At 39.2% G+C, this 144,179-nt stretch overlaps 2 protein-coding genes and 2 long non-coding RNA genes across 5 annotated transcripts; 3 read left to right on the forward strand and 1 right to left on the reverse strand.

The window, feature by feature from the left end:
- Positions 1-4,961: 4,961 nt before the first annotated feature.
- pcdh1a (protocadherin 1a) lies at positions 4,962-118,410 on the reverse strand. 2 transcript variants are annotated; one of them, XM_026182570.2, is made up of 5 exons: positions 117,863-118,410; positions 109,261-110,075; positions 106,493-108,679; positions 30,389-30,608; positions 4,962-5,656 (listed from the first exon to the last, which is right to left on the reverse strand). In XM_026182570.2, exons 2-5 carry the CDS (start codon positions 110,053-110,055, stop codon positions 5,286-5,288), a joined length of 3,573 nt encoding a protein of 1,190 aa, XP_026038355.1. In that variant the 5' UTR covers positions 110,056-110,075; positions 117,863-118,410; the 3' UTR covers positions 4,962-5,285. The 2 variants fall into 2 exon arrangements, with proteins under 2 accessions (XP_026038355.1, XP_080163143.1); XM_080307017.1 differs by lacking the exon at positions 117,863-118,410 and having other exon boundaries at positions 109,261-110,189.
- Positions 37,941-39,817, forward strand: LOC113037325 (uncharacterized). Its single transcript, XM_080307016.1, has 2 exons — positions 37,941-38,495; positions 38,677-39,817. Exons 1-2 carry the CDS (start codon positions 38,100-38,102, stop codon positions 39,217-39,219), a joined length of 939 nt encoding a protein of 312 aa, XP_080163142.1. The 5' UTR covers positions 37,941-38,099; the 3' UTR covers positions 39,220-39,817.
- Positions 51,536-52,085, forward strand: LOC145431624 (uncharacterized). Its single transcript, XR_013911963.1, has 2 exons — positions 51,536-51,659; positions 51,975-52,085. It is a non-coding gene; the product is annotated as an uncharacterized LOC145431624 (long non-coding RNA).
- On the forward strand, positions 58,142-58,701 carry LOC145431376 (uncharacterized). The gene is made up of 2 exons (XR_013911680.1): positions 58,142-58,271; positions 58,587-58,701. It is a non-coding gene; the product is annotated as an uncharacterized LOC145431376 (long non-coding RNA).
- Positions 118,411-144,179: the final 25,769 nt, after the last annotated feature.

Here is a 144,179-nt window from a genome sequence, read left to right on the forward strand (position 1 = left end):
GGGGCAACACAGATTCTGTTGAGGCTGTAGAACAGTGGACCAGCTTTTTACTTTCTAACAAATGATCAAGGGGGCTGGAAGTCTGCCAGTCCAATTTACTTTGGATTGGTTTGCAGACTAAAAGAAGGCTTATGCCTGGGTTACCCAAGGGATTCCATAGCTCTTAAGGAGTAAGGGATGTTAAAACCACTTCTGCCAGCTGTTATATTTGCATTTTAGACAGGATAGGTGGCAAACTTTGCCATTGTCTCAACTCCATTGGTGTAGTTTTTCCAGATGTGATTTAAAGACATAGCTTGAGAAAAGCCAGGAGATCTGCTTTCCAGTGTTTTTCTGTGCCTCTTTCAGGAGGACCTCCAGTGCTTATTCGAATGATTTTCAGCTGAGTGTAATACATCTAAATTTGAAAGCCACTGTTCTGCTCTGCCAAAGGATAGCACTCTCCTTTCTAGTAAAGGGGAATCATATAACATAAAGTATCAAACATTTCTTAAAATACTTGGTCTCAGGGGAAATGACAGCAAGAAAGGATAACGAGACGGTGAGAGTTGGGTGCTGTACTGTGCCTTACTGGTAAAGAGGAAATGTAGAGGTAGTTGTGCCACAAGACAAATGTCTTGATTTATCATTTGGTCTCAGTGTAAATGCAGTGAGTAGCCATTTGAGGGAGGTTCACCTGATGTGAGTGCCACTCACAGAAGTCTACTAAGAATAGCTAGCTGGGAAAAGGCTGACTAGGCTAGCAGCTGTTCTGGGTTTGGATGGCTATCCCCCTGGAGGAGTTGGGAGAAGTTGCTGAAGACTGACATTCATTGGGCGTCTGTCTCCTCCTTTGGTACCTAAAATGCACTGTGTAGTTTGAAGAGTGGATTCAGAGGGTACAGTATTATAGCCTTACAGAGCTGTTGGCATTACTATGAACTATTTGGAGCTTTTCACTGTCTCATCTTTAGGGCAGTCTCTTGTCATCTATATCATCCAACCCCTCTGGTAAATTCAGTAGGATGTGGGCTTTCTGTTTTCAGGTGAAAAAACGCCCCAGAAGAGTAACTAAACAAACAAAACAGGGATTTTTTTGCTGTGCTGTTAGACACAATATTGTGTTTAAACCTTTCTCGATTAAATATGTTACGTTATTGTTGTTACCGCATAATTAACTAATATGTTTCAGATCAGCAGTTGTATTAAAGTAACATACACTGTAGGTACACATAAAGAAAAAGAAAAATAGGATAGTATATTTTTTTTAATATCTATTCTCTCTGACTTCAAGCCATGGCATTTAAATATCTTACAGTCACATGCATATTAAAAACACAGCAGCAACCTTGTTATCCTCGCACTAAATGTGTCGCAACAAGCAATTTGAATGAATGTTCCTTCCTAAGTGCATGACTGGGTCTGTGTACTTCTGGCACATTGTTTTTCTAGTTGAAGTAGTGAACACAGGTCCTGGGACTTTCCTACTTCAACCTCCGGAATGCTTCCCTCTCAACATTCAGAGGCTTCCTGACTGAGAAATAAGCCGCCTGTTCCCGCATGACAAGAATACTAGTTCTTCTTAATGAGCCCAGGTCCTGGAGTGAGATGCATTTTACACAATGTATCTCTAAGGCTGCAAAACCTTTTACAAAAAAGCAAGAAAAACAAACAAACCCCAAACCCTAACATCCAAACACTTGTTTAGCTACCGGAAGTGATGAATAATGACGACAAACAAAGAAAACACTGACAGTGTTCATTTTTCCCTGAAGTGATTTTATTACAAAGTTCATGAGGACTTACAGTATTACAAGAGAATTTGTCAACATGCTGAAACAGAACAAAGCAGAACACAGGATTTAACAAACTGGTAAGATAAGACAATCCACTGTTCACGATAAACATAAAAACTGATTAAGTCCTCAGGAGGTGGGAGCCGGTGAATGACTACAGTGCAGGCATAGAACGGCCACATTCACACTGACTCAGCAAAGGTCAATCCAACCAAGGCAAGATGTGCACATCTCAAGAAAACATGTTACAATTTTTATATGCCATCGGCTTTTCTCAGTACTTTTAGAAAGCTTCACTTGTATGTACATAAAACTGTACAAAAACATGGCATCACAAGCATTTTATCCTATATAAATATACCAACAATTAGGATAACAACTAGATTCTCTCTTGCAAAGACGTATTTTCAAGGCAATTGTCTTTGTTCTAGATGAACAGTGAAAAAATGAAATGTTCAGATAATTTCAGTTCGTTTGGGAGAGGGCCTTCTGAATATGAACCAGCACTGACATTTCAGAAAGTTAAAAATAAAGAAAAAAGAGTAAACAGTATCTACCAATTATCTTTGGAATTCATGCTAAAATCATTGCCTGCCTGACAGCAGGCACAGCGTTGTGGAGATCTATGTACACTACACCACCAACAGACTTCTTTATTTTTTTCACACAACCAGTTTGCTAAGAGTCTTTGATCAGTAAGAAAAAGAAAAAAAAATCTCTTGCCAATTTCAGAACAGTAATTTGTCCATCTGTCCACAGAAATGATCACCATACAATACACACTACAGATAGGCAAAAGATACTCAAGTGAATTCAACATTAAATCAATGTTAAGTACAAATTAAACATTATTCAACATAGTTTCGAGTGTATTTAGGTGCTCCGTGATGTCCTCTTACTTGGATCAAGGAGAACTGTTCTGTGTTTGAGAAAGAAGTAACCACAGTTCATTCAGCATGAGTTCAAAAGAAAGGTCAAACCTGGTGATGTATTGTTCCAGAAGTGAGTAGCAGGAGGTCATTATTGGCTGGAGCAAGAGAGTCCAACTTATCAAGAGAGTGGGAAAAGAAACCCAGGCTTGTTTTTGTTTTGGACTTAAATCAAACTCTCGCCATCCATTCGGATCAGCAACCGACAGTTCTGACACATCTGCTAAAAGCCTATTTATTCCATATATATAGATATTTTTTTTTGTGATCAAAGACACAAATCAAAACATGTATTCCAAATTTACATCGTGACACATAGGCTGGAGCTGAATCTGAATCCAGTCAATGCTTTTAGACAGATCGAGTTTTGACTGAAGCTATGTGACACTGATTTTATCCCTCATTGGTATCTTTCTCACTTGTTATTAATTCCAGGTCAGTGATCTTACCCGCTGTTTTCAGTTCATGAAGCAGCTAGCCACAGCTATGAGAGGGGAGCTCGGGAGAGCCGTGGGGGTTTAATCACAGTGTATCATGGCTGTTGTTTGAATTTTACGTAAGTCGCTAAATGGCTTTGAAAACAGCATAATGTGCTTTCTCCCCCTCAAGGCAGGATAATCGCCCACCTTATTTAATCATGGCCATGTCCAGTAATTTCCATATGTTTTTGCGTTAATTATTCTAAACGTGGCTTTCAATGGCAGCATGATGAGGTAAGTGCTGATAAAAAAATACCCCCTTTAACTGATTGTAGCTCTGTGGGTGGATTTGCATTATCTGGTGGGTGCCGTGTCCTGGGGTATGCTCACACATGCCCCAGCTCAGGACTTATTACTCACCCTAATTAGGAAATGTCCATTCCAGGCTCTTCCGCCCTTATTCAGAGACACAGTCTTACTGTGGAAATACTATACAGAGGTGAAAGGTATCTACAAATCTAATCAAATCAATGTTTAAATCAAAGACAACGACTAGCTCTTCGATGTTGTAAGGCAGGCTAGTGGAGTCATCATTAACACCCAATTACTGACTAATACATGGTGTCCTTCAGACACACAGTATCCTTCAGATTCACTTGGAAAATCTTTGCGAAGATAAATGAAGCCCATGGGCATGCCCTGTTTTTGTTCTCTACTCAATAGCCAGAGGAGGATAAATGCCTAATAACTTATTAAGCATGTTGTCCTCAATACAAGGAAATATATAATTAACAGGCAGTTGCGGCAAAATTGAGCCATACTCCTACCACTGTCACTGTATTTGCAGGTATTCATTTACTGAAATGAATTACATATTTATTTCAGCTTTTATTGTTGGAATCTTTCATCTCAGACCAACATTGTTAAATCACTCACTTCAGTGTGTATTGAATTCACCTCTGCAGAAGCCTGTGTCCAGTGAGAGCTGACAATTAACATTGAAAATAGCACATACCACCTATCCAGTTCACATCATATTCACGCTCAATAAGTGCTCTATCTCTCTAGTGTCTCTCAACACTCAAGTGCCCTTTCCTGTAAATAATTCCTTAGGCCTTCATTAGATCAACACAAGTTCTCCTAAGCCGTGAGCGGAAAGCAGTATGAGTTTTAGAAAAAATGGACTGTGAATTACACAGAGAGCCCATCTGATTGTCACAACAGAGAAGAGCTTTCTCAACCGATACACTGGTATACTGTCATCAGCAGAGTAAAAAGCCAATCAGAACGTGTCTCGCGAGTACTCTGCGTTTGGTCATTGTGACTCTGGGGTACTGTGGCCAAGTCAACCGTTTTCATGATGAACGATAGGTCACAGTGCTGCGAGTCAGTGGGACATAATGTCAGTTTAAATGCTGCCACACAGCTCTCTCCACCAAGTGGAAGAGCTCTACAGGGAGCAGAGGTAAAGGCCATTCTACTATGATTAGGGGTCGAAGGGGGTGCGTGTGTGTGATTGTGTGAAGCGGATAAATGCCTTCCACAATATTGAGCTCCACTCCGGGAGATGGTTTTTAATCAAGTTTAAACAGCAGCATAAAGAAAAGCTTAAATATGCTAAAACTCTGAGGCATTTTTTTTCAGCTTATGCCAGACAAAAATATATGTAGAACACACCATTCAAATGTATTTACAGCACTGTACATTAAGATAGACCATTTTATTTGATTGTTAGTCAAAAGTGTTAAGCCTTTTGATATGGCCTGACTGGCTGTCTATTAAATTAGATGTAGCAATGGCACAAGAGCACTGATCACAACTTTCAGTTTCAAGAGATCACTTCACAGAATGGGACTTTGCTAACTACAGTAATGATTAGGTTCAATCTGTGTTTCCTATTCATCTGACTGAATTGTATCCCATCAAGATTTCCAATAAATAAATGAGTGAGTGCATCAATTAACTTTGTGGAGTCACTCATAAATATGCTAATAAATTAATATTTTAAGGAGAAAATGAGAAAAGCAGTGATCGAATGGGTCACAGCCTATATTGTTAACTTCAGATTGGGCATTGGCTTCAATGTGTGGACAGCCTGTTTCTCCTTCTTGAGGGGAGTGTGTATTTTCTTTAATTGTGTATTGATCAGATGAATATGTTCCTCACAGGTAAATTTCTCTTTTTGGAGTGTGAGCAGAAGGAGAGGTGGGTGGAAACTCAGAGGCTACGCTCAGGGGCACCTCCTCTAAGGGGCAGTCCTGATTGGCATCATGACCACTGCTGGAATAGGCACTGCGGGAGGGCGGAAGGCGCGGCCGATGCTCCTCACCACCCAGCCTGGCGTTCCCATTAGCCAGGCGTCCCAGGCTCCCTCTGTCTTGGTAAGGCACGAAGGTGGAGAGTTTCGGGGGGTTCCTGGTCTTGCGTACAGGGGAGGGATGCCCAGGCATCCAGCAGGCGTCTGAATGGCCCAGTTCACTGCACTCGGTTGTGCAGTTTCCAGTCATTGCCACATCAGGGAGGGAGCGGATATCTGTGGGCAGGAGAGAGAAGAAAAGCACCATCAGAGGGAGTTTCACAGCGACAAACACTGGAGCAATTTTCATTTAAAAAAAAGTTGTAAAAAGGCATTTGTGAACAGAAATGGTGTCATTTGAAACACCCCGTGAAACCCACCCCCCTCCTTGAGATCTTTGCAGCTGTTGCTAAGCAGTAAGCAGCAGTTGCTATGTAGCTGTTGCTATGCACTGTGTAATGAGCACTACTGTGTGTGTGTGTGTGTAGCCCACGAGCTGATGTGATACATTCAAGAGACGGCATGCTGTGTCTATGTCATTTAGAAGTATCCAACAGCAGTTTGTCTGCTATGTTTGTAATATATCATCGTGTTGTTAACATGTTCAACAGCAGTGAGTTAATTTCTATTAGTTGTGATTTGCATGCTGCAACTGATGCTCCAAGCAGGTGTCAACATGAAAAAAAAAAATACTACAGGAATGGACATAATGGAACAGCCACACATACTGGGGAAGTACAGTGTTTGGTTACAGAGAGAATAGCTCGATCCCTCTGGGCAAAACCATTGCTGAATGAGTTATTGATTGACAGTACTGAAATGAGTTCCCCTGCCCTTGATTCTCATCAATTTTTTATTCAACTGTTCCTAATTAAATAAATGGGTCCACGACCCAGTGACCTCGTTTCACTGTGGAAGCTGTGAAATCTTCCAAAATAAGTTTGCTTCAGCTAGCTCTCACAACTCACATGTTTCTCTCATGCTTGTAAAAGCGACAAAGGCCCCATTTATTTATTCATCGCTAATGTTCAGGTGCCAGGCAGCAGACTGGTTAAGCAGACCACCTGTTGACAAACTAAACATACAGCCCATATTAAATTTAAATACCACTCAATTTATCTTTGTTATCCCTTCAGACTCAGCCTGAGATGGCCAGATCAATGTCTGAAGAGCAGACAGCTGAGATCTGCGTGTGCGTGCAATGTCGCTGATGTGTAAACTTTTGATTGCCGTGATAAATGCATTACTGCAAATGCCACAATAGTGACCACACCATCGAACGAGACATCCGTCGTGGGAGAGCTGTCTTGTTTTGCGGCTACAGGACGGCGCGCGAATGAGAGCAAATGTTCTTGTTGAGAAAGCAGAAAGTCCGCTGCTGAAAGAAGCTGGTGCATGTGAATGATGTAACCACAAGAGGTGACGTATTAGAGGCAGCGGTTCACAGCTAACAGAGAAAATGCCAGTTTGACTGTAAGCCTGTGAGACACAACATCAGTATTGTGCTCATGACCAGTGGCAAGATAATTATCTCACAAAAATGCCAGATCTCTGAGGCTACGGGAAAAAACACAGAGAAAAAAGCACAGCATCTGGTTCAACGAAAATTCAGTCAATCAAAGGCGAAAGTGGGAAAAGCTTGTGTGCTAAAGATGTTAAAAGCTCTGATGTTTACTAAAAATAAAAGCATGGCATTTAGCTTAATTCATTGTCCCTATTTGTGTCTAAAATATTCATTTCCCCTGGGTAAGCTACATACAATTACCTCTTTGTTTATTAAAATAATAATAATAATGATCGGGCATCTATTGTTGCAGTTAATCTCATTGTTCCTGTAATCCTAAACAGCTAGATGTTTAGGCTATTTAATACTTTCACTTCACAACTGAGCACTGTTCTTACTCATGCTTAATTACATCATTATGCTTAAGTGGCAAATTCCTATATCTGTTTAGTAGGTCAGTGTCAGCGAACTAATATTAATTTCATAAGAATGAACAACACTTTTATGGTTGATTAAGAACAAGGAGCTACAATAAATGAGGGATGCGAGCATGTACACGTTGAGGTGTGTGTGTGTGTGTGTGTGTGTGTGTGTGTGTTTATTGCCTCATGCAAGATGACTGGAGTTTCATTTTCTCAGTTCCGCTAAGAGCATTGTCTGTATGCATCGCTGCAGCAAAGTGGACTCTTGCTACAAAAAGATGTTCATGGGAAGAGAGCTGGAGAGAGGGTTGAGGAGTCTGTTTCTAAGCGCAGGCACAGTTGTGTAGGAATCTACCCCAAAAGGATTTCACACTTGATTAAAACCTCTCCACAGCTTCCAGGAGGTTTATGCCACACCAAGAGGGCCTCGTGTTAAAATCAGCACAGCTCCACATCTACGAATTACTGTACAGGAAAAAGGAAAGACTTCACTGTACTGGTTTCCGAGAGACTTCACATGCCACAACTGGGCATGTTCCTTATAAATTAGGCATTGCCATTATGTGTCTGCATATAGGACCGCAAACTCCTGAAATTCACAAATGTCCTGTTGGTCTGTTTAATTTATGATTTCTCTTTGAACTCAGTAGAGATAAATGCCATATAGGGGAACACTGAATACTGTGACGTCTTCACTCACTGTCAGGTTGGTTATTGACTTCAGGTCGGCTGTATTTTTTATTTTTTTTACAAAATATAATGTGGAATTATTTAACTAAAAGAAAACATGTAATGTGAAATGATGCCATGCACCACTGACAGGAATTAGAGCACATTCTGAGCCACGCTCATCATCATCAAGGGCCAGAAAATCAGCAGTGACAGCTAAATACACGACTAGCTTGCCAAAGTCTGCCATTTTCTTCCGACGGTGCCAAAGTACATATCACACGTCATTAAGCGAGAACATACAGCAGATACTTTAATGTCAGATATTTTAGTAGGCCATTACCTTGACTGTTAGTGCTTTATCTAAATTTCATATGGTTTTATTTATAATCTAGCTTTGACATACAAGCTGTTCTTAATGCACAATTTAGCGAATAGCAGGGGTATATTCAACTTCAGCTCGCTGTGCTGCTGCATGCTGTCATTAGCACTCTGCAGTGCGTGTCATTCCCAGCCACCCATGTCAGCTCAAAACAGTTTTTAACGTGCAATAATAATGGATTAGTTATTGTGTAGTGATGACAGAATGTTATGATAGTGTGTCTCATTTGTGAAAGCACAAATTTTTACATTTGCTTCTACTGACCTTTCTGTCACACTCAAATCCATTTTCACACACACACACACACAAAATCAATATTGGTAATTATACTTTTGTGTCCGCCTTTTGCTGTGGCCATTAGCCATCTGTAGCTGTACTACAGTCCACTTACAGTGTGGCACAAAACTGTCCACTCTGTGCATCAAAACACACTCCCACGCTTAGCTGAAATGATCATTGTTTGAATATTTGGTGGACACAATGAAGCAAATGGGTCAACCACAGGTTGAAGGAGCAGCCAAAGGCGCAGTGGGAAAATAGGTATTTTCTCACCCACTCAAGCCTGTTTTCTGCTGTACCTATACCTGAAATAAATCTGCTCACAGTCTGGAACAAACCCTTTAGAGTTTATAGTCGTGTATGTCATGGATGGCGAGCCAAGGTGGACAATTGAGAACAGATGGGCAAACCACAGCACTATTATGCCAGTGGCTGAAACAGGCTGACTGGATTTAGAGAGCTTGCGATTTGGTTTTGAAGAGCAGTGACTCAATGACATTGCTTCCTTTCTGCACAGCAGAATCCTTTTCCTCTAGACTCACAGAAAGATTGCACCTGTAGCGTTCTCCTTTTATAGTGGGTCAGTCCCATCTGCTTGCTTAAAGCAATATCATGGAAAAGAAAAACAGCAATTTCTACCTTCTCCCAAATTCAGAACCACATCAGCGACTTGCAGTGAACCTTAGCCAAGCTTCTAAAAGCACCTCAGCTGCAGTAGCATAACATGTACTCCACAGTGCAGTTACAGAGTGGGGGTACACACAGAGCTTAACCCCCTGGCTGACAGATACATGTGAGGGGTGGGTTTGCATGCTGCTTGCATCAGGGTGCCAGTGGGAGGTGTTGAGTGTCTGAGGCAGGCTTCCTCATCGTCTGATCCCCTGCCCACGGGTATGGGGGAAGCTGCCTCTTCCTGAGATTTCACACTGCTCCTCTCTGTTTGATTGCAAATGCTGCCTCTCCCCACCGGCTGCTTTCCAGCGTACGCGCCAGACCGCTATGATCGATGGTGAACAAATATGAGAGACCTACAGCTTACGGAGGGATAACAGTGGAAAAAACCCAGCTACAATCATTTGGGAGTGTGCAAGAGATATCAACGGTATATTTGTGGTACCTGCAAACAGTTTATGAGGTAAATGACTACAGAAGTTCCAACAAACAAAAGGAAGAAGAAGAAATATCCCAGATCACAGACGTTAGTGTGTGTGTGTGTGTGTGTGTGTGTGGTGGCTATCGGTATAATAACTGGGTGTGAATGCATAGTGTGGCTGTCATCCTCTGGGAAGAAAAACAAGAAACCAGGATTTTGTATTTCTTTAGCTATGACATGTCAAGCCTTGTTATTCAAGTGTTCTCAGTAAGCACAGTAAGCAGAAGCTACCAAAAACATTTTTTTCTCTCCAGAGGAGTACATTTTTAAAGGACTGAAACTTGCTACAAGTGCACAAACATAGTGTTGACATGCACATTTTCCTTGCTCATTGTAATGGAATCCAGAAGAACAAAAACAGAGTTTGTAACCTCAGACGTGCACTTTCACATCTTGCCAGCCTAACTAGAACATGCAGGCTTGTAAGCTTTGTCACCTTAACTACACAGAAACTGATGGGTGAGATAAAGCACGGTAAAGCTCTTTTTGTTATAATACTGTGGCTAAAGATGATGTAGATTTCTTAAAGCATCGTTTTTGTGGAACAACCCCCGCTTTCAAGATCAGTATGTTTTTCTTTCATGAAATGATGCTCTAAAGATGACGATGTTAAGCATAGTTTAGTTTCTGTTAACGAAAAACTTCAGTCTGTTTGAACTCTTAATGGTTGATTGTTTTGGTGGAGACAGGTTCAGCAATTCTCAGTGAAACTGTACAGAACATGATGGCAGGATAAGAATGTGTATTGAGTTTTAAAACGCATGTCAGAACCTCCTTCAAAGACTCTTTAAGATCTGAATTCTCAGCTTGCTGAGCGGGCTGGCCTCTCGCTGACAGAGGCTGATGAGTGGACATGTCGGCCAGCCGCACGTCAGGAAAATATGCTGTAGATGGTTCATTGGGTGATGGTACACCTCCTGTCAGTTCTCTCACCATCCACCATTTTGTCTTAGAGTTCCTGTATTTGAAAACTGCCTTTTGTGTCACTGCGTCTGACAAAGCCTTAGCACCTGCTGACAGATCACGCTATGCACCAGCTCCTCCAATTGAGAAGTTGATATGCGGTGTGATATGTCAACCAATACTAAGGCTTTGTCAAACTGTGACACATACGCAAGGCGTCTTCAGATAAAATAGATTCAAAACACAGGTGATAGGCTGGGAAAGATAGCAATACGCTTTGTTTCGTGAGTGATATAATTGTTTCTCTGTTAGTGCACAAACATGTGTTTGAAAAATGTGTGTGGAGAAAAGCTTCATGCTTCTGCTGACAGTTGTATGTTTGGCTTGCCGGCCAATTACGGACTGGAGATTGGATCCTGAAACTTGACAGTATTGATCTGTAACACCTGGGGCCTGTACTACCGAGTAAGTTCAACATATCATTTCATTATCACGAAACTTAAATTCAAGCTATTGCATTCCTGTAACCAGCAACAAGGTCGCCAGAGACTGGGGAATCTGTTTAATATCAAATATTATTTGCAACTAAGGTCAAATGGATTTTGGAAGAAAGAAATAAAGTTAAAAAAAAGGCTTAATCACCATGTTAACCAATCTCAATAAAGAGCTTGCAGAGAGTGACTCTTTGTAAACTGACTGGGGGCATATTTAGGTTAGGACAAAAGCATGATTATTATACCTTTATCTATGAGACATATTCAAAGGAGTAGCATGATATAGCATCTGAAGCAAATTTTGCCTCGTTGGACGTTGGAGTCTCTCATTTCCCTCCACAGTCCAAAAGCATGACTTAACAGATAATTTTAAGTTGGCTGTGAATGTGGATTTAAACATGAATGGCTATTTGTATCTCTGTGTTATCCCTGTGATAGATTATTTCTTTAAGGTAAGCTAATGTTTCACAACAACTTCTCAGTATTAAAAGGTTGACAGGGATTGTTTAAAAAAAAAAAAAAGGATTCTTGAGAATTTTATTTTATTTTATCATTACAAATAACCTTTGATTTAATCATTGTGCTTCATATGATAACACTAGAGAATAGCCCTAACCTCAGTCCTACTGAAGAGTTGCTGAATATGCTTAAAAAACAGGTCTGTGCCGAATAAATAAATAAATAAATTAACTCTGCCAATTCTGCGAGAAAGAGCGGTCAGATATCCAGCCAGAAGTTTTGCCAGAAGCTTGCTGATGGCTACCACAAGCATCTGACTGAGGTGAAACTTGCTGAGGGACATTCAAACAAATATTAGTGGGGGTGAAAAAAGAAATGAAAAGAATCCTTAAAAGCCCAAACTTAGCATAAAGTTCATGTCCATATATATGTGGATGTATCATGCTTGTTACTCTGCATGTTTTACGCTACTAAAGTAAAACTAATTACCTATATCACTTCACCTAAATCTTTTATTAAGGCAGTCAGCTTGGAAGCTTGGAGACTATAAACAGTATTACTCTGTATGCTGTATTCACTCTCATATTCATTCAGAGAGAGCTTCGGGGACAGAGTTGAATGTGCGCATTGAGTTTGAATCACATTAGTTAGACATCAGTGATCTACTGTAAATCTTGAAATTTGCATATGTTCTTCAGGCCAATGCAGGTATTTTATTAATGCTGTTCATTTAAATCTTTACCGTGGGCTGTGCCACATTTGATGAAGGATGTAATGCTAAGCAGGGAGACACTGATTGTGATTAAAATATACAGTTTCAGAAATATGTTAACTACGATGCTAAACACAGTTAAATACAATATAAAGGGACATGAATTATTTGTCACTGTCAATACAGTCGAAGAACATCTTAAATTAAATAAGAAGTAAAATGATTACATACACATTTTAGCTTTGCAGGTTTTTTTGCCAGTGCTTTTTGCAGTCTTATAATATATTTATACTTGCATAATTATATTTAAACCCACTTTGCTTCTTCCGCGCTGTGGTTCTCTTACTCCTGAAATAGGAAACCTCAAATTTCCCATTCAGTTTTCCTTATAATTTAATTAGAAATACTCCTGGAGATGCAGACAAAATCCCTGTGGTGTTGGGTTGTGACTGAATGCTCAATAATCAAGTGTTCTTTTTTTTTCCTTGATACAACTATATAACATTGTGACTGTCATCAGCATATAAAAACTTGATTTCTAGCTAATAATCTGATCAACTGCTATCCTTTGTGCTCCTATGTGTCTGTCTGAAGTCAGTTGCTGGAGCAAATTAATTGATTATTAAAAGGCAAAATGGTGTAATGACTGGTGACAGTGCTGAGGTTGGAAGAGAAGATGAAGCCGAGAAATGTGACCACCAAAAATACCTTTTATGTGAAGTTTACGGTTGGGAAATATTGTCATGATAATTAAGCGGAGCGTTTCATCACCCAAGCCATTCTCTGATTACTGTGTGACATTTACTTCAAGAGTCACTTGTCTATTCCTGTCTCACACCCAAACGTTCTTTCTTCCTCTTGTCTGAATGTCTCTTTCTTAGTCCCTGCCTTTGAAGCTTTCCTTTCCTGCTTTAGGCCCTTTCTATGGCCCCTTTCAGAGTGGCAGCACTTCATGGCCACATACTAGCAGGTAGAAGATGTTTCATTTTGTAAATGCTGAAAAGAAAATCTAAACATTGAGTCCCCGGCCTGTTAGTGTTTGTCGAATTCAAGTTCCAAGAAGCACAATATACTTAATGAATATTAATGTTCTGCTTTTCAAATGACAGCAAAAAAAAAAAAAAAAAAAGTGGTTGCACTGGAAACATTTTTTCCCTCATCAATAAGAAAATCAAAGCCTTCCTTACATGTGATGTCCATGTCTAATTATCAAAGAGGAATTATTTCCTTCTCAGGATTTTCCCCTGGAGTATATTTCTATGCAGAACTTTGATGCTCACTATCTTTCGCTCATTGATCTTATTGACATGCAACACGGATGTATTCCATAATCCATTTGTTGTTCTTCCTCACCTTTCGATCAAGATGGTATCGCTTTGCTAATTCTGCCTTTGATCTCAGCAGTCTGCAATGTGAGACATGGTTAACTTGGGAGCACTAACATTAGCTGCTAATTAGCCTACACCTGCACAGGGCTTTGAATAAAAAGAATAGAAATGATAAAGTCACACACAGAGACTGTATCCAATCTGAGGTGATATATTTTTAGTAGGTTACAGAACCTCGCCTACGGCATGTTCCGTGATGACTTTTAACACCTAATCTTAATTCATATCCTTTAACCAGAAACCAATGTGGCAGACTTGGATTTATAGCAGAGTATCTTTTCATCTACATGTACTGAAGGCCATGTATTGATGCGATATAAAGCTATTATGAAAAACTTTAAATAAAACATTAACAGGAGGTACATAATTTCCACCACCAGTATGGACAAACATTGACATAATCTCACAAAATCCGATCTTTAGAATCGCGTAAGCCGCCCATGTGGCAGATAAATAATGACCCAGGAGAGGCAAAGCTTTATTCGACTATTTACTGTAGATAGTGTTGCTGCATGACTGACAATTCTCTGGAAAGTCAGCATACTAACGCAGTGAGATGGAAAGCTCTGTTACCACAATGCTCTCAACAATACAGCTATGTGTTTGGAGCAGGACAATTCAAATTTGTAGCACAGCGGAATATGAAAATTGCCTTTTGTGTAGCAGAAATTCTACAGGAAAAGAACAGCGGCAATCTCCCAGTGCTTCTCCACCCATTTATCCTCTTTTTTTTTTTTGACAAGGCTTTGATTAGGGAAAGGGGAAAAATAACACATGGAATCAAAAACATGATTGAATATGTAATTATTAAAGGAAAATGAAAATTTCAGTTTTTAAATATGCACGAAGACGGCAGGGGGTCATCAAGCTTTTAACACCAGCTTGATTCGGCCCTCTCCTGTTGTTCTGATCTGTTGCGTTTAGCTGCTACTGTTTGACTTTTATGAAGCTTTTGTTTGGTGAAGAATAGTCAACTTTGATGTTTTTTTGACATTACTGAAGTAATCATCTAATAAAATAACAAAATGAACTTAATATTTTCTCAGTGGAGAATCAGGAGTAGTTGTAATGTGGCCTGTCTGGGAGACTGAGTATTTTGGTTACTAGAATGAGGACCACACCTTCACTTAAGTAACATCTAATATATTAAAGGCACTTTTAAAGGAGCACCATAAATGTTTTATCAGCTTAAAATGTCATAAATGGCCAGGACATATACTTCATTATGAGATAATAAAATGAAAATTTAATGCACTGATGGGCAAATTGGGTCATGTACACAGCAGTCGTCTGGGTCTGTCTGTGACCCTGGGTGTGCATGGCATGCAGTCCCTGTTTGGCTAAAACATGTCTTTTTTTTTTTTTTTTAGTGTTACATTTTAACTACCATGTAATTATGCTTAGTGGGAGGCAATCAAGTGCCATGGTAATAAAAATAACTAAGTGGTAAATCAATACCTGAAGGAAAAAAGCAAATACCAAAGGCACAACAAGAGTAAACATCTGAAGATTTTTCTTTTCATTAAAGTGTCTTCTCTCGCCATCTGTTTTCTCAGGGCCTGTGGCGGCTGTATGTTTGATGGGTACCTCATCTCCAGGCTAGATACTGTTTCAGTAGACAGCTCATCAAGATGAGTGACAAGTGTTGGGGCCTTGCACATGGCATGACCATCCAAGAGGAAGTTACCCAAAGGGAAATTGAAAAAAAAAAAAAGGAAAGAAAAAGATATAATTTCTAAAGTTAAAAGAGGTTGCATGAAAACCAACAGTACATGTCTCTGTTCCAGCTCTGTAGTTGGGAACTAGAAAATATCAGTCACGATTAAACAGCAGAGTCAATACACGCTCTAATTAGACCGAAGATCTAACAGGAATCCATGGTGAGACCGAGCTGCGTAGTCATGCAATATTCTGTCAGAATTACTTTGCCTTGAAACAAGGACTATTTAGGGATAGTCCACTATATAATGTAGCTTTAAACAGAGTTTTGAAAGATCCAAAGAATTTAAGAATTGATTAAATAATCAGTGAGGTGCAACATGGATCAAAAACACGGGCAGGGCCCTGGAAATATCCTGATGATTTAGTTCAGTATGGAAGTAAAATGTCAGTGATGTCACCTTAAATGCACAACTGTATTATATTTGGCCATGAGGGTAAGCAAGACTAATTCAGGTCATTTTATTTAGCTCGAGGCATGTATGCTATTGACTGCCTGATATACCATGTTAACATAAAACTGCAAATTAAGAATTGATTCTTCCACCAGAGGAAAAAGCGAGAGAGATTAAAAAAAACGCACGGTTCCTTTTCATTCTGTGTTCAGAGGACAGTTTCAGTTTCACTGGATGCAGGCCTCATTGAGTTTGTATGGTCCCCGAACTGTAGTGAATTCTGCGATATCTGTAAGAAAGCCTTAAAGCGAGAGCGACTCTGTCCCTGTGAGACTCACTGGAAATAAGGAAATGCATGTCAGACCCATACAGTACAATTCCAGTCCCTCAAGTGCCATCCATCATTGAAGGGCAGAACACTAGTTAGAGGGAGGTTCAGCGGCTCTCAGTCCCCATCACAATATGATGGAAAGATGACCCCCGGGCTTACTCTGATGCCGGCCTGAGCTGCCCAACCAACTGAGGTTGAAGTGGAACTGGCCCCTAGCCAGCCTCTCCTCCCCCCCGATGCATAGCACTCTACCTGCTCTATGAATCACATAGACTGGGTAAGACCCAGTGAGAGCAACAGCGCTCTACCACCACTTTCTATTTCTGCCTCCATAACGATCCCTGAAGTTTCAAGTCAAGATCCCCTGGTTCTGCCGGTGGACACTCAGCTGAAAAGAAGCCACGAGCGACGCCAAGCTAATTAAGAAAACTTTCTTTATGTGCGTTTATAAACTTGTAGTTTTAAGCACAAATTTACACACACATCACCACCTCCAAACCTGCTGCTTCAGCACTCTGTTGCCCAGACTCACTGGCACGGCAAGAGCAGGCAGTGTGCTATCCAATTTTTGCCTAAGTATAGGGAGTTATCCACTTTTGTTAGAGTAATACATGAGCACATCTAAAGCTTAGGGATAGTGGCTTAGGCACACTGGCTCACTCATTCATTTTACAAGCTTAGTGCTAAAACCGGACAATTTCAGTGGCAGCATGGTGTAAAAAGCACTATTTATGGAGCCTAATGTGCGCTTATATGCATGTCCTCGCCTTTCAGCACATAATTCTAAACACTTATCTGGGTTTTCAGCCATGTTATATACATGTGGATAAGAGTTGAGTGGCTTGTGTAAATCATATTGAAGAGGGCAATGGACTTGTCCCTATGAAACAGAGACCTTCCACAAATTCTCACATTTATTTGCTTTTTTTTTTTTTTTTTTTTTTTGCAAAACAAGCAATAAAACTGGACAAATATTACAATATTAAGAACTAAAGCCCAGATATATTCCAGGTTCTGATAAAAACATACTATTATAAGGGATGTTACCACAGCCTTTGAGTCAGCTGGTCACAATGATGAAACTGCAGAGAAATCACGTTTATGTGTAAAAGAAGGTAGTCTGAAATCAAATGCAAGGGCTAGATTTATTGGGATAATGGGACTTCTGTTCGGGTTCCATCTATTTCACATGTGGCTGCAATCTCTGGCACACAATAAGTCAGTTCACTCGAAGAGACAATAAGCCAACTCTGTACTTTGCTACAGTTAATGGTCTGAGATGTAATAACATGTCCCTTCTGTCACAAAGCCCCTTTCAAAGGTCTGCAGTCATTTGACAAATAGTCTAATATGTGTGGCCAAAGTTTGGGATGAGAGCACGGGGCTCATTGTTAGTGATCACACAAGCGAGAGCACATTTTCAAATTGGGCAAAGGAAAATCTAGACACATTCAAAACTGTGACGTGTTGACACATCATCAGTGCCATTTTGGATTCAGCTGTATTGTCCCATGAAGTCATTTGTAAAAGCGTTATAGTTTACCATTGTCCATGGTGTCAAAGCCACATTCAGGTTATTGAGTTTAATTCTGCTCCAGTTAGGCTCTTCCAGTGACCTATTTGCTCTGAAATAAACCTACAAACAATCAGGGGGTAACAAAATAGCAGCAGCTGATGTGAGCATAGTGTAATGCGTGTGCTAGAATGAGCTCAGGATTATAAGCGTATTACTCATGACAACATGCCTCAGGGGACCGCTTGTAAGGACTTTTTTTCTGCAGAAGCCTCCACAAACTTGCCAGTCCCATGACCTGCCCCTTCTCTGGGTGGTGGCAGTTCCAGCAGTGGCTGGCATAGGCCACAGTGCTGTTGTAGCCTGGCATACTCTAGTCCACTCAATAGTACAAACAGGCAGAGACACTGACAATGTATAATGGCATCAGTTGGAAGAAACTCACACCCCTGCATCAGCATGCTTTACTGGCACCTAGGCAGGAGCCCAAGCAGGCACTCATGGACAAATAGGCTCAGTTATTCCATCTTTCAGTTTTTTGTTTTTTTTCCGTACATCTTTATTTGCTAAATAATAATTTCCTTATATATATATATATATATAGATATATATATATATATATAGATATATATATATATATATATAGATATATATATATATATATAGATATATATATATATATAGATATATATATATAGATATATATATATATATATATATATATATAGATATATATATATAGATATATATATATATATATATATATAGATATATATAGATAGATATATGGGATGCACCGATACCACTTTTTTGGAAACGAGTACTTGCATTTCAGTACTCGCCGATACCGATACCGAGTACTTAATAAAAACATGATTTAAATTTGCAGGTAACAGCTTTAGTCCTATAATTTAACAAAAACAAACAAACAAGGGACTAGTTTGGAATTAAGAACATTTATTTAAAATGAAAAGCATGTTGCATGCAACATATTACAGAATAAATAACATCAGAGGCTAGTGCATCGTAGCTGCACACTTTTTTAGTTAGTTCCTCAAAGGGGGCGAGGATGGCAACAGTCGTCTCCATAAGAGCCCATTGGTGAGCGGTGAGATAGTCAGGGAGTTCGTGCACTCGCTTTTGCTCAATGAGGGACTGGAGCAGGGGTGTCAAACTCAAATACACAGTGGGCCAAAATTCAAAACTGGAACAAAGTCGCGGGCTAACGTTAATATTTATTGAAAAAAAAAAATCTTCCTCCACATATAAGAATGAATCTTTTCTTATGGACTCAAATAAGTTTTGCTGGAAAACTGAATATGGAACAAATTTGGCCCGCGGGCCAGAGTTTGACACATATGGACTGGAGCATGTAATACGTGCTGTTCCAGCGTGTCTGTACGTCCTGCTGCAGTCTCTTTATTGGCTGGTTGAGCTGTCCCTGAATGTCCTCGAGGCGGGAGTAGGCTAAGGCGGAATGTTTAAAATGCCCAACTATTTTCCGTCCCACTGCTACAGCATCAGCTATGCCCCTCTGTGCTAATAAGCGTGGGGGCGGGCACTCAGCGCCTGTGATTAACCCCTTACATGCCGCTCAAACATAGACAGGTCTCAGACCGTGGTATCGGTCCTCGGTATCGGGGGACTTTTAATGAGTACGAGTACTTTAGAAAATGTGGTATCGAGGCCGATACTGGTATCGGTATTGTTGCACCCCTAAAATATACATATATATATATATATTTTTTTTTTTAGGGGTGCAATGATACACAAAATTCACAGTTCGGTTCGATACTTTGGTGTCACGGTTCGATATTTTTTCGATACAAAAATTTTTTTCATGCTTTTTAATTTGTCATTTATTAAAATTCTAAATATATATTTTAACTCAAAAGTACAGTTTTTAAATTTAATGTTGCTGAAACAACAAAGTAATAAAAATAAATAAATCTATCTGATCGAGAAATCACTCATCTTTGGAAAAGAGAGTTTATTACAGAGAAATGGCTCTTTCCAAAATAAAAGCTATACTATACGCTTCTTCTGGGCTATATTCTCAGCAGCATATTAAACATATCAGGTCCCCATAAGGAGAATCATGTGCTAACGGCTGTCTAAATGACTCGGGTAAAGTTTGTAGCATGCGTGCTTGTTGTTTTTGTCTGCTTCCACTTGTCTTTACACTAGGATGATGTCGGAGTAAATGTGCAGTCATATTCGTTGTGTTCCCACTAGTGCTGTCAGCGTTAATCTCGTTGAAATAATAATAATAATAATAATAAATTTTATTTATGAGCGCCTTTCAAGTCACCCAAGGACACTTTACAATAGGATAAAACACTTAGTAAAACAATGGCAGAATAAGAACAATAAAATACAAGCACAAGATAAAATGAACAAACAGTGGATTCACAGTGAATATGCAGATTTGAACAGATGAGTTTTGAGTTGGGATTTAAACTGGGGGAGAGAACCAATATTTCTTATTTCAGGGGGCAGAGAGTTCCACAGCCTGGGAGCAGAGCAGCTGAAAGCTCTGCTTCCCATGGTGGTGAGGCGGAAGGAAGCTACAGTAAGCTGGATAGAAGAAGAAGAACGAAGTGAACGGGCAGAACAAGTGGTGGTTAACAGGTCAGAAAGGTAAGAAGGATCGAGGTTATGAATGGCCTTGAAGGTGAGCAGAAGAAGTTTGAAAATTATCCAGAATTTCACAGGGAGCCAGTGAAGTTCCTGAAGAACAGGGGTGATGTGCTGGTAGGAGGGGGTTCTGGTGATAATGCGAGCAGCAGAGTTCTGAATCAGTTGAAGCTTATGGAGGGATTTTTGGGGGAGACCATGCAGAAGAGAATTGCAGTAGTCAATACAGGAGGTAACAAGACTATGTACAAGAATGGACGTAGAGTGGGTGGAAAGAGAAGCAATCTGTTAATGTTACGTAGATGGAAGTAGGAAGAACGGGTGAGATTATTGATGTGAGATTTATAGGAAAGTGAACTGTCTAGGATGACACCAAGGCTCTTAACCTGAGGAGAAGGGAAAACTGTGGAGTTATCGATGGTGAGTGAGAAATGGCTTGCCTTCAAAAGGTTGGATTTGGTGCCAATAAGGAGGATCTCAGTTTTATCCTCATTGTGTCACAGTCTGGCGAGGGCAGACTGTAGGTGTTGGCAAAAAGGACCCAAACGCAACTCCATAAACTGAACGTGGCGTAGATTTTAACAGAAAATAAGCCGTTTATTGAGGCCAGCAAAAGGGGAGTACAAACAGCAGGACACAGGTGAACACTAAACCATAGCCTAAACTGGGTGAACTAAAGCTAAACATGAAAAACCTTAAACGGGGTGAACTGACATAGAATGCTGAAGTGAGGGTATGGATGAGCAGACGACCTGACAAATGACATGCAAAAACAGAGGACTTAAATACACACATGAGGTGATCAGGGGAAGTGGAGACACATGAGGAAACAGCTGACTAACATGAACCTAAGGACAGGAGCAGTGAAGCTAAATACAAAGAACCAAGAACACACGACTCCTTCCAAAATAAAACAGGAAACATAATGAAACGCAGACATGACAACCAGAACTTGACAACGTAAGACACAGACATGAAACACATGAAGAGCAGGGGAGACTTAACATGGGTTGGAAACACGAGGGGGAATTAATAAGAACTAAAATCACCTAGGCATGGTAACAAATGAACTTAGAAAACCTGAAGGGCTTAACATAAACTATAAACATCAAAATGAACTAAAACTCAAAACACTGGGTCATAAGACCCAGGACCGTGACACATTGAGCTTTAGAAAATTAGAGGTAAACCAGGATTTTAACTCGGATAGACATTCTGTAAGGGAAGAAGGTGGGAGGGAGGAATCAGGTTAGCAAGAGAGATATAACTGGGTGTCATCAGCAAAACAGTGAAACTGAAGATCAAATTTGCGGAAGATGGTACCTAGAGGGAGGATGTATATTATAAAGAGAAGAGGGCCTAAAACTGAGCCTTGGGGTACACCAGAGGTGACGGGGAATAGACGAGAGCGGAATGATCTTAGTTGAATAAACTGGGAGCGGTCGAGGAGATATGATTGAAACCAGACGAGGGGTGTGTCAGAGATGCCGAGAGAGGAAAGTCTGCTTAGAAGGACAGAGTGAGAAATGGTGTCAAAGGCTGAGCTCAGATCTAAAAGGACGAGAATGGTGAGAAGACCAGAGTCAGCTCCGATTAGAAGATCGTTAGTGACTTTAAGTAGAGCAGTTTCGGTACTGTGACATGAGCGAAAACCAGATTGAAATCTCTCGTAGATGTTATTATTAACCAGGTGTAAATGAAGTTGAGCTGCAACCACTTTTTCGAGTATCTTAGAAATGAAGGGTAGATTGGAAATCGGACGAAGGTTGTTAAAGTTGTTAGGATCTAAGGAAGGTTTTTTCAGTATAGGAGTGACTAGAGCAGTCTTCAATAAGGAGGGAACGATACCGGTGGTGAGAGAAGAGTGAAAGATAGCAGAAATGAGTGGGAGTAAAGGCTTTGATTTACATATTAACTAGGAAATATCAGATAAATCAAGAAGATGAAAAGTGGAAAACGGCTCAAAAAGGAGAAGAGGTTCTGGAGAGGGCGTAGACACAACATTTGATCTGAGTTGCTGGTGGATGTTATTGATTTTCGTAGTCCAGAACAGCATCAAGGAGTTGCATGTTTCAGAGGAATAGAAGTTCGGTGGTAAAGCGTTGGGGGGTTGAATTAGCTTGTTGAAAACTGAAAACAGAGTCCTTGCATTACCCTCATAAGAACTGATAATACCAGAGTAGAAGCTTTGTTTGGCCTTGTTAATGGAGTCTTTATACTGAAGTACGTGGTATTTATAGATTTCTGAATCAACAGTTAAACCAGATTTCTTATATTTATGCTCTAGCTGCCGAGCTTTGGCCTTCAGAGCTCGGAGGTCAGAGGTAAACCAGGGAGCAGAGCGAGCGAAGGAAACAGAGTTGGTTTTTACAGGAGCCAGAGAATCAAGGACAGTGCGTAGACAATTATTATAATATAACAACAAATCATCAGGAGTAGAATAGAAGTCCAGAATCTGAACATTGTCCAAACTGGTAGTGAGAATGTCCATATCAATGTTCTTGATGTTGCGGAACGAGATGAGACGGGTTGGCTTGGTAGAAGAGCAGCAGAGAGTGAGGTTAAATGAAAGGAGGAAGTGGTCAGTTATGGGGATTTCAGTAGCAGAAAGATTCGAGGGAGTAAGACCAGAACAGCAGACCAAGTCCAGGGTGTGTCCTTTAGAGTGAGTGGGAAAGTCGATAAATTGTTTAAATTCAGAGCCTTCGAGACAGGAGGAAAAGTCTCTGGTGAGCAGAAGGTCATTATTGTCCATGTGAATGTTGAAATCTCCCACCAAGATCACATTTGGGGATAGAGATGAAAGATGGGTTAGTAGATTAGCAAAGTCACTGAGGAAGACAGGGTTAGGTTTGGGGGGGCGGTATACAGTAGCTATGATAGTGGGAATGGGTCCAGTCAGCTCACATGCAAGGACCTCTAGAGAACTAAAGGTATCAACATTAACTGGCAGGACTTTCAAGTGCTGGCGAAAAAGGATAGCGAGACCACCCCCACGACCTGAGCAGCGGGGTTTAGAAAAGTAAACAAACCCCAGAGGAGCAGATTCGTTTAGCTGAGAAAAGTCATCAGGTTGTTGCCAGGTTTCAGTTAAGCAGAAAAAGTCAAACTTACGGTCAGATAGGAGGTCTTGGATGAGAGGTCCCTTACTTGTCAATGAATGAATGTTTAGAAGACCGAAGTTGAGTGGAGTATCTTCTTTTTTGCTAATCGCGGTGGGCGCCCTAGGCAGGTGGGCTAGAGATCGATGGTTGACAGCCCGATCAGGGTTCCTGCGAGGGCGGCGAGTAGCAGACCAGAACGATTTAGTTCCATTGGAGTTATGGAAAATCCTGCGGGACCCGCGATGGATGTATCTCCGGCGAGGCTGGAAAGTGATGCCCGGGTGGTAGTGGAGCTCCGCCGGCGACGGGAGCGATAGCTGCCCGCGAAGGCGCAGGATATAGCGGAACAGTCCAGCTGTAGGATGGTAGACGAGCGTCAGGAGAATCCAAAATAGTGCCAACCAGCTCAGGAACATCTTGGTCCGCATCTTCGATTGTGTGGAGGAAAAGGAGTCGAGCCGGCCGGAGCAACGAACAGGTAGGCTAAAATAGCTCAAACAGTTAAGCTAGTGCTGCTCACTGAGAAGAAGACGTGAGAACACATTCAGCTGAAATAACAGAAGTTGAGGACAAGCGTTGCAATTCAATCCCTGGCAGAGATCGATCTGGTCCTGAGTGTGAATGTCCCTGTTCATTCAAATCTGAATCCAAATAATCCAAATAATCCAAATAAATCCAAATAATCGAAAAATGAACCGGTGAGTAGCGGCAGCCAGACGCGCCAGCGTTCACTCAAGCCGAGAAATGACGTTAACGCCACAACACGGCAAATCTCCGTTAACGAGTTACCGCGGATCACCCCGTGCGTGGGACTGGACGGCCAACACGTTAACGAGCTAACTGCGCTAACCACTAGTTCCCACCAATGTAATTGAGCATTGCGTGGCACATCTGACATACTGTTTTACTTTTGTCCATGATGCGCTTACCTTCAGGATCATGCTTCACATGAAAACCAAAATAGTTCCAAACGCCAGATCTGAATTAGGGTGGGGGAGGTTCAATTTGCCATGTTGCAAGGAGAGCTTAACTTCTGTCTCGCTAGCTTGCCCTGTGCTCAGTGAATCTGCGTTCGACTACTCCACCTAGGCTGCACTGTCGAGCGCTGATCCACTGAGCGCTCAACACAGACAGCATCGTCAGAAGGAAAGTTGATAAAATAAATTAAAAATTTTGTATTGTTTGATACATATGCGTACCGAACCGAAAGTACTGTATCGAACGGTTCAATATCGACCCCTAACATTTATATGTGTGTGTGTGTGTGTGTGTGTTTCAATGTCCTGAGTGAAGACTAGCAAAAACAGTAGTGCTGCCTGTGTGATACTGATATGGCAAGCAGAGGAAAGCAAAGGAAAGCCCCATGACAACAGTTCAAACGGAACAAATATATGACGCTTCATGCATTATCTGTGAGATCTAAGGCAGGGAAAATCAGACAGCATTTCTAAAGAACCTTATTATCATGCAAATGCCATTTTTCCCATTTTATCTCAACCTTCTCAATAGCCCATATGGCAGTGAGTCCGCACAGAGGAAGACACGGGGAGACCTCATGCTGGGCAAGCGGCCACATCAAAATTCCTCCATCTGTGGTCAATTGGGTTTGTGTGTGTGTGTGGGGGGGTGCGCATGTAAGTACCTGTCTGCAATCTACCTATGTCTGTGCTAGCCCTCATATCACAGCCAAGATCCCCATCCACTGATCCCTGGAAGAGTGATTATTGTCTAGGCTGGAGTGAACAAGGTGGGACTGATGGTCAAACCAGTGTCCCAAAAAGAGAGGAGGGCTTATCGTAGGTCCTGGGACTTATTACTCAGAGGTCTGGGATAGGTGAGCCTTTTTTATAGGTTGTATTATGTGACTCCAGCTGAAACACAATATATTTGTTTTGCTTAAGCTAATGTTGGCAAAAATGAACAAAAACTCCAGTCATTCATGTTTTTTCTCCTTATAGTATAAGTGATTGAAAGCAACTGAAGAAAAAACACTTTAAATTAAATCAAGTGAACTCAGGATTAAAGATGATTAAAGATGCCTGATGCTATCTCGTATAACTGAGAGTTTTTTGATACTGATGTCTGTTTATTTATCAAATCCCCAAAACGATGCATTTTCTTTTTGAGCCAATCAGTAATAAATACTGTAAATCACTCTGACATTACCACTAATCAAAATCTAATCAGTAATGTCTGATATAGAGTGGATGGACAGATGGGACAAACAGAGACCAGTCGTCAGTCTATCTGTGATTTCACTGTGGATGACAAATCATGCATCTTGACAGCAACCAGACATACAAGATAAGCAGTTTTCATGCTGTCTGAAGCAATCAATTTAAATGGAATTACAGAGCTCAGTGATTATGATGAGAGTCTATTAAAGTAAAATAGCACTGTAATCAAAATGATTTAGAGATTTAGAGCACGATGCAACACCCGCCACTGCAAACAAATACATCCATGTACTGTATTCAGGTGCACATGCGCACCCACCCATGCCCCCCACATGAGCACATGCATCCAATGGACATTGGATGCATGTGCTCATTTCTGATTAGATTAACAGTTGAGCAATGTGCATGCTACACTGTGAACGTAAGAGTGGAAAATGCACATGGGTAAACTGAAATGGAGTGCACTAACACAGCCGGGAGACAAGAATAAGAAAAAGTGGGAGGAGGGAGCAGCTGCTAAGGCATGGGGGGGGGGGGGGGGAGGAACTCCAGAAATTAATTTCTGCAGATCAGACAGCATAGATGTCATATAGCGGAATTTTTTATTACTCTACTTTGAATGAACTCTTAATACCAAAGCCAAGAATCATAACGGAATATGTTTATGCCCACTTGAGCGAAGCTGTTACAGACTACATACACACTTTCCTTTGAGCTACTCAGCCCAGTAAACCAAGGTCATATTACTTTAGTCTGCAAGAATCTTAGCAGACAGGGAAATTTTTTTTCTTTTGTTCATTTTAACTTTCAAAAGGCTTTTGATTGTATTTACACAGACACCTCTTTTAGATATTTTTTTCTTCTTAAGTATTACATGGCTATGCAGCTGTTATGTTCCCCATGTACAAACTGATTACTCAGTACTCCCATTTAGTGCTGGGCGATATGGAAAGAATATTTATCACGATATGAATTATGGGATCTGCTTTGGTCCTTTTCATATTATCTTCCTTTTATTCTCGATGTTACTTGTTAAGCACCTTGGCATACCCTTGCTTTTAAGTGTGCTTTATAAATAAAGTTTTATTATTATTATTATAGTTATTTATATCACGATGACGATATATATCACGATATACCACCTGACCTGCGGTCATCTGGAAAGTACGCGGTCTGTAAACAGCGAGCGGGGAGGGTCCAGTCTTTGTTAATGAAATGGATGGTTACGCTCATGTAGGGCTGCATATCTCTGCTTGTCCATAGGTCAATCATCAAGGCATAATGCACGACACTGCAAACATCCTTCTCTACTTTGTCCCAGCACTAGATTAATAGATTCTTGAGTGTTCTTTTTTGTGGACCTTCTATAGGTGATAGATTTGTTGTGTTGCCATTGAGTGCAGGAATAGTTTTATAGCATAGCTTGCAAATGGGCGTCTTCTGCTCCATGTTGGTGCTGTTGAACCCAAAATGTAACCAAATCATAGACGTACCCCCTCTTTTCGGTAAAAGTGCTTTTTCTTGGGCTGCCTGTGTAGCTGTCTCTGCCTGTTGCATGTCCGGGCATGAAAATGCAAACTGTCGCACATCCATGGTTTTGAGTTACCGTAAAGCATGTCGCAAATCCGGGTGCACATAAAGCAGCATCATGTCGCAAAACCACAAGATGGAGTTTCTTTCCGAAAAATATCATTTTTCATAATTTATTTTCTCTTGCTAAAGTTAAGAGTATGTATAGTGAGAATACAACACTAATATATTTGCCACAAGCTATTTAATGATATTTTTTATGTAATCATTTATAAAATTAGGTTCGGAACAATAGAAGACAAATGGCACGATAGACACTTTTCTATCGCCCACACGATATATATCTTCATATCACCCAGCACTACTCCCATTGCTGTTAACCAGATTAGGCTCTTGAAAGTAAGAAACTGTAAGTACACATTTGACAATTTAATTCTTGCCATTTTGCCATATGCAGATGATATTGTGCTTCTGTCAGAGGGAATGTGTTAAAATTCTGTTTAAGATGATGGAAATTGTCAGTCAAAGGTAAATGATTTATTTTAGGGAACAAATTTGGGACTGCAGCATGGGAATATACATAGAAACTAGCAGGATTGGTTTAGAGATCATTAGTTGGGTGCCAACACAATAGAAGGGTGTGAAAATCTTGGGCATTTTACTTATCCACAACATTATGATGCATGTGTCAGCACCATATTAAATTATGTTTTAGTGATAAGGGAATTAAAAAATCAGCCTAAAAGCAACAAGTCTTGGTTAACTCGCAAGCATTTAATCAATCAATCAATCAATAAAAAAGTACCACTAATTATAGATAAACCGAAAAGCTAATATACTTACCTCATAAATTATTTACAGCTTTAATAGCAGTGTTAAAATTAATAGCGACAAGCATAATAGTAATTTTTCTATGTGTAATTTTATTAGTAATAAAAGTGATTCTGTATTTCCAGTTTATTATAGGAATGAAAAACCTGACTACAATCAGAATTTCACTGAATTCCCAAACTGAAATGGACTACTGAACTACAAAGTTTGTAAAAATGTAGATTCGCCAGTGTCAGAGTTCAACTTGTATAACAAAACACACATCCATGTCGATATTTTCCAAGCCTGGTGATGCAAAGGCTGACAGTCTGGGGTTCATATATTGCGTTTTATCCAACTTAAATGGAGTGACACATCGTCCTCACCTCCCCATTTTTTGCCTGTCAGTCATCTTTACTGCAATGAATAAAGCTCTGTACCAGTACAGCCTGTCACTCAAAATGCTTAAAAAAGACTTCATGTCACTATTCAGGTGAAGCTTGGGAGGAATTCCTCTGTCTCATTTGATTTTTCTGTCTAATCTTTCATTTTATGTAGGCTCCCTGTTATCTCCCTGGAGTGGAAATCACATTTTAATTAGGTCTTTCCTTGGTTAGCAGTTCATCTTCGCATCTCCCTGTCCTATGTGTTCATCCTGTGGGCTTTGCATCCTTGTCAGAGATTCCCTACACCCTGTCACAATCTAACGTTGTCCCCATCCTGTGCCACCTTTCCATTCTTTAACTGCTCTGTCTTCACTTGCCATCTTGCTCCCTTGCTGCTGAGAACAAAGGCAACATCACAAAAACATGTGTTTTCCAGATGGCAAAAATGCAACAAAGCCACAACAATCTAAAAAAGAAATCATACATATCCCATAACATAATTATGTGGGCAAGATAGAAATGTGTTAGTTGACTGCTGGCTCCTGAACCCGCAAGAGCGAGACTGTATATGGGCTGACTTAATCTGATGTTTAGTAAACTTAGACCTGTGTAGAGGCAGAAGGAAGTGCAACATTTGGGAGACTTGTCCTTTTTTGCACAACCACTACTCCAGTCTTGAATTCCAATGTCACTAATTGACACCAACATTTGCAGCAGAGATGAATAAACTAACTAATGTGACCCAGCACAAGAAGAGGCAATGCATCACAATGCAAGATGCTTTACTAAAAATGGAACTTTATCATCTGCTGCTTTCAGGTGACAGTGACACATTTTAGCCTTTGATCCTGCAATGTTTTGTAACTTGGGAATGCTTGAGACTGAAATAGTCTTCCTTTTTTTCCCCCCTCTCATCACTTAATCTTTTTCCAACCGTGATGTATACTTGCACTGACAAAAGATGCATCTGGGTCTGTTTCACCCACAGTGTGACACCTTAACTGTCAGTGTTGATCAGCAATTCATCAAGTCCTCAATGATGCATTTGTCTTTTATGGGGCAGTCAAAGGTCTACCTTTAAAATCTATATGCTAACAGAGCTGAGCCCTCACTGCTTTTGAGATAAGACCACATTAATGAAGAAAGTTAACATTCTAGAAATGCAAGCAGGAGGGCGAGGTTGTTGTAGGTCAGAAGTGAAATATCAGAATTTACAAGTGTAAGACCGGGCAGCACTGCAACACAAAATGCTACAATAATTGGAAATGCACCATATGTATCACTTATCATAGACATGTAATGGATTGTGTTTGGCAGCGTAAGGCAGCAAAATTGTTATTTTGATGCACTGCTCACAGATTTGCAGCTATGGCCTTAGCTATAAGTCTTTTTGTTTGTTTGTTTGTTTGTTTGTTTGTTTGTTTGTTTTGGGGGGTGTTCTTTGCAATATAAACTTAATAGTGAGGCCGTCAGTGTTCTGCTGGTGGATTGATTATTAAACCAAGAAATTATGGCACCTGCACGCCTTAGCTGCTGTGTAACTCGTGTCCGACTAGGAGCAAGGAACTGCTATGAGTAAACATAGTGTAGTCTGCACAGATGTCAAGGTTCAGATTTATTTAGAGGGCAAATGCTTCATTAGTTGGGCTTTTTAATTAGCACACTTGTGAGAGAGGGTCATTAAGGATGTCTGACAGAGGACCTGCTGATGAGGGGGATGGAGACACTGCTTACTCCAGCCTTGGTACACTCCCCACACACACATACACACGCACCCACGCAGCACAGATCTGCTCAAAAACCAATAACATTTCCACACAGTCATCAACAACCACAGCAAGTCAACGTCAAGCGTGCCACAACATTTTTGGGCTGAAATGGCCAGGGAGCACAAACAAACCTTCTACATAATGCATGTCTCAACCAAAGCCCGTTAGAGCCATCAACATTCAAATGCATATTCATAAAGAATATGCCAGAATAAAGAGGCTTGTCAGTGTACCATTTTCTGGGTGTTCAGTCTCTCCAATACTGCCATCTGGAGTGGTTCTCTCATAGTGGTCCTCAGGCAGGGTCAGGGGTCCAATGCGAGGACCAGACGATGACTTGCTGCTTGGAGTCTCAGATTCCTCCAGGCCGCTGTCATAGTAGCTGTGCTGAGAGGCATCCTGCAGGTCCTGCACAGGGTTGGTGGTGGAAAAGGTCACTCGCCGATGGGGATGCTAAAACACAGAGAGAAAACAAATGAATTTGTTCAGTATAAAGACACTTTTTTTTTAACCCCCTATAACCCTTTTTTTCTTTTTGTTTCCTTTTTGGTCTGCACAGTTACATTCACAGCTCAAAACACATCCATTTAGAATTATTCTGTAGATTGTGCTGGCCATATAAAGTTCACTAATAAAAAGTCAGAAAATAGTATTAAATATTAAAGACCTTTAAATATTAAATCGTTTTTTGGTCTATTATTATTCTGAAGATTGAATAGGTCAGAATTATATGAAAGGAGTGAAGATGGACTTCAATAACAAGGAACAGAAATGAATTAACTACCACAACATTCCAATATATTCTACAGTAGATTAATAGATGCATCAAAGTGTGAATGGGGGGCATGCATTTAAATATTCTGACTGTTTATGGAAAGTGATTGAAATTAGTTTGCAACAAATAAGTGCCAATTCTCTTTCGTTTTTGCATCCTTGTAGTGCAAACTGTCAAAGTTTGATTTTCCTTGATATCCATGGACATGAAAGTAAACATTTTAAACAAACGTCTCATGGTGTCATAGAAATTGTAACCGCGATATGTACGATTATTGCTGTCACTGTCATTATTAGTCAGACAAAAGTTTCATTTTCTAAATCTGCCACTGCCAAATGAATTCTGATGACAATGATTGGTACACTAATCAGTAGCCCCAGTGAGCTACTTTCTATCTCCATATTTTAATATTTCTCTTTCCCCAGCTTTTGATGTTTAACTGAGTGGAAAGCTAGACAATATTTCCACAATCTAACTAAAAAGGAATCCAAAGAAGATCTAAATAAGGCTAACAACAAAAAGGGCACTGCAAATAAAGTTTGTGACACACATCAATTTGCCAGCATTAGAATATTTCATTAAATTTGCTTTCAGTGGTTTATGCTGATAAGATTTGATGAAAGATTGTAAAAAGTAAATGAATGAATGAAAATACTGATAGCTTGAAGAGGAGCAGAGCAACAAATGATAAATCATTTGAGATCACACCCTTTATCAAATTGAATGGCTTGTAAATAGAGTTAGGAGACCATTAAATTTCCTCTTCCAAAGATCAGTTTACTAATGGCTACCTACCCACCGATCCACAACAGAAAGATGACTCCTTGCAGTGCACATGCAATCGTCCCCCACCCCCACACATGAGCACCTCTCGTAAAAGTCAGGAAAGCACTGATACAGCAGAACAGGCCTGCCAGTGCTGCACGAGTCAGCCCCGATCAATACCACGGGTCTGCGCTTTCTACCGTTCAACCACTTTTCTGGCAAACAAATCCATGCTAGAAATCATTCGAACCATCAGCTTTTAGTACATACACACACCAGATATTGAGAAATGCTTTTAGGGCTTAGGTAAGTGCTATCAACAGCATGTTAGCGGGCTCCAAAATGTTTCCAGAAACCTGTTCATCTCTCCATCATCCCAACCCATCATACTGTTTTTTCTCAGTGCACTGATGCATCTCGACTTTTATCTGAATAATGACTATGTGAGTTCGCTGGTGCCTCGTAGTTATTTTTTCTCTTTTTCCCTCTCAAGAAAGCTACAACAACACTACATCAATAAATTATAGTCTCATCTTGGATTCTATAGATTTATGTATATTATTATATACATAAGAAACATAAAAAAGACTTCTATGTCTTTTTTGTTTCAGATATAGTGTAAACAAATGAAGAAAAGGTGCTGGGAGGGTGGGGGTGGAGTTAGGGGGTGTTTGGGTTCTATTAAATGTGCTCTTTGATTGTACATAGACACATAAAATATTTTTAAGCTTCATTTGAAATTAAACATACAAAGCAAGAACACGCTGTTTATTATACCACTCAAACTTCAGCTGATCTAATTCAGTTCTGAAAATATTACTAGTATGAATCGTGGAAAGATCCCACACATGACAAACACACACAAATTCAAAATAGAGACTCCTCCATCACCCTGGCTGCTAAGGATTTTCACTTCTATGGTATTTTACAAACATGACTAGACAAACTATATATTCCAGTGGTGCATTCTTAAAATCCGATTGGTCATCTCTTCGGCTCCTTATATGTTTAAAGTGAGGGGGCGTTTAGTTGTTCAAATATGGATTCTTGCTTACACGTCTCCTCAAGGCATCAGTCCAGAGAGTCAGCATGTTTCCTGAGTATGATAACCAGCAAAGACTGCAGAGATGGGAAATAGATTCCCCTTTTAGTCAGAACAAAAATCCTTTGCCAGGCCTTGGGGGCTGCAGGGATGCGGCAAGACGGAAGGATGGAAGGGGAGGCTGAGCAGGAGTGGGGAGTTGGTCAGGCAGACACGGGCGGCGCTTTGGCTAGAGGGGACAAGCAGAAGGATTAGATTCTGGGAGACTGGAGGCGGGAGAGTACGATTGTTTGGGCATTGTTGTAGGAGTAAGAAGCTACAGGGCTGAGAATGAGGGACGGGACATTTATGATGACATCTAGAATTCATAACCCTATTTAGATTTTGCTAAAATGGCCTTGTTCATAATAATGTAGTCCCAAAGCAGATGGAAAGATATTGCATGATTCTGTCTTTATAAGAGGACCAAGATACATTTTTACATAAACAGCAATTGTCCACTGCTTAACTGCCCCTCCCCCCCCCCCCCTCCCCCCGGCATTCTTAGTCAGGCTGTCACAGAATAATTTCGAGCTAAACATGGTTATAACTGAATGAGTTTTAGCTGAACGTACATGCTGATTACTAGTAAGATGATGATGTTATTTCTTAATTTCTTTACAGTTTGCTGACATGACCATGTTCCACTCTTGTGAGAGCAGGCTGCCGTGTGCTTTCTTAAATAGGCTATTTAATTATACATTCATACAGTGCTCCTTTGCAAATACCATAATAACCAAGTGCTTTGTGATAAACACATAACAGATTAATAGCCTTTTCAGTGCATATATGACCTGACTGTAAGGCCTTGGACTATAGCTGAAGACTGCACTCCTTGTTCTTCTCTGCATGGAGTTGCTACTAAATATGAGCAACAGTGAGCTAAATGGCAGGAAACCACAAAACAGACATGAGCTGTCTCATTAGCAGCAAATGAACTTTCAAAATAAAAGCCAGGGAATTGTCCACAGGTAAACTGACTGTGACTGTGAATAACGGTGAGTCCCTTGACAAAATATGGAGTTTTTCCTTCCATCTGATTATTGGGGCTTTTTCTGTGATATTGTAGGATCTTTACCTTACGATATAAAGTGCCTTGAGGTGATTGCTCTTGTGATCTGAAGCTATATAAATAAAACTGAATTGAACTGAATGAATGCTAGAATGGTCATGTGATTTGAACTTTTACCATCTAAATATTTTGAAAAAATGTGGGACAAAGTGGCAAATAAATAAGGATTGTCACAGAAAAGGAAAAAAAAGGCTATTTTCGAAAGACTTTTTATGTGCTTGCATCTGAAGTTGTTATGCAAGCTGGAACTACTTATTTTAATTTACTATCTATTCAACTAATTAAAAAAATTAATGAGGACTGCACCTTCTCTTTATCTCACCCTTTCATTGGTTTGTAGAAGCAAACATATAACACAGTGGGGACAAATCTATTAAGTTGAATTGCAAGGACCAGACTTTCATCTAAATACATCAAAATATCAAATCAACGGAATAACACAACATTATGTGATGTCTTGCCTGAAACAAGAACTGGTTACGTTCGAACTGATAAGGAGTGAAATAGTCTGGCGCAGATAATCACAAGTGATGATTTATGTGAGTTAAATCTTGAGTGTGAGGTTAAGGGAAGAGAAGCCTGCTGGTCTGAACTCAAGAGTGCATTTTAGGTTATGTTTAAACTGGCAGCCCATATTAAATTTTTGGCAGACTGAGATATCAGAACAAATATTTCATTTTTCAAATCAGATTTAATCCAAATTCCCGAGCGGGTTGCTATCTGATTTAAAAACTGGCTTTCAAATGATCCTTTACATCACTTTGTATTTGACAGACAGCAGTGACGTCACACCCAGAGAACTGCTAGCTCGGTGCGGACTGTCACTAAGGTTTTCTGGCGTGATCGAAGACTTGTGCACTGTGACTAGATATTGCTACAGTGTGAAGAGTGAGAGAATACATCTCCATTATTCACCCAGCTTGTGGCCTGCTGTTTTGTGTCTGCATTGGGAAAAGGCACTACCAGTTTGTGAATGTATTTACGCCTATGCCGTTTCCATAGCAACTGACGCAAATGGGTTATCGTCAATGGTTATATTGGAATAGCGTGGACAGTTTGTCCCAAGGATTGGTTTTGAAATAAAATAATAATAATGTAGGTGCCTGCAGCTTGAATGGAAGAGTAGAAAGACATTGTGGTGGTGTACAGCTGTGCTTTATCAAAAAGGATAGCATTTTAGATCATCTCTAATATTACTGCTGATTTGCACTACTGTTCCCTGGTGGGACCACAGACCCCAATACTGCTGTGCTCTTGTGCTGGAGGTCTCAGTTTACTGTAGATGTCCTAGGGCTACCCAACACCATGTTGTCAGGTGCCCTGTCATTCAGCCAGGCTTCCCTGGACATCACTGCTAGTGCTTATGCAGATGTGCAAATTCTTCATGCTCTCAGACACTTTTTAGGCAAACTCCTGGAAGAATCTTAGGTGAGGTACATTGAATTTTTGAATGCCCATCTCCTCCAAAGTTTGTATTTGTCTTTTCATTCATCTATGAGTAAACATATGGCGATCGAGCTGTTGACTGAATTGTATGTGCTTCAAAACTTATACAGTTAGGACTATATACACTGGATGACCAAATTATGCACTCACGACTGTTTACGACAATATATTTCAGCATTTAAATGCCATGTCAATTTTACACGGTACCTCATGGATGCAGATGGACACGCGAATAACAGCATGGTTGGTGAGGGTGAGACGGAACAGGAAACGGACAAGACAAGGCAAATCGAGGAGCTCGTTCCTAAATGAAGTTCTACCTCTGTAGCATGGATGTGGTTTGACTGTGAAAATCTGATACAAACCAGAAAACTGTATTCTGCCAGTCATGACAACAGGCTCAAACACCACGAACCTCTTCTACCACCTACACAAGAACTATTAGACAGAGAGTATGGACAGAGTTTTACAAATGACAAGCACAAAAGAGTGCTTATATAAAAATCATTTATGTTGGGCTTGTAATCATTTTTTTAAACTGTTTTGTTTATTATGAATTAATATTTTAACATTTTAAATTAATGATTTGAGCTGACATTCTAAATAAAAAGATAAAAATAATCACATATGAACATGTATGATTCTTTTTTGAGCATGCCATTTAAAATTTTACAAAAAATACACTATTTTACACATTTTCTAAACTTGTGTATGCACTATGTCATGATGTATTGTTATTGGGATATGGGATGACTTATACTGGGATATGAGATTTTGGTCATACAGTTTTTGCTCGTTGCTTGAACACTATAAACCCATGCTTAGACTAAAGTAACACAACTTGAAGCTTTTGTTACCATACCCCAAACACATGTACCCATACCTTAAACAAAAGTGCTGCTTTGCACTCTGGTTGCAATTATGCAACACACTTACTCCTTTATGCAACACACATGGTCCTGCATACTACACTCTATTTCATACATAAGACACTTCGTTCAAAAATGAAATTTCAGGGTGCCATTTGGAAAACACATGTATCCAAAATACAAAACACATCGGGTAATTGCAACCACTCAAATATACACCTGAAGGCACTTACTTGCAAAACTGAACACCAATTAGCCAGCCACAAAAAGCCCTCAGTTTAGCCAATTCAAGAACTTTGCAAGCATGGATGGAGGGAGAGCAAGAGGAAGAGGAGGAGGAGGTCAAAGAGGCCATGCACGGACCCATATTTCTGATGATATAAGAGCAACTTTGGTGGACCATGTCATCAACCACGGCCTGACTATGAGGGAAGCTGGGCAGAGAGTCCACCCACATCTAAGCCGCTTCACAGTGGCATCTGTAATACAGTTTTTTCTGATTGCTTAAGCACATTTTTTGTAACTATTGGCTAATTTTGCAAAACTCTTCACACAAATAAGAAAACCTGTCACCCAATCATCAAAACATTGTAGTTCTCTTGCAAAAGCGAACACAGCTAGATTAACTCTTCACACCTTCGTAAAAATGGTGTTTCCGTATCAAACAGTGCACACAAGCCATCATCTACTAAGCACACAATGCGCCAACTGCACACTGATGGTATGAATACAAAACACATCTGGCTTTTGCTTTCTCTGTGCACAAGGTAGGCTATGTCAGTTTGAGCTCATACTTCTGTCATAGATCCATAAGCATAGAGGGATCCAAACTTCAAGTACTGGTGTTTATTCAAACACATCAAAACAAACACAAGTGTTCATTTCCAAGTATAGGATTATTTGCAATCGCCATAATGACTATATGGGTTACTTGGTCTGCAGTGAACATGCTTCCTCTGCCCCCAGCATCTGGTCATCTAGCAATTCTGTAAAATAACAATTTCAGTATTTTTACATCAATGGTATTGGTGTGTTTCTCATTGGCATATGGCAGTGCTACAAATCTTTGTGCGAAGTGACTGTACTAACCGATTCTCATTTCAAGATGTCCTTATGGTACTTGCTACAGTGTAGCGGCTCGAGTTAGGCTGGACCCGTTGGCCAGCTACCCTCAGGGTCATTCCACGGTTGATTACATGGTCCACTATTGTAGCTCTGATGTCATCAGCAATTCTATTTCTTACTCTTCCTACCCTTCCTCTTCCCCATCCTCATCTTCCTCTCCCCCTTCCTCGTCTTCCTCTTGCTCCTCCTTGTCCTTGTCGTCCTCTTCATCCTACTTCTTCACCTCCACGTTCTCTTCCTCGGCCTCCTTTACTTCTCACTCTTTCTGCTCCCTCCATTGTACTCCGCACACACAGCTTACCTGTATTATAGTGCTTAGGCTGATTGCAAAGTGAACTGATTATCTAAAAAAGTTTTCACATGTGAAAGTGTGCCAGACAGTTGGCAAATTAGTGTTAATGATAGCCATACATGTGTATGCTTTTGCTAGGAGTGTGTTGGAAATTTGGTAATTGAGTGTTGTGCAGTGAATTGTGCCTACAGTTTTGCAAAGTGTGTGTTACAAAATTGCAAACTGAGTGCAAAGCAGTTTTTGTGCTTTTAGTTTTGCAAACTCAGTGAGTGGTTTTGCTATAAGTCTGAATAGTTTTAGAGATTGTGCTACAAGAATCACAGTTAGGGTTTAAGCATTCAGAAAAAACTGTAAGAAAATTCCGACTAGAAAACAGGTCTGTCTTCATCTCACTGCCTTCTACTCTACTCAGATGGTTTTCATAGTACTGTTCTACAGTTACCATATCAAGTGTACAGGGTATTGCAGGGTGCTAATGCTCCTTTTGCAGCCAAAGTGGTAGTTTCTGTGAAACATACCATGATTACTTATATTGAAGTACAGTGTTGTACAGTGGATGATACAGTATATACAGTGAAGTACTGTAAGAAAAATAAGCAAACCGATGACAATATGTGGTTGTATTTCTCTAGAATGACTCGAAGACCTTCTGGGGGAGGACGCCAACGCCTGTTCACACAACGGCAGGAACTTGCTGTTGTGGACCTAGTGAGGGCAGACAATGCCATCCGTCTCCACCAGCTACGACGGAAAATACTTGCAGACAGGCGAGTGTTCAGCAACATAGACCATGTGAGCATCACCACCATCAGACGCATCTTGGGTAAACACAGCATCACCATGAAGCAGCTCTACAGAGTCCCATTCGAGAGGAACAGTGACAGGGTCAAAGGACTTCGAGCTGAATATGTACGGGTACGTGTAACTGTCCCTTACATTTACAATAGAGTATTGGTGAAGTCCAGTAGCAGCTGAATATGTACCATATCAGTACCACATGGATCCATTCTGAGAGCTACACAGGTACCTGTGTGATGGGGTGAGGGTGCTGTATGTGTAGCACTGTAGTACAGTGATATGTTCCCCTTTTTTCCAGAGAATCTTGGCCATGGATGGAGCTGCACAGCCTCATGAATACATTTTCATTGATGAAGCTGGATTCGACCTGAGCAAAACAAGACGACGGGGTCGTAATGTAATTGGCCAAAGGGCAATTGTGCACGTCCCAGGGCAGCGCGGGGGAAACATCACATTATGTGCCGCCATATGCCTTCGAGGGCTTCTGCACCATCATGCAATACTGGGTCCATACAATAGCCAACACATACTCACATTTCTAGATGCTCTCCATGATATAGTTGTACAGAACAGACCAGATCAGCCCAGGTTTGTGGTGATATGGGATAATGTCAGTTTCCATCGGGCTGCTCTGGTCCAGGCCTGGTTCTCCAACCAAAGTCAACTTGAAGTGGTATGCTTGCCCCCTTACTCACCATTTTTAAACCCTATAGAGGAATTTTTTTCGGCTTGGAGATGGCGTGTATATGACCGCCAACTACATGCCTGCATGCCTCTTCTGCAGGCAATGGAACAGGCCTGCGGCGACATTCAGGTGACAGCAATCCATGGATGGTTTTGACATGGAAGAGGATATTTTCCCCGGTGCCCAGCGGGAGAAGACATTGCTTGCGATGTTGATGAGGTCCTGTGGCCAGACCCCAACAGACGGCGGGATCCATGAGCCCACGTATGCACAATTGTCATGATTTTTTGTTTACAGTATAGTGTTTTTTCTATTACTGTATTATGGGGGTTTTTTTGTTTTGGTTTTTTTTGCTTTATCTGAATTCATGGTACTGCAATGTACAATATTGAGTAGGTCTATTTGCTTTTTTGGTTGTTTGCAAATGTGTCTCCTGAAAATATGCCTTCTGAATGAACAATGGAAATCAAAGACTGCAGTGCTTTATATAAAGTAGACTAGTGTGTTCCTCCTGCTCTGTAAGTGTTTGCATATGATGCAAGTATGTGTCATTTTGTCAACAGAGTTACATTTTGACAAAGAAATGTTAGGTTTTGATAGCAGAGTTTAGGTTTTGAGAGTAGAGTTTCAATTTGGTGCAGATGTGAATGGTATATTTCCCAGTGTTGTGTCATGTTTACTTGTGTTTAGGGTTTTGGCACAATGAGCAAAGTTTTGCAAAATGTGTTCAGGCAACGGGCAAAAACTGTAACACACAGCCCTATATACAATATGGAATTAATCCATTTTCTTCTACCTATCCAGTTCAGGGTCACAGTGAGTCTTACCGTGAACAGATCGCTAGTCTGTCTCAGGGCTCAGTGACAGGCAAACATTCACTCTATATTCACACCTACGGCCAGTTTAGAACCACCATTTAACCTAACCTACCAAATATAGATTTAAGATTTAGCCTGAGACTAGCATTTAATATAAGCCACATCAAAGTCTGAATTTGAAACCAAAGTGGTTTCAAAATTCTGCATCTGACTACTACCTCTATTTATACTACTCTGTAAGCTTGCTAAAACCTGTCTGGCTCATAGTCCCTTATTGTCTTTTTTAAAATGAATTTATGATAAACACAATCACTCAAGTTTTCATTTAATCCCAGTGATGACAGCAACTTGTACTAAATCAGTGTAGAACAATGAAAATAGCTATGCCAAATGCAAGAAAAAGAATCAAAATTTGCCACTACAATTCACTGCCACATTGCAACAATGCTAAAAAAAACAAAAAAGTTCAATCTCTTCATTGCTTCCAAGTCCAATGGCTAACACTGTATTTGTCACAGTTAGTTTGATGCCAAATGTTTTCATTTAAATTTTTTATTACACAGTGGTATTGTTCAAGCTGAGTCACTGTGGCCAGAAAAACATGCTGAATATTCAGAATTTCACTTGGAGAAGCAGAGCACAACAAGAGCCCAAGTTTCATAACTTTGAACAAGACACATGAATGGGGATAATAATGAACTAAACACAATCACTACTGGTTAATAGCATCTCGGGTGCAATTTGAAAGTGGAAAATATAGCTTTTGGAAAGATAATTAGGGAACAAGAAGGAGCACTTGTAATAAAAGTAAACTGGTTTAATAGGAGACTTCAGAAGGTAAAGAATGTGGACTATGTTTCACAAAAAGAGAGACGGAGAAAAAAAACAAGGACATTCTTTAGTTTACTGTTCTCAGCTGCATTTGAATAAAGCACCAAATCCACACTTTTAAGCTTAAATTTCAAAACTTATATTTTAACTACTGATTTTATTTAGTGTTCTGATTTTATCTACTGTTTTTTTAATCAATTTTAAATCATGCTTTTTATTGTTTTTGTTTTTTAATGTCTCTGTAAAGCACTTTGAATCACCTTGTTGTTGAATTGTGCTATATAAATAAACTTGCCTTGCCTTGCCTTACTGTGGCATGCTTTTAACCGGCTGTGAGGCCAAACAGCAATACTATACTCCACTAGAATACTCTCAACTTTTCAAGCTGCAGTAAACCTACAGTATGTGGCTCTGTTTATCAATCCTGAGTTGAGGTATATCGTGTGTGTACTGGTGCTGGCAGCCAGACTTTTCCTATTGAATCACAGTTATGTGTCTCTCTGATATTATGAAATGGGTTTTCTGCCCATGTTAAAGGAAACGGCTGATGTCTCAGTGCCCCTGTGATATGAAAAATTCAATTTAAAAGGATGAGAGAAAGAATGGTGCACGGCCTATTTTCATTCCCTCACACTGAGAGATATGAGAATGATGTTCTATTGTGTGGAGGAAATGATGCCAATCGTACTGCGGAGAAATTCCTTCATAATTCAATTCAATTTCTTCTAAATCCCAATGGCAAGCTCCTCTGCCAAAGAGAGGCAGAATGACAGAGACAAAAAGGGAGGGTTGGAGACTAAGATGGAAAAAGAAGCACTAAAGACTGAGACTGAAACAATGAAGAAATGGAGACGAGTCAGAGAGAGCAGCCACACTTAGCGGAAGGTAAGAGGAGAAGACAGTAATACAAAGTGGAGGGGGAAGTGGATAGAAGAGAAATGTTTTAGTAATGATTTATTTTGATCACTGTGGCATTTTAAGTAAAGCCAACTAATTTTCTCTAATTACCTCTCAGCAGCATCTGACAGAAGCAGAAAAAGTCATTTTCTGTTGCGATCCAACAGGACAAACTTCTAATTTTGGTGAAGTGGTGTTCGGGGTGGTTCACAGTAAGCCTGCCGTATATGCGCGCCTGATTCTAAGTGTACCATTAGCTACAGAACGTGCATCATTGATAGCCCGGGAGAGCTCTCCTGGTGCGGGACCAAGAATTTTCATTTTGTTACCGTGTTTGTGAGTACATCCTGGCTCTGGCATTTTGGGCGTGTATGCAGGAATCAATGAGCTGCTGCCTCTGAAGGCACAGAAAAAATGAGCTGCACCAACAAATATGACAATGAAGAAGTGCACCTCTCAGTGTATGCAGCAAGCATAAAACCATAAAGACAGAAGCAGTTGCAAAGCAAATGCATATGGAACTGTTTTTATTTTCTATTCCTCCATTATGTCCTCCATTCTCATCCCATCTACTGCTCTCTCTTGCTCTCTTCCTCTCTCTTTCTGTCTCTCTTCACACACACACTCACACACACCCACACACACACAGTTGTTTTTGTAGGTGCAATAGCTCCGAGGCAAGCAGCGTGGAATTGGAGTCTTCAAAGAGTCTTGGATTATCAAAGAGACACAGCTACCAGAAAACTAGGGGACACGCTAGAGAGGGGGAGGGAAGAACATAAGCATGAGGCAGGGAGGGGGGGGAGGGAGAGTGCAGAGGAGTCAGCATGGGTTTGGGTGGAGGATGAAGTGATCAGACAGGGTATGGGTGGGGGTGAGGAGTGGTTAAAGACCAGAAGTCCTTTTGTTCGCATACTGTAAGTGGAGAGGGGGGGAAGAAAGCTCAGTGAATGCATTAAAAAACAATCACATAGACCGTAATGGTCTTGATAGGCAAGACTGGATTTGCATTCTTCACTGTCTGTGCTGCTGCCTATTCTCTAGTAGTTTCTTTTCTTTCTTTCTTTTTTTTAATTCAACACAGAATTACATTTCAATGGGAGCACTGGCCTTGAAATACCATAATGTTGTCACAGTAAAACCAAGTATTACTGCAGCAGGACCCACCAAGTGTGAATATAGCTGCCACATCTAATGACAAATCTGACTGTTCATGCCATTCCATATGACAGGATGTGGGAGTGCTGGTGTGAATGCATCACCCTTCGACAAAAAGATGTCCGTCAGCCTCTCTGTCCCACAATGAGCTATGGATGTCTTTTTTTTCCCATTACAAGAACACTTCTTACTACTGAACACATTTCAAGTGAACCTACAAACCTGATTCTGGTAGCTTCGCTGCTGTCAGCCGCACGCCATCATCCAGCAATGATCTTGTCCAAGTGCCACAGCTAACATTAATACACACAAATACAAACCTCCCACCATCTCTGACCTTATTTGAAGTTAATTACAACCATTTAGCGACATGAAAGATGCAAAATGCTGATAAACAAGTCAGTTTTAAAAAGTCATCTTTTCTTGTGAAACTAGGAACAGAAGTCTTGCCCCTGCTTGCACTCATTTGGTAATTCTGGTGCATGCTAAGACTGCTCTGGTGGTGCAGTCATTTGTTCTGACGGGAAGAGGAGAGCAGTAGAGAATAAGTTGTTGAACTCCTCTCCACACGCCACATGTATAGATGCTCTGCGCCGGTTTATTGCAGTCTATAAATAAATACACGCATTGTGTATGTGTTGGGCTTTCTTATGTGAGCATAGACCCTAAACTGCATAAAGATGGTCCAAAAAATTTAAACTTGACTTTTCCACTAAGCCACAGTTACAGATAAAATGATATTACTGTACAATACCAGCACGTTTGACTATTATATTCAATATTAACCTTCATCTTACCAATATATTTTACACAGAGGAACTGCCAGCTGGACCCTCAAGACTAAACTACCGTAGGAAGTAATCATAATAACAAAATACCACCACCACTAGCAATAATAAAAATAATGATAATAGCAAAACCTAATATCTTTAAGAATTATTAATCTTTTAATTATCTAACATCCATTAATTTCCTTCTCATTCCAATTCAGGGAGGACTGGAGCCTATCCCAGCTACCGTAGGGTGAGAGGTGGGGTGCACACTGGACAGGTCCCTAGCCTGGTGCAAAAAAAAAAAAAGGTTTTTCATGAATATTATTTTTTTGCAGTTTTACAATTAGGTTGATAATTTTATCCAATTGAAATCTATACTTGTCTTTAATACAATTTGCAACTTTCATCCCAAGTATGCTCCATATTGTTACTTATCCTTTATCTCCTAGGTACTATACAGGATGCCTGGAGTTAGTTTGTCATTTTGAATGTAAAATTTAAAAAAAAATCATCTTTCGCACACTATTTGAATTTTCTCTCATACACCAAAATGGTTGAGGAGTTATGAAAATGTGATGCTCACATGGTAAAATCTGGGCAGAGCTGATTTTTCTGTCTGTATTCAAACAACAATACCTTGTGAATGCTTTGTGCTACCATGATGTACTAAACAACCCCCGTAGAGCTCGTCCTCTCTCCTTTTCAAGAGAATACTCTTGTATCTAGCACAAAACAGCAATGGCGTTACCATCATTTAAATAATAAAATCGGCCAGATGAAATGAATCTGCATCATTTCTATGTATAAAATCACTGAAATAAAGACAGAACTAGCCAGCCCAAAGATCCAGTATGTCCTGGATTTGCCCCGGGGCCTCCTCATCTCCTAGGACATGCCCAAAACACCTCACCTAGAAGAAGCCCAGGGGCATTCTGATCAACTGCCTGTACCACCTCAACTGGCTACTTTGGATGTGAAGGCATAGCAGTTCTTCTGTGAGTCCTTCCCAAATGACTGAGCTCCTCACCCTATTTCTAAGGGAGAGCCCAGACACGCTTCGCAGGAAGCTCATTTCTGCTCATATCCACAATCTCATTTTTTTTTCAATCACTACCCAGAGCTTGTTACCATACGTGAGGGGTAGAACATAGACCGACCTGTAAATCGACAGCTGCTGGGTCAGCTCTCTCTCCATCACAGCAGACTGGTACAGAGTCCACATTACTGTAGATGCTGCACCAATCCATCAGTCATCTTCCCCCTCCACTTTCCAGTCACTCATGAACAAGATCCCCAGATACTCTAGAAGAAGCTCAGGGGCATGCTGATCAACTGCGTGTACCACCTCAGCTGGCTACTTTAGATGTGAAGCTCTTCTGTGAGTGGGCCACTAACTCCTCCCTGACCTCAAGTGGGCACTCTACCCTTTTCCTGGCTGAGAACCACAGCGTCAGATTTGTAGGTGCTCATTCTCATCCTATCAGCTCAACTGTGAGTGGCCCAAGTGCAAGCTGGAAGATATCCCTCAAAGGATCCAGCAGAGCCACATCATCTGCATAAAGCATAGATGAGATCCTGAGTCATCAGACACAAAAGACAATTATAGGATGTTGGCATGTTAGCGGAGTAACAAACAGCTACTGCCTTCCTGTCTATGTTTCAGGAGTAAAGGTACCATCTTTGTTGAGCAGATCTTTCAGCTGAGCATTAGACAGTCAGCAGGCAGAGTTTTGCCCACTCCTAGGAGGGTTATTGCTGCTCAGACTGGAACATGTACTATAGCAGTATCAGGTCTCCTTTTCATGTGCGGCATGGCCAGTGCATAAAGCTATACTCTGAGCAGCAGGCATACCATTGCCTTGAAATAATCCTTTGTTGTGCCGTTTATGTCGCATACAAAATGACCTTATGAGACTTTCGGTTGCTTTGCCACGCAACTTATATGGTACTCGATTCCAATGAAAAATGACCAAAACCGAGTCGAGACGAGCCAAGTAGGTGTTACTGGAAAAGGGCTATATGTGTTACTTTAATGTAGGACCAGCAAGCAACTGCATAAAAAGTTGGACTGACAAAAAAAAGTACCTTTTGAAGAATTCAAGGAACACATTAAGTATGATGTTGGTTAATCAAATATTCAAACAATCCCTTTATTTGTAATTCAAGTCACATGGCAAACTATTTCTTTAACTTTGGGTGGGTTTAATATTAACATTAATACTGATATATAAAAATCACAGTCAAAGCTTTGAACTGCAAGTTCTGACTATCACACAGACCGAGTTTATAATGCATATTATATTTGGTTAATTAGTATTTTTCTGACATAATGCCATAAGATGATGGAATGGGAAAGCACAAGTGGAATATTCTTTGGTGTCAGATTTGGAGACGGGGGGGATTAGCTTTGGGGAAGCCAGAGAAAGGATCAGTGTTGAAACTTAATTGGGAAGGGCACGGGATTAAAATTTTGATTGGTTTAGGGTTTAGATGGTGTTGTCTGACACACTCATTGTCTTAAACTTCAGAGATTAAATATGCTAATATTATATGGTAATATGATTGAGCTAATAGGAAATATAATGAAGGCAGCGTTTAGTGTTGCGCTTTTGCAAGGAAAATGCTACTATGCACTGGGAAAAAAATGCTCATAAAGGATGAAAAACCCAAAACAAGCGGACAGGTTAAAACACAGGGCACAGTGCAGAAAAGACAAGAGTGAAACGTAGAGATGTAAAGAGAGTCCAGAAGCTCTAGCTTGCCATGATTTTTTTTTCAAAATCTTGTATGTTTTATATTTAATTTTCTTCCACATTGTAATCTTTTGTTTCGAAATATCTGTTTAATGAGTCACGAGCTTGTGATCTCAAATGTGCCTTTATTCATTTGTCCATTGTTTGTGTTTTATTATCCAATACACCATAAGAAAGTGTTATATAACTTAAACATATTGTTTTATTTCCCTCATGTGAAGTTCTCATGGTCACACTGACTGCTCTGACTATTTAGATTTAAACTTTAATCAGGTTCTCTTTGAGTGATTAAGCTCAGTAAGACTGTCCGTTTTCTTGGACCCAGACATCTACACTCTTGAAGTGCACTTGCAACCTGAGTAATTTCCTCTAACGACCACTAATTTTGCATTTAGCCAAGAGCTGTTGTATTAAAGTGACTATATTGTGGCTAACTTGGAAGCCAGGAGAGCATGCGGGAAAGTAAGCAGCAGGGATCGCTTTTAAGTAGATAAATGATAGATGCCTGCACTATTTGCAGCTCGGCATATCTTGGTAATAAATAAATTCTGTCTGGAAATAGACCAGTTTGAAACGATAAATTACAGATGTATGTAAATTGGTTTAAAATAGTCTCAATGTCTATTTTAACCACTATCATATCAATATCATTACAATCCAAAGATTTCAGCTTTTTACATTTTTTGACAATTTCAAGTCAAATTTCAGAAACTTCATTTTCATCAACGGCTGTGAGAAACATTCAATAAGTGTATTCATCAGTGTATCCAGTTTTTCCTGTGCTTACCCAGGATCAGTGATTGTTCTTGCTAAATTTGGTCCAGTAGTTACAAAAAAATGCCACAACATCCATAATATATTCTTTATTTTATCAATGAAATACATCAGATAGTTGTTCAGTCTAGACCCCCCATGTTTTATAACACTGTTCAGTATTTCCCATAATCTTTTAATATTATTTCTACATTATCTAATTGGTCCTTATAGTATTCTTTTTTACTATAGCTTAGTATATTTATTAACTTATTTTTATATCTTTTGTATGTCATTTCAGCATCTTCAGTTCTCTTTCTTAAGAAATCTCTGTATAGTGCATTTTTCTTTTTACTTGAAGACCTTTTCTTATCCATGGACAGTCCATATATTTATGTTTCCTACTATATTGCTTTTTTGGAAGGTTTGTATTACACAATAATATAAATATTCTAAGGAATTCATCATACGTGCCATTAATGTCTTGTTTCTGATATATTTCACCCCACTTCTGTTTCATTAAAAATGTTTTAAATGCATTTATTCATTCCTCTGTTCTTACTCGTCTGTGCTCTTATTTACTGTCCACTTTATTAATCTTGTAATTCCTATCGTAGACTGTAAAAATTGGGAGATGGTCACTGATGTCGTTAATCACACGTACAATGTCATTTGTAATAATGGTGTCTATGAGAGCTGCACAATAATAATGTGATCCTGGTAGGTCTAGTAATGTTAGGGAATAGGTTCAAACAGTACATTGTGTTACTAAATTCCTCAGTGATTTTTATTTCATGGGGGTTTAGCAAATGATTATTGAGATCTCCACAAATGAAAGTTTTTTTGTGAGCTCTTTCTTTATCCAGTCTACTACTACCTGGAGCTCTGTATATAACGCTAATGATTACTTTTTTACTCTTTAAACATTTCAACTGTTATACATTACAGTACCTTATTCAATTGCTATCATCATCTTATCCACCACATTAAATTTCAGGGTTTTTTTTTCCATATTCAAGGCCACTCTTCCTCCACCTTGGTTTTGCCAAGTTATAAATGTGAATTAATAACTCTCCAGTTCAATGTCTATTCCTTTTTCCATATTGATCAAGTTTCCAATGAGGCAATGACACTAAGTGGATGTGAAAGCAAGACACAGCAACTTACAAACAACTGGCAAACAGGAAATGACAACGCACGTATAGATTCGCCACTTTCAGGTGAAACTATTTCAATGTTTCAAACCATTCCAAGGTTTTTAGGTCACCATTGATGAGGTTTCAAGAAGAAAATAAAAGACAGGTCTGAATGTTTGAAAATGTTTTGTAAAAATCCTGTAAAGATTAGATGAAAAATACTCAAAGGATCAATTAAGGTTGGTTTATTATTTTGTTAGATAAGTTGAAAAAAAAGTTAAACAAGTAAATAGAGGAACAAGGTAAAAAGAGGTAAAAAAAATAAAAGGGGAGAGAGAGGAGCGAAACCCCCAAGAATCCCCTCTGAGCAAGCACTGGGCGACAGTGGGGAGGAACAATTGCCTTTAAACGGGCAGAACCAGGCTCAGGAGGGGGCAGTCAACTGCTGGGACTGGTTGGGGGTGAACAGAGGTGGAGGAAGTGGAAGTACTTTTTTTTTTCCAGGATGAGAGTTTTCAACTTGTTTGTTTGTTGTCTGATTGTTTCTCTGTTTTGCTTCTCAAGTTTCTTGCATCTTTGTTCCACTTCTTCTAAAGTTACTTGTTTTTCTTCAAGCTTTTCTTTCACTTCTTTGTATGTTGCCTCCTGTGTTAACTTTGCCTTGTGCAGGTCTGCATTTCTCTGTTGTACTTCGTTGTGCATGTCTTCTAACTGCTGAGTTCTTCTCTGGATTTTTTGGAGCATACACTGCAGGTCTTCATGTATTTTGTCTTGTTGTTTCTTTTGCGCCTGCATTTCAGTATGTTCGTGCTTCAAATTGTTGACGGACAATAATACCCCCTTAATGAGCTCTGAGCTGTTTCTCGCCATTTGATTGATCATTTTCTCCATATGTGAACGTTGTTTTTCCAGTTTTTCCTTTTAGCTTCTTCTTAATAGTAGTTTTCCTGTCTTGAAGCTAGTCGGACATTTATTTTAGTTCAGCACTCTTTTCCTTGTTTTCTTTAATCAGGAACACAATCTGCTCTCGGGCTTGACCAAACTTTATTCCCCAGCCCTCATTAATAATTTTGATGTCGGGCTGCTATAGCTGTCTTTCTTCCAGGTGTTTATTTTGTGGTTCCATTCGTCTGCACTTCTCCTTCAGTTGAAGTTTCTCTTCTTCAATCTGTTTAATTTTGTTCTGGAGATGGTAGTTTTCCTTCCTATTTTTCTGTATTGCCCTTTGGAGGGATAAGACGCTATTTCGGGAAACTGGCCAGCTACGGCAGGAAGGAGAGGTGGCATAATCGTTTTGTCTTTCTTGGTGTTTTCTTGAAAACGTGTTTCTTGGAATTTGTATCCAATGACTCTGAAAAGGTTTCTAAATGTGGAAACATTTGAAGACTGTATGTTTTTTTTTTATTATCGTACTTATACTGTTTGTTTGTTAATTTATTTTGATTATGTAAAAAATACACAAAGTTCATTTAGCAAAGAAAAAAGATGGAAAATTGCTTTACAAAATAAAGCTAATACATTTCAACATTGCTTCAACTGTTGTGATTCAGTTACATATCAAAAAGGAAGGTGGGAAGAAGCACACACATATTTAATCCCAATCCTTTGTCATAAGTCATTGGTCAATATTTAGTCAGCTTCCTTACTGATATAATGCAGTAATAATAAGGAACCTATTTCTGATATAATATATACATCACATCATAAAATGTGCTAAACAGAGACATTCACTGAATTTCTGCATATTTCATGAAGATCATATCTTTATAACCCTTTTTGAACTGCTTTATGGTTGAACACTGCTTTAACTCCATCTTCAAGCTGTTCCAGAGCTTCACTGCATCCACAGAAACACAAAAGCTTTCTTCTGGTATGTGCCTTCACAGCTTTGAAGTTATAAAAACCCCTTAAATTACAGCTTCCTCCTCTTACAAAAAAAAAACAAAACAAAAAAAACAAACAACCTACTCTGAATATTAATTGGTAGTTCATTATTTTTTGCTTTGAACAGAATTTGTGGAGTTTGAAATCTCATTAGATCAGCAATTTTCAATATTTCAGATTGCAAGAATATTGAGTTTGTATGATCCCTATAACCTGCATTGTGGATGATTCAAACTGCTTTTTTTGAAGAGCAAAAAGTGAATGTAATGTACTTTTATAGTTATTGCCCCAGACCTTTGCCAATAGCTTAAATATAGTGAAACCAGTGAACAGTGGAGAATATAAAGTAATATCTCATTTAATACCTTCTTTTAGGATTGCAATGCTTCTTGATACTTTGAAATGAATATATCTTATGTGAGCTCTCCAGTTAAGTTTTTCATCTATTATTACCCCCAGAAATGTATTTTCACTGACTCTTTCAATATCAACATCATTTATTTGAATCTTAGCATTTGTACATACAGTAAACTACTATTTCCAAATACCATTATTTTAGTTTTATTAAAATTCAACGATAATTTGTTTTTATCAAGCTAGAACGTCACTTTACTTATTTTATTAGTCATTTCATCCAGTAAATGGTGCAGATCATGACCAGAGCAGTTTGTATAGTCAGCAAAGAGTACCATTTTTAATACTTTGACACTTTACAAATGTCATTGATGTATAAGTTAAAAAAAAATGGGCCCAAAACTGACCCCTGGGTACACCACAAGCAGTGTCCATACATAAGGAGCAACAACCATTTAATTTCACAAACTGCTTCCTGTCACTTAAATAACTTTAAAACTACCCCTCTGAGCAAAAAGGAACCCAAATTTTACATAAATGTCTGGAATTGGCCCCAAATTTGGTCAGATCACATCTGGTCATAAACTATAATGTTGCTGAGCAGGAGCCCTGGCAGCATTGCAAATTGCAGTATCTGTGTGTGATTGGCTGTGGGTTCAGAGCCCTGTAATGGTCAACTGTAGCTGTATTTTTCATCTAAATAAATGTCCCTAGGGCAAGTTTCCAATTCAATCTCAAAGAGCTGTGGTGCTAAACAAAACTGAATTAAAGGCAAACAGAATTTAAAGGCAATACTTTAACAGAAAGACATGGAATGGAGTAAAGTCAAAGGCCTATTTTATTTATATACATATATACATATATACATATATATATATATATATATATATATATATATATATATATATATATATATATATATATATATATATATATGTTCTGTCCCAAGTAAAAGATTAAAAAAAATGGTTCATAATAATTTAGTGATAAAATGTCATATTTCATCTGTGGTAATTTATGTTAAAAAAGAGAGTCATTTAGTTAAAAATATGTTCTATACAGTCAGCATTAGTTTTTCTGTATCTTATTTTGAAGGAGATATCTGTGTTCGCAATGCATTGTGGGAAGCAGACGCTGCAGTCAGTCGGGAAAAGCATTGTACAGAAAACCTGCCTATCTGTGTTTAAACTTCATCTCCTGTGGCCTGAATCTTTATATACACCATCGAAAGCAATGGCTGTAAGTTTATTACATGTTCTGGTTGTTTTATATGTTTATAAGAGCTGATTTAGAGATCGTTTTGTGAATGTGTTTGTGCCAGGAATTAGCCTTATCCCAGAAGCGGATTTTGCTTAGAGCATGGTCTATTAACATAGCAATGATGCTAGCGATCTAATTTGCATATCAGAGGATTGTTAAAACTATTGTTTATCATTACTTAGCAGCTAAGACTAACTTTGATACATGTTTTCTGTCACTAACTATTTCTTTTGTGCATTTATTTCACAATGTCAAAGAGCTAAAGGATATTTTATTTTCTGTTTTATTTTTTAGTTTCACTCAGCACTTTCATCGAGCTATTCAAGCCACAGTTGTAAAAGATTGTAAGCCGTCGAGAAGACTGTAATAAAGGAGCAAGACGCTCAGTTTCCTGGCTCATGAAAATTGAGTTTGGCTTGCTGTTGACCTGCGTTAACATACACAGTGTATCCAACACGTAGCGATAACAGTACAGTGAAAAGCCAGGTCAGCAGTTGGTGGAAGATAAAGTTTATGCCACAGCGATGGATGCCCACGGGGAGAAGGCAGAAGAAATGGCTAACTCAGGAGACAAAGCACCATCAGAGGCTAGCTCCCGATCCAAACACTCTGGCTCCAAGCGCTCATCTTCCAAGTTGTCCTCAAGGTCCAGTGTATTGGAAGCAGCCATCTTTGCAAGAGCTTCTGCTGACGCTACAAACGCCAAAGCCTTGTACAGTAAGAGACAATTGGAAATTAAAAAGCAGCAAGCAAATCTGGAAATGGATTTACAGATGTTAGAGATAGAGAAAAAAGCTGCAGCTGCTACGGCAAAAGCAGAGGTTCTAGAAGCTGCCGCAGCTGTTGAACAAGAAAAAGGAGAAAGTTTAAAAAGTTCAGTCCCACCACAAGTTATCAGACAGAGAACTATGGAGTACGTGCAACATCAAACCCAGCTAAAGTCACATCCGGCTGAAGAAGGAACACCTCAAGTCAAACTGACAGCAAAGGCGCCATCATTCACTCCAAGGAAACCAACCTCCTCTCCACCTGTACTCTCAAAAATGTACGTAGAGGAGGAAACTTTTGACCCACCAAGAGAGTATGTTGAGCCGAACAGTCACCATGCTCCTCACAATAGTGATGCACCTATGGCTGACTTTTCTAAGTTCCTTGCACGCAGAGAGTTAATCACAACAGGGCTCTTTAAGTTTGATGACACCCCTGAAAAATTTAGAGCATGGCAGTCTTCATTCTTAAATGCAACTGGAGGCATTGATCTTACATACAGCCAGCAGTTAGATCTCCTAGTCAAGTGGCTCGGTAAAGAGTCCTCAGAGCATGTTAAAAGAATCAGGGCTGTTTATACCACTAACCCCAAAGCTGCCTTCCAGTTGTCATGGGATAGGCTGGAGGAGTGTTATGCTACACCCGAAGTAGTAGAGAATGCCCTGTTTAAAAAACTGGACAGTTTTCCTCGCCTTACAAACAGAGACAATGTTAAACTTAGGGAACTAGGAGATTTGCTCCTAGAGCTGCAGGTTGCTAAAGACGAAGCCTACCTCCCAGGCCTCGCTTACCTTGACACACCACGTGGGGTTAAGCCCATAGTGGAAAAGCTGCCTCCAGGCTTACAAGATAAATGGCTCCACACTGGTTCAAAATACAAACAAAAATATAATGTGATGTTCCCTCCATTCTCATACTTTGTAAAGTTTGTCCAAGAGGAGGCAAAAGCGAGAAACGATCCAAGTTTTGTGTCATGCAGCAGTCAACCCCTCAACAAAGGTGAGAGACCACCATTCAAACAAATTAGCTACAAATCACCTCTAACTGTAAACAGAACAGAGGTTGATACAAGTGCTTCTGCTAGTATCAGAGAGGATGATCTAACACGTTATTGTCCAGTCCACAAGAAAACGCATTCTCTAGCCAAATGTAGAGCTTTCCGGATCAAACCACTACAAGAAAGACGAAACATACTCAAAGAACACAAACGATGTTTTCGCTGTTGTTCTCCCATGCACACAATAAAGGACTGCGACCTGAAGGTCAAGTGTGAGGAGTGCCAAAGTGAAAGACATTGCTCTGCCATGCACCCTGACACAGGTCAAAAACCCCAGCCGGAAAATGCACCTGAACCAGAGCCTCAGCCTCAATACAACACTCTACCCAAGGTAACGTCACGATGCACTGAGATCTGCGGTGAAGGCTGTCCTCCGCGTTCCTGCTCCAAGGTATGTCTAGTTCAAGTTTTCCCTAAAGGTCAACCAGAACGGTCTGTTAAGATGTACGCCATTCTTGATGATCAGAGCAATTGCTCGCTGGCGCGTCCTGAATTCTTCGAGCTATTTGGAATCAAGGATAGCCCTCTGACATACCATATGAGAACGTGTGCTGGTCTAACTCAAATGCTCGGCAGGAAAGCAGTGGGGTTCCAAATTGAGCCTGTAGGTGAAGGCCCACGTCTAGACCTTCCTCCTCTCATTGAATGTGATGAGATAGTATTTAACAGAGATGAAATACCTACACCTGAAGTCGCTCTTGCCCATGCCCACTTGAAACATCTGGCTCCTCTGATACCTAAGCACGACCCAGCTGCCCAGATTGCAGTTCTACTGGGCAGAGACATCATACAAGTCCACAAGGCACGACAACAAGTCAACGGACCCCACAATGCTCCCTTTGCTCAGCGCCTAGACCTAGGCTGGGTAATCGTGGGGGAAGTATGCCTCAATGCTCACAGGCCAACGGTCAATGCCTATAAAACCCACGTGCTCTCCAACGGACGTCCTCACTCCTTGTCCTAACAGCATGAAGATCAAAGAAAAACCATGCTATGGCGGGGAGCACAAGAGTAGCTTCTTAAAACGCAGTTCGAAACCCAATGCAGCAGAAGAAAAGCTTGGAGAGAAAGTTTTTGAGCGCACAGAGTATGACAACCAGCATGCCCTGTCCTTTGAGGACGAGACCTTCCTTAAGATAATGGAAAAGGAAGTCCACCAAGATGGAAACAATAACTGGATTGCTCCTTTACCATTCAAGTCCCCTCGCTTGCCACTTCCAAATAACAGAGACCAAGCGCTGTCTAGACTCAACTCACTGAGACGCAACTTAACCAAAAACCCTCAAATGAAAGAGCAGTTCTCAGAATTTATGGACAAGCTGTTTAAAAACAACCATGCAGAGATTGCTCCACCCATTGATGATAACACTGAGTGCTGGTACCTGCCTATTTTCGGCGTATATCACCCCCAGAAGCCCGGTCAGATACGGGTGGTCTTTGACTCTAGTGCCGAGCAGTCTGGTGTGTCACTCAATTCAGTGTTATTAACAGGCCCTGATCTCAATAACACCCTCCTTGGTGTCCTGATTCGGTTTAGGAGAGAGCCCATTGCAACCACTGCTGACATTCAGCAGATGTTTTACGGGTTCCTGGTTAGACCAGACCACAGAGATTATTTGAGGTTCCTGTGGCACAAGGACAATGACTTGTCAAAAGAGGTGCAGGAGTACCGCATGCGGGTACATGTTTTTGGTAATAGTCCGTCACCAGCGGTAGCCATCTATTGCCTTCGAAGAGCCATCCAGGAAGGTGAGGCAAAGTTTGGAGCAGACACAAGACACTTCGTCGAGAGACACTTCTACGTCGATGACGGGCTGATTTCGGTTCCCACAGAGTCTGCAGCCATCGATCTGCTCAGGCGCACATGTGCATCCTTAGCTGAGTCTAACCTCAAGCTCCACAAAATCGCCTCGAATAGTGTCTCAGTCATGCAAGCATTCAAGCCAGAGGATTTGGCCTCCGGTATTAAAGACTTGAGTCTCGGCGACGATGCTTTACCGGCCCAGAGAAGTCTAAGAATGTGCTGGGACATTAACACTGATTCATTTACCTTCAAGGTAGCCGTCAATGACAAACCCTATACCCGCCGTGGGGTTCTCTCAGTGATTAATAGCATCTTCGACCCCTTGGGACTAGCATCGCCAGTGACAATCAAAGGCAGACTCTTGTTACGCAAAATGTCAAATGGAGTCCAAGATTGGGATGCTTCTCTCCCCCAAGAGGAGATGGACGCATGGGAAACGTGGAAAATGTCCCTCCAAGATTTGAGCCGCCTAAGAGTGCCGCGCTGCTATGTACCAGCCTCCCTTTCCATGTCCACTTACACTGAACTGTGTGTCTTCAGTGATGCCTCAAGTTGGGCTATTGCAGCAGTAGCATATTTGAAAACAGTCAATGCAGAGGGACAATGTGAAGTCGGATTTGTGCTTGGCAAAGCAAAACTTTCACCCCAACCAGAACCGACAATACCTCGTCTTGAGCTTTGTGGAGCAGTTCTAGCGGTGGAGATGGCGGAGCTCATTCTGGATGAACTTGATCATAAACCAAACACTGTAAAATTCTACTGTGACAGCAGGGTGGTTCTTGGGTACATTTGCAACGATTCAAAGCGCTTTTATGTCTACGTACATAATCGAGTTCATCGTATACGCCAGTCCACATCCCCTGAACAGTGGCATTATGTTACATCAGAGCAAAACCCAGCCGATCTAGCAACCAGGTCAGTACCTGCATTGCAGCTCATGGACACTATGTGGTTTAAGGGATCAGACTTCCTTTACAAACTACATGAACCAGAGACGAATGAATCATTTGAGCTGATTGAACCTGAAGTGGATGCTGAAATCCGACAAGTTAGTACCTTTGTTACTCAGATTCAGAAGAGCGGATTCACACCAGAACGCTTCCAACGCTTTTCAAGCTGGACCTCACTGGTACGTGCCATTGCTTTCTTAATTCACCAAGCTCGTTCTCACTAATCAAGCAACTCGTCAAATCATTCATGCAGGGGCTGGCATAAATGCAGAGAACCACGCACTCCAGAGGAGATGGATGCGGCCAGTAACCTCATTCTCCAGTCTGTTCAAAGGGACGCTTTTCCTGATGAGTACGCTGCTCTACAAGCCAATCAAACCATCCACACCTCTAGCCCCATTGTAGCCCTCGACCCATTCATGGGTGAAGACCTCATCAAAGTTGGAGGTCGCCTCAAACATGCTTCATTGGACCCATCGTTAAAGAATCCAAAAATTCTGCCAAGCAAGCATCATGTGTCAAAGTTGCTTGTCCTGCACTATCATGCTAAGGTTGTGCATCAAGGAAGGCAGTTCACAGAGAGTGCAGTTAGGCAAGCTGGACTGTGGATTGTAGGCTGCAAAAGACTGGTCTCATCCATTATCCACCGTTGCGTAACATGCAAGAAACTCAGGGGGAAACTAGAGACTCAAAAAATGGCAGATCTCCCGCCTGAAAGACTTGAAACATGCCCTCCATTTTCGTATGTTGGGTTGGACGTGTTTGGCCCATGGTCAGTGGTTACTCGACGCACACGAGGTGGCGCAGCACAAAGTAAGAGGTGGGCGATACTTTTTACGTGTATGACTACAAGAGGTGTACACATCGAAGTCATTGAATCTATGGACACTTGCAGCTGCATAAATGCAATACGCAGATTCTTTGCAATAAGAGGCCCAGCCAAACAAATGCGGTCAGACAGGGGCACCAACTTCATCGCAGCAAGCGTGGAGCTTGGCATGGCACAACCAAACAAGAACCCTCCTGACATTGTCAACCATCTTCATGCCAACGGTTGCACATGGGAGTTCAACCCCCCACATGCTTCTCACATGGGGGGCGTCTGGGAAAGGATGATTGGGGTAACTCGCCGAATATTGGATTCTATGCTCTTGCAGAACAAACACACCCGTCTCACACATGAGGTGCTTTGTACCCTAATGGCTGAGGTATCGTCTATAATCAATGCAAGGCCCTTGGTCCCTATTTCGACTGACTCTTCCTCACCATTCATACTCTGTCCTGCAATGATACTGACCCAAAAGCAGGGCGTTCCTTCTCCACCAGGAGACTTTTGTGGAAAAGACTTGCTCAAGAACCAATGGAAACAAGTGCAAGCACTCGCCAATGGTTTCTGGAGTCGCTGGAGAAACGAATATCTCAACACCCTCCAATCAAGGCGCAAGTGGCATGGAACACACCGCAATCTTCAGTCAGGCGACATTGTGTTGTTGAAACAAAATCAAGCACCCAGAAACGAATGGACAATGGCTATCATCACAGCCACCTTTCCAAGCAGTGATGGGAAGGTCAGAAAGGTCGAAGTGAGGACATCTTCCCAGGGAGTCTTAAAGACTTACCTGCGTCCCATTTCGGATGTTGTTGTGCTCTTAGAAAAGGAAGTGACTGATAAAAAGTAGTAGTGGCATCAGTAATGCCAGGCGGGGAGTGTTCTGTCCCAAGTAAAAGATTAAAAAAAATGGTTCATAATAATTTAGTGATAAAATGTCATATTTCATCTGTGGTAATTTATGTTAAAAAAGAGAGTCATTTAGTTAAAAATATGTTCTATACAGTCAGCATTAGTTTTTCTGTATCTTATTTTGAAGGAGATATCTGTGTTCGCAATGCATTGTGGGAAGCAGACGCTGCAGTCAGTCGGGAAAAGCATTGTACAGAAAACCTGCCTATCTGTGTTTAAACTTCATCTCCTGTGGCCTGAATCTTTATATACACCATCGAAAGCAATGGCTGTAAGTTTATTACATGTTCTGGTTGTTTTATATGTTTATAAGAGCTGATTTAGAGATCGTTTTGTGAATGTGTTTGTGCCAGGAATTAGCCTTATCCCAGAAGCGGATTTTGCTTAGAGCATGGTCTATTAACATAGCAATGATGCTAGCGATCTAATTTGCATATCAGAGGATTGTTAAAACTATTGTTTATCATTACTTAGCAGCTAAGACTAACTTTGATACATGTTTTCTGTCACTAACTATTTCTTTTGTGCATTTATTTCACAATGTCAAAGAGCTAAAGGATATTTTATTTTCTGGTTTATTTTTTAGTTTCACTCAGCACTTTCATCGAGCTATTCAAGCCACAGTTGTAAAAGATTGTAAGCCGTCGAGAAGACTGTAATAAAGGAGCAAGACGCACAGTTTCCTGGCTCATGAAAATTGAGTTTGGCTTGCTGTTGACCTGCGTTAACATACACAGTGTATCCAACACGTAGCGATAACAGTACTATATATATATGTATATATATATATGTATGTGTGTGTGTGTGTGTGTGTAGAGAGAGCGAGAGAGACAGAGGGTATTTGAACACATTTAATTTGTGCCTTACCTATAATATACTGTAAAATATAAGTAACTTCCAAAGTGTCTCTGTGAAAGAAATATAGTTAATAGTGCAGGGAAGTAAAGACATACACTGAAGAGGATGGACTGATGACAGAAATAAAGTCAGAACCAAACATGAGAGATATTAATCCTCAATATCCAGTCTCTGCTGGGTACCTTATTGCCTCTCAAACTTCCCATCTTCAGAGTTTATATCTCTATTGCTGCAGCATCTGGCTGAAAACCATGCATACACTTCCATTTGTTTGAACTGGAACATAATTGGATTTGGGAGTGGGAAAAAAAAGCCTTCAACCATACTTAAAACTTCCCCTAATATGTGCACAAGGGGTGTGCAAGTTGGTATTTCAGCATGTGCAAGCTTGTGCATGGGCATCTATGTGTTGCTATAAATAGCATCTCTCATGGTCTCGCTTGCCTTGATTTGTTACCCCACATCCAAGATGTGCCGATTGGCAATACATTCCAAGAGCTAGGCGATTTCAGAAGTGTGTCTGCATCTCATGCTTGCACTAAAAGTAATTGTTCCAATGCAACTGGATGGGGAGCCCTCATGTTCTGCCATCTTATCAGGGAACTGAAAAATCATGGTTAATTAGATTCATAGTGACCTTTTTCATCTCTGGCTACAAACGCCCAGTCACTGCTGAAGCAGAATGTGTTCTCAACATTGATCTTTCTGCAGACTTGGGGATTGAGAAGACCATGGCGCAGTGAAACGAGGCAGAAAAACAACATATCAAAAATATCATCAGATGAAGAGATTACTCTGTTTGAGTGAGCTGCTCTCTTTTGAGGCCTTTAGGAGTTAGCACGTTTTTGTGAGAAGAGCTCTGTAATCCACCTACTGCATCTCAATCACTGTGCAAACAAACTCACACAAGTCCTGCCCTCTGTCTCAAGGCCCATTTGCCAGACATGCACATGTAATCCCACCGCATTTCTCATTATCAAATCCTATGTTCAATCTCTCTCTTTTGTATCCCTGCTGTCCACTATCCACAACAACAGTCTGCAACTGAGCATTGATCTTCCTGGAGGCTTCAAACAAAAGATGACTTACAACTTTCATCCAGACAAAAAAGCCCTTTTGATGATGCCCTGCTGATTTCCACACAGGAGAATGCTTGAGCTGTTCCAAAATTTCAACATACATACATCCAGGCAGCAAATATTACCAAAGCTTGGTAAAGTTCACAGTTATAAGAACAAACAAACAAATAAAAAAAAAACTGTTGAAAAGAGAGCTGCTAAAATAAATGCCTCAACTGCAGCAAAGGAGAAATCACATTTTAAAATCCTGAAAAATATAAACATATTTGTGTCACACCTTTACAGTTTTGGTAACACTGAGGAAGAACCCACTAGACTGTTGATACAGATATGGTATGATATTGATGACAGATTTGATTAATCTACTGATGAAATTTTGGCGGATTGCTCCACAATGGGGTTTAGACAGGGCCTCAAAGCAGAATATCTTGTATGAATACTCTATTGCCATATCCTTTCAGAGCTCATTTGAGTCATATCTGACATATTTATGGCTCATCATGTCATATCGTAGCCATCAGAGTACAAGCACCATGAACCACTTAAATACTGTGGGCCATGCTGTCATCTCCTGTTAGTAACATATGTCTGATAGATGCATAAGAAGAGGCACTCAACTTGATTCTTTCACTGTGTTGCAGAGGAGCTGGAGCCCAGGCTTGGCAAATTTACAGGCAGGAATGATTTCTGCAAGAAAGCCTATTTAGCTGAATATTTTTTAAAAAAAGGAGAGAGGAAAAAAAAGAAAAAGAAAGAGGGAACCTGACTGCTTTATATTGAACTGTATGCGAGAAGTGCACTGAAAGCATGGGGAAATGCAACAGAAGCCTTATCAGGATACAGAATGGTACAGTATATTTTAAAAGGAGTACAAGTTAACAGTTGCACCCCAGAAATCTATAATGATCCTTTGTGTGCACCTTAACAGAGTTGCCTGGCAACAGAACTAGAGCTCTGCAGTGAATTAAAGTGTCAAACGAAATACATTTGTAATCCAAAGGCAACATGGATTAAATTTTAGACAGTAGGAGTGCCTCTTGGACAAGATTTCAATAGGTAAGGTGGGCAAAGTGAATTGGGAAAGGCAAATAATTTTCTGCACTTTAATAACTTTCTGAACACTGACTGCTACCTGATATGGATGGCTGAATGAGCACAAAATAAGCACAACTAATTAACTGTACAGTTTTTAAATGGACCGTCTTAATGGAAGCTGTTATTCATCTGCCTTCAGCTAGAATCTATGAACAATCATGAGGGTGGGCGTGAAGCTGATAAATCAAAATAGTATATAGATCACTGTCACATATTTTTCTATGAAATTATTGATTAACTCATACGCAGAGCTGCTGTTTGAATAACACATTTCCTGTTTGCATCTGGCATTTGGCTTGATAAATATCATATCATGAACTGGTTCATGAAAAACAACGCGTCAAAAATGCTTTATGTATAAGCAAGATGAAAAATCTGAGAAACACTTTCTACCCCCCACACTCCGCTTCTCCTTCTCTCAAATGCAACACACACAAATAAGCAGACTGCTTATTTTCCAACAATGTTAAGCATTTAAACAAAGGGACCCAAATGAGCCACTGATTGAAGATAGAATCAGCACCCAAGCAACCCATCACAGAGCCTCTCAATCCCACATATGCATGATTAATACATCAAACAACATCAATTCTCCTTCCTTTTCCACTTGTCAATGAGTGCGCACGCACATACACGCCCACGTACACATTATAGGGGCAAACTTACGCACACATACATGCATATACACTCTCCCGCGCGCACAGACACAGTGTACCCAAATCCTTACAGGACTGCGTGCGAACACACAGACACTGCCCCCTCCATCATGGTTAATACATCAAACAGCATTAGCTTCCTGGATTCCTGAAGCTTAGACAGACACGGTTCTGACAGCCCATGATTCCTCACTGGCTGCCTCCCCCTTCAGCTTCCCCACTTTCTTTATTCCCTATGAAGTCTGTTTGGGTGGTTACAGAACATGCTGCCAAAATAGATTCACTTACATATTACCTTTGCTTTTTGTAAGCTTGTATAATGTCATGTTTGAAAGCCATCTCTACAATAAGATGACACTGCTGAGGAGCTTTAGAAGCTTGGGAGACGTAACAATAATAACCACAAGCCCTGATCAACAAAATCTTTATTTTATAAGAGTTCCATAGGCTTCTGACATCAGCAGGTATTTATAACTGCACATATCCAAAAGCTGCTTCTGTACCAGCATTGGCTCATGAATGTCTTAGAACAGCACCTAAACCAACAGGCCATCAAATACAATCAAATCTAACCTTTATAATTCAAATATGTCCTGTTTTTAGCTGGTTATACTCTAACATCAGTGAATAGTCCTTAAATGGAGATAGCAGGTGGCTTATTGGATCATAGTCTAATAAAATGGACATTCATTATTATATCTTTAGCAAAGAGTACTGTGTAATTATCGTCAGTGCGGTTCTGCATATGATCTCCATTTGATTTTACAGTTCTTTTAGTGGGTTATTGATTTAAACATGATTTTAGAGATCTAAGCTTTAGTCTTTGCATAAATAAGTAAACAAGAGTCTTTATTTCAGTATCTCTTAATGAATCTCAACCACAAAGGAAGCAACTGAGATAGTTCGTCTCACCAAACACAATAAAGAAACAGTCACATTTTGTGATGCTTTCAACATCAAATGAATACACCTTCTGTTCGCTTTAGTCTCCATCTGTTTTCATTCCCCTCTATACTAACACAAACACTATAGCAGTTTTCGTATTTCTGGGGAGAAGCCTTTAAATTTAAAGCTAAATATTTACCTCATTACTGAACAGACTAAAGCTTCTTTTCATCTAATCTGGTTTTCTTCTTTTCGTAAAGTGAACTAGTTATTTATGATTGGTTTTTTTATGTACAAAAGGCAGATGCAATTCTGATACTTCTTCCACAATACTTCCACTGGGCCGAAGTAGTAATGCTAGGGCACTTAGTAGATTGCTTTATAAATTTGAACAGTATCCAATGAGAATAGCTCCTCCATAAATGCAAAAAATTAATAGAAAAAAATTAATAAACAAACAAAAAAATCAGAAGGGAAAGTGTTTTTATGGATACTCTACCAATCTGCTAAATAGTGTAGCTTAAGTGCAGGGAGACTCATATTGCTATACTGCAAATCCTCAAACAGAGGATAAAGAGGCTTTAAAATCACATTTACAGCATAGGAGCAGTATCCTGCTGATAAATACAGATCATGGTATTTGACCCTGTCCATAAGCACATGGAAAGGCTTCTACACTACAGAGTCAGAAGCTTTGTCACTAATAGATAAAGGGCCACACTTCAATAACTCTAAATAATAGGTACGGTTTGCGAGACCTAAAGAGCAACAGGGGTGAAATTAACTATGAGTCCAGAATTTCCTGGTATCTTGCTCAGTTATCTGACCTTTTATTTGATCTATTAAATGAAAGCATGTTCTTCATTTTAACTCTCAGGCTTGCTTTCGAATTGACCAGAGGCCTGTTATGAAATATTTTGTATGTTACACAGATCAATAGGCTTCCTAAAAGCCAGCATGCCATATTTATTTGTTCCTTCATAACATTCAACAACAACCTTAAATGTCAATACTGATCACCATCTGCAAGGCATTTTCAGTACTACCTGAAAGGAATTAACTTCACAGGATTACAGGAATCCAGTAGTTACAAAACAAGGATATTACTTGTCTAGCCATGAACATATTGTTAATAATTTAGCCAATGACCTCCAGTAAGTTCTTTTGACATTGCAGTATGACCTTTAGTGAGTCAATCTATCACTTTTAGCTTTTAGTTAATGCTGTGAACAAGTCCTATCTTTTTTCACAAAAACTCTTTAATGATAGCTGGTGGAAAACATTTTTCTTCTTTCTGAATGATAATTTTAGCTCCATTTTCAGGGGGACAAACACACAAAGCCACAGTGAATAAAGTTAATGGGTTTAAAAGTGGTTTGGCTTTCATCAGACTTGACTTAGATTGGAACTATTTTATTGTCCTCACAATTTGATGTGAGTCAAGCTGTCTATAAACCCACTCACTTAAGACATAAATTTGTGTGATTTTGGCAAAAGAAACGGTGTTAAATAATCAATGCCACAACTCGAAGCATTTTCAGAATGAAGACATCAATGTGGGATAAAGTTTTTAGTATGGTTGGACAATAATCAAATTTTGGCTTCCTGCAATTAAATGAGCATGATTGAGCAATGTTTAAATTTCTTGGTCAACTATTTAAAACACAAAGCAATAGCAAATCAAGCACTTCCTAAATCATTGTCTCACATGCTTGCAGGAGCCAGCTGTTCCCTGCACTGGGTAGCTTGAAGCTTCCTGAACTAATTTGGATGAGTAATGGACAGATATTAAAAGAGAGATACATAACAAAAATCTAATCTAACAAAACAGAAAGTGAAGAGTTTGTCCTTCAAAACAAATCATCATCTGTTTTTTTGAAAATACTTTGGATTTAACACACATGTTAACTATAAGCAAATCAGATCCAAAGAGTGCTGTCTGTGCTGTAAAGCAACCACCTGAAAAGACACTGCAACCAGAGTCGGGGTCAGGAAAAAACAGTGCAGTTTGCCTTCAGCATGCCTCTGGATGTGCCAACGTGTCCATCCAGCTTATAAACATACAATGAAATGATCAACACAATCGTATTCAACTTGGCCAAAGATGTGCCCAACAAACAAAGTAATGAACATTTTAGGAAAATGGACAACATGCTGGACAAAAGATTTTTGATCCTATTGCAATTACTTTCACAAAGTGGCAAAACCTCTGCTGGATCCTAAACACTGCAGAGGAAATGCAAAGAAATCTTGGAGCTCTATTTAATTATTTATATAGCTATTTATATCTATTGCACCTATTTTTTTTTTCCATTTTGTTTTGCAAAGACTAATTTGAAAAAGATTAATTAGCACAATGTAAAAGCGAAAGCAGTGTCCATTTTTGTTTAATGTTGTGTTAGATTTCTGTTAGACTTTTTTCTTCTTCTAAGAGAATGGAGGCCAATTTTATTTTGAGGTCTTTGAAAGTCTTTCACAGATCCAAAAGCAATGTTCTATTTGTATGACAGTGCAACAAAACAACAACCCCTCACTAAAATCAATGAATAATCGTGAAAAAGATTCATGAATAATCATGAAAAATCCTCCCAGGATTGAATGAAATAATCGTTTTGGCCACAATTGTGCAGCTCTAGATTTGAAATCTCTTCACAGGACACGGCTCCTGCAGTTCATATGACAGAGCTTGTCGTGCAAGAATTAAATAATTAAAGCAAATGCAGAAACATCATGCATAAGCTGACACTTTATATTTATTTGCTTATTTTTATTTTTTTATGTGACAGAGAACATTCACTGACCTGATGTCTAACTGTTGCGTTTACAAGCTATAGTTTGCAACTACACAAAAATCCATCTCTAATTTGAGTAGAGCTTGAAATAGAAGTGCCTGGGCTACACTTCAGAACTTTAGAAACAGTTTTAGATTTCCTTTGAATGTGAAAGCGAGTAATGTACTAACAAATATAACTACTGTTTAATTGCAGATTTTACGTGTTTGTCTCCAAAAGAGGAGAAGATGTGTGCCCAAACAAGAGTTGATTGACAAAGTACTTGTTCAAACAACACGATTTCATTGTGTTTTCCTAAAGTTTTAACTTGTGTAAAATGAATTAAAGCAAATTTCACTCTACATACTTAAATAAATCACTTCAAGTCAATGCAAGTATACTACGTTGATCCAACATAATCTGATTACATTAAACCACCAAATGCCAAACGTGTTGGTTTGACATGGTCAAAAATGGGTTATTGTACATGGATAAATCACTTGGAAAAAGGTGCCATGATTAAATTGTGTTCATCCAACAACAGATTTTTTTGAGTGCAGTTACCTTACATGGATAAAAGGATGGAGTGCAACTAACTGTTACTAAACCTTATTTTTAAAAACTACCAATGCAGTAGACACATATATACTGGATAATTAGCTCTCAGTAACGGACTAATAAAACACTACCTGTGTGGTCTGTACATTACAGTGATCCATCGTATTACTCAAATATAAATCAGAAATGCTCCAACAGACACCAATATTCCACAAACACGCAGTGAAGAGGTCCCATCTTCCAGTAGCTGTAGACGAGCACAGTGGCCCTGAGAAGCCAAGCGCACAAAGAAAGAATCCTAGCACACACCAAATGGGTCGAGGTGTTATTATCAGGATAACTGTCAATCAAGGCAGTTAGCCACGCTAAATACAGTATCCAAGTGAAAAAGCTGCAAAAACAATTCACCCCTGTCAGTTCTTTGTTGATGGAGAAAACGATCCACTGAAAGCAAAACCATTAAAGAAAAATCTAAATCAACTTTTTCAATTTGTGAATGATTGCCTCCCTTTTAGATTCAGCCTCAACTGGCACATGGAGAACCTGCAGTGTTTTTTCCATGTTGGCTGTTGGATGCCCCTTAAATAAGACATGCTTTTTTTTCTGCAATTTGCAGTAAATTGTGTGTCGTAAATCACATTTGTTTGATTGATTTATATCAACCCTCCCACTCTGAAAGGGAAACGCATATGCAAATACATATGCAATAAGGCCAGCTGTAAAAGTAACTGTCCGTGCCTTTCAGTTAGAAAGCTGACTCTGCACCTCTTCACTAAAGACCGTCAGTAGTTTTTTGAATGCTTGGTGCAGAGCATAACAAATCCAGTCCTCAGCTTTTGTAGACCAGTTTGTATAGTTTCTTGCTCTTATACATGACAACAGATATATAAAAGAGCACTTTTACCTACAATAACATGTAGTTTCAGTTAAACTGAGAATTTACATTACTTTTGCTGCATATGTAAACAGTTTTTAAACAGTCTTACTGCCATTAAAGACCAAATTCCGCGCATTACCATTTCCATTTTATACGATAGAGATAAACAACTCCTTTTCCCTCAGATATTAGAGGTATTTGAGAAAAAATATTTCTGTTTCCCTGGTGGCATTTTAGTGACATTTCAATGTGAAGTACCTCTGTTGAGTACTTCACATCATAGTAGGCTACACACACACACACACCCATATATATATATATATATACATATTGGGGCGATCGTGGCTCAAGAGTTGGGCGTTCGCCTTGTAATCGGAAGGTTGCCAGTTCGAGCCCCGGCTTGGACAGTCTCGGTCGTTGTGTCCTTGGGCAAGACACTTCACCTGTTGCCTACTGGTGGTGGTCAGAGCCAGTGTTCGGCAGCCTCGCCTCTGTCAGTGCGCCCCAGGGTGGCTGTGGCTACAATGTAGCTTGCCATCACCAGTGTGTGAATGGGTGGATGACTGGATGTGTAAAGTGCTTTGGGGTCCTTAGGGACTAGTAAAGCGCTATACAAATACAGGCCATTTACCATATATATAGATAGATAGATAGATATTCAAAATGTTTTGTTAAAGTGTTCAATTGCTACATCCAAAATCCACATGAACACCCTCAATCAATAAAGGGAAACCTAATGTGTTTTTTGTGTCATTTTAATAGAGTTCCTCTCATAACTACAGTTTGTTTTCACATTCTGGCATTGGTGTCTAATACAGCTCCTGGGCTGATGGAAACGGTGGCAGTGAGGTTAAGTTTTCGAGTAAATACAGTCATGGCCAGTTTTCGTGAGTGTTCGAGGTGGTTTGTTGTGCTTTTCCCCTTTCCAAAACTGAATGAGAACAGACCTGGATGACTCATTGGCACTACAGTAGTAGGTTCCTGCTTTATTTATGAGAGCTGGTGGTTTTCTCCAGTGTGTCTCCTAGGCCCAGTGATTCATGAATGGACTAGACAGCCTGAGCCTGCAATTGTGGAGGTGCATTGGGAGCAGTGGGTATTGAGGATTAATTTCTTTCGTGTCAGACTGTTATTCCCAACCCCCATCAAATCCATCTCTCTTTTGCTCTCTATCTACAATGACTCACATTTCTTAGTTAAACGGGTGAAGCACAATTATTTGTCCTCAATCTGACAAATGGTCTGAATATTACGATAGAGCAGCCCTCTAATATACTGTAGGCTATATTATGTTGTTGTTGGTGGTAATGATTCAGACAGCACCAGTAAAATTCTAGCTTGTTTTTAAGCACATATAAGGTTCCATTACTTACACTGGGGACCAACACAAAGGGAATAGTAGGCCTATTATCCTGCAGGGTGATGCAATCAAGGGTTCAAAGAGTGAGTGAAACAGTATATCTGGCAGTGCTTAATGCAACAAAGCTCAATTATGTTCTATTGCATGCTTCTCCCCCCACCTTTTTTTTCTTTTGCCAATTAAACTGTTTAGTCCTGGTGGAAGAATGGGAATGCCCATCCATTCTATTGGCTTAAAGGACAAAGATCACGCCACATTCTGTCACAGATGGAGATATTAGATAGATCACTTGAAATATAGCTTGTATCTCCAGTTTCAGTGACACAGTAGGTGTCCAGAGAAATTTTTTGAAATAGATGAATATGTCCTGGTTTCAACAGTGTGTGTGTGTCCCAAGATATTCAGTTTTTGGCAGATTGTTAAATATTCCTTTCTAAGTAATGTTCTTCTGCATCCTGACCCACAAAAATCAAACCATAAAACAAACAGCTATAACCCCATGTGGGGTTATTTCTGCAGCTGTTGATGGTTGCTCAGCTGCTGGCATGCCAGTCAATCACAACAGAAATAGTTTGAACCGTCCTCCCGACATAGATTCAGAGGGAGCTCGTACTGTCTGACAGGAGAGACTGCTGACATTTTGCATTTCACCTCACCAAAGACAAAACAATTTAACTAGGGCCTCTGGTGTGAATACCTTTGTCATTTGCTCATACTTAGTAGTCTTAAGACAGGCAAAAAGAAAAACAAAAGTGGATTTTCAAAACACAGTGCATTGCCAGTTTTGTAGTAGTAGTAGTATTTATTTATTGTCATTGTCAAGAACAATGAAATTGCGTTTGGGGCTTCCATACAACCCAAAAAAAAGAAGAAAATAATAAATACCCCTTAAAACCCAAGTGTACATATTTAACCCAGTGTGACTCCAATGCAATAAGACAATCCTTAGCAATAATGTTCGTAGAAATTCAGACAAAGACCTGAGAAACATGACAAAATACAACAATGCAACCCATTCAATATTATTGTACTGTGAGATATGATATCAGATATGATAGTTATCTATTTAAGAAAGAGGGGGGGGGGGCAGGAGGGGGAAGAGAATAAAGATATGATGCACCAATGCAGACCAGTTCATTGCTATTAAGAAGTTGGATATGGTTATTGTCCGTGAGAGGGGGGCAGAGAGTTCAGGAGCCTCACAGCCTGTAGATACAGGCTGTTGGCCAGTCTGGATGTTCTGGCCTGTATAGACCTGTACCTTCTCCCTGAGGGCAGCAGATGGAAAAGGTGGCGCGCAGGGTGATGTTGGTCCCGCAGGATACTGTGCACCCTCCTCAGACAGCGAGTGGGGAAGATATTACTGGTCTCTGGCAGACTTGTTCCAATAATTCTGCCAGCTTCTTTCACCACCCGCTGGAGTGCTTGCTGATCGGCCTTGGTGCAGCTGGGGAACCACACTAGAAATCCATACGTCAGAACGCTGCTGATGGCACAGTTGTAGAAGTTCAACATCAGAGATCTGGGAATGTGTGCGCTCCGCAGTCTCCTCAGGTAGTAGAGGCGCTGTTGGGCCTTCCGTGCAACTGAGGTGATATGGTTGCCCCAGGACAGGTCCTCGGTCACAGTTACCCCCAAGAATTTAAAACTGCTCACCCTCTCCACCGCCTCACTGCCAATGAAGAGAGGCAGATGGTTGTTATGACCCCTCTTCCGGAAATCTACAATGATCTCCTTGGTCTTTTTGGTGTTTAAGACCAAGTTATTGTCGTGGCACCATGACTCTAGTTGTTGCACCTCTGTCCTATAGTTTGTCTCATCATTGTTGGATATAAGTCTGAGCACTGTAGTGTCATCTGCAAACTTAACAACGAGATTGGACGCGCAGGAGGAAATACAGTCATGGGTGAAGAGAGTGTATAGCAGAGGGCTCAGAACACACCCCTGAGGGGCACCGGTGTTGACCACAAGGGTGGAGGAGGTGTTCTTACCCACTCTGACACTCTGTCTACGGTTAGTGAGGAAGTCCACAATCCAGTTGCACAGAGAGGAGTTAAGTCCCAGTTGGTGGAGTTTGGGACGGAGTTTGTATGGCCGGATGGTATTAAAAGCCGAACTGTAGTCTACAAAGAGGAGCCGTGCATAGGTGTTCCTGTGTTCCAAGTGCTTCAGTAATGTGTGCAGCACTGTGGCGATCGCATCCTCGGTTGACCGGTTCTCCCTGTATGCAAACTGGTGCGAGTCCAGGGATGGTGGAAAAGCAGCTCTGATGTGTTTAATGACCAGTCTCTCCAGGCATTTGGCGGGAATGGGGGTGAGTGCCACAGGTCTGAAATCGTTCAGACATGTGACATTTGACTGTTTTGGGATGGGAACGATGGTTGCTGCTTTGAAACAGGATGGTACCAGTGAACAGGGCAACGAGGTGTTATATATAGAGGTGAAGACGTCCGCACAGTCTTTTAGCACCCGGCCCAGCACTCCATCTGGCCTCCGCCTTCCTGGTGTTAATGCTCCGGAACACACGCCTCAGCTCATGAGTGCTCAGGACTGGAGCAGGATCGGTTGAGGGGAGAGGGGACAGGACAGGGTCGGTGTTCTCCCTATCAAAACGGGCATAAAAGAGATTTAGATCCTCAGCCAGAGTAGAACTGTCGGCTGAGGGTGATGGTGTTCTTCTTTTGTAGTCCGTGATAGCCCTGATGCCCTCCCAGACCTGCCTTGGGTTTGTGTTGTTCTCAAACCTGGCCTCGATACGCCTCCTGTGCTGCTGCTTGGCAGTCTTGATGCCTCTTCTCAGGTTGGCCCTGGCAGCACTGTATGCCTCCTGGTCCCCGGATTTGAAAGCGTTGTTCCTTGTTCGAATAAGTTGTTGAACTCCGTGTGTCATCCAGGGTGGATTATTAGGGAACACACGGAATCGTTTCCAAGTTGTTACATTGTCCACACAGAAACAGATGTAGTCCAAGACAGTGGAGGTGTAACTTTCCAATGCGACACGATTGTCAGTGTCCTGCACCTTGAATACATCCCAGTCTGTGCAGTGGAAACAGTCCTGAAGCATCGGAATAGCATCCTGCGGCCATGTTCTCACTGTTTTGGTTGTAATCCCAGTGCTCTTGATCTTTTGTGTGTATATTGGGTGTAGCAGAAGGGAGAGATGGTCTGACAGACCCAGGTGGGGATAAGCCTGGGCTCTGTAGCACACTTCACATTACGGTGGAAATTGTGAAGTACAGATTTCAGGTCCGCGTGGTTAAAATCCCCAGCCGCAATAAAGACACTGTCCGGGTGTGCTACCAGGCTGTTATTGATGCTGCTGCTCAATTGTGCTAACGCTAGCTTAGCATTAGCATCTGGTGGAATGTAAACAGCGCAGATGTAAACGGCAGAAAATTCCCGAGGGAGATAGAATGGACGGCACTTTAACACCAACAGTTCTACCTCTGTACTGCACAGTCTTTCCGTTACCGTGACGTTCGTGCACCAAAAGTTGTTAATATAGATGCACAGCCCCCCGCCAGTCTTCTTACCCGAGTCCGCAGACCTGTCGGCTCGATAGGCGGTGCGGCCTGCTAGATCAATAGCCGCATCGGGAATGGCGCTGTCCAGCCAGGTTTCAGTGAAAATCATGCACGAACAGTTATTAAAAGTCCGTCGAGTGGCGATCTGCAGTCGTATTTCATCCAGTTTGTAACGGATTGAACGGGCGTTGGAGAGGAATATGATCGGGAGTGGTGGTTTAAACGGACTAGTCTTTAGCCGTGCCCACAGGCCTCCCCGCCTGCCTCTCTTCTGCCTCCGCTCGCAACGTCTCCTCCTGCGGCTTGCTGTTGCGGGTAGCCCCGGGGGTTGCTTAACGATCTCCGGGGGGATGAGATACTCGGATGTTAGTTGAAGATCTCCACGGCTTAGTTGTAGTAGATCATCTCTGTTGTATTGAAGTAACCCCAGACTGTGTGAAATAATACACAGTACCACCAAAAGTGCAAAAGTGTAGGAGCTCCGGGCCGCTGCGTCTGTGCGCGCCGCCATCTTGGTACAATATTGCTTGCTAGTTAATCCGTTTACTTGAATATGCTCCGTTTCACAAATTGTATAGTGTATTTTAGCGTGTTTTCTAAAGTATAACCACATGCAGTTAGTCTACAGTTAGTCTTCTGTAGTTCTGAAATCCACCAGCAAAAACCATTTCAATAAGGCCAAATGTGTATTTACATTAATTATGAAAGAAGCAAGTGCTGCAGACTTCAAATACTGAAGAGATATTTTCTCCTGGCCCCCTTTCTGTTGTTATTAGGCAGCTTCCTGGCTGATCAATGTGTTAATTTGATTTATAAAGAACAAGATGTATTGAACTTAGCAATTACTAAGGGTGGTACAAAATGACTGCAGATACGTTCTATGCACGCCCACAAAAACCCATTTTGTGCCTCAGTATAGCTTTGATCTATGAGAAAACGAATGCAGATCTGCACACATCCTTTACATTCTAATCCAGTTTCGTGGTATAATCTGTTCTCTCTCTTCACTGTTTCATAGTTCAGCTGTAATTGTTGAACCTCACTATTTTAACTCATGCCATATCGTGGGTCTGTCTCAAATTTCAGCAGTTCAAGGTTGTTCTCCTCAGCTTCAAAATGTGATTTTTGACGTCTTTGAAATGTCAAAAATGATTAACTGGCAACATTAATTTCACAACACTATAGGATTTGAAACTCAGTTATGAAATGGAGTATTCAGTCTTTCTGATACATTTCTCTTGGAGAATAAATATTATAAGATAAGGTAGAGCCTTGCAGGAGGCTGTAGGTAACAATCCTCCACAACAGCATATTAGAATGTGCTTCTTTTGTTATGATATCCTGGTGAAAATGAATTCAAAAGGGCTTTTTTGCTGGGATGCTTATTGCTCAAAATTGCAGAATCTTTCTACAACAGAGACTTAACCACTTAACCTTGTGATTGCTGCTATATTACACAACAACTTTTGATAGACAGATTTAATTTTCACAGTCACCACATTGGAAAGAAAAAAGCTGTGTCTGGGCAATATGTAGGCAATATTGCTAACAGACAAAGGGACTATGAGAAAGAGCTCTTAAGAGCAATGCCACCTTGAAAATGTTATATCTCTGACTTAATATGAAAACTGGGACTGCTGAATATTGGTTATTATTAAATGGATCACAGCTGTCTAGACTACTTTTATGAAAAATTATATTTTGTATAATTATGAGAGCGAGAGAGAGACAGGCAGACGAACTATCTGTCTGTCTGTCTTTATCTTGCTACCTTAGTTATTCAGATCCTGGGTGCTTTCTTTAGAGGGTCTCCATGTTCTCCGAATGTCCAGTTAAAAACGTGTGGATTAGGTTTAACTCTAGGGGTGAATGAGAGAGTGAATAGTGGTAAGTCTCTCTCTGTTGGCCTTGTGACAGATTGGCAGCCTGTCCGGGGTATAGCCTCATCTCGCCCTATGACAGCTGGGATAGGGTACAGCCTTGTAAGGCCATTCCTAAAGCCATGTCCTCAAGCCTAAAATTTGCAGATGATGCTTAAAACCTTGGTCCATGTCAGGAAACCAACCAGTTTAAATGAAATATTTCAGAAGCTTATTTCAGAAGCGAATGTATACTTCTGTCCCTGTGTGTAGTTTTTTCATTGCCAACTGAAGGCGTGTTGTGTGGCAATGTAGCATTTCAAAATAACGTCCGTGCTCAATTTCCTGTCAGCTTTTAATAGCTTTAATAGTGTCACTATCCGATGGCCCCGCCCCTCCCTGAGCCTGGTTCTGCCGGAGGTTTCTTCCTGTTGAAAGGGAGTTTTTCCTTCCCACTGTCACCAAAGTGCTTGCTCATAAGGGGTCATATAATTGTTGGGTTTTTCTCTGTATGTATTATTGTAGGGTCTACCTTACAATATAAAGCGCCTTGAGGCAACTGCTGTTGTGATTTGGCGCTATATAAATAAAACTGAATTAAATTGAATTGAACTATTGTCTTTTTACAGCCGAGTTGCAAATAATAAACCTAATGCCTTCCTTGGACTTTAAGATGTTGAAAGTTATGAGTCCCTGATTTGTTGTCATCTTATGGAATTTCCTTGTGTCCTTGTCCAAATACTTCAGCTTGACTGTGTATGGTAGTCATTCTCTAGCCCTGAGCACAGTTGTTAAGTCTTACTCAGTTCAAACCAACGCCTTTTATGACATGGCAATTTGCAGTGCTGTAGTTCCCAAAGATTCAGACTGACACATATTGACAATAGTTCAGCTAAAACAAATTCAAACTTCCCTAAGTATCTTGAAAAAGTATTTTTCATGTGCGTAAGATAACTCCTGAGAGAAAGAATAGATTTTTGTTATTTTCATTTTTTTTTTCTTAGTCTGCAGTAGGCCTAACTAAATAGCCAGGAGGGTTATGATGAGAACAAAACCAACAGGACTTGGGTAGCCCTGGAGCTAACAGTGGGTTTATCATAAGATAAATATTAGAAGAAAGAGATGGAATAATTCCAAGCTTGATGGCAGCAGAACAATATGACCTAGCCACTCTTTCTCATCATGACATCTTCTTCTCTACAGCCAAGCAAATAATAAGAAAGCAGACATTTCCTTTCTTTTTCTTTCTTTGCCTCACTTTCCTGCCCTGGTGCTCCGTCACTCACTGTCTGCGGTCTGCTGGATGTAAGAGCATGTCTGACACATTTCCATTAGTGGGGAGACTATTCAATTACTATAGCTCAAGATATTTAAACTTTGCCAATTACTGAACATCTCCCCTTTAAATTATGCATACACAGAGCTGATAAGGTTGTGTGTAGTGATTTCTCCTTTTGACATGTTGCAGAGTGTTCTGCTGTGTCAGACTTGTTTCTTCAGAGAGAAACCTACCCATTTGTCTCAGTAACATGTCCATTCAGTGCTAGTGTATCACAATGATATCGGCCATCTCTGTGTACCAAAGCGAGTCCAAAAATGTTATACCTCTTACCTTAAAAAGAGTTGTTTTTTTTCTGTATAAAGTGTGTGAATGATCCAATGTGATAAACTTGGTAATAAACATGTTTTGTCTATGTTTTTAGGTGGTAAAATGCTGATTTTGCATTGGGCCTTGACATAGTCTAAAATCTAGTAGTCTTCTCCTGAATAAGTACTAATCATTGGCTCTATTTTTTATGCCAAATCCAGTCGACAAAATGCGTATGCTCTTCAAGACCATCTAATCTCTTTCCTTGTATCCTAGCAACCCCCCTACATTTCAAACAATACTGCAAAACTCACACATACTCCTACATAATCCCACGTACCTCTCGCTGCCTACTGTCTCTGCTCTTTGTACCCGACCCCATCCCCAGGTGAGTAGCTTCCTACGATTTCTTACTAGACTATTTCTTCACCTTTACCCTAACCCACTCATTTCAACAGAAACACATCTATGAAAGAATAAACAGGAACCTCAGTGCTCTCTTTTCTTTAATGCTACTATATACATAAACTGTACAGTTTTGCTTTATATCATCTTTGCAATCCGACAGTTAGAATTCATTATGGTATGTTCCTCTTAAGCTACCTCCCACTTACAGTAAATGGAGCCACTGTGATACCTCTGCTTCAGAAACATGTCTTTCTTTTTTACAACTAAAATTAGGGATCTCCATCATTTCTATCAATCATCTGTCATCTATCAATATGATGACAACACTGATTTATAGGATAATGTGCCTAAAAATGTAGTGAAACAAAAAGTTAGTATGGAGATAGTTCTGCTTTAAATTCAGATAATAAATCTGAACAAATTTTTAAGCTTTAGGGAAGCTGAATGATTATCTATCTATCTATCTATATATCTATATATCTATATATCTATATATCTATATATATATATATATATATATATATATATAATAATCAAAATTATATATATATATATATATATATATATATATATATATATATATATATATATATATATATATATATATATATAATAATCAAAATTATATATCCTTGATCTTATCTCAAAGAAATTATATATCAAAAGATCATTTTGCAAGGATTACGTTGATGAAATGTTTTGTCTTGCATCAAATATTGTCATAAAGCCCTGACATCATTTTCACAGATTCTTTGAAAATATTCAAAGAGTGGTGAAGTCTTTACATAAGAGCGATGTTCATCAAGATGCAGATTAGAAGTGTCAAGATGTCTGGAACAGGGCTGTGGCATATTATTAAATAGATGTCAAATTCACACTGAAAGTGTGAAGTGAATTCTCCTTCCCAAACTATTCAGTTGTCCTCATTGTGACTGGCAGGAGGAAAACACTATAAAGGGGTTAAAAGGAAGCAAAATTGCAGTGCGCCTATTTTGTTGTTCTACAAATTACTGGACATGTTGTTAAAGAAACTAAAATCTCACCACAAACTCATAAATAATCTTGTATGACTGATTGAACAATGTCTCAGAGAAAGCAGAAAAAATGATAACATTACCCTTTTCTGAAAACCCTATGTCTTTTATAGAAACTGGGAAAATGAACTCCGTTATGCGTTATTACATGTGAAATGAAGGAAATTAATTGAATTATATTCAAGTCATAAGGGTAATTGTTTCTGAGTCAATAACTGTTTCCGACAGTGAAGCAGACAAGCTGAAAGACACAAACAAGCTCCCAGCTGGAGAGATACATGCACAAAATCATAGAATCAAGCAAACTGCAAATGGCTAAAATCAAATACATATTCTAACACTATAAAATCTCTCTGTGCTATACCTATCTCTTTTATCTGACAGATTTTTATCAGAAGCATAAACCAAATGGTCTATTATTACAACCAGACAGTGTGTCAATCTGTGAAACAAGTTGGCATTGAACAAGTTATCATTATAACTCTTGCTTTACCTTTCAGTAAACAAAAATGGACTTTGTAATTCCAAGCAAACAGCATAGCATACAGAGAAAAAATTAATTAAGATGGCTTAGGTGTTACACTACATATAGATTCAGTATTCCCTGAGTTTATAAATAATTATATTTTATGACCATATGGCTGTATTCTTTGGTCAGACACAAATTTATCTGACCAAATACAACCGGCACAAAGATATAAGCACAATTGTACTTCACTGATTGTAACAAAATCTCTCTTGATAATATACTCAACTCAGTATAATGCTGCAGACAGATATCCTTAAGCTTCAAGTTAAATATGCAGTGTCAGGATCAAAAACATCCTGTTAAATTCAAGAAAGCAAACTAAAAGGGATGGGCTTATTAAACTCAAGTCTATAGTTTGTTTCTTTACTATGGCCCTCAATAATACTTTGCAGCACATAGGTTAAATACATATGCTATTTCTAACATATTTCTGAGGCTTTCACAAACAGATCTCTGTATATCAGAATCAGGTTTCTGATATATTACATTTGAGCTTATCCACTTCTACGGACAGTCTCCTACCCAGTTAACAAGGTGGGAAAAGTTTAAAGAAGTACACAAGCGAGCCAGAATATAGGCATCCTGATAACAAGCATATTGTTGTGAATATGAGTCACCTTTACACAAACACACACACTTTTTGTTATTAAACATTTAATACTGACCCATGAATCATTCAAGCATACAAAAGTTACCTAACTAAAGGAATGAACCAGTGTTGTGGCATGCCTAAAAAACTATCTGTACCTATCTGTAGTAGATTAACAGTGTCACACCCTGAATAAAATGATGAAAAAATTCTACTAATGCAGGACCTTAGTCAAACGCTGTTGTGACAGTGATGTACACTGTCTTTTTGGTATATGTATGATTTCTATACGTTGTACATCAGATAAAAACTTTGGTTGTAAGATTCAGATAATTATTTAATAAAAGCGAGACATTTTAAATGAGAATAAGAAAGAAAGGTATTTCTTTGTGCCCCCCTTTCACTGTTAATGCCCTACCTGGCCCCCTAGCAAAACTTTGCTAGACCCGCCCCTGCACAGTTGCCAGCTGTCAGCTACTTAGAAAAGGATCCTGGTGTTATTTGTCTCTCAGAAACAGTTCATAACTTCCCTTCAACTCATTCATGTCACCTAAAAGGTAAACCTATTTCTCCATCACCTGTTCAGCTCTGATGATTCAGTAAGGACATCTCCTGGTTTCATCTTCATGTTTCCCTCTCATCACATAACCAAACCGATATCATGACCAGCAGCTTTTACGGCTGTGGCTCCAGCAAACATCAGCTGATACTAGAAAGTAATATTAAATAAATTCTAACAACAGCTGATCAAGCTTAAACGTGCTGCTGTTGTTTAGCGTGACATCCGCTGGTTTCCTCTTTCTGGCGCAAAGTCGGCGATAAACAAACATGAGAGAAAAGCCAATCAGCTGATCATTGATCAGTTTCATGATTGAAGGAGCAACAGGAGAGAGAGGGAGAGGGAATGAGAGAAGAAGAGGCAGCTGACAGAGTAAAGACAGAATAACTCCAGCTTTGTGTCTTTTTCCATCCTAGCTGAAGTACGGGACAAACTGTGTTCCTTTTCAGCTCAATAATATTTTCTCTGAATACGGGATGATTCCGTTTTTTATGGCACGGTTGGCAACTTTACTAACCAACCTTGTGAATAAAATAAAATTCACTATCAGTAACATCATAGCACCCACCCAGCTGTTTAGAAACTCTGTCATGCTAGCTAGTACGTAGTACGAGTTATTGTAACTGACTGTAAAAACTCAGCACAACCAAAATAAACTCCACCTAAACTTGGATTATATCTGCCCCAGACAGACTGCAGGTCATAACTTCTTACCTGAAGTTCAGTTCACCTGACACTCGGACCGGCGGCCGCCTTGGGTCTCTCCTCCTGCCTCCCCTTTCCCTCATCCACCTGGCCTCTTGTGGCAGCTCCGCCATATTCCAAACACACTGCTCATGCAGTAAATGCAAACGTGGATAGAAAAACCCCCCCACAATAGAGCACTATCAGTCATGGATTGTCCTCCCCAAAGGCTGGACCCAAACATTACTGAAGCAGTGTGGGATCGTCTTGACAGAGAATGAAACAGATGGCAGCCAACATCCAGAGAAGAGCTTGGGAACGTCATTCAAGAAGCCTATTCCTGAAGACTATATAAAGTAGTAATCTTCAAGAACTGTGTTAGGCAAGAAAATTTCCTTAAGGCAATTTGGATTGTGCTGAAGAGTAAAGGTGATCCTGCCAAATATTAAATTTGAAGCTTGTTAGAATTGAATATTTCTATATATATATTTACAGATATGTGAATAAATTGCTGTACCTAATTCCAATTTTTTTCCAGGCAAAAATATCAAGACTTTTTTCCCCCCATATCTTCACATATTCATATCCTGGGAAAGCATTTCTGGCTTCAGCAAAGTGCATGGGGAGAATAGCAAAGCCTGCTTATTTGTACCTCTAGCCTGTGGAACCGTTCGATAACTTACCACCTGATGGTTGCTAAGACCTTCATGCCTTTGGTAATAACTACTGTGTGGTCCGCAGGGAGTCAGAATAGTCACACAACTGCAACTGATTAAAAAAACAATGTGGACCTGGTACGATGTGTTATGTCTAAGTTTGCTGTTTTCTGCTTCCTAAATTGTAAATGTCTTACATCACTGGTATTTTTGGAGATAACGGGTTTCAAAGCAGATGATGAAATGGCATGTTCCTTGGTTTTTCAGAGCTGTGCTGTTAAATTTTCAGTGAATTTAGTGTCCGAAGCATCAAATGTTTCAGTTTTTTTTTAACTCAAAAAAATTGTTGAATTGTTGAAGCCATAAACATCAATTGTAGGTGTTGATTGAACTGTATGGTCTACATTTGAAATATATAACAAATTAAATGAAGAAGCCTGTTACTTTTTTTTTTGTTGCTTTTTTTTGCTAATTGAACCATATATATATATATATATTACAAGATGCAATTGAAAAACCTTTAGGCAAAAAAGACCACTTGAACAAAGAATACTGGAAATTTTCATGTTAAATGAAACTTTTATACACCAAACAGTTCATTTTATCCAGTAAATGGATTTTCCTTCTCCTGGTTCATCTCTCCTGTACTTGATTTTCTGGAAATATAAAATGCCTTATGTGAGTCTTAATATGTTTTGCTGGAGTTATAGGAATGGTATGCTTATTATGTTAACCCTTCAGCAGACACTGTCTGCATTTGACAACATGAGATGCATTCTCCTGTGACTGTATGCACAAAATCGTATCTTTTAGTATGCAACAGTGAATGCAGCTGCAATGGATGCATAGTGTCTGAACTGAAGTGGAAGCTGGACAATTGTCCTACTGTAGGATGCCCTGGAGCACACACTGTGCAGAAATGGAAATATCAAAGTGATGTGCAAAAGAAGCTTTAGACACAAACCTAATCCAGCTGTGCTACTGAACTGTTCAGCAGCTGGAACCCTGCATTCAAGACCTGTTTTCTCAGGCAAAACAAGGATAGTTTTTGAATGCATGAATTATACATTATACTTTGCAAAATAAAAAATGAAAAACAAAACAAAAAGATAGGGATTTGAACACCTACTGATCTCCAGTCTATGAACTAAGAGAATTCTACAGATATATTTATCACAGAAACATATCTGATCAGTGCTGTGATCAGAGGATTTTTTTCTTCATTGTCAAGCATAAAATGCAACTGCAAGCAAGACTTCAAAGGGAAAAAAGGAAACATTTCATCATTCTGGATGCTCACTAACTCGAATTACATTGAACTCTTATAATCAGGTCAGTAAAAGTTACAAAGGACAAGTGTCTAAGGGAATGCTCTAAAAATGATATTAAAAAATAAAATAAAACAGCACAGGTTTGCTAACATCTTATAATGAGAATATAGAGATAATAAAAAACAAGCTTGGAATTTGCTTGGCTCTGATATCAACACTGTGTTTAAATTCTTGGCCAGTGACACGGTATAATCAGTTTAATAGTATAAGAAGGCTGCCAGTTATTCTGACCTCGAGACAGCAGAGCCTACAATAATTCGTCTGGCAAATAATTAGTTTTATCACACAATGACATGGGTCAGCCGTAAGGGCCTGATTTTAACAAGAGAACAATACAAGAAAATGTGCAGTTCAGTGAAGCTCTCAAAGGGGATTGCTTCTTCATATCTTGTCAAATTCCAGATGACATTTCATATGACTGCAAACCAGAAACAATCCTTCCCTGTATGAGCTGCTGCAGCCTCTGAGAGTCATTATGTTGAGAGCTGAAATTCCACACTGCAATGCTTTAGTCCTCAGTCTAAGTGTTTTGTTTGTACTGACACTTAGCACAAAGCAAGAAGAGGCAGAAATCAGTTTTGAAAATCAATGCCTATGTTAGGTTTGCTTGAGTAACACATGCAAAAGTATATAAATGTGAAAACAAAGTACTGAAATTGCATGACAGTGTTAAGGCCAGCTTTGTTTATTATTAATCTTTACCACTAACTGATTGACAGCATTTATGTGAGGTTGTATTATTCATCACACTTTCCATTAACCGTGGCGAGCTGTTCTCTTAATAGCATTGCAAATTGTGCTTGCCCAAAGGAAATGGTATGGCAAACATGCACATTTTGCTATTTTATTTACTCTGTCTCCAATCTGTATGGTATTGACCATATGTTGAATAATATAGCCTACTATTTGTTATTCCAATTACATTCAGTGCACTGTATTTTTTAGCTGTGCCTGATGGATTTGCACTCATCTAACGTGTGCAGTGTACTGCTGCTTAACAGACTCAGAATTTGCATTATAATGATTTAGAACACCAATGCATTTTTAATGCTCATAAACAAGAGTGTGTACTGTGGCTTTTTTTTCACAGAATATGTTTACGCCACCATTTAACTGTGTGCATGGTCGTAGTATTTTGTACCAACTCCTTGGTATGAAATTGCTCTTGCTTGTGCATCAGACTAATCACGACGAAAAATGTATTTTAGCAGAAATACAAAGATGACTGAGATGTGAGCTGCAGCACTAAATTACATGGACTTTGGTCATAGCCATGTAGAAAATGTGATATGTTTGTAAGCTTGCCTTTGAGAGAAATTAATAGTGTGTCTCTTATCACTGTCGAGTGGAACTGTTGTTTAGAAACTGATCAGCTTTCGACAGAACTTGAGGGAATTACCCATGTCACTGCTTTAAATTAGGTCAAGGGGGCGCTAAAGTACAGCACTTCTTCATTCCTCTAGAGTCACACATAATATCTCAGTTACTGGGAAATGAATTTTTTTAAATTAGAGAAATTATTCCTGACAAAACTGTGTTTGAGAATTTTTAGATGTAAACAGATTTGCCTGAAAGAAGTATCAGGCTTGCCATGTGATGCTCCCTATATTAATAACCTGCCACTGTCATACGCTACAGTTCCACAAATTGCACAAGGACGTAGTACGCATGATGCGTTTATCTTGCTATTAGTTACTATGCTATATCATTCATCAATACTATAATAGAACAACAATATAATTAATGTCGGGTACCTTACTACAATAGCAACGTGGCCACAATATGCTCATTACGAGTCAGTCAAACTGTTATTCAATCAGTAAGGAGATTATTCAGTCTATATAAGAAGCAGCAAATCATATAATAGAATGTTTTGACAAGGTGCAGTCCACGGTGTCAAACAGCACCATGGGGCAACTTAACTCACACAATGCAACCACAATATTGCAAGACAGAAGAGTCTCTTAAGGTACTAGGGTGGCCCTAAGCCTTTATCTTATCAAGTTTCAGTCCAATACACATGGGATGGGGGCGGGGACAAAAGGAAACCAAGCAATTAATTGTCTTCTCTGCTTGGCATCTCATTTCAACACCCCAGAAGGTCTATTACAGGAGCAGGACAGTCATTAAATCTCAACAATAATCACTGCTGAGCTATGCCTTCATCCATTGTGCTACTTCAGTGTTTCTTCGTTAATGGCACTCAGCTATGACAATTCCACTCAAACGAAGTCACATTTTAATACATGGAATGCAATTTATAGTATATAAATGCTATGTTAGTTGGTGACATGAAACTGAAGCAGGGAAGTAATTATGGTGCGCTAGAATCAGTCTATCAATTATATGAACTAAATAATGCAGTAAGATTACTGCATAATAGAAGGCAGCAGGACCTCTTCAGATGCAAAAACCTCCAATACTTCTCAAGCAACAGAGCAAAAAGAGAATGGGGAAGGTAATGGTGGGAGAAGTGATAGAGCATCGCTGGGAGAACAAAAGAAAAGTAAAAATGTAGGCCAGGGGAAAGTGAGGCAGAAAAAAAAGAGCATGGTAGGTGAGAATGAATAGAATAGGGGTTGAGGGCGCTCAAGAAGAAAATGGTGGTGGTGGTGGAGGGGGGGTACAGGGTAGAGACTGAGGGTGAGAAAGGAGTTTCAGAGACATAAAACTGGCAGTTGGGGAAGCGGAGATGGTTCATTTGTCACTGTCAGATCAGTTTGTTTCTCCTTCATAACTGCAAGGACGAGATCTGGCCCACAACGCAGCCCCGATCTTCCCCGTTCTTAAGCCAACCACCCATCACCATCTATCCTCCAACCTCTGCCAGCACCTGCCCTCTCTCCTATTACTGGTTGGAGGATATAAACTATGCTGCAGTGCACGCAGTATACACACAATTGTGTCTGCCTGTATGGACAAGCTCACTGAGCTTAATCAGTAGCAGTAACAACCTATAGCCTGCAGTAAAATCCTCAATCCATTGGCATGTCTAAAATATATGAGCTCTTCAGATCTTAATAAGTCCTGAGGTATAGCCATGCAACTGTAGTCTTCTATAAACGTCAGACTGTCTATAGAAGATGATTGTTTAATTTAAATGAAACATAATGCAAACGCAGAAGAGCCACTTGCAGCTCTTTTTGACCACAGTCCCTTTTTCTTCTTTATATGTACCTCCTGCAGTGCAATCGAGGCAGCATGCTGATATAGCACTCCTGGATGCATCACAGGCAGAATTCGACAACCCTTTATTGGCTGAGTGTCTACACCAACCTGGGCCTTGTAATGAGCACCATGGTGGTGCTTCCTCAGTAAAAATCTCTCAGTCGGAGGTTAAAAAACACTTTTCTTGGCTCAGAAAGCGTAATGTATTTGGCAATCATATTGCATGTTTAGTCCCCTGTGGGTAATGTGTCTACGCATCTTTCACCGGGTGTAATTAACCTGAACTGTTTGTGGCGTGTAGGTAACTCTGCAATTACTGCTCCTAACTGTGAGATGTTTCTGCTGCTCGTGTAGTTTCCTGACAAGCAGTTGAGTTTTAGAGGTAAAAAAAAAGTTCATGGCTGTTTCCATACGGATTCCATTTCTTACTTTTGACTCTTTATTTATTTATTAAAGGTTTCCTTCCAGCCCTCTCTGGCTTATCATAAACAACTTGTTTTTTCCCATTTGTTGTTTAGCTTTTCATCTTTCATATACATAATTACTTTAAAATCAGTAGGTGAGTGCTGTGTACCTTTATATATACCACATTAAATTGCTGAATTAGTAAAGCTACATATAACAGTTTCAATCCATGTCTGTGAGAAGATATTAGGTATGTAAAGGAATACACAACATGTTGTACATTTGGAGACTGTATTCTGTTTGATCAATACAGAGTATTATAAAATTGCATACCACTGAACTTATTCACTGCTTGTTCTACAACCAACCCTGTAGATCTTGGCATATATAGTATTATTCAGAACTGTAATAATCGCAGTTTGGTTTCATGACTGACAACTGCCGAGTAGTTAAATTAATATTTTTAGTACTACAAATTGTACTGCACTGTTTGACTGACAGAGGAATTGTGATCACAAACGCCAAGCAGCTACAGCTTTGGAGGTTTAAATAGTTGCTATACTATGCTATACTTACATACCAGCGTGGTCAGGAGATGGTTGTGCATTGCTGAAATTGCTGAGATATACTCACAGTATATCAGTTTTTTACACAAATGTCAATAGGAAGGGAAAGTTCTTGCAATAGTTAAGTGAAAACGTTTTAGAAATGATATAGTTATAGTTATAGTTATGAAATAGTTTATGAGTGAATCAAGCAGCAAAGTCTCTAAACGCTAACAGAAATTGCATTGTCTTAAACATCTTGATTACAGTAATTTGTAAACTGCTACTGACTGTGTATAAGAAACTTTGGATCCCTCAAGTAGACCTGTTGAGGTAAATTAAAGCAAATTGTAAAATCTCATCTAGCTATTAGAAAACCAACAGATTAATAAAAATAAATAAATAAAACATCCTTTTTTTTTTAATTAAAAGCTGTTTCCTGTTATCACATTTATGGGATCTGCTCTTACACTTCTCATGGCTTTTACAAAAGTTACTAACTAAATGGGACTGGAACTATTTACACCACTATCTGAATCTAAAATGAATAACTAATTACTTAATAGCTGTTGAAATATTCTCCAGTTAAAGTAAAAGATTGACATACCGTAATCAGACAGGACATGCAGATTCACAAATGTTAATTGGAAAGGCAAACTCGTTCCACTAATTAAGTGAAACCTTTATGAGAAATTCTGATGTAACATTGTTATTTATATTTAAATTCTGCACACATCAAAATTAATGACACTCTTTCCTTTTGTAAATGTTCATCCTCTGTCTTTTCTCCTTTCTGTTAAGAACCATATGACGAGTAAGGTGTCTAAGCACATAAATGGCATTGTTAGATTAGCCCTATTAACTAGCTTGCAGAGCTCTTTTAAACTGGTATTGATAATCACAAATCATGCTCGTGGATTACATGTTACGTGAGTTACACACTATTCAGTACAATATTTCTAGGGGTAGTCGTTATTATTCTTATATCAAAGGCTAAATACACATAAAAAAAATTAGTATTTTCTACAAACTCATCAACAGGCTTTTCCCCAATCAAATATGTATTATAAGTTACAACATGAATAAAGGTGTTGTAAATGCAAAGCAATAAGGCAGATAAAAAAGGTTTGAAAATATATATTACTTGCAAAAGACATTTTAAAAGACCTATCGGGTGTGCAGGAAAAGAAGTGAAACACCAGAAGAATATAATGTGTGTAAAGAGAAATTTGCTCAGTGGGATACTTTAGGCAGAGAAGTAATTTCCCTTATTATGCTGCTTATCTCAATTTCTCTGGCACTGTTGTAGAAATAAAACAACAATAACAAAAACTCTCAAATATATAACTATATACATAAAAGATGATGGATCTTTAATGGTGAATTTTCTTTTCATAGCAAACGCCATAGCTTGCCCCAACCCCACCTATATTAGGATTATCCTCCTGTGATCATCACTTTAAATAAGATTGTTGTGAGATTTTCATTAAATACAGGCACAACCAACAATAACCAATACTGCATAGCAGAAAGAATTGTTGATTCATTGATTATATGAGTGACAGAATTAACTGCCAACAATTTTAATTCTTGATGGATCATTTAAGTCACTAGTGCCCTACCTGTTCAGAACACGCCTGTTCGGATCAGGCTGATTGCGAATTGCAGTGAGCGATTGAAGTCATTTGGAGAAATAGGAAGTGTCAGCAAATGCACTGCTGCCAACATTTAACTGCAATGATTTAATAACGCTGGTCTTATCCGAACTGCATTGCAGATATGACATTATCTAGATTGACATTATGTGCCTAGACACCATTTCATGTTACCTTGCAGAGTTTGTCTTGTGTGCGTTACTACGGTTATAAGGCACATGTCAGAGCGGGCACGTGTCTCTGTTAAAAGCTAAATTAATTACATAAATTATAAAATTATACTGCTAACTCTTCCTAGCCAAACAGAAAATCACTAAAAAATATGTAAAAGTGTCTCAGAACACAACCAAAATATGAACACCTGTCATAGTGACTTCATACTTGACATATGAATCCCCACATAGGAGAAAAGCAGATTAGACCCCAGTCATACACGCCTAGAGACTCGTTGGCAACTGCCTGGCAAACACTGGTTGCTTGGGAAAAATTTGCTTTCTTCAACTGATCGTGAGCGTTTGGGGGGGGGGTTACATATTAAGAAGTTTAATTATCAGAGAAAAACTGGTTGCAGCTTTACATGTATTCTAAATACCTTGATCTGAGCAAAGTTACAAACAATGAAGGTCTTAAAAATAGAATTAAACAACAGTCTACAGCAGATGGCACAGAAAATAGTAGTAAACCTGAGCATTTCTGGGGGACCCTGGGTAGTTGGCTTCTCTTCCCATTTGGTAATCAAACTGTGCCTCCAGGCTATAGTACACACTCAAAGCTGCAGCCATGCAATGGAAATCTAAGCAAGAGAAGTGCAATGAGGAGCTATACACTCTTGGATGTATAAAAAATTATATTAATTAACTTAAAAGAATCCATTTTCCTTCATGCTTCCATGTCAGATCTATGAGTTGGCAAACAAAGCACGAAAAACACACAATTAATCACGACTTCACAACAGTTTGTCACAAAGAGAAACACTCCTGAAGCTAGAGAAAAAAAACATTCATTAGGCAATCCTCCATATGGCAAACTTTAATGGTTAATGAGGTCATAATACATCAAACTGCTTTAAAATTAGTATTCTTATTTTTGGGTGCTGATAACATTTATTAAATGTCATGAAACCCTTTGTAAAAACGAATTGGTAGACAGCATGTCATGGCGAACCTTTTATGCCCAGTTCTATCCCGAAAGGTGTCAGAAATGGCTATTTGTGGCCCAGCAAAGGATTCAACTTTGACTTGATCTAGGATTTAAAATTTCAAACTCACTTTGGAAAATGTGTCTGCCTCTGGAAGATTTGGGTCAGGCTCATCAAATGTAATAAGCAGCACTCTAATCACAAGAGAGGCAGTATGCTGGAACCTCACAGCTGTATGCAATTGTTCCAATCGGAGCAGGGTGAAAGAGCTGCCATTTGCTGGAGAGCTTGTTCAAGCATTTACAAAAGAGTGAGTGAAATCTCAGCTGGGATCTGCTTGGGCTCAATAATGCTTATGCTAATTTATATTTATAGCTATACTTTGCATTGTGTACTGGTTTGCAAACTGGAAAAATAAAACACTATATATTTAACTATATTTTTAAAGCAGGTGCCATCAAACATCACTGCACTTTAGGATGGTTAGAATTATTGAGAAATGAGTCTTTCAATACAATTTCTGAAACTATGTCAGAATCTTGTGGAAAAATACACAACTTTTACCACATCGCCATATGGGCCGATGCTTTTATGCAACCTTATCTGACACATGGCTTTGAGTAAATATCCTAAGGAACACATGGCATTCCAGTGACAAATCAAATTTTACACCATCTGTAACTGTGCACCTTTGTGGCTGACTGGCCTTAAAGGTGTCTGTGGACCAGAGCACTTCCCTAATGGATCTTAATGGGTTTTATGGTGAACTCCAGGCTTCTAATGGGGTAGTATGTCTGATGGGGATGCTGCTCCCTTGCCCTCTTGGGCCCTGTCTAGTTTCCTAATGTGACCTGAAGAGAAGAATACATAATGTATTGCTGTTTGTCTGAGTCAGAGGGTAATCCTTAGACCTATAGAAGAATTTTTGGGAGAAAGGGAGGAAGGTTGAAAATAAGGAAATGTGAGAATATGAGAATATGTAAGTGCAAAATACTTTTAAAAAGAACCCCAGGAGTTAAAGCAGCGGGAGAAAAAACATGGCATATTATTGAGGAACACTTTGGTGCTAAGCTGCTTATTGATAAAAGCACTAATCTGCCTGGCAGAAGGTAAGGAGGCTGGGTTGTGTGGTGATATAATATCTCAGCTAAAGGCAATGCCATCAGGGAGCTGAGCCTCCACACAGCTTTACCTAAAGAAGAACTCATTTTATTTTATTTTATTTTTTACATAAAAGATGGAATCTGACCATGTGCCACTCACAGAAAGCATTTGAGCCTGAGGGAAAATGACAGCAACCAATAGCTTTTCATCAGATATTTCATTAAACCTGATCAATAGGGAGACCATCACATTTTAATGCGCACATGGATCACCAGCATCACTTTAATCAGGTCTATTTCCCCTCTACATCAAAGAGCAAGTCAGCAGTGCTAAGCATCTTGATGACATCAAGAGGGCTGATGGCTGGCAGTCAGGACTTGCTGCACAAAAAGTTGCAATTGCCATCCATCAGGAAGAATTTGGCAATTGCTCATTCTACATAAATCAAGAACTTGTTACATTATTAGAAATGTTTTTAATGAATAATTACTACATGAAAGCTGACATAACAAATACAAGAGTGTTTGTGAGAGGTATAAAAGGTTAGAATCTTGCTATGTTCTCATTTAGCTGAGATTAGTAATGTTGTTGTTTTATGTTGGCGTGCTACAAAAGCAGTGTTACAACATTTGCCTTTGTTGAAAACACTCCACATGGCGCAATGAAAATGTTGAGCTACCTCGCCATGTTGTCAGTGTACAATCCAGGATAATCTAGAAAACACATGTAAAAGTAATATATATCACCCTCACATATAGTATAAAAAGGTATAAAAGATGGACATAACCACCAAGAGATCACCTGCTGGTTTTAGGCCACCACCATGTTTGTATAACACGAGTGAAAGTTACTTTATCTGCTAACACTAGTTACCTTGGTTGTATATAGGTGTAACACACATATATCAGCTAATTAGTGCAAAACAAAAATACTAAAAAGTAGCAGAATTTCACTGGCCAAAAGTGAAGCTCAGACTTTTTGGATGGTCTGTACCCTTCAGCAAGCCATAGATAATTTATTAAAAGTACTCCAAAATGCTCCAACAGCACACACAGCAATGATATAAGGTTAAATATCTCAAAGTAATGGATGGGACCTAGGGCTATAGCTGCCTGTGTTGGGACACCTGTCAGTTACAGTGACCACGCACCTAATTCAATTATTCTGGTCCATAAGTTACAGAAATGCAAAAGAAAACTAAAAACATGCAAGCCAGTCAGCATTATTGTGAAGGGAGAAACTGTCTACAGAGGCCAAAACAAATTTTTATACGAGGCTGTAAATATGATTTTTAGAACCAGCCTCATTTTTCATTTTGCAGCTCCCGAGGTTGCCCTATTGTTCACATTATGTACTTCGTAGGCACATTTTCCATCTTTTGTAAAACCTTGATTAAGGAAGAAAGACTACCTGAGAAAAGGAGATCTCCAGGTAGCATTTTACAAATAAGTTTATCATCCTTTGCAAACTAAAATATTTACTTCTATCCAACCCACACATAAACGTTGCCTATTACCCACACCTGTCATATCAGCCGCATCACACTTCAGGCAAACCGTTTCAAAGGGCTAACACTAATAATTCAATCTAGGAAATGCAAATAAAATCAATCCCTATGTCCTAGTTGAAGGGATGGTTGTTAATTAGGACAAGCCTGCTAATTGAATGCACTTGCCTCTCTGCTGTCTCACTTGCCCTTAAAGGGTTTCATGCAGAGCCTTTGGAATAAATGACTCCTTTGTAACCTACTGGGAAACTTTTATTATAATATAATTATATTACATTGAGCTCAGAGTATAATATTATCTACTCACAAGAGTGTTCGTAAAGAATTTCTCATTTCCATCACTTTTAACTCTGATGATATGATTCACAAATCCATGCTACATTAAGTACATCATTTCAAACTTGTTATATTTTCTAAAGTGTATTTTGTGAACAATGCAGAAGATCATTGTTTACAAAACAGTAAAACAGTGGATGGTTGTTGTTGTTTTTTTTTGGGTTTTTTTTTTTTTCCTCTTTCTCAATCAATTTAGCACATTTAAACAAACAACACAGGTTGACCAAAGTGTTTTACAAAAAAAAGTGCAGTTTAGGTGCAGAATATGTTCCATCTTTACATCATGATACATGTTATACAGTAATATTCTCAACCACCTGGAGCCCTTTAACAAGCCCAGAATTCAATGCAAAGACATAAATATGCATATTAAGGAGCACTGTACACAATAAAAAGATTTCAATTAAGATTCCATCTTAGTTTACTTATAAAAACTTAAAGAAACAATATAGATCCAAGGTCTGACAGCTGATTGGATAATAATTAGGATGTATCCTGGACTTTAAGTCAGCCTTTAACAGTACATGAAACAGAAAGCATCAGAAGGGTGCATGGAGGGTGCCAAGAAACTGTAAATGTGCTCAATATGACAGGCAGCCTATACATCAGTGTTTCCACATAAGCCTTGATTATTGAGGTGTGCCATCTTTTTTACTGTGCTGAGCCAGATCGCACAGCTGACATCCATCTCCGTCTACAGTAACTCAAGGTAACACACCTTCTCTATCTTGGCAAGACACTTCAAAGGATGTCTGAGGATGTTATGTGAATATTATTGGCATATATTTCAGCCTGCCTAGCACAATTTTTTAACATTAATTAGCAGACACATCAAAGAAGATTGTCATGGGTGAAGTTTAACGATTTTAGGCAACTGCCCACGAGCTCCATACAGTGAAATGATTGCTGGAAATAAGAAGAATAACGTAATAGTCGACAGATCAAATTGTAGTGACTTATTTATGTTATTAAGGTTTATTTTGATCATCGGCTAAAGCATTTGAGCCTTCTTGTCAGCTGCCTTGCTTGTGCACATTTTATAGAACAAAGTATATAATTGAGATTGCACACCTCTTGTTTTTTTAGACTTCCAGTAGGCAAAAGCACCCCACTTTCACTCCCTACTATTTAGAATAGATTTTTCTCCAGTCACTCCATGCAGCCATCAAATGTGCATGCATTCACTACAACCCATATCTTAATCTTAGTGTTATCGAACTTAAATGTTATATTTTTTAGATGTTTAAATATTAATGTTTAAATGTTATATTAGATCAGTTTAGGATGACCATTAACATCTATACATTTGTAAACTGCTGTGAGATTGAGTTGTACTGCTTAACGTGTATTAGCCCCAATTAGTTCAGGTATTACCATCTTCATAGATGTTGCCCTTAGCTGCAGCAGTTTTCTCAACATTGGATTTTCTTCTTGTTGATCAAGTTCAAGTTCAAGTTCAAGTTCAACTTTATTGTCACTTCAACCATATACAGTTTAAAAATACACAGTGAGGCGAAACAACGTTCCTCCAGGAACCAAGGTGCTACAAGACAAGTTAGTGCAAAAAATAAATAAATAATAATATATAATATATCTAGTAATAATATTGTGCAAAAGAGCATTTACAGGTTGGTGTGTGCGATGGTTTGGTGGTGTAGGTCAGTGTGTTTGCGCTTTGTGTTGGTTAGTCAGTCCAGTCTCAATGTTTTGAGGTATTTGAGTTAAGCTGAGTGATAATGTTAGTGTATGTGTGTGTGTGCGTGTTTATCAGTCAGTCCCTTTTTGCTGAGGAGACGGATGGCTTGTGGAAAAAAAGCTGTTGCACAGTCTGGATGTGCGTGCCCGAATGCTTCGGTACCTTTTTCCAGATGGCAGGAGTGTAAAGAGTGTGTGAGAGGGGTGTGTCCGATCAGCCACAATGCTGGTGGCTTTGCGAATGCAGCGTGTGGTGTAGATGTCCTCAATAGAGGGTAGAGAGACCCCGATGATCTTCTCTGCTGTTCCCACTATCCGCTGTAGGGTCTTGCGGTCTGATATGGCACAGCTCCCAAACCAGACAGTGATGCAGCCGCTCAGGATGCTCTCAATAGTTCCTCTATAGAAGGTGGTCAGGATCGGTGGTGGAAGCCGGGCCTTTCTCAGTCTTCTCAGAAAGAAGAGACGCTGTTGAGCTTTCTTGTGCAGGGAGCTGGTGTTGAGGGACCAGCCGAGGTCCTTCTCCAGGTGTACACCCAGGAATTTGGTGCTGTCAACGATCTCCACAGAGGAGCCGTTGATGCTCAGCGGTGAGTGGTCGCTTCGTGTCCTCCTAAAGTCAACAACCATCTCTTTTGTCTTGTCAACATTCAGAGACAGGTTGTTGTCCTTACACCAGTCCGTTAGTCTCTGCACTTCCTCTCTGTACGCTGACTCGTCGTTCTTGCTAATGAGACCCACCACGGTCGTGTCATCAGCGAATTTAATGATGTGATTTGAACTGTGTGTTGCTACACAGTCATGAGTCAGCAGTGTGAACAGCAGAGGACTGAGCACACAGCCTTGTGGGGCCCCAGTGCTCAGTGTGGTGGTGCTGGAGGTGCAGTTCCCGATCCGTACTGACTGAGGCCTTCCGGTCAGAAAGTCCAGGATCCAGTTGCAGAGGGAGGTGTTCAGGCCTAACAGGCTCAGCTTTCCGATCAGTTGTTGGGGGATGATCGTGTTAAATGCTGAGCTGAAATCTATGTACAGCATTCGGACGTGTGAGTCCTTCTTGTTCAAGTGTGTCAGGGCAAGATGGAGTGCAGTGGAGATGGCGTCGTCCGTTGAGCGGTTATGGCGGTATGCAAATTGCATTGGGTCCAGTGAGGGGGCAGCAGGGTCTTGATGTGTCTCATGACGAGCCGTTCGAAGCACTTCATGATGGTGGGTGTAAGTGCGATAGGGCGGTAGTCATTGAGACAGGACACAGAAGACTTCTTGGGCACGGGGACGATGGTGGTGGCCTTGAAGCACGTGGGGACAACGGCACTGCTCAGAGAGATGTTGAAGATGTCGGTGAGAACATTTGCCAGCTGATCAGCACATTCTCTGAGCACTCTGCCTGGGATGTTGTCTGGTCCAGCAGCTTTACGTGGATTGACTCTGCGTAGAGTTTTCCTCACCTCAGCTGTAGTGAGACACAGGACCTGGTCGTTCGGAGGAGGGGTGGTCTTCCTCGCCGCCACGTCGTTCTGCCTGTCGAACCGAGCATAGAAGTTGTTAAGCACATCTGGGAGGGAGCCGTCACTGTCACAGGCAGGTGGTGTCGTCCTGTAGTTAGCGATGGCTTGTAAGCCCTGCCACATGCGTCGTGTGTCGCCGCTGTCCTTAAAGTGGTTGTGGATTCTCTGGGCGTGTGCGTGCTTCGCCTCTCTGATGGCCCGAGAAAGTTCAGCCCTCGCACTTCTAAGCGCCACCTTATCTCCCTCTTTGAAGGCAGAGTCTTGGGTCCTTAGAAGTGCACGCACTTCCGCAGTAATCCACGGTTTCTGGTTGGGTCGTGAGATGATGATCTTGGAGACAGTGACGTCATCGGTGCACTTGTTGATATAGCTGGACACTGATGATGTGTACTCCTCCAAGTCAGTGAAGTCGCCGTAAGTTGCAGCCTCTCTAAACATGTTCCAGTCAGTGCTCTCAAAACAGTCCTGAAGAGCAGAGATGGCTCCTGCTGGGCAGGTTTTCACCTGCTTCAGAACCGGTTTTGATCGCCTGACGAGTGGTCTGTATGCTGGAATTAGCATAACAGAGATGTGGTCTGAGTAGCCGAGGTGGGGGCGGGGCTCTGCCCGATATGCACCGGGGATGTTTGTGTAAACAAGATCCAGCGTGTTTTCTCCCCTCGTTGCAAAGTCCACATACTGATGGAATCTAGGAAGCACTGACTTGAGATTTGCATGGTTGAAGTCCCCAGCAACAATAAACAGTCCATCCGGGTGTGTATTTTGCAGTTCACTGATCTTTGTATACAATTCCCATAGCGCTTCCTTAGCATTAGCGCTAGGTGGAATGTACACTCCGATAATGAAAACAGTGGTGAATTCCCGTGGTAAGTAAAAAGGTCTGCATCTAACAGTCACAAACTCCACCAGCGATGAGCAATAACTAGAGACTAGCACAGAGTTCTTGCACCATTTCTCGTTGATGTAAACACACAAGCCTCCACCGCGAGTCTTACCGCACAGAGCTGCATTTCTGTCGGCGCGAAACGAGGCCAGCCCGTTTAGCTGAATAGCGGCGTCCGGTACTCTTTCGCTGAGCCATGTTTCCGTGAAAACAAAGACACAGCAGTCTCTAATCTCACGCTGTGTGGCCTGCTGGAGTCGGATGTAATCCAGTTTGTTATCCAGGGAGCAGACGTTGGATAAGATGATGGACGGTAGAGCCGGCCGGCTAGGGTTTGTTTTTAGCCTAGCACAGACTCCCGCCCGCTTGCCGCGCTTCCGCTTCCTCGCGCAACGCTTCCGATGTCTCCACCTCCGTCCGCCGGCATCAGGCAACGCCGAGGCTTCGAGGCCTGGTTCGCGGAGCAAGCCGAGTTCACGCAGCGTTTCCCGCAGCCCCTCCTGGATGTCATCAACTAGATTATTTAGGTTGAAAAGTGTCTGGCTGTTGTATGCACGAACACCGACACCAGTTGCGACGTTATCCATACATAGTGCAAAATAAGCACGCTACACACAAAAACGTAAACAATAAACAATGCAGCACCAGTTTTGGCTCCGGAGTGGCCGCTGCGTGCTACTGCCGCGCCGCCATAATTACTGATTGCATGTAAATGAATCATCCTGATTGATATTCATTAACTTGGTTTTTTTTATGGGTTTTTTTGTTTGTTTGTTTGTTTGTTTTACAGCCCAATCAAAAACAAGTGTTTTGTTCCAAATAAAGAGGATTTCAAAGAAAATAAAGTGGGGAACTTACTGAAAGTGTAGATGCTAGTTTAATAAGCAATCAAGTGGTCATGCAAGGGAACTTGCATGAGAACACAGATGTATTCCTAACAACTTGGCATTGATTTATCAATTATATCGCAAATTTTTAATCACCACATCCCAAAGGTGCTCTACTGGATTATGATATGTGACTGTGGAAGCCTTTTGAGTCCATCCCCCAGATCATTACATCATCTGCCTGAACCACTGATACAACAAAAGGGTTGGTCCATGTTATCATGTTGTTTACGCAAGATTCTGACTTTACCATCCAAATGTCACACAAGAAATCAAATCAGCCTAGTTGTTAAATTTTAATGGGTCTGTGTGAAGTGTAGCTCCAGTTTCATGTTCTTAGCTGACAGGGGTGGGACTCAGTGTGGTCTTCTGAAACCCATCTGCCTCACGGTTCAGCATGTTTTGTGTTCAGAGATGCGCTTCTACATACCTTGGCTCAGTGAAGCTATTGCTTTTAAACAATAGCTTAACTGAGTTACTTCTGACATCCTGTGAACTCAAAGCAGTCTGGCCATTCCTTTCTGACCACTGGCCTCCACCAGGCATTTTCAGCACAGAAAACTGCTGCTTACTGGATATTTTCTCTTTTTCTAATCATTTTCTGTAGATAAGATGATCGTGAATGAAAATCCCAGGAGATCAGCAGTTTCTGAAATATTCACACCAGCCCATCTGGCACCAACAACCATGCCACATTCAAACTCACTTAAAATCCCCTTTCTTTCCCATTCTGATGCTCACTTGAATCTTCAGCAGGTTGTCTCAACCATGTCTACATGCTAAAATGCACTGAGTTGCTGCCATGTGGTTGACTGATTAGACAGTTTTGCTAATGAGCAGTTGAACAGTTGTACCTAATATGCGGGCCAGTGATTGTATTCTCTTCATACTGCAGAAAATGCAATAAAGTTCTGAGATTTGATGCTTATCGTTTCACTTTTGTTCAATAAACATGCAGTAATACAGAATGGTCGCAGTCCAAAGCCCACAATTTGTGGCAGTAAGTTGAACTGTTGAAAAACTGCAATATAGAAAAGTGAAAAGCAGTTAATTAAAATGTCAGGTTTGTATGTGCTGTTTTTTTTAAGTTATTTTTGGCAAAACAGTTATATGAAGTTTTGGTGTGAATATTCTTTTTTATGTGTACAATAGCCCTAACCATTTTTGGGATGCATGAAGAACATTTTATTATGCTTTAATTTAATTATCATTCCAAGGGAGGTTGCCAGTTGAGTCTTTGTGTTCACCCATCCTAAACAAAATGAAATTATAAGCACACTATCTCTTAAAGCAATGCTTCAGCAAAAAATAACGAACAGGCTCTGATGTCTCTGAATTCCTTCTCTAACAGCAAAGACAGTATGGAAGTAGCTCGAGTGTTTACAAAAGACCTACTGTATGTATCTGGGCAAAAAAAACTGCATGGAATTTGGTATTTTCTGTTTTCCTACACTAAACTGGAGTGCAACACTTTGCTTATTATTGTGCTCATTCAAATGCCAAGTTCACATTCAGTCAAAACTCTATTATATTTTTGTATTTTTGTCTCCTCTCTATTGTATTTTTTGTCTCCTCTGTAATACAGTAAGACCTGTGAGTTCTTACCTAGCAGTTACATAGGCTTAGAGATATATTTAATACACAGCCTTTATATATCCTATAAAGTTGTCTCACTCATACACCCACAGCTTAGCTACACATAGGAAAAGTCATAGCACCTTTTGCATCATCTCATTCTCTGTTCAGCTTCAGAGACACAAATTCAGACAAAGCCTCTGTTTCTTGCTTTTCCCAAAATTCTCCTATGTTTGTCAATTCCAACTGTACATCACCTTGTGCTGTCACCTGTTTGCCAGGCTGTTTTTTTTATCAGCAATTAGTCACAGTATAGGCAGAAGGCTGCATGCTACCAGGCTATGTTACCTTCCTGACTTTGACCATTTTTCTTGTTGCGTGTTTGCCTTTTACAGTAACTGCCTGTACCTGTTACAGTGAATAGATGTCTAAAATTTAGGTGATCTCGAGTGCTATAAAGCTACAGATTCTACTGTGAATGTCTAGACCACTCTCCTTGTTGAGGACTACCTGCCTCAAATTATTTAAGCCAATCGTGTCAGTATTTTAATCAAACTTACTATGTGGACTCAAACACAGTAATGTATTGAACAAAGAGAATAACAAGAGACATGATGGCTAATGTGGTTATTCTTAGGTACGCGTAGCCAATGGGCTCCCCTTGACTATCTGGGCCTGGCATGTTTAAACTTGAGCATTTCTTTCAACAAACTTTTTGGTCGACATTTTAACCAACCATTATTACCAAAAAATGTAAATATTAAAAAATATTTTTCCACACTGTTAAGAAAAATGAATCAAATAATGAGAAATTGAAATGATAATTAATAGAGCTCACCAGTTTTGGGGCTGGGTGGCATGTACATGTACATGTTGTACAACTTCCCCATCCATCCCGAAAAAAAAACCCACAGGAAAAACTATGCTTTATAAAAAGGTAGGTGCAAAATTATACACTACTGCATTTCTTAAGTAATAAACTGCTCTGAACTAAGATCACTGTGGCATATTTTTTTCTTTATTATCTGGCTGTATTAAGTTGTGAAGGAGCAGCATCAAATGTGCAGTGCTTTCACTACAATGCAATACTGATGCAGTGTACTGAATCATGCATTGACACTATAAAACAGTAAGAAAACATGCCGTGCAGGCAGGGCAAATTACTCCACCATTACCTCACTTTCCTTCTAGCCTTCTTTTTCTGAGTAATCAGCCAGGGCAAATATGTGGTGCACAAAGAGCTGTTTGTGTGTTTGTGTGCTTGCCTGTGTGTGTGAATGAGAGAGCTGGTCTGTGGGTGAGTATGTCTGCGTGTGTGCCTGTGTCTGTTTGTAAAATACTGGGAGGCAGATTGGAAAGTGAGATAGGAAATGATAATTTAGCAGCACGCCATGCTTTCCCAACTATTCAGTAAAATGCAGATGACAAATTTTCAGTGATTTCATGGTTCCACCGGTCTTCAGTAAAAATAAGCATAAGACAAATCTGCTAAATCGTGCATACGAACATATCACACACAAATCGGTGATTTATCACTATTTTCGCACCTTAATTTGTTTGTGCTTCACAAACAAATTGAAAACTGCCCCTAACCATGTATATGAAAAAATGAAAAAAAGCCCAGGTTGTTTTAGCAAACATACACACAACTCGTTAAAATGAATACATCCATCACTACTACTACTACTACTATGATTACTATGACTACTACTATAATGAATCATGCTGACTATTATTCTTATGATTATTTATAAAACTTGGATTCCCATTAGCTTCTCCATTGTGGTTGCTAGTATCCTTGGGGCCCGAAAATGTTCCTATGTCAAATGTATGTATTATATATTTTTTAAAGTTACAGTGAAGTCCGTAAATCGCAGACTGTGGTCAACTGAATTCTTTTTTCTTACCCTCCCAAATTTAAGTGAATAATCCTAGCTACGGTGAATGCTGTAGGACAAACATATTTTAGTCTCCCTGCTGAGATCAAAGCATTAAATAACATTCAACTGTACCCCATAATGCAACTGCCAGCCTATTAAATGTATAGGATTTCCTTATATTATTAATCTATTACTTCTTTTTGTTATAATACAATTTAGTTGACATATTTCTTAATCTACACTAGCATCTTCTGTCAGAAATACATCATCATTTCTAAGGAATCTCTTTAGCCTTATCTCAGTAAAGCATTGCTAATCTTAATTTATCATCAAGACAGGGTTCCTTCACTGAGCGCTTCCTAAGTGGAACCCTTTCACGCATAGTGGCCACTACAGTGGACAGCTATTCAAAGGCTGTTTTCTTATATTTGTGTCAGTGTTGATGGTATACTTGCACATAAACCACTACATTGGGCACTGATGTGTCACTCCATACCCTGCCACCCACTGGTTGTTTAATGTTACTATAGATGTATGACGTATTTCATTGTAATTATTGTTATTTAACCCTTTCATACATGAATTGAAAAAACCTCAATCAAGATTTTTTGCTTAAGTATTTTTATTAATATTTTCATGGCTAAAGATTAATAAAAATACTTAAGAAAAAAATCCTGATTGAGGTTGTCATAATTCATGTATAAAAGGGTTAACAGATACATTAGATCAGGGCTGCCCAATCCCAGTCCTCGAGAGCTACTATCCTGCAGCTTTTAGATGCATCCCTACTCCAACACAGCTGAATCAAATGTTTGATTACCTCTTCAGCATGCCATCATGTTTGGCAAAGGCCTGATAACAAGCCATTCATTTGATTCAGGTGTGTGGGAACAAGGATGCATCTAAAAGCTGCAGGACGGTAGCTCTCGAGGACCGGGATTGGGCACCACTGCATTAGATCATCCATAAACACGGTTACAGCCCTATTTGCAAGATTTCCCCACATAATGGGGCGATTGTGGCTCAAGAGTTGGGAGTTCGCCTTGTAATTGGAAGGTTGCCGGTTCGAGTCCCGGCTTGGTCGTTGTGTCCTTGGGCAAGACACTTCACCCGTTGCCTACTGGTGGTGGTCAGAGGGCCCGGTGGCGCCAGTGTCCGGCAGCCCCACCTCTGTCAGTGTGCCCCAGGGTGGCTGTGGCCACAATGTAGCTTGTCATCACCAGTGTGTGAATGGGTGGATGACTGGATGTGTAAAGCACTTTGGGGTCCTTAGGGACTAGTAAAGCGCTATACAAATACAGGCCATTTACCATAATTCTGACCAATTTAACATCATTCAAAAATAAATCCATATCAAATTTCCATAACTTCTACAAAGGACAATGCTATTTTACAGATTTTGACAATTTTGTTTTCCAAGTTTAAATTATGAATGTTGAACCCAACTGCCACCAATACAGACCCTGATCATATTATTTTATTATTTACAAATGTGATTAGTGCACATAGAGATTTTATTACTACGGTTATTTACAGAAACTGTTGACCTTGTCACAATTTGAGGAAAGTTTAGAGATCCCTGTAATTCAGATAAGGTTTATTTCTAAATGAGCAGTACTTATTAAGAAATTAAGATTCATTAAGATTGATAGAAACCAATAAAAGTTCAGGTCACCAGGAAGAAAAAAAAATTCTATTCTGTTACATTACACTTAAATTTTCAAAATACTGTATATTAGAATTAGGTGGTCTGTAACAACAGCCTATAAAATAGGCATAAATGTTAAAAACACATCTTTAACCAAAAATTCTCAATCTCTGGACTCATTAAACATTTTTTATCACTGTTCCTGGAGATAAAAAGCAACGCCTACACCTAATTTATTTCTGTCTGCCCTGTACAACTTGTAACCACTTACAGCCAGCTCAGAGTCATTGCAGCTTGAATCAAGATTAATTTCAGGCAAAGCCACGATGTAAATATTATTTCACTGATACCAGTGACTTCATCAGTCCTATTTCTTCAAATGTGCAATAATCAAGCCCTTTTCAGACAGGCTTGTTGAAAAATAGACATTATTAACTTTACCTACAAAAGGAATGGTAATATATGATGATATGAAGATACCATGCCATTGTTGTTTGTAGACAGAACGATTAATTTTGGCTAAATGCTATTATCACTGCATCTAAAGGACGAGATCAAAGACCCAGGGCTAATTTGGCCAGTACTTGCTGTTTTCTAAAACACCATAAGTCGCAAAATGTTCAGAATTACAATTAATCAAAAACATAAAAAAAAAAAATCTGAACAGAATACTAAATGGAAAACTGTAGGCTTCAACGGTATTAAAAATGCCATATCATTCCTGGATGACATCATTACAGTCATTTTCTTAAGTCAGTTTCTTGGCACTATCACATTTTTTTATTAATTAATTAATTTCATTTTTCATTGCAGTGAGGTTCTCATCTTGAGCTGACAGATTACGTGCTCCTTCCCCTTCACTGTTTTCTTCTTTTTTATAGAATGTTTGATAGCCAAACTTTTTTTCCCCGAGTCACAGTGCCTGTCTCAGGGGGAAACAACATTCAGGACCCCCATTATTTCAGCCACAGACTTTTTGTTTTCAACAATCCTCAGTCTGGTGGAAACATTTGTGGGAATCTGTGTCTTTTGACTTCCTGTTTGCACAAAAATGTTTCACTTTCTTCATTTGGACTTTCTCTTGCTTCCTTGCTTCAGTGAAGCGTACAGGGTTTTCTCTTTCATTCTTTCTTTCTTTCATTCTGTGCTTTCATTGCCACTAATTTCCCCACTTAACCTAGAGGTAAATGCATTTTCTTATATAGATAATGTCGTGTGCAGATAGTATGCGTGTATACAGATTGTACCAATCTGTTAGTTCAGAATGATTCTGTTTTGCTAACATGACTATAGTGATGAGGGCAAAAAAGGGCAGTGCACATGCTCGATTAATCTGATAGTAATTTTACGCACTTGTTTTTCGTGCACGGTAAGAAGACTTCCAAACACACCTAAGTAATTGAGGGCCAGTGTGTCACAGTCTCAAAGAACAAATTGTGCTTCCAGCCTCATCTGTAATATACCTCGGCTGACTTCAAATACCCGCATTGGACTAAATCGGGCTAATCCCAGCTCAAAGGGATGCCTAAAGTTCACAAAGTGTGGGCCCTTCTTAACAAAGAAGCAGGTTAATTAAGACTCACACTGACTCACTCTACTACAGGTGGGCATGGAGATGAACAAGTAAGCCAGAGCTGGACAAAATTCATCCTCATTGAATGAATAGATCATTTTATCAGCATGCGTTGATGCATAAAAAATACAGTGACGCAGTAATGATTGTTGTGTAACAGATGATTTTCAGTCCTTCCTGACTTTCATTTTGCTTTTTGTTCATATGTAAGATTCTCATTAAATGAAGTGTGAAAAAAGGTGCCAGCTCTTGGACCCAACAGAGCTAATTATCAGGTCTAATGGCTAACGTGAGTCACTGGTTTCTCTAGCAACCATCATGCAATATCACACATTCAAAGGTGATGAGGGGGTAAACTACAAAAGGTGCAACCTTTAGCAGCCTGGATTTAGAAATGTGCAGCTTACAATGTTGTGTTTTCAAAATACAACTATGTACCAACATTTGCTTTGCTATGTTACTTTCGTGACTACTACTATTCATTTGCTTTATTTTGTCCAAATGGATGACACTGGGTAAAACACACTTATTTAAAATATTCATATTCTGTTAATAAAATAAAAAGTTTCCCTTTAAATCTTAAGAATCAAGGAACCACTATTTGTATGGATGGTAACTTCACATGCAGTAATTAGTACAATATATTGTTTGCCCAAGAATAAAATTGTGGCATATATCTAAAAATGGCTTAACTTGCCAAGACCCTGAGGAAAATTCCTAGTGTCCCTACTTTAATTACAACAATACCCAAACAGGTGCAAGCAGAAACTGTAAGAACCTCTATGCATATTCAGTACAGTGAGGCTATAACACCCCACTATTTGAAGTCTCCCACATGTTTGTTTGAATCTAGTATAGAACCATTTGGGCTGACTATGATGCTACATTAGTGCTCAGTAATTTTCCTTGATCTAAAACTTTCTAATTTAGCATTTGATGAGTGTTATTCTAAAGGGTGTTGACACAGACCACAGAGGAATGAAGCTGGGCTTCTTTAGTGCCTATCATCCTTTTTCCACCTCTGATGCAATGGCTCTCAGAAGCTTTGGAGCTAGTTGGCAGCAAAAGCACTGTCCATGTTACTGAATGTTATTGCTTGTAGACACATGGAATGCAAAATTAGAAGTGTGATTAGTGGCGTTGAGTGTCTGTTGCTGTTTCTTTTTTGCAAAACATAACATCCTGGAAACAGCATTTTAGGAATATTTGCAGAAGTGGGTTAATCTAAAACAATTACAGGGCTGAAACATTCTCCACAGAGTCTTGGGAAAAGATCAAAATGTTTCTGAACTGATAGCAGTACTAGCTCCTGGTGTAGGAAACTAAACAAATATTATTTTGCACATATAGCTGGCACATGCCTAGGTAATATGATGATCTAATTAGCACATCTGAAACATCTGTTCGGGTTCTTGAGTAATATAGTACTTTAATATTCTACTATTCAGCCTTGGGCTGTTCATTAATCTAGCATATTAATGTAGAGATGCTTCTGATAAGTTCAAATAGAGAAGATGAAAAAGTAATCATTTTGTAATGACCAGCTCCACAAATAAGTTCAAAATGAAGAGTTAAGTAGGTGCAGCAAACAAGACAATATTTTACCTGCAAATAAATACTAATGCATGTATGACAGTCTTTAATTACACTCCATCTAATTTTACATTATCAGTCTATTTGCACCTGCAATCTAAACCTGGGAAAATATTTTCATCTTTTAAATATATCTCTGCAATCAACGTCTAATACCACTAACACACTCACAAACACACTCACACACTTTTATATCGTTTTTTTGATCAATTTGTTTAATATCCGCTCAGATGCCACCTGACAATAGATTTGTGTTCAGAAGGAAACTGTCTCTAATTAAAGCCTAAAGCATGAAGATACTGCTTGAAACAAAAAAATATCATTAAACGCTTGTAATGTTTATGCTCATAATCCCTGAACATGCACGCTGGAAATTTGAGACTTTGAGATTTGACAAAAAAAAAAAAAATAGACATCTGACCATATTGGGGAAACAAAAAAACAAAACTAGTTGTTGAGTGCAGCACAGTTAATTAAAACAATGGCACCACTCTAGATCTGTCACATCACTTGGCAGTTGCTTTAATTATATATTTTGGTCAATCTGTTCTTCCTGATGTGAGAGGGGATGCCATACACAAGACAACATCTGCTGAGGTATGTCACATGAGCTTCAACATCTGTCCATGTTTTTAAACAGCCTGTCACTCACTTGAGTCATGTTGCATATGTATTTATGCGATCATATTGAGAAAGCGCACACACAATACTGTTAAATGCTGAGAGCTTACATCTGTGCCAGACACAATTAACACTCTTAGATTAAGGAGCAAATCTACATACAAACAGAGAGATTGGCACTACACACAAACACCCAGACACACCCTGTGGCTTGCAGTCATTTTGGTCCCTTATGTTGTCCATCAAGAAGACAGTGGTGACTGTTCTCTAAACTGACTCCACCCACAACGGCTTGTGATCACCTAAGCTGTCAACTAACATCTGCTAAAACTACCAACAAGCCAACTGTGAGACTGGCTCTGAAGATATCTCCACAGAAAATGTGTCACCTACACATGTTCAGAACTCAGCGGCATGTTTTCCCCTTCTATTTTTGCTAATTTTTATGTGGCAAACGTTATCTGCAAAGCCTTGGAGAATGTCAAACTGTTTTGTACGGCTGAAATGTAGGAAGTTTCTTGAAAGCTCATGTTAACTCGTCCTGGTTGAAAATAAATTGTTTACATCAATGTCAAATATTTTCAGTACTAAATAATAGCCATCCTTTGAATGCCACAGTAGCGACATGAATAAAGTATTGTTAGATCTAGTTGGTGTGTGTTTCACAAATATATCACTTTTCACTCAGTGTGGTTCAGAGGAATCAGTCATGTTAGGTTGCTAATCATACCCTGAGTTTTTGAATTTGTGGTTGTTTGTGATGGAATGCCCCTGCGCAAAGCTGTCTTTGGTGCTGGGTATTCTTTGAAGTTGTCTTATCAGCATCTTACCTCTCACTGACACTAGCTGTTTTTTTTCTGTGTTGAATGTGAGTTCAGCACATATTTAACTAAAAAAGTAAATAAATAAAACCACAGATCCATTTCAGTGGCTCAAGCGTGGCTGTGTAACTGGTGGGATCAAGACATCTGGACATTTTTCTGTATAATAAGGGATGTTCTACTATATAAGGATAATGATAATCTGCCTTATCCCCTCCTGCACACAAATTTATATTTGTGTAGTCCAAGACACACATTTACACAGTTGCAGATGACACAGAAACCCAGAGACACACTAGCTTTCTAGCCTTACTCTCTAAAATCTTTCTGTTCGTAATCCCTTCTGACTCTATTAATATTTCTGTTTCCATGGTGATTCAAGCCCAAATGTTGTACAGATAAGAGGAGATAAGAGCATAAGGAGCAGGGAGATAAGAGCAAATGACCTGCCGAGATCACTACAGAGTACTAGAGGTCAAGCAGAAGAGCAGAAGTAAGTGAGAACAGACCATCCCTGCTCAACTCTTCTGCCAACCTGACAAAATCTTATTTTTTAGCAGTGCCACAATTGAGCAAATACTTGCAGCAACTTTCTTTCTGTCTATGCAATTTTACATATATACATGCCTTACCCAGAGAAGCAAAGCAGACAGTTACTAGTAAGAGAAAGAATGGATAATATAATTTTGGAAATGATTTGGTCTGTTCTTCGTATATCATCACACACAAGCCAGTAACAAATTTGTACTAAATTTTTAACTATCGTTTTACATTTTTACAATCCAGATAGATGGCACAATGACAAAAATGGCATTCAGATAATTCAAATTTGGGACTGTTATTGTCAAAGTAAATCATATCAAATTACTAGAACTGCCAAAGTAGTCATGAATGAGAGTTGTTGAATCTGTGATTTTCAGGACTGTAGATAAAAAGACTAAAATATTGCAAGTCTTATAATGAAATCACTGCTTTTCAACATTCTCACAAAATCCACCAAACCAATCACCCATTCCTCAGACAGACCTTACTATGCGCTTGAGATAACTGTACCTGTTTGTTGTTATACTTCGGTTGGCCCGTCTTGTAGCTGTAATCTGAGTACTGGTCTGAGCCAGTGGAATTGTCGTCTCCTCCTGTTCCTACGAAGGTGTTGGTGGCAGGGAGGTCCTGGACCACCTGATGCTTCTGTGAGGCAGATGGCGATTGGGCTTGCAGCTGGATGGAGGGTAAAGGGGAGTTGGAACGGTAGTGTCTGCCTATATCAGGGCTTCCTGGTGAATATGTTAAAGGCAGATGTATCCTGGGGCTATCATTGACTCCATCAAGATTGAACTTCAGACTTTTTTGAAGGCTGACCTCTTCGTCTTCCCCGAGTGGTTTTGGAGACTTCTGAGGTTTGCCTTTCCGTCCACGTTTGCCTTTGGTGTTTTTTGGGGCCTGTTTGGGTGCATATAAGTCCTTGGTTTCCTTTTTGCCAGCTTGATATCCACTCTTGGTTTCTCTTTGGATGCGGTGGCGAATAAATACCACCACCAAGATCAACATTACAACACCTGCTACACCAGCAAGGCTTCCAAACAATATATTACTACGCTGAGCAGCAAAACCATTGTCGGGATCACCAGCAATGTCCCTGTCCAGTGGAGTGTAAAGACTGTGTCCCACTAAGGCTTCCACTAAGCTGACATTTGAAATGGTTTCATTGACATAGATGTGGACCAGGGCAGTAGCGTGGCGTGCAGGCTTCCCCTTGTCACTTACTCGCACCACTAGGCGATGTAATCCACCATGTTTGCGTGTCATCTCCTTTGCTAGAGTGATCTCTCCACTTGAGGGGGAAATGCGAAATAACTGGTAAGGGTTTCCACCAGCGATACTGAACACCAGCTCTGCATTAGGGCCATTGTCCAGGTCCTCAGCTTCCACTACTTCAACGTGGCTATCTGGGGAGGCTAGAGGTGATAAGCGTCTGAAGGAAGAGTTGGAGGGCTTAGTTATCACGGGATCATTGTCATTTTCATCCAGTACATTGATTGTAACACCCACATATGAAGACCTGGGTGGCTCTCCTCCATCCACTGCTTTTAGACGGAAATTATAGCTGCTTTCTTTCTCCCTGTCAAACGAGATGCTTGAGAGAATAGTTCCTGTTCCATTTTGAACAACAAACTTTCCTTCATCAGGCTCTACAGAGAGGTGAACGTGGGCATTCTCGCCTTTGTCCATATCTAGGACTGTCACCATACCAACTGGACTCAGAGGTGGCATGTTTTCCAAGACTGAAAAACTGTAGCCACTAAGCATGAATTTGGGATCATTGTCATTGCGGTCTATTACTTTTATTACAACAGTTGCTGTTCCTTTATGGACAGGAGACCCTTTATCTGCTGCAGTGACACGAAACTCATATTGTTCTTTGTGTTCACGATCAAGAGAGCTTTTGGCTCTTACTTCGCCTGTATTTGGGTCAATCTCAAACAAGCCTTTGATGGATGAATCTGGCAAAATATTATAGAGAAGTTCGGCATTAGTGCCGCTGTCAGCATCTGTGGCTATAACATCTAAAATTTTTTCTCCTGGTTGGTTTTCTTCAGCAAAATCAACCTCAAACAAGGTAGGGGAAAATATTGGAGAGTTATCGTTCACATCAGTCACTTGAACCTTCAAAGAGTTTGTACTAGAGAGTGCTGGGTTTCCAGAATCTACAGCCACAATCTCTACTCGGTAATCTCTAACTCTTTCATAGTCGAGAGGTGTGGTGGTCTGTAGGAAATACTTCCTCTTGTTGTCACTGGTTGAGTCACTGGCAGGGCGAAGCTGAAATGGCACATCACCTGCTACCACACAAGTGACCACAGCGTTTTCTCCCTCATCTTTGTCAGATACTTGAACTAAAGCAACAGCTGTTCCCACTGGCATGTCTTCGGAAATATTTGCCACTCCTTCACTGTGCGTCACAAGGCCAATCCCACGAATCTCCACAGCTGGAGCATTGTCATTTTGGTCAGTCACTTCAATGGTTACAAATGTCTTAGAGCTTTTAGGCTGAGGGCCTTTATCCCTTGCTATCACATAGAAGGACAAGCTGCTGATTTCCTCCCTGTCCAGTGGTCCTTTGACATAGATGATGCCAGTGGACCGATCAATTCGTAAGAGTTTCGGCACTGGGTCTACTGCCTGGTGAAGGGTGTACTCAATTTCTCCATTCGGGCCCATGTCAGAGTCGTTTGCTTTAACCTGTAATCAAAACATAATCAATGGTTAAAGTCATTAAATATGCGCAACAGTTAGTGTTGTAACTAATGTTATTTACAACACTAACAATGAATGTAACTAATGAATCATTGGTCACTGAATAAATTAATCCAGGAATCTGTGTGGGTCTGATCACTTTAAATCACAGCATGTAGATAACTTTGTTTTGGCTATTGCTTTTCCTCTGTTTTTTGATAGTTACATCACTAGCCTTCTTTTCTCTTTTTTCTAGGATTCAATGAAAGGTTGTAAATTATTAGGCCTGACATTTCCTTTATGATAATCAGTGTAAATCCGCAGCAACATGCTGTGAAAATCCTGCACAGAGCAATTTATACTCCGAAAATAATATCTCACACTGTTCTGCAACTACATTGTCAATACAAGATATAAACATTTATTACCTGTAGAAGGATAATGAGCTAATGCTCTCTTCAAAAATATATTGAAAAAGGTAAAATCCAAAATTTAAAACTATACATTTATTCAGAAAGACATTGCTGGTTACAATTTAACTTTGCAATCCAGACTACAACATTATACAAAAAAAGTTTTTAAATTACCTGCAACACAGAGTGTCCGACAGGGCTATTTTCCGAAACCTCTGCCTCATAGGTGGACTTTTCAAACTTGGGAGCGTTATCATTGGCATCAGTCACCACCACTCTGAGTAATGCACTGCTGTAGCGCTGAGGGTTTCCTCCGTCCACTGCCTTTATGGTGAGGTCATAAGAATCCTTTAACTCACGATCTAGGTTGCCCAGGACAATGAGCTGTGGGAGCTTCCCTCCCCTGTCATCAGCCACTTGCAAACCAAACAGGGTTGCAGCATCTGGCCCTGCAGTCAGCGCATAGTCAGCTACCCCATTCCTGTCAGAGTCCCTGTCTGTAGCTAGAGGTATGGAGAATAACGCTCCCATGATCGTGTTCTCGGGGACTGAGATGGTAAGCACAGAAGAAGGAAATTGGGGGGTGTTGTCATTGATGTCCTGTACTTCAATGCGTCCTTCAATAAGCCGTGGGCTCTGGTTTTGTATCAGATCAGTCACTGATACTTCAAATTCCAGGTAGCAGGGTTTACCCTTAGCCAGGGAGCGACAGTCCCTCAGGGTTTCTCTGTCTATAGGAATCTCTGTGGTGTAAATGTCCCCTGTCTTTCCATCGACACGAAGATAAGGGGCACCCACCTCTAGCTTGTAAAGGTGACCTGAGTCTGGCAGTCCCTGGTCTGCTGCCAGGCTACCTATAAGAGTATTTGGAGGTTGCTCCTCCTGGACCCGGTACAGGATACTGCCTTCAGCAGAGCCACAATGCAGCACCACGACCCAACACAATATCACTTGTAAATTCAGTTCCATTAGGTCATCAGACGATCTGCCTGTAAAATGAAAAAAACACAATATGGGTTAAAAAGCTGGTTCCCTTTCTGCTGAAACCTAGCTCCATAAAGCAATATTTACATAGCTGTTGCTTTTTATTTAATTATTCAAAAATGAAAAAAAAAAAAACTAACAGAGGGTCAAAGTGAAACATTAGACAGGGGAAGCAAGCAGCACTGTGTTTTTGAATAATGACTCTACAGCTATAAAATTAATCGTTTTTTTTTTTTCAATAACTTGCAGTAAAACATACAGCATACCTAGAAGAACAACACAATAATTAGACAACAACAATAACAAAGAGAAAATAGGGCATTTAAAAAAATGCAATCATAGCTATCCCAGCATGGCTTCTTTTCAGTCTCAGAGCTTCAAGAGTTTCAATGAATATCTCAGCTTTATGAAATTCATGGAAAAATGAATGTAGGAACAAGAAATTATATCTTGTGAGCTTACATCCAAAACAAACTTCAGGGCCAGTGTGGATTGTTTCAGCTGAATAATCAAATAAAAATGTAATACAAAAACTCACAGCCTAAGAGACTCATTATTTCTGTATTACACAGCTAGACATTGAGTAGGGAAGCAATGTAGCTCTAAAATAACCTATGGTTTGAAATCCACGCTCAAGAATACACCCTTACGAGCGAAGATTTTGTCTGCTGAGAGAAATGATATATTTGACCAATTTGTTTACCCAAGAGGCGTCTGACAATGAACACTTGCATACTAAAGGTCATAGAGTCAAATTTCTTTCTCATGCCAATTATGCAACTTTGCTACTATCATCACATCCAGCTTCCACCTGGCATTGCACAATGCAGACATTTCCACACTCCATTGCCACTGGCTAGCTCAAACACTGTAATTATTGTGTTTGATTTTGAACCTTTCAACTCTACAATTGTGACCCATTATTTTAGTGTCTTCTTTGATCTTTACTCCCTCTAGCAAAAGACTTCTGTTTTTTTCATGCTGCAATGATTTTAGAGTATAATTATTTCCCCTCTCTCTCTTTCTTTCTTTCTGTGTGTGTGTGTGTGTATATGCATGTGTGTGTGTTTGAGTCCTATTGGTAATTGAAATAGGAGCAATCATTGGGGTTAAGTATCAAGGTCTCATGCTCTGGAAAACTTCATCGTGAAAACAGTTTAAAAAAATTGTGTGTCTGCTGAATCAGTGAGTGTCCACTTACTAATCAAGTAGAGTTCATTTCAGTGCATCCGATTTTATTGTGCTATGTTTGTGTTACTAATGCAAAACTTCAATATGCTGATCAATACCAGCTTTAATGACTCGGGTTATAATTAGACAACAGCAGTCCATGTCGCAGTCACTGTCTCTTCAATGCTGCACTGTTTTACAGCATTTCTTTATTTTCACAGGCTTTTAAAGAAAGTTACAGCGAAAACAAAATGCTACTTCTAGTTTAAAAAGTTATGTAGAAGTAAATCATTATGTTAATCCAAACACAGGTGAATAGTTCCAATTATTTCCACAATAGTTTTTCAACTGAAACAGAAAAGAACACAGGTGCTCAGTCTAGTGTGGGTCTATGTCGTCAGTTAGGGATTAGGAAAAGAACAAGAGGAATCAATGCTTCCCTAGTCAGTGTGGGTGAGAGCTGATAGAAATATACATACACGACAGCAAATGGAGTTATTTAAAATGCAACTGCATGCCGCAATGTTCCATACAGGAGTAAGGTAAATGAGTATTAAGCTAGACAGCAAAACACAAATATACAGAAATTCAATGAAAAATCCAATTCCTTTTGAATACATTAAAATTGAAAGTGCTAGTTATTGATGCACTAATTGCTCAAAAATCAATGTCTCCCTTTTTACATTTGTGAGGAGAACCTGTAGTCAATGTGGCATGAACAGTGATTGCGCTTTCTCCAGTTCATGTTTGCAGTATAAAAAGGCAGGAAGAAGCAAAAACGCAATCAGCAGATACACTTTTCTTATACCCAAGACTGACATTAACAGCATCCCATGGGATATAATTTTAAGGGGAATTATAAATCACACTGTAAATGTTTCATACTGCTGCCTACCATTCCATTAAACACATGCTTTCAACAAGATATGTGAACTTATGAGGTGTGCATGTATGTATTGCTTCAATTAAATTGGTATTTGGAGAATTCAGTAAAAATTACTTTAGCTTACTTGATATGTGCATCATCTTTTTTTTTTTCATTTCTATTTTAAAATTCACTGTTAAATTTCAAAGTTTTCAAATGTATTTATACAATGTGGCATCTAAAAATGGCATACCGTAGCTGATTTTATAATGGTTTGGTTGTAACTGCTCCCCTGATATTATAGCCACTTCTGCAATGAATAGCCATGCTTTGATAGTGACATGATTGTTATGGTTGATGACACTCATGACTTAATGTTTTCCAGTTGGCCTCATGCCTGTCTTCCAGATGGCACCATGCCTGACAGTCTAGTGAATTAGTGTCCTTTTTTTTCTTTGTTTACATTTACATTAAAATTCATGTTGTTCGTAAAATATGCGTTTTGCTATCACTCAGCGAGAATCTCTGCTGAATATCATTGACACCACGCCTTTGGGTTTTATCTCACATTCCTCAGCTTTCCCACAAATATTTTATCAAAAGCTTGACAGTGCCAGATTTCCTTTTCTCATCTCAAAGTGCTCTGAGGTGGTGGCAAAGGGAAACAGGAGATTTTTCCCTACTGGAGGATGTGAAACTTCTTGGACTACTGGATGTCTCACTGAAATTTACTACCTGAGCAGCAAAATTGATAAATTAGAAGTGCTGAACACAACTAGGAGTGACATTCCCTGCATCTCAGCTCTTTTTCTCCAAAAAACTTAGTTATCATCTGTCATCCCAGATGGTAGACCCACAAGACTACAAGCTGATTCAGGCAGATCGCGATACATAATTCAGCAGAAAATCAAAGGGAGGAACAAGAGGTTAGTTCTCTCAGAGTGATAAAATGTTTTTGTCATAGTTGAGTCCTGTTGAACTGCTCAAAAAATCAAATACTTTTCTTAGTCATTTCCAAAATTAAGATTTTAGCTTCCTTAATGAATGAAATCAGCTATAAAAATGCCAGCTCTGGAAGAAAAATACTGAACTGGATCAGACATTGCAAGACTGCAATATTGAGAAAGTGCTAGGCTGAGAAAATGAAATCTTTTTGGTTATTAAAATTCACCCTGTCAACAACCAAGTATTGTGGCAGCACTGCTGTAATAAACTAAAAAAGAATCACTGAATATAAACTTTTTTTCATTTGTCGTCTGAACAACCAATTATAACTCTAAAATATGTTTTGCTAGCTGCTCCACGGGACAACTTTGACATTGCTTGCTTGGGTAACTCTAGTACAACTTGTGTAAGTCCAGGAGGCAGAACTGTAGAGACTGTGTATTGCCTAGGTGACTCTAATTCCCTTGAGCACTGTTTGTTGGAAAATACACCATGTTCAAATAGACAATCCAATTAGCATACTGAGCCAGAGACCTTATGAAGGTGATCCAGAGCAACACATATTCTTAGGGAAAAAAACAAAATCCTTCCAAATACAATCAAGGCATCCACTGTTTGACTGAGGAGGGAACTTTAAGTCTACCAGTGAAGCAGCACTCACCACAAAACCTCATGCTGTGATCACGCAATGGTCCAGATGGTTGCTATGTTGAAAAAACTGAAAAATGAATGCTGAAGGCAGCCTGTACCACAGTATGGAGGTGGACTTTCAAAGAGAGCCTCAAACTGCCCGATGGGTCTAGTGTCTGTTGTTTGTTTTGTGTAGATGTTTAACTTTGCAACAGAAAACGCAGTCGAGGCAAAACTGCTTAGCAGTAGAGTTTAAGAGCCCAAGGTTTATCTGGATTGACCTGCCACACAGCAAGAACTCTGCCTGGCCAAACCTTAGCTTATTAAGACCATCAGGAGTGCCAACTGTAAGTACAAGTCCAAACAATTGAGTCAATGTTTTATGACTTATGTTCAGTTTGGCCATCATTACACAGACTCACAATTTGGTGGAGAAGCTCACCCAAGCATACTTTTTCACCTGTCAACGATCTCTATAGATAAGAGTGTCTCTAAGAGGGGAAGAAAAGTGGTTCTCACTCATGCCCACTTTCACACCTGGGAGGTTGTTGTCACTTATGTTCAAGTTTTACTGAAATGTAGTGTAGAGGTGTAGAGGTTGCTATTTGACTACACAACTCCTTGACCTGAAGGCAAAAAAACAAACCTTGAAAAAAGTGTCTGGTAAAGTACTGTGGTACTTTTTGCTGCATTATTTTTATAAAGAAAAAGAAACAAATAGAACTATTAAATGTGAAATTGTGTTATGTGTTAAATTTAGTTTGTCTTTTCTACAACCATAGACCTTTGTAATAATTAAAAGAAATGACCATTGCTTATTTGCCAGAAAAAACATGCAAAAGGTGCCGTGGGAAAATATGCTGTTTTGATTTGAATTTCAGCAATATATTCAGAACAATACTGTTGTCTCCTAACAATATATCTTCCATCATTATCCTTCTGATGTCTGCGTATCATAGATTGAAGAAGTAATAATCATTGATGCGCTTCACCATGTTCTAAAATAAATGAATAGATAAAAATGCAGGACTCCTCCACTCCACCGCTGCAATTTTTTGTTCTTCATTGAGGAGAAGGTGAAAAACTTCACAGGCAGCTAAAACATCAGTCAAACTACGAGGTCTGATTGAGCCTCACACTGAGCCCTCACACAGTGCACAACCCAGTTGACCCATCTGTTCAAGAGAACTTTTCAACTTCTGCGTGTCTACAATCAAAGTGCCAGCCTAGGTTGTGTCAGGTTGTGCTGCGGTTCCCAAGGAAACAAGTCCCTGCCTCGCTAAGGCTGTGGTTGCTGAACCCAGTCATAAAAATGACCTCTGAAAAATTGGTACCATCCAAGCCTATATGACAGATCCAGTCCTGAATCAACTGGAGAGAAGTGCAGAGATATCTTTACCACTGTTTACTGCTATAAAAGATGGTGCTACAATTTTCATTCTGAGGACACACACAATATACATATATATATATATATATATATATATATATATATATATATATATATATATATATATATATACACAAACACAGAGAAAGAGAGACAAATGAGAGACAGAGATAGAATTAGCACTACTTTATTTACTGTAAGTAACTCTGATAAATATAGGGAAGGAAATACAAGTAGGAGGGTGAAGTTTGATTAAACAGAAATAATTGGTAAGATAAATGCTAATAAAAAAGTTAAAGCAGTACTTCAGCTAACAATAACATTGTATAAAATATGGAGTGATTATGTTGTTTTTCATTTTTGTAATTGAAAAATAAATAACACATCTTTTACGTGCCAGTATGTAACAATTTATTGCAAAGCAAAAGTAATTTGCATTGTTTGTGAAAGATTTAGAACAATGTTTGGCTTAAAATGAAATTATTTTAAAAAATGATAAAGGAGTTTGTGCCTGATTATGTAAGTGTTGGTATTATACATTAAAAAAAAAAAGGTAGTTATAAAAATGAAGAACAATATAATTGTGCTGCGGAGCATGTGCGCCTGCTCTGGTTGCCATGGAGACAGACTATCTTCTGACTGAGTCAACTCAGAGACTGACTGGGTGACATTTGCTCTTTAAGTTGGCCGCTCCACAGGTCCAGCAGAAATGACTCACATGCAGAATTAACTGAGGCATAATAGTAAATTACTCATAAGAAAAAAGGTTAGAGTTGTGCCGGGAAGAAAAAAAATCATCAGAGGAATTAAATAGGATATTTTGTAGTAGCTGCTTGTTTTGCAGCAACTGATAAAAGCAGGACCTGAATTTTCACCTGTTACATGCTGGGACTCAGGTTCATGAATTTGTGCTGTACAACGCTGTTCTGTGCTCCTTCCTGCTTTGCCAGAGTGTGGAAAGATAACAGATGATTTAATGATTTTCTCAACTGATGTGATTTGATGTATTGGCTGACTCTGCGCCTTTAGCTAGTATAACAGGTAAAATCCATTACCCTCCCACCGGCATGATTTATGATAGGTAGTATCACAGCTATGGGTCTCTCCTTACACTGCTGATCTACCAATGGAATTTACTGCCAAATGTAAGGCTGCACTCTTATACTGACTGCAAACTGTGGGTTTCGGTAATGAGAAAGCAACAGCCTTTGGTTGGAAACACTTTCTAAAGGCGTGAGCACTGGAATTATCCATATGCATGCTGAAACACAGAACACTCTTGTGTCACTCCTGTCACAAAGAAGTAAAATAAAAAAAAAAAGAAATACACTGAGATCAAAAAGGCCACATTCCAATATTAAAAGGTTCTTTATATAAAGATATAAAGAAACTGGCAGATCGTATAATTTGGATTCCTCACTGCTCTGTGTAACATGATTAAAACAGAGTTTAATTTCCTTATAGGGGTTATTGTACTGCTTTTGTGCTGTAAAGGTTCACTCCCTCAAGCTCAAATACCTGCTGGAGAAGTCAGAAAAAAATCCTTTTGTGCCCTTTCCACAATTTGATCCGTTTACCACACACTTACCCTTCCTTCAGCAACCCCATTACATGGCACATTGCATGTTATTGTACAATATTCAGAGGAAAGTTCCCTACTGGTAATAATTCAAAAATAAAATCGGCAGAGGAAATTAGCCTTACAGTCTATTCTTATGTGGGATGGATGGATGGATGGATAGATAGATAGATAGATAGATAGATAGATAGATAGATAGATAGATAGATAGATAGATAGATAGATAGATAGATAGAAGTTTCATTCATTGAATGATTTAGATAATAACATTTAACAGGTTCATGTCTTACAGACAGTTTCTCAGATCTGGGCTACAAGTAGGTTATAGGCCTGTTTGATCTGCTCTGTTATGACGGCCTTGTAGCCTAAAGTATGTGTGGGAACTTAGACCGACATCATTACGTAGAGCAGACTATTAAAATGTGCCTGGTGGTCGGTGGAGTGGCGAGAAACAACACCCCAGACTCTCACTGGAGAGCACAGGAGATTACCCGTGCCGACGATCTGATCAAAGATTTCACCCCCCAATTATAATCACGAATCTCTCCATAGAAAAACTGTATAACAGTTATGAACACGACAGGCTGCAGGAGAAGTCCGAATTGTTTGCAAGAAATTGTTCAGAGTAAACAACGCCAAATCAAGATGCACGAATAAAGGCAATTAGTATGATGTTTGCAGCTAGTATGGGATAAATGGCGAAAGAAGGATGATACAAATGGTTCACATTTTCTGCTTCACAGAATCATAATGGTGCAATAAAATGCAATTAGCCGATCGCCGGTACAGATCAGCTTGAAAAGCGCACGCACTCATATTGTCGCTGAAGTGCAATGACATGCAGAGTTAATGACTTAATACCAACCCCGACGCAGGCTGGAACTCGTGTCTACTCGCATAGGTTTTAATTAAAATGCATCGTCTAATTTATCATGCAGAGGATCCTTATTGCGGGTGGCACATCTAGCCTTTGTACCGCCTATCAACCTGTAACACCGAACAGCCAGCTGTTTTGTGCTCTGTGTGTGTCTATTATAAAGTGCAACTTGTTGTATAAACGATCTGTTTGAGCCACGGCCTGTGTTAAGCGACAACACTTCAGACAAGTCCGAAATGCATTCCTATAAACTTCATTGGCATTGCATCATGAATCACGCACAGTGGCCACCGGTCAAATCAACTTTCTTGATTATTTCTGCAGTAATTTCAGTACCTGAGCCAGAGACTTTTTACGTGAGCGCTTGTCGCGTAGCCAATTCTTCCCGCGGCTGATATGTCCAGCGGTGCTCCCAGAGGCAGGTGTCTAACCCTCAAACCTCCGTCACAGTGCTGAGATCAAAAATCACTTCAGCGGCCACAAAATCCATAGACAGTACTCAGAACTTTCCGCATGAAAATTCAGAATCCTTCGTTCACCGCCGTCCCACAGTGTGAAGAACAGAGACAGTTTTCAGTCCGTGAGAATATGCGGCTGTAACTTATGAGCAATTATATTGTATAGACTGTTTTATGACAGAGATGGGAAACCAAGAATCTCATTCCATAAAGATGCCCTACTGTGTGCCATTTTCAATCCTCAGTAACTGATCCTTGGAAAGATTTGCACTCGCTGTCGCATCCCTTTGGTCCAAGTTTCTCCAGCCCTGATCTAAGTAGCTTAGAGCGCACTCTAAGGACGCACTGGATGTCTAAAACACAGCAAAAGAAATGTCATTTTCGCAACGTGCAAAAAGAAACCGCTAACCGGTCCTAAACAAGAAGCCCATCTGAAGCATTTCCAGACAGCAAGTGGTGAGATACAGTGGGTACGTTAGTTGCTCCCCTAGCTCCCTCTCTCTTTTCTCTCTCTACTCATCAGAGCGTGGGAGGAGGTGGGGCTCCCATCCACCGCAGCACACAGCAACTTCATACTCTACATTATGCCAAGGCTGCCTACCAGGAAATTATGTGATGCCTACAGTTTAAGAGGATCTTATTAAAGTGGGTCAGCTCAAACAGGGGGATGCACCTTATTAAATAAGCTTATCAAGAAATCACTCCGCTTGCCTTGCACTATTTTAATTCGTGTCAGTCTTTCCTTTCCCCTCAAAACTGCTCACTAATCGCACAACGTGTCCAAAATTGATGTAACAGGTAGCCAGTGCCGGCGGTTTACTTGTTGATATGCATTACATGTAGCAAAATGAGCGGCCTAAAATGGAAGCTGTTTGGCCACTATTTATTCATTTGGCGCCACCCTCAGGCGGTTATGATAGGGAAGAAGAGAAGCAGCACATATATCTGCTGAGGAAACTGTTAATAATGCTTGATGTAGGAGTAATATGCGCTACACTGTCTTGTTCTTGGAGACAATGACTATCAACCGCACGTGAAACAAACTGTGCTGTTGGTGTACAATGGAATAAACTAGTAATGTGTGGCATCATCTGTTAAAACTGCAGCAGTGTAATTAAAAAAACAATGCTTTTGCTCAGGGCTATAAATCAGCATGGCTCAGCAGGGAGAGAAATTCATCCCACGCCACAGTTACTCTCTTCCTTTCTTCCTGAACACTGATGCCAGTGATCATAACTGCTTAGGCATAAAGCAATGGACCAGGAGTAATGAGTCAAATGCAGGGTTTTGTCACAAAGGAAAGCCTTAAGCAATGTCCTCCGGAGAAAACTTGATTTCCTATCTTCCCAAGCCATTCAGAAGCAAGAGTTTATCAGAGTGTTTCCAGTCTGTGATCCTTTACTCCTCCCCCATCTCTCATTAGCTGCAAACACACAGCTGTTGGGTTACCTCTCCAGGGCTCCCATTAAGGGCTGCCACTCAGGCTTACAGTGTCCCTGAGCCAATCATATTAGAGCTCCCGCCCACGCATCGCCACCGCTATGCTGCTTTTCAACAGCCATACTAATAACATTTAAGTAATTTCACAGGTGGCCCAGAAGGCGCCTAAGAACACTGCGAGGTAGCCTACAAAATGAAAGGGTAAATGTTGGAGGAGAAGAAATAAACATTTTATGCATACAAATGAAAATCAATTACGAAATAATTAGGAGATTATGAGTCAGTGTTCCAACAAAGTGACCAACCCACTTGAGCAAAATCATTATATTTCATTATAGATGTGTTAAAGAATCATTTTTGTTATTTGGTTGTTTGCTGATCTTTTCCTGTCTAATTAAATAGACAATTGGAAATTGAAGGCAGTGTTTCAAGACAGTTAAAGTGAAACAACTGATTACATGTATGGTGACCTTGTTAAAGCTTCACTCAAAACGAATTTATAAGGATATCTGGCATTCATATTCATGCTTTTATTTAACCAGAGAGCTGAGGCAGACCAAGGCCATGATTTAACATTTCTATTGTCTATTTCAGGTATAACTGCTTAAAACACTGCATTTGATGTCTTTAAAGAGCGCAGGCAGGTTTGATTCCCATTCTCTTTTTCCTGGTGGCCATATTATGATGTGAGGAAAAAACGAGGACAAGGGAAGGGTAATAGGTGCATCAGAAGAAAGGCAGATTATGCCCTCAAATTTCCCAAAAGGGCCTGCCCACCATGCACAATCTAGCCAGCACATTGTCTGTGGCCAGCACCCTGAATACTACAGTCTCATACTTGGCTTTATCTGATTTATTTCAAAGCTGACCTAGTCCAGCCAGCACATTCAACAAACATCAATTAAGAACTTGGCAAGTACTCCAGAAAATATGTTTTCAGGACCCATTTCCAATTACGTCAACTGATGCTGAAAAACTTGGAAGCTTTTGTAAGCTTGAATACTCTAAGGCAGATGGAATGTTAGAATTCTAAGCTTGTGGTTTGTTTGCTCTCACAAGCACACAGCAACACAGCATGTGAATGTGATCTGTATACATTTACATCTATTCTCTTATCATAAACCACACCTGGAGCACCGTCCCTCCTCCCACAAACACATACTTTCGGAGGAGGCATACACAGAGAAATGACAAATACAGACTCAACAACATGCAGAAGCAAGGTGGCACACACGCAACACAAATGGACATCAAAAGCAGAAAAAATGAGGTGAAAATGCTGTCAGTATATACTTTGATGAGCAAATCCATACTGAATGATAATGGGCAAAAAAAAGAAAAGAAAAAAAAACTTTTCCCACAATGTTCTCTATAGATACAAATGTTCAAAGTTGGGGAAACTCTTGTCACATCCCAGTCAGTTTTTCCTTTTGACAGATGATTGAGCAGACACGCTGTGCCATCACAGGGTGTGGCCAGACATACTACAAGATTTAAGCCCATAGGCATCAGTGCAGCAGTAGTTCTCTGCCATATGTGATCTGGAGTGACTTTACTCTCTAAATGTCACTGCAATAAAAATAAAGTGAGATATGTCAGCTGTGGGGAAGAGCATCCTTTATCTTTCTTATATTTCTTTTCTTTTCCTTTTCCTTCTTGGGCTGACTCAGTTGAAGAATATGATGCATTCAAATATTTAGAAAATCTACTTGTGGAGCCAAAGCATATGGGTCAACTGACAGATAGAGGGAGCACTGATGCGAAGAGAAAAAGTTCACTGTTCTTTAGCCATTCAGCCCAGAGAGACAGACAAGCAACAAACTTATAAGGCAAGATTTGACCAAAAAAATGTAAATCTGATTTGTTTAAAGATGTATAGCTTCTGATTTTTGTTGAATAGATTCATAATTTTATAGAAATAAGAGATAAATGTTAAAACAATTCTGCAGTAATGCTAGAGGGATGTCTTAAGAATATTTACCCTCAAGTAATAGATACTTGGTTTCAACAATAAAATGGTGAAAAAGCTAAAAGTAATGAATAAATAGCAAAATTGATCAATTGAAGCAGGTGCCTAATAAAATGAATATATAAGAAAAAATGGTAAATGATTATGCTGATGGATGAAAAAAAAAAGTTGACACAATAATTAGTCATGGAGAAATGGTTAAAATGTTAAATTGCAATAAATATGTCACTGAATACCAAAACGAATAAATAAATCAAAAATAATTTACATGAACCTATTTTCATTTGTTGAAGGTGAACTTTAAAAGATGTAAATATTTTTGACTGAGATCATAAATAATTAAACACATTTTTTACTTCTGTGCACATCAGTTGTTGGAATTAAAGAAACCATCCATCACGTCCATCAATTTGCTGTAACAGTAACAGGTTGATCATAGCAGCAACTTTATTAACCTCGCAAGTATAAAAATGTTGGGGTTTATGTTTTGTTGTTTCTTAATATATTGCTAATCCATTATATTTCTTTATTCTTCAGTTCCATAATCTGGTGCAAATTATATGAAGATCCCTAGTGATGTAATTCTGCATGGTCTAATCCATTTTTTTTTCAGTTTAGCCAAGAAAACAGTTTTAGAATATCAGAAAATATCACATATTTGATTTTGACGTTACTGATTCATTACACAACTTTAAATCCCTCCTTTGTGATGAGTGAAAAGTGAGGATTATATATAATATAATGTTCCTATATCATTGCAGACATATTAATACCTCTGCAAACACACAATACAAGCCACAGTTTGTGGTAAAACTCTAAATTTGATGTTTTTCATGTCAATAGGAAAGACAGCTCAAAAAATGAAATAAATAAAAGAAACAATATTAGTCACGTCAGGTGGAAATGATCTAACAAGTAAAATGTGGTAATGGACAGCTGATTTCCTAATGGCAGACAGGCATCAGAAGAGACTTAAAAGATGTGTGTTCATAAAGCTGTCAGCACCACATGAACAACTCACCGTCACTCCTGTCAAGATTTACCTTGGTGTCTGAGTGTGTGGTAGGCGTTGGGTGTGGGAGAGAGAGTGTTTGTGTGTATGTGTGCACTTAAGATCTGCAGTTAAAAAGACTGAACAATTTAGCAGTAATATTTCCACCAGCAGCTCCTGATTCTGTTCTGTTGTCGTTACATATAATGTATAATTCCTTTTTTCCCCCTCACACAGTGACATACATGAAACCAGCGAGGAGCATTAACACGGGCGCTATATATTCTTGAAGGGAGATACAGAGATTGTCAGCTCAGTGACAAAGCCAAAGCATCGGTAAAAAGTCAAGACTGGCTGCAGTCATTGGTTAAGGCTTTGCTTATTCTTGTGAATTTATTCCTTTTGTACAAAGTCTGACCCTCACCCTCACCTTTGTAGAATACCACAGACAGTATATGTTGGTAGAAAAATAACATGCAGACTATGCTGCTAGGTTTTATTCAGTGAGGAGACTCTACAGTTAGAGAAGACACTTGGACTTGTGTTTAGACCCATGTGGTTTGGTTAATTAACAGAAAGAGCTCTCTTGCAAGCAGAGTATTGAGAGGCAGGAAGATCCACATAACCCGTCCCTTGTGTAAATGAAATGTATGAAAACAAGGTGCTATGGAAATAGCACTTTCATTTTCACCAGACTGGACTCAAAACAACCAACGAATGGGGAGATGTTTTAAAATTAATTAACACTTTAGTGAATATGATGAGTATATAGCACTGTGGGAGTGAGTAATCCTGTTACTGTCATGAAAGCATGTCTTCATGTCTTATCCTAAGGCTTTCTTATCATATTGAGTAGGCTACATTTATTCCATGTGCTATATGGATGTCACTGTTCCTCTTATTGGAGCATGCTGGTTTGCTTTGTGTTTAGGAATTCCAAGAGCTAGAGCAGTTTGCATTTCTTCTTCGTGTTCATTGTTTTTGTTTGCTACTGGGTTTGGATTATATTCACATGATTAAAAAAGCAGCAAAAATAACACTTCTGATAGAGAAAGAGTAGGCTTTAAACATCCCTCCAGTCATTTGTCACACGGCACAGTTCCTAACCCTAAACCATCTACAGAAACTGGGAAAGAGATAGTGAGATTAAATTAAGCTACTAAGCATTTTGATTTTTGATTTTTTTAATAAAGATTCAAATTATGTAGAAAATCGTAAATAAAGACTGTCTAGTTAGTCATAGAGGTCTAACATGGATGAAATAGATAAAAGAAGCTAGGCAGTGCTGTTACTACTAATAAAACAACACAATAGAAGAAGCAGGTTGGTATTTAGTTACTCTGCTTTAACCTGTTGGCACGGCTGCAGAAGAGAAATCTGAGGAAAAAAAATGCTTGTAAAAAAAGACTTATTGCAAAAATACTTCCTGCATTTTGATTTGGGTATTCATTATCTCCCTTTAACATTTTAAATTAGCTGTTCATTTTGAATTCCTATTCCTTTTGCCAGTTGGTTCAAACATTAGAGTGAGGCACTTAAGCAAATTAGACTATGATCACATACACGTATTATCATGTATGGCTCTTGGGGATCATTTTTGTGTATTTTCACATGGAAAAAGATCCATAACCCTTAAATAAATAGTGCACTATATTTTGAGGGATAAAAGAATTAAATGTCTTAACACAAAATAAAATACTGAAAATCTGTAAAACCTCCAAAAGGTCCAAAACATAAAACTTTAAATATAAATATAATATAAATTGGAAATATGTGGGAGTTACACTGAGAAAGACAGTAGACTATATTGTTGTTTTGATTATGTGATGTTGGTAAAAATGGTGTCTAAATTCCACATTTTGATACTGGTCAAAATCAAAAAAATTTTGTTATCATGCTTAAAATGTGAAAGTCTACTTAACAAACACCATATTTGCAACAAACATGAGATAAAAAGACAGTAGTGTTTGTGTGTACCTGACTACATAAACCACTGTTGCTCACCTTGTCATACAATATTCTTCCATATGATGGTAGATGGGCTGTTTCCTTAGAAACAGACACATTTAGACCTAAGTTACCAATGAAATCAACTGAACCATTTACTGATGAATTTGTTTTGTGTTGTTTTTTGCCTTTGTCTTTTTAAATGCTACAGCCACTAATTTCCTCAAGCGGTGGTAGATGTTGGCTGAAATAATCTTTAGAATGAATTATTAGAACATATCAGAACTCGCACACACAACTTTATTTAAAGGCACTTTATTCATTTTATCCTGACATTACTTTTGTAGTTTGAAAAAAATCCAAGTTGATATGGGTTTTGCCATCATAACAAAATACTCCCCCCCCCCCCCCCCCCCCCAATAACTGAAGTTAATTTTACTAGTTTTGCAAAGTCTTTGTTGTTGACTATACAGTAGTCCATTGAAGCAAAGCTAAGCCTGTTCCAGCTGAGCTACCACTGCCTGAAAACAAAAGTAAATGTGCAACCTAGTTAATGTTTTTGAAATAGCATCATATTTAACTTCAAGAGTAACACATTAATTTGAAAAGCACATTACTGAAGCATTTTTTTAGACTGTAAAATCCAATGTAGTCAGTAAAACGTCATTTACTAAGCTTTATATACTCAGTTATTTATTTTTATTAGCAATTATATGACTGCATCACAATTGTAAAAATAACTCAAAAACACTAAATGAATCGCAACAGTTTCTAAATTCCTCATCAGTGGTTGAGTAGCTTCAGTTTATGTCTAGACACATCTCAAGGTTTTTAACAGGTGTTCAAGAGTTCAATGTCTAAATGTTTTTCATAAATGAGTAAATTCTAGTTACTGAAAACGCTAAAAAAAAAAACACTCTTTAAACTGTCTGACATGAAATGACCCAACAAGTAAATTTTTTTAACAGGTTTATGACAGTAACATATACCAAGACATTTACTGCTTGACACAATAACATATGTAGCCAAATTTATTTGCCACAAACACTGTCTTGATACAGATACTATTTTCTTCTACAAGAGACAGGATGCTATATTTGATTTGGGGTTTTATAAAATATTTGTTGTATTTTATCCAAAACCTGTAAATTGGGCTGATCATCTATTTATTTATTTTTTCCGTAATATTAACAGTTGCAACAGTATTTATATTATTATTATATAATATTTTTGAGCTGCAAAATCAATGAAACCATGAACTCTTCTCTCTACAGCAAAGTTCTGGAGAACAATGCCCTGACATCAGATCATGTCCTGAAGCTAAAGAGTAATCAGTAATCAGAGCAAGACAACAACTCAAAACACACCAATAAGTCCACCTTTGAATCCTTCAAAAAAAAAAAAAAAAATTAAAAGAAGGTTTTGGGGTGGCAAAGTCAAAGTCTGGACTCAGATTTGATTAAATGCTTTAAGATACACTTCATATGTTGCCTTCATATGTTTTTCTGTAAAATCATCTCTACCTCAAAAGAAAACAGCACAGGTTAGTTGTGGTTAAATTATCAGTGCTTAATTAGGGGACCTAATGCAGTCATGTGAACAAGTATAAGTAAAATATCTACTGTCCTCATCAGCTGTAGTTCTTCAGTTGCAGTGTGATACTCCACCAAGACACAGCAGAAGTTTACTTTCAAGTCCTTCTGCCAAGAAGGCGCTCTAACATGTGGTAAATGTTGTGAAAGGGTCTATTTTAAACCCAGACCATAATGTTTTCCTACAACTAAGCAAGCATTTTTTGTATGCGCCTAAACCTTTACAATCAACACCTAAAAACAAATTCATAAGTAAACCTGAAAACTATAAATCAACAATCTAAAGATAAGGATGAAGAAAGGGAGAAAGGGATACATTTGACTATGCTGCCAGTACAGGTTTGAAAAGCAAACTTTGTTGCATTTCAGTCTGCAAGCACTAGTGTTGTTGTGTGAGTCATGTCCATTTCGGCTATGCTGTCATTTAGGAATGAGAGAATGTCCAAATAAGAAAAATAAGATAAGATAATCCTCATCTTTAAAGTGCTGAGAATGAAAGAAATAATAACATGATAAAACATAAGTGTTTCAGAATTACCTATGAAAATCTCATGGGTCAATGAACAAAAGCCTTGGCATGCTATATTGGATCAGCAGTGGTGAAACAATTGTAAAGGAAGAAATAATAATAAAAATAGTGTTTGCATTCATTTTTTTTATGTGATGCAATGTAGCATATAAAGAAGACACACAAATCCAGTGTTTTAAAGTCTTCACTATGCTGGTAATAAAGTAGAAAATGATGATAAGAGATCAGGCCAGTAAAACACACATTGTGGACTGAAAGGGCATTTTTGGTTGAAATATTCAGCAAACACCATCTATATATGAATACCTACTGGCTGAAAATGAAAGAAATGTTTCTTGCTTTATTGTGCATCCAAACAGCTTCTTGAAAAATACAGAGACTAGAGGCTGCCAATATAACACTGTGGGGAAAAGACTGTAGCAAAACATCTGGCCTCCAGTTTTTAATTAGAATTACAATTGGGATTTCTATCATTTTACATACTGTACTGGGGCATTTCTTTTCCTTGAGGAATACTTGACAACATGATATGAAATCAAATATAAAGCATTTGTTTCAAGTGGGATACCATTTATTTAGGAAATAATGCTAGTTTAGCATTAATATTATACTGTGACGAATTTTCTAGAACAGAAATTCTAAAAATAGTCATATGCAGTAACAGAATTTGCAAAGATTGGAGTATTAGACTAGTAGATGTTATAAGTGGCTTGGTTTTGTGAGCCTGCTGTATGTTTTGAGGTGGAGCTGGAGTTTCTCTCTCCACCTCTGATCACCTGCAAGCCATCAAACCCGTTCAAAATAACCAGCACGGCCATTAGTCTTTGCGAGATTATCAGATCACCAGCCTGGTAAACAACCCAGCTAAGACACTTAGTCAAATTGCAAAAAGTACAAATTAGTCAAAGTACAAATTGCAAATTAACAGATTTCTCCTTGTTTCCAGTGTCACTTGGATGAGTGATGAAACGTTTCTCCTACTGAAAACGTTAAGTCCAGATGAACAGAATCAACCTTTTGGGATTTACTTACCTGGATGACTGAACAGGCACCAAGACATACCTTGCTAAATTTGACAGTGTAATCTGATCTAAACCTATGGACTCACCAAACCTGGTCAAAAGAGCCGTGGATAAGCGGGAGCCTTTTTGTGGGAATACATGCCCGCCCTTCAATTCCTTGGTGCCCAACATAAACTCACAACTCAGTGACTAGACCATGTAACCCAGTTAACTGAATAAAGTGTGTCAAAGTTAGTAAGTTTTTTCCCTTCGCACTGCCCCGTCTCTTCCACTGGAGCTTCAGAGGGAGCAGCATCACTGACTGTTTTTGTGATGCCGTTTTTCCTCCATTTGAGCCATTTTCGGGAGAGGTTGGTTGCTGTGGATGGTTTCTGCCCTTTGCTCTTTGGCTTTTGTGCGCTCCCCTCTCTCTTTCTGAGATGATGGTTCTAAGGTTTCTTTTGTGATCGGTTATTTGTAAAGCGTTAATGCGGGCAGAGGCTTACCTGCTATCCAGAACAGTTGCTGCTTGTTCTTATGAAACATTTATTAAAGAGCTAAAGGGACATTTGACCATCCTCTTAGTGATGTCATGGTGCCTATGCATCTAGCTCTTAGGCAGAGTAACAAAAGTGCGGTGGAACACATAATTGAATCTCACACTCTCATCACAAGTTCAGGTTGGCCAGCTAATGTGCTGGTGTGTTTCTGAACTCTTTGAATGATCATATGATAGATCAGTTAACATCCAGGGATAAGGCCTCCTCTTTCGAGGATCTCATTTTACAATTACATAATTGGCTTTGCAAGAGAAACAAGGAAAGGTCAGTGCTTCCGGTCTACCGTCATTGAGTTTCCGGTCCGTGCTTGCACTGACGCCCTCCACTTCTGGGATTCCCAGCTTCGAGTATTAGTGGATTCAGGGGCAGAGCAAATTTTGCTAGATAGCAGTCTTGTCAAGTAGTTAGACATCCCTCCCTTGCCTCTTGTCTCATGGATTTATGTAAGCAGCTTGCATGTATTTAACACAATTGCCTCATCTTTTAACTCTTGAGCCACGATCGCCCCGTGGCTCAAGAGTTGGGAGTTTGCCTTGTAATTGGAAGGTTGCCGGTTCGAGGCCCGTTGTGTCCTTGGGCAAGACACTCCACCCGTTGCCTACTGGTGGTGGTCAGAGGGCCCGGTGGCGCCAGTGCCCGGCAGCCTCGCCTCTGTCAGTGCGCCCCAGGGTGGCTGTGGCTACAATGTAGCTTGCCATCACCTGTGTGTGAATGGGTGGATGACAAGTTGTGTAAAGCGCTTTGGGGTCCTTAGGGACTAGAAAAGCACTATACAAATACAGGCCATTTACCATTTAAAGTTAAATGTAACTATATAGTATAAAAACTACATGATATGCAGAAAGGGTGTATTAAATTGTTCATATCATGTTCAGGTGAAGTAAGTCAATAAGATAGCAACGTTAAATCTCATGAAACCACGTGTGATTTCATCTCGCGGGCTTTGGATCATGGTTTAAAAAAGGCATCCATCTCAGTCACGTCGAGCAGCCAACTCTACGTTTTTTAGTATGTCTAGATTTTTTGAATTAATATTTACCATATTTCAGCCAAATGTAGTTAAACGTCTAGAGTGTCACCATGTAACATGCTAAAAAAGAGCCGTTAGCTTATTTGCTGTTTTATCTGTTGTCAAAGAATTGGTGCTTTTTCATTTGAATTTGTCTTTGGCACAAGAGCCGTAATATCACATTAAACCTAATTACGAGGCACTCATAACATAATTTGGTTTTCTGTGTGAATAGATTTGCCAACTGACTCTTCAGTTACATTGTGTATTTACTGCACCGTGGTGTTAGTGAGATTTTGGACATTGAACAGCTTTAGCTAATATCATCAGCGGCATTATGCTAGCTTACATCCCTACCCCTCCTGCCCTCACCTGCTGTCCTTTTGTTTTTGTTTTTTGTTTTTTGTTTTTTTTGTTGCACATTGAGAGACGACCTCTATTCTGCATTTCACCAGGAGTCAGCTGATGGATTGTGGGTTCAAGGTGTTATGGTGAGAAAGTATATTCTATTTTCGCTTAAGGTGTCTGTAACTTAATTATAATAGATTTTTTTTTAATTATTAGGTGCATGCATACTCAAACAGATCACCCTATTAATACAACTGAGAAATCCAAAATCTGCCAAAGGTTTAACTTATACCTATATGTATTGTCAGAAAGGTGATTACTGGACTCACATTAATGCACACTGATTGTTGGGTTGCAAATCAGAAACAAACATCTTTGGATTTTTTAATTGCATAAGATCTGGAAACACAGGTTTTATTCAACAAAACATTAATGATTAACCAAGCACAGTGCCTGCTGTTATTTCAAAATAATTTTATGTCATTTCAGATAAAATGCAGCATTCCAGTGCATCCCAACCATGCCTTTACAGTCAAGGTTTCTGACGGAGCTGAGTTTCTCTCTGACAGTCTGCTGAAAGTGTTTGCAAAGTGATCGGGGGAACAGGCCACAAAGCTAAAGGATGTAGCTGCCATGATGACAGTAAGAACTTTAAAATTCTTTAACTACAAATTGTATATGTATTGCATTAGGTCAGTAATGCTGCATCCATTGAAACAGTCAACTATTACCTGTGAGTACTGATTCCAGGATGCCATAATTTTCATCATGCATTTACTGGCCCAATGAGAAAAATTTATCTTTTTTTAAAAATATATGTTCTGGAAACTATAAAGTTGATGTCAAACAGGAACTTTTGATATTGCTTTGTAGATGCTGGTGTTGCATGTTGACTGGTTTAAAAAGTCAAGAGTTTTTGTCTGGGATCATTTTCTTCTGTGCTACTGAAAAGTTCACAAATCTCTGTCTTGCTGTTGAGCTCAAATTACTTCATCAAAACATGTTTAAGTCACATTTTATCAACAAAAATTGCACAGGTTTATTGAACATGAATAAAATGTGTTAATTTAACTCAATTGTTTAAGTTGCTGCCAAAGCAAAACATCTGTGTGCAACCAATGTCCACTACTGAATTAAGTAAATCCAACAACATATTTTTTTTCAGTGTACAGCACTCTGTATCAGCCTCGGCTTTAAATGGTCAGGTAATTGCCATCATACTCAATGCTTGAACCAGTGCATTTAATAGTTTCAGGTAACCATCATGAGCATGTAAACCTGTTATCTGTTGACTGCCTCCACTTGCTAAATTTGCCAATAGATTGGGACTTTGGTTATTATTTTGATGCCTGAAGCTACACTGTAAAAGTAATTTTGTCAGTTTAAATATTTGATTTATGACTGTAAATAAGCAAATTAGACTAGTTCAACTGAAAAGCAACAGCAAAAACCTTGAGTTGTGTAAAAAAATATCCTAGTCTGAGTTTAGTTTCACTACTACTTCACTGCTGTAAATGGGTTCAAAGATTCTTCAGTCTTTACCTATTTTTGGGCACTCCTTCTTTTTTTTACTATTCATTGTCAGACTGCCCTAACTTGAGCTCAAGAGGGATATACTTTTTACTTTTTAAAATGAAGTCACTGTTTTTTCTCAACACTTGGTTGTTCTTGCCTTTATTCACAGTAAAATGTAAAGCTTGGCAGTTACAAGTTTTTTCCCCCCTTTTTTTAACTCCTTAGCTTGGACACAGAATAAAACATTCCCTTTTCTGCCCACTGTGTCATGACCAGTGAGAACATTAAGTATGCTGTAGAACTTTTGGGTTTGTTAAAAGAACTTAGGGTTGTGAATCACACACAAACAGAGGTGAAATGAAAGATGCATTTAAAAAAGTTAGTTCCTAGGTGTTTCTTTGTTTGTTTGAATTTGAAATTCCTGTAGTTATATAAATTTTTCTTCAGAGATTGTATTTCTCCACAGTGTTTATTTGTGGTATGACAATGCTGTTGATTGTTATTTCAGTGGTACAATACCAGTAAGTGGGTTGTACTAAAAATAGTTTGTTATATCATTTTATTTCCAACAGCCACATTGGCAGGTAATCAGTTGGGGGCCGAACATTGCTAGTTTCTTAGTTCTATCTGTGATTTGAGCCCTCCCTGTGTTAGTCAATGTTGTGATTAAAATTGCAGGGTAACATACGCTATGCTGAGGATTCAGGGCAACTTCTTGCAGTGAGTTTTGACAGTATCATAATTTTCAATCACCTCTACCACCAAAAAGAGAAATGTAACACTAGTTAATACAAGAAAAATGGAAGCCACTTAAAGAAACCAAGAGATACATACATTTTACCATCTGACGTACTCCATACAATATCTTTTAGGCGATACTGCAAAATTGCCAGGGGGATCCTGAAGTTGCTTATATACTTGTTTGTGTTAAAAGATTAAAGCCAGTATCCATCTTGCCAGTGTTGGAGATGATAACTACTGCCTTACCACAAAAAAATACAAAGTTAGAGAAACTAAAATGTGGTTTGCCATGTGTGTAGTTTTATTCCAACTTTTTATCTCCAATCTAAAAACATACAGCACTCTTTTGACACACTACCATTTCTGTGCATTGCATTGTAATTGCCAAAGATATAGATATCAGCATTTACAACAAGTACAGTTCCACCTTATTTAATTAAATAAGGTGGACCTGGAAGCCCTGTGTGCTGGACTGGGAGACACATTCTCCCCTTATGTCCCACAGTCACACCATATGTCAAATGGGTTTTTTTATACCTTGGTCCAATAGGTGACGGGGAAAAATCTAGGCAACGATTTTCTGAAGGTGTAATTTATTATGCCACCTCTCAAAGTGCACAAAAGGACGATTTGTAAACAAACAAAGAAACAAAAAAGAAAAAAAATACACTATTTACAAAGTCAAATCCTCTAAACTCAGTTCTTCTATAACTCAGCCATCCTAAAACCTATCATGACGGCTTGACCACAAGTTACCCACAAGTAACTGTAATCGCATTTAGTCTAATGATATAGGCCTCCTTTACCCATTTCCTCCTCCCACTGGGCATCTTGTCTATCAGGGTATCTTTCCCCATTAGGTAGTATGTCGCCTTGCTCCACTAAAAGGGATAAAGGGTTAGCATGGTGTGTACTCGAAATTATGGATTAACTGGCAAGACACAGCGAGAAGTTTGAGATCAACCTGCACAAGGCTCCAAAAAAACAAAAGAACTGGTGTGACCAACAGGCACAGCACCATGAATACCAGCCCGGCCAAACGTTTGGATGACCAAAAGTTTGGTCAAAAGAATGGATGACCCATCTGGCATCATCCTTACTGGGTTCCACAACAACTGGTGAGAAAAATTGCAACAGGAAGTTGAGAAGATGTTAAAGATTGGGGTGATAGAGCCTTCCCACTCAGAGTGGTGCATTCCAGTAATCTTCAAGAAGGATGAGTTGCTGTGAATATGCACTGAGGATTTGTTAGAGAAGATTGGAAATGCCAGGTACATTCCCACTCTGGATTTGTGTAAGGGATACTGGCAAGTGGAAATGAAATAGTCCTCTCAAACATACACAGCCTTCCAAACACCAGCTGGACTCTCCCAATTTACTGTGCACAGGGTAACCCCCACTTTCAGGAGGGTGATGGAGCAAGTACTGCAGTGCAGGTGATCTTCTGCAATACATGGGAAGAGCACCTGCAGCACCTGTCAGAGGTCCTTGGAAGGATACCAAAGGGCGTGACTCTTCTAAATTTGAGTGTGCACAGCAGGAGACACACTACCTTGACTAACAAGTGGGGTGACGCAAAGTGTCTCCACAGGTGGATAAGGTAGAAGCCATCCAGGAATTCCTCTTAGCCTCGTACAAAAAGGGAGTTACGTTCCATTCTAGGACTGGTTGAAGATTTACCCCAGTCCCTCTTTCAGCAATGACCAAAAGAACCCAGTAACATGTAATAAATGCCTTTGATACTCTGAAAGCCTACCTGTGTTCCCTCTCCAGTCCTCAGGAGCCCTGACTTCAGCAGAAGATTTCTGCTGCCAGTAGATGCTCCCTCATTCAGCCTTGGAGCAGTCCTGGCCCAAGGAGAAGAACATTTTCTAGTTGCCATGTGAAATTACATATTTCACTGTGGAGAAGGAAGACTTAGCCAGCAAGAGGGCACTGAAGAAACACCAATATTATTTATTTGGATGGGAATTTGATTTGGAAGCCCACTGATTCATTTACACCATTTCCGTGGAGGGACAACCAGTGGTACCTCTCATTTCAGTCTTTTAGGTTCACCATCCAATACTGACCAGGCAAGTCTAATGTAGTGGCAGATTGCCTCCCCATGTAGCTGCATATTGCCAATCTCCAAGAGGATTTTCTGCAGAAGGCATTTGGCCTACGAATGAATATAGCTGCAAATTTCAATTGAGCTTTTCTAGCAGTTTCCAGTTCATGGTAGTCTTCACCCTTGGTGGTTCCTGGATAGTTCATTTTTTCTAAGATCTGAGATTGACAGTGCAGGTCTTCAAACTGACCTTGACAAAGTGGTGACATCTGAATAGCTTGTACTTCTGCACAGCTGTTTAAACTGAATCTGTAGTTTTTGTTTTTTTAAATACCTCCCAAAGAGCTCTCCAACTTCTGTAAACTATAATTCTTCTTAGATGTTCACTGAGTTCCTTGGACTTTTCACTTGGTCTCAGTATTGGCCCGTCCAATGTGTACTGTCAAACAAATCCTTTTTAAGCTGGCAAGGAGAAACTAGCAGTTGTAGTCAATCATGATCACCAACAAGAAATGAATCGGCCTTAGCCTTGTCAAACTAAAAGAAATTTTAGAACTTTCAGCACTACGTAATTATTATGCATAATAACACATAGTTTTTACCCTGTGTCGATTAGAGAAAGTCCAAAAGACATTCAGACTTGTGCACCCACCTCTTGTTTTTCCAAAGTAATTAAAGATGCATGCTGCACAATCATTCCACCATAGAAAAAAAAATGTTTAAATAAACAACTTAAAGCCTAAAATTACTGTGACATCCATTGCCATAATAAGTGTATCTAAACTTCTGACCACAGCTGTATCTATTGCTAGTTTGAAATTGTTTTGATATACATTTGGCAAACTATCTACTGGATGGATCACCAATAGGCAATGAAAAAGACAATTACCAGAAGAGTGTGCCAACCATGGAAAGTGTTTGGAGTACGCGTGTGTTCAGCAGCTATAATGCTTGCATTTCCTTTTGTTTGTTATTTCACAACTCTTTATTTTGCTGCCACCTTCTACACTGCTACTTCATTTGTTGCCAACTTTTTGTGGTACAAACACATAAATGTATTTGGGATAATGTGGCTTCTGTTGTGAACAGCAACACAATTTGTGTTTTTTTCTTTTCTTTTCCTCTGTCACTGTCATGTATATGGAAGCCCGTTTCCGCCACTAAAAAAAAAAAGGATCCATAACTCAAAATTTTGAGTTATTTTCTCGAAATTCCGAGTTATTTTCTCAAAATTCTGAGTTATTTTCTCTAAATTTTGACAAATTAACTCGAAATTTTGATTTATTAACTCAAAATTTAGAGAAAAGCAACTCGAAATTTCGAGTTAGCGCTGCCAATCAGTAATCTACATGAATAACGTCATTTCCTTGTTACCCGGAAGCTGAAGCCCTCAGCTACAAATGCTACAGCTAAGCTTCCGGTTTTACATCCAGTCGTGAATGCACAGATTGCTGAGTGTTTTCAGCCTGGCTTCACAAATGATGAAAGCCCTGTGTTATTAGCTGAATCACATGGTGTTACTATCAGCAAACGTACTCGCGAAAGCGCCAATTTGTTAGGATCCGTTTTTGAGTGCGCATTCCTCTGCGCCATATGCTTCCGGGTAACAAGAAAGCGACCTCATTCACGTATATTTTTGATTGGCAGAGCTAACTCGAAATTTTGAGAAAAGTAACTCGAAATTTTGAGTTATATTTCTCGAAATTTCGAGTTACTTTTCTCGAAAGTTCAAGTTAATAAGTCGAAATTTCGAGAAAATAACTCAAAATTTCGAGTTATGGATACTAGCTTTTTTGTTTTCATTTAGTGGCGGAAACGGGCTTCCATACATATAAGCCTAAACACGTGTATTTTGTGTAACGTTAAAATTAGATTTTTTTTTTTTTGCCTGCAATCACCCAATAATGGCTATAGATATTATATCTAAAGATATTATGTTTGCATCCCAATCCTCAAAATAAGTATTTTCTAACATTTTGCCTCATTATTGTTACAACCCAAAACTGTGCAAAATAAAAGAATCAATAAATAAATAGTGTTACAATAGTGATGCACGGTAAAGTGGGGTTGAAGCATTTCTTGGTTTTGTATGCCAAACTTGCATCTGCTTCTTTGTATTATTATTTATGTATTTGTATATTTATTTGTTTATTTTTTTAATTTAATATAATATGGGGTTTAATTTACAATAATGCCATAAGATAATTTAAGGCTTTTCATTCTCATCATGTGGTAATAAGTTGTATTTAATGTGCACTAACTGAAATCAAGGCCAGACTCTGCCAGTATGCCAGATGGCCTCTACAATTGTGACTCTACATGATTTAGAGGTGACAGAGAGACAGAATTAAGATGGTTTTAAAAGTCGTTTCTTTGAAATGGTAAGGATGACAGTGCTTCAGCTTTGGACTGAAAATGAATAGTTGTGAATTTCACAGCCTTCCTGGGTGAACCTAGGGGATACAGATCAACAGTTTTTTGAGCAGCAGGGTTTTTTAATCCATTGCTGGAGTCCTCAACCACATATTGTGATACTTTTTATTATAATGTTTTAAAGCACTAGTGTGTTCCACAGGGTCACATTGGGCTAGAAGTTCACACAGGTAGTTATTTTGAATATTATGAATGAATATTTCGGAACAGCTGACCTTACAACTCAGTCATGAGTCATATTATGAGCTGATATTTTGTATGGTTCAAGTTTCCTAGATTTTGTGACATAGTTATCGCTTATCATGATGGAGATTTTTATGACCATGAGAACTGTCACTCTATGCTGTTTTGAAGTAGACGCCAAGATACAGAGGAAATGAGAAGCTTTTCATGTTTAATTAATAATGCTAATGAAACTTAATTAGAGCAGCTTATGAAAAATGCATTCAAATGAGAGATGAGCTTTATCCTTAAATAACAAGCCTCCTGTGCTGGATTTAGTGTCCTATTACATGCTAATTAGACTGCACGAGGGACTGTTAATGAGCATAGATCATCTCAATCTTTAGCACAGCAAGGCCCTCATCACCTGCTTTTGACCATATATGTGGAAATGTTTTTTTTCATAAGAATGTACAGATTGTGGTATAACTGTTTATTGTGTGCAATAAATATGTCTGTGCAACTGTCATTATATAGATGAGTGTTCGATTTCAAAATAGATTAAAACCGTTATTTACTATGTAAATAGGATTCATTTTTTACTTGTCTTGACTGATCTAAAATCTTTTGCAAAGCAACATTTTAATTGTAATAATTTGTTTTTGCTACCAGAAATTTTGAGAGTGGCAAGTGCATTATAAATCATACAATGAATATTCCTGCCATTCTTTGGGATTGTTTATTAAAAATACTTTTGCAGATTGCTGGGTATCAGTTCATAGTTTACAGATCCCAGAAAAAAAAGTCTCTTGAAGGTTGCACTGTTCATTTTGTGTTCACGGAATCCAATCCAAAATCACACTGCCAGATATATATTTTAGAATTTTTGCATGCAATTTTATACGTTAGTCATAGCAGTTACTCACATCTGTGTTTTGCTCTTTTATCAAAATTCAAAATGTCAAAAATAATAGATTTAGAATGCTAAAAAGCATATCTATTGGTGCATGCTGTGTGCTGAAAGTACATAGATGGTCTTTATGTAGAGAGACAGCAGTGAACTGTCACAGCATGTGTCATCTCCAGCTTTATAACAGCTTACTAACATCACAGCTCAATTGCTGAAAATGCCTGTATACCCTGCAGGTAAGGGTCTATTAAATCCTCCTACACTCTGATCCTGCTCCTACGCCTGATTCTATCTCAACCTGTAAGGCTTTTGGTCAGTAACACCTATTGCAATTTGCTTCTCTTGAATTCCAACAAATTAACCCTTGGAAATGGGGGGAAAAAAAACATCATTGATTTTATAAGCAACGTATGGTAATTTGTATCAAGAGATAAATCACCTCTATGATACGTATATGTAAACTAATTAACTATATACGCACCATCTCTGTGCCAAAGAAAGAAAGGGGGTTGGATGAATGGGTGGATGTGTGCGCTCTGTTTTACACTGTCAATTTGGCAGACGCCTGCAGGGGCTGGTGTGTTGCCATGGTGATATGAGCAAGGCATGAAAGAGCAGCAAGGTTTGCCTAACAGAACCAGTCTTATAAGGACTGATAAAATAAGAACCTTTCTTTAAGACTCTTGCATACACTCGCATATGTCTATTCAAGACAGCCTAGAGCATAACTCCTAACCACAGCACAGTTTTTTAAAAAAAAGTGACTGCTGCCCATGTTTCAATTATAAAACATTTTCTTTTGTGAAGATAAAAATTTGCTTTCACTTCAGTAATCTACAGAAGTTGATATTTTTATTCTCAAATTACAAGAGGTTATGTCATTGGCCAAGTATTGTCATTAGAAAACAGACCACTAATGTTCACAAAACCCTGAAAATGAGGATTTCCACATTTAAAATATGCAATATTGCCTTCAGTTCCTTAAAGACAAAGGTTTGAAACGAGAAGTCTGTATTTGAATATCTTTTGTGCATATTAATTGAGATAGTTTTAATAGATAAATAGTCCTTTAACAGAATTAATTATTAATTGTTAGTAAGCAAAATGCTATTTACTTTCAGGCCCTAAACAGTCAAATAGTGTCTGCTTTATCAAGTGTCACATAGGTTCTCAAGAAGAAATGGTTTTGGAAAAATGAAGGAAACGCAGCAACACAGAAAATCACACGTTTGGTCTGTTGCAATATGTACTTTAAGGCATTCCGGCAAAGAGGCCTGATTTATTAATGCAGACTGACCACTGTGAGAGAGGAAATTGTGTCTGACATTTTGTGTCAGGGAAAAGCAGGTGTAAAAACTGAAACATTGTGTCAGCCACACTTGTACGAAAAGACAAGCTAGATCGAAAGAAACAGTGAGATAGACAGTGGAAGCCCACACAACATATAATGGATGCATACTTTTGCATTCTTCTGCCTCTGTTGCACACTTTTCAGGTAGTTTAACAGAAGTGATGCACAACCTTTTTTTTAATTAAAAAAAAGTATGATGTTTTAAGAAACTCTAAAGTAGTTGGAGAATCTAAAATAATTTTAACATAATTTTCTTCTCTTGAGTAGTTCCACCAGGCCCTTGCTGAATGCCACCTACAACTAGGGCTCTTTTGTGGATCTTTCTGCCTTCAGTTTTTGCTTTCCAAAAAGCATCCATTATTGGTAACTCGGTATCCCATTTCTTTGCTTTGAGAAACTTACACTTCAATATGTATGCTGCTACTTCAATCAACAGTCACATCATTATTATACACTCACAACCCAGTTCCAATGGCATCCTTACTAGCCCATAACATAAGTTTGTTTCAAGGATGATGTGGCGTGCTTAGTAACATGAGATACAGTAATAAAAATGTAAATTCTAAAATCGATATAGCAAATTCAAATATACCAAAAAAATAAATCAATGTCCCTTATCATTTTTGAGAGCTACTGTATGTCATAAAGCTCCTGCCCTGTTTGGATCCATCTTTATATTATTGCCCTCTAGTGGCTACAGTTGGCTACAAGCGCTGCTTGTTTCATGCTCCCAGGGAACTGTAGCTCTCTCCAGCTGAGATGCCAGCACTTTATTTTTCTGATGGTTTGTGTATGTATATTGTGGATAAACCTCTTATCTTTTATGGTGAACTGATGGGAGACTACTGTACTAGACAAGCTGATGCTGGCTCTGCATTCACTGCTCTGAGATTAGTTATGATTTGCACGTGCACAGCTAGGATTAGCAAGTAAATGACCTTCAGTGATTGATTTTCTTGACTAACCACTCTGGCCAGCATGTGTGATGTAGAGAAGATGGAATGTGAAAAAAAAAGTCCTAAAAACTGATTTATTACATTACCAAGGAAGCTTTGATTGTGATGGAGAGGGCATCTCCTACCATGTCTAATAATTAAGGCAAGCTGACCGGATGCTGGCTCAGCCAGAACTTTCTGATAAGCATGTATGAGAATGTCTTAATAATATATTTAACCAGTTGGTTTGCCAACCTTAATTTTCTATTAATATTTTTTTAATCTCCCCTGTAGGTATTGGCATTTACCTACACTATCAGTACCTACATTCCTTCACTTTTCAAGCCTTTAATTTAACTGATCTTTTGGTATTAATATATTTTAATGTTTTTTTTAATCAAGATTTAAACCTGTGCTTTCGAGCTCATGAACAACTTGTCTTTTTTTCCCCCCAGGACAGCCACTACAAACATATGATTTATACAATATGATGCAGGAGAGTAAACAGACTGATAAGGATGTACTCTCCCTTTTGTTGTTATGGCGACTTTGTTTGTGCTGTTTCCCTAATCACTTTATTTCTTGGTTTTTCAGCCTCCTTCACTTCCATCAACATGTCTTTTCACCTCATATTGGGAGTTTCATCAACCAGCTACCAAATGCAACTTAAACACATTAAGTCCAGATCTTTTTAACTACTTAATTTGTCATGATAATTGAACACCTGGCCGTGAAATTGCTTATCAGTCAATTGTCAATTACTTTTCTGCTTCTAACAGTGCAGGATTGTGTACAACATGGCTATATGTCCTAAACAGTTAACCTAGGACATTTGTGATTGACTTGAATTAAAGTCTATTCTCCAATCATATTCTCACTGTTTAATTTAAAATCCACTGTGGTGGTACAGAGACAACAATGCAAAAATTGTATTGTTGTACAGATATTTATAGTCTTAAATGCATGAATTGGCATATATTCTCAGGTGTTATCATTTGGTTGTGCAGGATGACAATCACTCTACAAATAAGTTAAAGACATTTGACAAGTTGGGATTTCATCTATAATACATCCATAATGAAAAATTAGAAGTGACAGAAAGTCGTATTTCTTTTTTTCACACAACACAGCCTGTGTGTGAGTAACAAACCATAAGAACAACGCTGGGCAGACAACTAATTCAAGGGGCCAGCTTCTCCCTCCTGTCTGCACAACTGTCTCCACTGATCAAAGTAGCTGGAAAGATAAAGAGGTGAGAGCTTACACTCACAGACTGCAATCACCAATCCAAAAAGATTTCTGTAGTTGAAGTGAAGCAAATATTCATATCCCAAATCTAACTCAATCGCTATACTACAAACAAATATACAACAAACTGAATATTGACAAACTCTACCACCACTGTTTGCATTATCGTTTGCTTTTTGATATAGATTGAGTGAACTAATAGTGAATTAAGCTTCAAGTAATAGCTATTTACCATTTAAATATGACATGAAAATAACCAGTGATAATGTAAAGTTAGAATTTATGCTTATGCATTTTTCAAAATGGCTATTAAATGCTGTGTAGTCAGTGCATATTATTTGTGTGTCTATTTAAAAATAGAAATTCTAGAAATATTAAAGAGCCTTTAAGTGTGGCATGTGGAGTGCTGTAAATCACAAGACTGTGAACTAGTCGTGTTTTTTCTTATTTTTTCATATTAAATTGCCATTTACTGCAATTTGCTTCGAGCTGTTTGGTTTAGGCTTCGGCATCAAAATAACTCCTTGACATCATTGAGTTTAGAATGAGTTTAGAACAACAATATGTGTTAGACTATACCTGCTCACATTGATAACATTGTATGCAAAAAAAATAGTGCTTCAAGGTACAAAATTAACAATAGGCGTTCATTTGAATTCTCATATGTTGACCTACTGTGAATTACAAATCAGCTACAATGCATTTATTCTAAAATAACAACAGCATTTAGTAATCATTAACAAATACAACAGTAATAACATGATATGTGTGTCAATCATGAGAAAATGTCATAAAACCTGTGGCAACTGTCAGTTTTCTGATATCAATAATAGTTATTAAGAGTTATTCAATTGGGTAAAGCATGTAAAGGGTAAGTCTGTTACATATGTCATTATATTAATTTCTTAAAAGTACCTTTTAAATTACTAAATTACTCTTTTTCTTGTTGTAGCAAAGGCAACATACAGTGTCACAGGTTTAATTGGAATTCTTCTGAATAACATTCTGAATGATCAACAATATGATAACTGCTGTTCTGCTGTTATAACCTTGTGTTCTTCACTTTTTACTGCGTTGCAGTTCAACCAGGGTGTTGTACAACTTCTTCTATCTTCTGGCCATGCTATAGAACAATTGACTGTTTACTGTTCTCATTAGTGATCCGCTACAATCCAGTCATTATTCCAGCTGACAGGTCAGTGTACCCTTTGGGCGAGACTAATTCGTTTTCATGCGTGAGCCCAATCATTAATTCAGCCAACAGACATGGCCTAGAGCTTAGAGAAGACAGAACAGTGAATACTTTATGCCGCCTTTCAGCAACCTCAGCCAAATCCGTAATTAAGAACTTCCAACCAGGACAGATGCACTGGATTGGTCTGCAAAACTGAGTAACAATCACTGACAAAGCGTCTGATAACATGATTATGGCAAGGTTTTACAAGCTTTCAACCTGTTCATTACATGTAGGAAACACCTACAAAAGCAACTACAAGTAAGGACTGGATATTCTGGGTTTAGTAAGTATGTATCGAGGTGCATTTAAATGATGGATCCAATAATCCTAAGCAGATCGTACCAATTAATACTTCCACAGATTTTGTGCTTGAACAGTACCAGAATTAAGACCCAGTTAGCGCTGATACTCTGTGAGTGTGCATCAAAATCAAGCTCTATCATATTCCAGAAGGAGCTGCACTGTGCTCAACCACCTCCTTGTAACAGCTATTTTCAGCTATGTGCATCTAATCAAACCAACTGTCACAAAAGTGGAAGAAATGGTCTGGGCTTATAAGACCCAAATGCTCCATTTTTTTTAAATTATTCATTTTTCAAAAAAAGAAAGAAAGAAAATGAAGACAACAGCAGTGCCTCAGATACAGGTTGTTTTTACTGGTACTCACAAGGACTAAAATTACTTAAGCAGAGTTTAGGAATCACTCCTCCACAGGCTAAAGGAGCATGTTTTGGCAGGTGTTGTTGATATATCATCATCATTTATCTGTGATCAATTGGGGAAAAAAGCTCATAAATCTTGCCAGTAAAGCAGTGGCAACTTTAGAGTTACACATTTTTATCACAGATATTTTTAAAAAAATATTTTCTGCTCCATGTTTGTCATTATAAATTCCCTTGGGTGTTTGACCTTCAGTGTGTAGATTGATGTGTGTCAAATTTGTCACTAGAAGACTATTTTCTGATTGCTGTGATGAAGTGGGAAAGTTTCTTTGTGCTATCATAAAATTACAGATGAATATATATGCTCATGAAGAGAATATATCCATATTATGTATCCAATAAGTGAAAAAAGCTTTAAATATCCACTCTGACAATACTTTTTTTAAGACGTTCACTCGACGATCCTAAATCTATTCCAGGTTTTATGATATTTTCATAAAAGTAATCCAGTCGATGCTTAGAGACATTTATTTTCCTACTTATTACACTGACCACTCTTGTGCTATTTAAAATTACTTTTGCTCATGTTGACTTATCCCATTGGGGTTTTAACTTATGCTATAGCCTTGTTTTTGTTGTTTGATATTTTTTTCATATCCATACTTTCTATACAATTTGCATATGCCCGTAGTAATCTTCCAGTACCCACTCGTACTTTAACGTTATGCACTTTTTCAGCTTTCTTTTGTTTCTTCCTATTTTATTATTCACCTTGTATCTTTCCTTTGACTCTTCTCTTGCAACTCTCTTTCCTATTTTGTGATTCTTTTGTGAATCTTTGCTACTCTCATTTATTCCTGTCCTCTAGCTCCCTTTGTGTTCATTACTGTGCGCCTAATCCTGTATTTCCTCTGCCCATCTTTTCAGCTCTTTATGTCTCATTTTTAGTGCCAACTATATACACTTAAATTAACACAATTAAAATAAGCAAGAGCAGTGTAACAGCTGCACTGGCTTTTAAGCCTGTTTTCTTGCCCAGTAGCACTGCAGGTAAGGCTTGACTGAGAATTTGCAAAGCAAACACAGCGGCTCCTCTCTCAGATGCTGAACAAAATCTGATTCCAGAATCTTTTTATTAACAGTTGAGAAACGCAGACTCTTTTACTGCTTACTGTGAAATAGCTCGCATATTATGGTAGAAATTTAAAGTCGGGTTTAGTACATTGAACTGTAAGTATTTTCAAGAGTTTCAAATACATAGGATTAGGGCAGTTTGATCAAGTTAAATGTCATTTTGCAATGTAACATGCAGTATTATGTAGCACGGAGGATACATACATTTTCTTAATTGTGTATAAAAAGGTAATTTATACTTATTAATCTTTGCCCTCACTGATTTTGCAAATTTGCAGTCTGATGTCAATTTTATTGTCAAAGCACAATAATGTTAATGCTTAATAGTTCTGTCACTACTATTCGTTCTGCCACAGTTGACAAGTATTAACTGTACTGATGTATGGTTTGAAACAGTTTACCTATGATATTGTTTTAACTTCAGATACTTC

The sequence above is a fragment of the Astatotilapia calliptera genome, chromosome 10 (genome assembly GCF_964374335.1).
Source record: "Astatotilapia calliptera chromosome 10, fAstCal68.1, whole genome shotgun sequence".
In the NCBI taxonomy this organism is placed as follows: Eukaryota; Metazoa; Chordata; class Actinopteri; order Cichliformes; family Cichlidae; genus Astatotilapia; species Astatotilapia calliptera.

Coding starts and splice junctions, on each gene's coding strand:
- LOC113037325 (XM_080307016.1), top strand. CDS start 38,100: ATGATTACTTATATTGAAGTACAGTGTTGTACAGTGGATGATACAGTA. Junction 38,496..38,676: donor TTCGAGCTGAATATGTACGG/GTACGTGTAACT, acceptor CCTTTTTTCCAG/AGAATCTTGGCCATGGATGG.
- pcdh1a (XM_026182570.2), bottom strand. CDS start 110,055: ATGGAACTGAATTTACAAGTGATATTGTGTTGGGTCGTGGTGCTGCAT. Junction 108,680..109,260: donor TCGGACACTCTGTGTTGCAG/GTAATTTAAAAA, acceptor TTTTGATTACAG/GTTAAAGCAAACGACTCTGA. Junction 30,609..106,492: donor CGAAGTATAACAACAAACAG/GTACAGTTATCT, acceptor TCTGTGTTTTAG/CATCCCCATCGGCGAGTGAC.